This window comes from Dipodomys merriami, unplaced genomic scaffold (assembly GCF_024711535.1).
Source record: "Dipodomys merriami isolate MVZ:Mamm:240054 unplaced genomic scaffold, mDipMer1.0.p SCAF_45, whole genome shotgun sequence".
Classification (NCBI taxonomy): domain Eukaryota; kingdom Metazoa; phylum Chordata; class Mammalia; order Rodentia; family Heteromyidae; genus Dipodomys; species Dipodomys merriami.
The window spans coordinates 1,537,068-1,653,951 of NW_027206013.1; the positions used below are offsets into that span (position 1 = coordinate 1,537,068).

At 47.4% G+C, this 116,884-nt stretch overlaps 6 protein-coding genes and 1 long non-coding RNA gene across 15 annotated transcripts; 3 read left to right on the forward strand and 4 right to left on the reverse strand.

Moving 5' to 3' along the window:
- Positions 1 to 792: 792 nt before the first annotated feature.
- Positions 793 to 26,112, forward strand: Ypel1 (yippee like 1). Of its 6 annotated transcripts, none has more exons than XM_069994260.1 (5): positions 793 to 899; positions 17,984 to 18,246; positions 22,424 to 22,467; positions 22,957 to 23,065; positions 25,763 to 26,112. In XM_069994260.1, exons 1-5 carry the CDS (start codon positions 872 to 874, stop codon positions 25,850 to 25,852), a joined length of 534 nt encoding a protein of 177 aa, XP_069850361.1. In that variant the 5' UTR covers positions 793 to 871; the 3' UTR covers positions 25,853 to 26,112. The 6 variants fall into 6 exon arrangements, with proteins under 6 accessions (XP_069850361.1, XP_069850367.1, XP_069850365.1 ...); XM_069994266.1 differs by having other exon boundaries at positions 816 to 899; positions 18,010 to 18,246; XM_069994264.1 differs by lacking the exon at positions 793 to 899 and adding an exon at positions 1,647 to 1,844.
- A 2,037-nt stretch (positions 26,113 to 28,149) lies between these two features.
- Ppil2 (peptidylprolyl isomerase like 2) lies at positions 28,150 to 61,159 on the reverse strand. 2 transcript variants are annotated; one of them, XM_069994258.1, is made up of 20 exons: positions 61,032 to 61,159; positions 58,790 to 58,839; positions 55,285 to 55,330; positions 52,240 to 52,302; positions 50,546 to 50,597; positions 45,013 to 45,064; positions 40,886 to 40,977; positions 40,656 to 40,745; positions 39,989 to 40,064; positions 38,138 to 38,298; positions 36,327 to 36,402; positions 35,386 to 35,492; positions 34,898 to 34,987; positions 34,529 to 34,562; positions 33,862 to 33,979; positions 31,632 to 31,688; positions 30,993 to 31,065; positions 30,843 to 30,905; positions 30,588 to 30,724; positions 28,150 to 30,324 (listed from the first exon to the last, which is right to left on the reverse strand). In XM_069994258.1, the coding sequence occupies exons 1-20, from the start codon at positions 61,061 to 61,063 to the stop codon at positions 30,231 to 30,233; spliced, it is 1,563 nt and encodes a 520-aa protein (XP_069850359.1). In that variant the 5' UTR covers positions 61,064 to 61,159; the 3' UTR covers positions 28,150 to 30,230. The 2 variants fall into 2 exon arrangements, with proteins under 2 accessions (XP_069850359.1, XP_069850360.1); XM_069994259.1 differs by lacking the exons at positions 45,013 to 45,064; positions 50,546 to 50,597; positions 52,240 to 52,302 and having other exon boundaries at positions 61,032 to 61,134.
- A 2,612-nt stretch (positions 61,160 to 63,771) lies between these two features.
- Positions 63,772 to 78,713, reverse strand: LOC138808269 (uncharacterized). Of its 2 annotated transcripts, none has more exons than XM_069994267.1 (7): positions 78,636 to 78,713; positions 78,210 to 78,467; positions 77,789 to 77,912; positions 71,419 to 71,609; positions 69,671 to 69,741; positions 67,281 to 67,385; positions 63,772 to 63,995 (listed from the first exon to the last, which is right to left on the reverse strand). In XM_069994267.1, the coding sequence occupies exons 2-7, from the start codon at positions 78,429 to 78,431 to the stop codon at positions 63,821 to 63,823; spliced, it is 888 nt and encodes a 295-aa protein (XP_069850368.1). In that variant the 5' UTR covers positions 78,432 to 78,467; positions 78,636 to 78,713; the 3' UTR covers positions 63,772 to 63,820. The 2 variants fall into 2 exon arrangements, with proteins under 2 accessions (XP_069850368.1, XP_069850369.1); XM_069994268.1 differs by having other exon boundaries at positions 78,593 to 78,713.
- Positions 78,714 to 79,307: 594 nt separating this feature from the next.
- LOC138808271 (uncharacterized) lies at positions 79,308 to 89,668 on the forward strand. Its single transcript, XR_011366449.1, has 3 exons — positions 79,308 to 79,413; positions 79,522 to 79,607; positions 89,596 to 89,668. It is a non-coding gene; the product is annotated as an uncharacterized lncRNA (long non-coding RNA).
- Sdf2l1 (stromal cell derived factor 2 like 1) lies at positions 87,779 to 90,490 on the reverse strand. The gene is made up of 3 exons (XM_069994269.1): positions 90,266 to 90,490; positions 89,740 to 89,936; positions 87,779 to 88,170 (listed from the first exon to the last, which is right to left on the reverse strand). The coding sequence occupies exons 1-3, from the start codon at positions 90,450 to 90,452 to the stop codon at positions 87,889 to 87,891; spliced, it is 666 nt and encodes a 221-aa protein (XP_069850370.1). The 5' UTR covers positions 90,453 to 90,490; the 3' UTR covers positions 87,779 to 87,888.
- A 6,569-nt stretch (positions 90,491 to 97,059) lies between these two features.
- Positions 97,060 to 107,877, reverse strand: Ccdc116 (coiled-coil domain containing 116). 2 transcript variants are annotated; one of them, XM_069994271.1, is made up of 5 exons: positions 107,836 to 107,877; positions 102,742 to 102,876; positions 99,976 to 100,521; positions 99,294 to 99,860; positions 97,060 to 98,084 (listed from the first exon to the last, which is right to left on the reverse strand). In XM_069994271.1, exons 2-5 carry the CDS (start codon positions 102,811 to 102,813, stop codon positions 97,194 to 97,196), a joined length of 2,076 nt encoding a protein of 691 aa, XP_069850372.1. In that variant the 5' UTR covers positions 102,814 to 102,876; positions 107,836 to 107,877; the 3' UTR covers positions 97,060 to 97,193. The 2 variants fall into 2 exon arrangements, with proteins under 2 accessions (XP_069850372.1, XP_069850371.1); XM_069994270.1 differs by lacking the exon at positions 107,836 to 107,877 and adding an exon at positions 103,199 to 103,271.
- Ydjc (YdjC chitooligosaccharide deacetylase homolog) lies at positions 107,521 to 109,368 on the forward strand. The gene is made up of 5 exons (XM_069994272.1): positions 107,521 to 107,723; positions 107,805 to 107,964; positions 108,090 to 108,189; positions 108,280 to 108,457; positions 108,693 to 109,368. Exons 1-5 carry the CDS (start codon positions 107,560 to 107,562, stop codon positions 109,057 to 109,059), a joined length of 969 nt encoding a protein of 322 aa, XP_069850373.1. The 5' UTR covers positions 107,521 to 107,559; the 3' UTR covers positions 109,060 to 109,368.
- Positions 109,369 to 116,884: the final 7,516 nt, after the last annotated feature.

Consider the following 116,884-nt stretch of genomic DNA (forward strand, 5'->3'; position numbering starts at 1 on the left):
CCAACAAAGGACAGGCTGAGAGAATATTTGCAATTTAACAAAAACTACAAAGACTCAGGATATTTTAAAAAGAATCAAAGGACTCTTCAAAATTTTTCATACGAGGGGCTGGGAAGGTGGCTCAGTGGTAGAGTACTTGCCTCACATGCATGAGGCCTTGGGTTCGATTCCTCAGCACCACATAAACAGAAAAGGCTGGAAGTGGTGCTGTAGCTCAAGTGGTAGAGCACTAGCTTAGAGCTGAAGAGCTGAGGGACAGCGCCCAGGCCCAGAGTTCAAGTCCTACCACCGGAAAAAAAAATCATACGATAAAAGAAACAGAGAGCTCAAATGCTGTTAATGAAAAGGTGACTGAAAAAACAAAGCTTTCTGGAGGAAAAAAAAATACCCTAAAATGATCATGAGATCCCAATTACCAGCAAGGAAGCAGAATTGATGGTAAGACTAGGAAAAATTGCTAAGTATACCGTGATGTGTAACAGTGATTCCCAGCCACAATCTAAGAATTAGAGCTTTAAAAACAAACACAAAAAACAATGAATTACAATAAAGAAACAACACAATCTAGAGATGCTAGCTTTCCTTGCTAAGCAAGTGCTCTACCACTTGATCCATGCCTCTTGTCCCTTGTTGCATTATTTTCTAGACAGAGATCCTACCTCTTTATGCCCCTGCCAGCCTGGGCTTCAGTCCCCGATTTACCCTTCCCAATGAGAATAATAGGCACGCGCCACCTTTCCCAGCCATTGGTTGAGATGGAGTCTAGAACCCTGAGCCTCTCCGATAACCTTCCAAGAAGCTAGGCTTGAGCCACCTGCCTTGCTCAACAGTTGTTTTAACTGTAATTTAAAAACTGATCTACGCGGAAACTATGTGGGATCAAGATAACGTCTTTCGAGGTATGGGGAGACATGGTTGTTGACCCGCAGAGGGGGAGGGCTGCCTGTGAGGGTGGGGGGCAGGGCTGCCTCTTAGGCCCAATTTGGGAGCTCCAGACCAAATCGGGTTCAGCTGTACAGGTTCTTACGTGGTGAGAGAACAGAAGGGTGGCCTGGATAGGAGGGTGGGGGACCATATAGGGCCCCACACCTTGGGAAATCCAACTGCAGAGAGCTGCCAGCTAAGGTCCTGCCAGTTGCTGCTGCAGGCCCCTGAACGCATCCTACAGAGCAGACTGGGCCTAGACACCCACATCCCTGGCCAGGGGCTGCTCGCGAGTCCCGCGCCCACCCGGTCCTTGGAGCTGTTGGCCAAGAACCCTAGGACGCAAGATTCCCCACTGACCAGCACCCACAGTGAGCCAGGCTGCGCAGGCGCTCTGAGCTCCTCGCGGAGCCCTCCCCTAGACTGCACCCCTCCCCGGGAAGCCCCACCCCCTCCTCGGGAGGCCCCGCCTCTCGCGTATTTCGGTCCTTACAGGCTGGCTAAGAGGCAGGGCCTGGCGGATCAGCCAATGGCGGCGAGGCGCGCCCCGCGGCACGTGCAGCCCCGCCCGCCCCACCGGGTGGGACTCGAACCCCGCTCCCCAGCGCGGAGCACGCAGGGCCCGGACGCGGGAGCCGGAGAGGGGGAGGGAAAGGGCGGAGCGCGGGCAGGCACGGCGTGTTGATTGGCCAGCGCCGCGTTCGGAGGCCGTTAACGGCGGCTGGGCCGGGCCGTGGCTCCAAAACAAAGGGCAGGCGGCCCGCGGGGCGGCGGCGGGAGGATGTCTCGCGCCCTGCCAGGGCGCCAACGGCTGGATCGAGTCCTGGGCAGCGCCGGGGCCGCCTGAGAGCCAAGCCCGCGCTGACCAGGGCCCGGGCCGAATGGGCGCTGCGGGCCGGAGCGCGGACCGCCGAGCGGCCGTGAGTACCGGCGGCCTCCATTCGGGGTCTTGGGTGGTGCCTGCGGGGCTGCGGGCGGGCCCGGGAAGCACCTGTTGGGCTCCGGGGCGGGCGGGGGCGCGCGCGGTGCGGGCCGGTGACTGTTTTGTCTCTGGATGTGCCGATAGCTCACTTCTGAGAGCCGACCCCCGAATCCGATGTGTGATCCTCCCCTCTCCCCCCCGCCCCCCGCCTTCCCCAGCGGTGAAAAGATTTACAGAAAGTAAAGCAGATGCCTAGCGATCCTGCTTTTCCCTCCCTCCTTTAAAGCACACAGTTGAGGAGACAAATGAGGACAAAGATGTCTCCAGTAAGGGAGTGCTTCCTAAGACGGGAGGAGACGCTTTCGAGTTGTTCATATGGAAATCATAGCGAGGATGAACTGTTGTCCTTGTGTGCCACACTCGGCTTTGTTAATGCACAGATTCCCCAAATGTGAGCGTTGGGGACAGCGGAGGGGCGGGCCTCCGCCACTTCCGCGGTGCCAGTTACTGTCCTTTTTGCTGGCTGGCTTTTGTACCGGTCCTGGGGCTTGAACTCAAGGCCTGGGCACTGCCTTTTAGCTTTGTTTTGCTCAAGGCTGGTACTCTACACTTGAGGCACAGCTACATTTCCGGGTGTGGGGTGGTTAATTGGAGGTAAGCATCTCTAGACTTTTCTGCTTCAGCTGGCTTCGAGCCATGATCCTCAGATCTCAGCCTCCTGAGTAGCTAGGATTACAGGTGTGAGCCTCTAGCACAGGGCCACAAATGTATTTATCTCCATTATATGCTAAGTAGAAATCTGCAGAAATTCAACTTTAGATAATAATTTCCCCACCCCAAGCCCTCTGGATTCAGTTGCCACCACCACCACCTCCTCCTCCCCCTTCCCTTCCTCCTCCTCCTCTCCCCCTTCCCTCCCCCCTGCTGCTGCTGCTTCTTATTCCTCCTCCTCCTCCTCCTCCTCCTCCTCCTCCTCCTCCTCCTCCTCCTCCTCCTCCTCCTCCTCCTCCTCCTCCTCCTCCTCCTCTTCTTCTTCCTCCTCCTTCTTCCTCCTCTTCCTCCTCTTCTTTCTTCCTCTCCTTCAAGGCAATATAAAACATACCTATCACCTGGTGCCATGGCTTACACCTGTAATCCTAGCTAGTGAGGAGACTGAGATCTGAGGATCATGGTTCAAAGCCAGCCTGGCAGGAGAGTACATGAGACTCTTATCTCCAATTAACCACCAGAAAACCAGAAGTGGCACTGTGGCTCTAAGTGGCACTAGCCTTAAGGAAAAAAGCTCAGAGACCAGAGACAAGACCTAAGCCTTGAGTTCAAGCCCCACAAACAACAACTACAACACACACAAAAATAAATGATCTTAGTTACCAATCTGAACAATAGTTCCATTTATTGTTTGTTTTTGTATTGGTGCTAGGGAATCAAACCCATGTATGTTGGGCAAGTGCTCTACTACTGGATATACTGCTAGTCTCTGCTAAAAATAAACTCATTTTGGAATACCTTTAGATTTACATGAAAGTTGTAAAGGGGCTGGGCACTGGTGGGTCACACCTGTACTGCTACCTACTGGGAAGGCTGAGATCTGAGAATTGAGATTTCAGCCCAGCTCAAGCAGGAAAAGCTGTAAGACCTCACCCCCCCCCAAAAAAAAAGCCTAAAGGATAGCACCCAGGCCCTGAGTTCAAGCCCCAATACACACACACGCACACACACACACACACACACACACACACGCGCACACACACACACACACACACACACACACACACACACACACATCTGTTGTAAAGTTGCTGAGATGAACCTTAGTGGTAGAGCAGGTATTGGATAAAGCCCTGGCTCCCATCCCCAGCACCAATAAGGGACTGGGAATGTGGCTAGTGGTAGTGTTGCCTGCCCTGCGTGAAGCCCTGGGTTCGATTCCTCAGTACCACATAAGTTGAAAAAGCCAGAAGTGGTGCTGTGGCTCTAGTGGTAGAGTGGGGTAGCCTTGAACTAAAGAAGCTCAGGGACAGTGCCCAGGCCCTGAGTTAAAGCCCCAGGACTGGCAAAAAAAAAAAAAAGTTACAAAGATAATACTGTTGTTTCATTATACATCCACATCCTGTTTTTCCCCTTGTTACACCACCTTACATGAGGTTAAAAAATAATAATAAATAACCTGGGTTGGACACTTTTTTTCTCATTTCTGTAATCTTTGCTACTCAGGAAATTGAGATCGAGGATCATGGTTTAAAGCCAGCCTGGGCAAGAAATTGTGTGGACTCTTATCTCCAATTAACTACCAAAAAAAAAACAACCCCAAAAAACAGAAGTAGAGGTATGGCTCAAGTGGTAGAGTGTTAACCTTCAGCACAAAAGCTCAGGGACAGCACCCAAGCCCTGACAAGCCCTGAGTTCAAGCCCCAGGACTGGCACAAAAAATGACCTTGGTCCATTCTTTTTTTTTTTTTTTTGGTCGGTCGTGGGGCTTGAACTCTGAGCCTGGGCGCTGTATCTCAGCTCTTCAGCTGAAGGAGAGCACTTGAGCCACATCACCATTTCCGGTTTTCTAGTGGTTTATTGGAGATTAGAGTTTCACGGACTTGCCTGCCTGGGTGGGAGCTGGCTTTGAACCGCAATCTCAGCCTCCTCAGTAGCTAGGATTACAGGTGTGAGCCACCAGCGCCCGACTCCTTGGTACATTCTTTAAACTCAGGGCACTTGGTCTTTCCATTTTGAAGTACTAAGTTGTAAAGCACTAAAGTTGTTTATGTTGACACCAGTGTTTCTGAATTAACATATGTCCTCTGACTTCTGCCTGTCTTCTCTAAGCAACACTTGTGTTAAAGAGTAGGGCAGGAGCCGGGCGCCGGTGGCTCACGCCTGTAATCCTAGCTACTCAGGAGGCTGAGATCTGAGGATCGCGGTTCAAAGCCAGCCCGGGCAGGAGAGACCGTGAGACTCCTATCTCCAATAAACCACCAGAAAACCGGAAGTGGCGCTGTAGCTCAAGTGGTAGAGCGCTCGCCTTGAGCTGAAGAGCTGAGGGACAGCGTCCAGGCCCAGAGTTCAAGCCCCACGACCGACAAAAAAAAAAAAAAAAAAAAAAAAAAAAAAAAAAAGAGTAGGGCAGGGCAGGAGAGGGTAGAAAAGCATGTGATTTTCATGTGTTTTTTTTTTCTTTTTTTTTGTTTGGTCAGTCATAGGGCCTGAACTCTGGGCCTGGATGCTGTCCCTCAGCTCTTCAGCTCAAGGCTAGTGCTCAGCCATTTGAGCCACATGGCCACATCCAGCTTTTTCTGCTTATGTGGTGCTCAAGAATCGAACGCAGTAGCCGGGCGCCGGTGGCTCACGCCTGTAATCCTAGCTACTCAGGAGGCTGAGATCTGAGGATCGCGGTTCAAAGCCAGCCCGGGCAGGAGAGACCGTGAGACTCCTATCTCCAATAAACCACCAGAAAACCGGAAGTGGCGCTGTAGCTCAAGTGGTAGAGCGCTCGCCTTGAGCTGAAGAGCTGAGGGACGCGTCCAGGCCCAGAGCTCAAGCCCCACGACCGACAAAAAAAAAAAAAAAAAAAAAAAAAAGAATCGAACGCAGGGCCTCATGCATGCAAGACAAGCACTCTACTACTGAGTCACCTTCCCAGCCCCTCATGTGTTCTTTTCCTTCCATGGAAAACAAATATACTGAAAGCCATTTGAAATATGAAAGCAGAAGCTCTTTCCTTTCTTCGTCTTCCCTTTTTCTTCTTTCTGTTCTCTTTTTTTGTTGTTTTTGTTTTGTCACAGTTGTAGGGTTGGAACTCAAGGCCTGGGTGCTGTCCCTGAGCTTTTGTGCTGAAGGCTAACACTCTACCACTTGGGCCATACCTCTACTTCTGTTTTTTTGCTTTTGTTTTGGTAGTTTGGTAGTTTGGTCCCTGAGCTCCTTTTGCTCAAGGCTAGTGCTCTACCACTTTAAGCTATAGCTCTACTTGTGGTTTTGTGGTGGTTAATTGAGAGTCTCCTGGACTTTCCTGCTCTGACTGGCTTTGAACCTCAATCCTCAGATTTTAGGCTCCGGAGTAGCTCAGATTACAGGTACAGGTAGTGCCCAGCTTGTATTGTTTACTTGCCTCACTCTCCTTCCTTTTTTTTTTTTTGGTTGGCTCTGGGGCTTGAACTCTGGGCCTGGGCGCTGTTCCTCAGCTCTTCAGCTCAAGGCGAGCGCTCTACCACTTAAGCTACAGCGCCACTTCCGGTTTTCTGGTGGTTTATTGGAGATAGGAGTCTCACAGTCTCTCCTGCCCGAGCTGGCTTTGAACCTCGATCCTCAGATCTCAGCCTCCTGAGTAGCTAGGATTACAGGTGTGAGCCACCAGTGCCCGGCTCTCCCTCCTTTTTATCTCTTCTTTCTTTCCTTTTCCCTCCCCTCCCCTTCCGAGGCCTCCTATATGCTAGGTAACTGCTCAATTTCTGAACTACACTCCCAGCCCACTCCTAGTTTAAAACTATTCTCTCATGTCAGGTGTTAGGTGGTTCACGTTAGTAATTCTAGCTACTCAAAAGGCTGAAAACTTAGGATCAAGTTCAAAGCCAGCCCTGTCAGGAAAGCCCTTGAGACTCTTACCTCCAACTAACCACCAGAACAGCTGAAAGCAGAGTGCTAGCTTTGAGCAAAAAAAGCTCAGGGACAGTGCCCAGGTGCTGAGTTCAAGTCCCAGGATCCCCTCACCCCCTTATAAAAACAAATTTCTGACATTTTTAATTAGAAAGATATTTGGGGGCTGTGAAGGTGGCTCAGTGGTAGAGCGCTTGCCTTGCATGCCTGAGGCCCTGGGTTCGATTCCTCAGCACCATATAATCAAAAAGAAAAAAGCCAGAAGTGGCGCTGTGGCTCAAGAGGTAGAGTGCTAGCCTTGAGCTGAAGAGCTGAGGGACAGCGCCCAGGCCCAAAGTTCAGGCCCCACGACCGGACCTCCCCCCCCCCCCCCAAAAAAAAAAAAAAAAAAAAGGATATTTGGAGGAAGAGGGGAGAGAATGATGGGAAGAATGACACTGATCAAAATATGCACACAAGTTGACATTTTTTAAATCTCTTTTTTGTTTTGTTTTTTTGGTCGTGGGGCCTGAACTCTGAGCCTGGGCGCTGTCCCTCAGCTCTTCATCTCAAGGCTAGCACTCTACTACTTAAGCCACAGCGCCACTTCTGGCTTTTTCTGCTTATGTGGTGCTGAGGAATTGAACCCAGGGCCTCATGCATGCAAGGGCAAGCACTCTACCCCTAAGGGGTTCAATTCAACTTGTCAGTTTGTGGGCTGGGATCTAGATCATTGGCAAAGTGCTTGCCTAGCAAGTGCAATGTCCTGGGTTGGATCTCCAGTACCAAAAAAAAAAAGATTAGGGGCTGGGAGGGTAGCTCAGTGGTAGATTGGAGTCTCACAGTTTCCTTCCCTGGACTGGCTTTGAACCTTAATCCTCAGATCTCAGCCTTTTGAGTGAGTAGCTAGAATTACTGGTGTAAGCTACTGAGCAATCTCTTTTCCTCCTATTCAATCTAGTGTTCTAGGATAGGCTTGTATGCCGTGTTTATATCTTCACCCTACTTGTTTGAAAGGAATCTAGGTACATCTTCTAGGACATGCTTCAGGCTATGGCTATGTGAAAGTGTAAAAGTTAGTGAATATTGAAGGTTCTTTTTTTGTTGTTGTTGTTGGTTGTGGGACTTGAACTCTGGGCTTGGGCGCTGTCCCTGAACTCTTCAGCTCAAGGCCAGTGCTCTACCGCTTGAGCTACAGCACCACTTCCGGTTTTCTAGTTTATTGGAGATAAGAGTCTCACGGCCTTTCCTGCCCGGGCTGGCTTTGAACCTCAATCCTCAGATCTCAGCCTCCTGAGTAGCTAGGATTACAAGCGTGAGCCACCCGTACCAGGCTTATATTGAAGTTTCTTAAAGATAGGCCAAGCCAGGCACTGGTGGCTCATGCCTGTAATCCTAGCTACTCAGGAGACTGAGGTCTGAGGATCGCAGTTCAAAGCCAGCCTTGGCAGGAAAGTACATACTCTTATCTCCAAATAACCACCAGAAAACTGTTAAGTGGTGCAGTGGCTCAAAGTGGTAGAGAACTAGCCTTGAGGGAAAAAGCTTAGGGACAGTCCCCAGGCCCTGAGTTCAAGCCCCATGAACAACAACAACAAAAAAGGCCAAGTACAAATACATTATTAGGGGCTGGGAAGGTGGCTCAGTGGTAGAGCGCTTGCCTTGCATGCCTGAGGCCCTGGGTTTGATTCCTTAGCACCATATAAGCAAAAAGAAAAAAGCCAGAAGTGGCGCTGTGGTTCAAGTGGTAGAGTGCTAGCCTTGAGCTGAAGAGCTGAGGGACAGCGTCCACACCAAGAGTTCAGGGCCCAGGACTGGACCCCCCCCCAAAAAAAAAAAAGTAGTCAAATACATCATTAGCCTTGTGGGGAGATGGAGAATGTGAGACTTGGACTTGGTAGGAAGATAGCTGGAAGACATGGTGGGCCTCAAATGGCAGAGGTGTCTGAACCAGTAGGTAGAAGAGGAGTAGAGTCCCTTCCCAGGAGAGCCTGTGCTCTACCAAGCCTACAGTGTCCAAATGTAGAGGAAGAATTGTCATCTTGAGATTCAAATAGGGAGAGAGAGAGAGAGAGAGAAAGAGAGAGAGAGAGAGAGAGAGAGAGAGAGAGAGAGAGAATGTGTGTGGAAGCTGCTGCTACCAGAGGCAAATTTTCCTTGCAGGCTTCTCATGCCTATGACTGCATGAACTGAGTTGAATAGTCAGTATATGTACTTAGTACCAAATTATAAAGTTATAGCCTGGTGCCAGTGGCTCATGCTTATAATCCTAGCTACTCAGGAGGCTGAGATCTGAGAATCACTGTTCAGAGGCATCCCAGGCAAACAAAGTGTCCAGACTTTTAATCTCCACTTAACTAGGAAGTGGAGGTGCAGTTAGTAGAACACTAACTGTGGGTAGAAAAGGCTGAGCAAGAGTTTGAAGCCCTGAATTCAAGCTTCAATACCAGCATAGGGGAAAAAAATTTTTTTTAAGTGACAAGAAAACTGCCCTCTGTGCCTTTTTTGAGGCCCACGTTGGAAGCGTTTCTGACACTTGGTGTACTTGTGTGGTACAAGGGCTCTTGTGAAGCAGGTGCTCTTCCACTTGACTCCCAGCCCTTTTTGCTTTAGTTTTTGTTTGTTTTATTTTGGGCTTCATAGCTAGCAATCTACCACTTGAGTCATGCTTCAAGTAGATTTTTTTTTTTTTTACTGGTTAATTGATGAGTCTTGCAAACTTTAACCTGGACTGGCTTTGAACATCGATCCTCCAGTTCTTGAGTAGTTTTAGAGTTTTGTTTTGGTGTTTTTTGGTTTTTTTTTTTTTTTTTTTTTTGGTCGGTTGTGGGGCTTGAACTCTGGGTCTGAGTGCTGTCCCTCAGCTCTTCAGATCAAGGTGAGCACTGTACCACTTGAGCTACCACACCACTTCCTAGAGTATTTAAAGTCTCATGTTTATAGCCTTGCCAGCCTGGACCACATCGATGCGATAGACAGGCACATACCACTTAGTGATCGAGTTTGGGGATGAGGGGATCTCACTAACTTTTTGCTTAAGCTAGCTTCAAATTCCTCCCAATTTCTACCTCCCAAGTAGCTGGGATTACAGAGGTGATTACTGTACCTGACCTTGTACATGTTTATTAGGGCTAGTCTCTTGCTTCAAATTAGATGGTTTATAATTTGGGTTATTAAAGGCCATATAGTCACTACCTTCATCCAGCCATTTTGTATATAACAAGCCAATCTGGAAATGATGAGGTGGTTTGGTGATGTGGGCCCCTGAATGCTTTGGGGGCTCCTAAGTGGCTATGTCAGCTGGCCTTTGCTAGTAACCTTATAAGCTTTTCTTCCCTTAAAAGACAGATATCACACTGGGCACTGGTGGCTCACACTTGTAATCCTAGCTTCTCAGGAAGCTGAGATCTGAGGATCGCAGTTCAAAGCCTGCCCTGGTAGGAAGGGTCTTTGAGACTCTTATCTCCAATTAACCATCAAAAAACTGGAAGTGGCCCTGTGGCTCAAAGTGGTAGAGCAATAGCCTTGAGTGAAAGAGCTCAAGGTCATTGCCCAGGCCTTGAGTTCAAACCCACAACTGACAGAAAACAAAACAAAACAGATTTCACTATGTCACCCAGGCCAGGACTCAGACCTGCCTCAAGCCTCTCAGCCTCCTGAGTAGCTGAAACTATAGACATATACCATCATACATTGCCCATTTTTTGAGGGGGAGGGTCTTGGTGTTTAGCAAGACTTCCTTCAAACGACTTACATATCCTAGGTTGGCCTCAAATTCATAATCTTCTCACCTTGGTCTCCAAGATACTAGAACTATAGGCATATGCCACTACACTTGGCTCCAATTTCTTTTTTTTTTTTTAAAGCATAATCAACCTACTAGATAGAAGACAGATGACCAGTGTGCCTTCAGTTTACATTGATGAGTGAATAAAGTTTTTCTTCTGTAGACACATGTGTCTACAGACACAGTGGTCAAGCTGTGGACTCTGGTTTTATGTCTAGCTCTACAGCTTACTAGCTATGTAGCCTTGATCAGATTGCCTCATGGTTCTGGGCCTTTGTTTGCCCCATCTGTGTAGGAGGACTACGACAAACACATCTCTTAAGATTGTTGCTGCCTTGTGTGGTTCTTACCCAGTGAACTGTTGAATGTAGTGTCAGCTTTGGCCGTTAGGGAACCACTCCATTTCCTGTTCCTCGAGCTGGTAGTTGTCCTTCTCTGGCTGATGATGGGATCCTTTTACCTTTTTAATCTCTAGGGCAGTTCTTGCCAGCGAGCGGTGGGAGAGGCGAAGCTAGGCTCAGGAAAGCCTGTTCTGTGGAGAGGAAAGAAGGGCAGCTCTCATCACTCACCTCTGTGGTTGCTTTTCTCTCCTGTGTGGGGAGATGGACCTGATATCCCTAACCCAGGAGCCTAACTAGGATTCTGCTTGCTTGCTTTTCTTTTCTTTCTTTCTTTCTTTCTTTCTTTCTTTCTTTCTTTCTTTCTTTCTTTCTTTCTTTCTTTCTTTCTTTCTCTTTCTCTCTCTTTCTTCCTTTCTTTCTTCCTTTATTTCTTCCTTTCTTTCTCTTTCTCTCTCTTTCTTCCTTTCTTCCTTTCTTTCTTCCTTTCTCCCTTTCTTTCTCCCTTTCTTTCTTCCTTTCTTTCTTTCTTTCTTTCTTTCTTTCTTTCTTTCCTTCTTTCTTTCTTTCTTTCTTTCTTTCTTTTCTTTCTTTCTTTTCTTTCTTTCTTTCTTTCTTGCCAGTCTTGGGGCTTGGATTCAGGACCTGTACACTGTCCCTGAGCTGCTTCTGCTCAAGGCTAGCACTCTACCACTTGAGCCACAGTGCCACTTCTGGCCTTTTCTAAGTAGTTTATTGGAGAGTCCATGAGAGTCTCATGGACTTTCCTGCCTGGGCTGGCTTTGAACTGTGATCCTCAGATCTCAGCCTCCTGAGTAGCTAGGATTATAGGCGTGAGTCACCAGCACCCGGCTTGCTGTATCATTTTGTCCCTCTGTTTTCTGGAATTGGGTCCATCAGGCACACCAGCAATGTCTTGGTCAAGCCCAGCAGTGGCTCGGGTTCTGTTTGATTCTGGAGCCCGTGACACCAGTATGCTCACTGTCTGTATGCCTAGTGGTCTTCACCTGACAACCTGGAAGGTTCTACAAGTGAACTTAAGAAGGGACCAAGCTCACCTGCCAGGCTAATGAGGGTATCTGGGGTGAGCACCTCTGAGAGGAGGTTGAGAGGAAGGAAGGGGTGTTTGTGGCTCTCGGCAGTCTGTATCTCATCCCATTAGAGATCAAAAGCTCCTAGGCCTTGGATTTCTTCTTCCGTGTTTCTGTCTTTAGAAATAGGGTAACTACACCATATGGACATGAGTCTGATTCACATTTTCTTAAAATAATTTTGTGTTCTTATTTTAGGAGAGAAACTTCTGGAATCTAAAGAATTGATTTTACTTCAAAAACTTACTGCACAGCAATGTCTGTTGAGGGGAAAGGAGCTATCCTCTGGATTCAGAGGCCCCACAGTGCCTTGTGGGAGACTTTGACTCCATTGAGTGAATTGTCCAGCATTTGCCTTGAGCTTACTTTAAAATAGTTCCTAATTTGTCAGTAGATTTTTTTTGTCAGTCATAGGGCTTGAACTCTGTGCCTGGGCACTATCCCTCAGCTCTTCAGCTCAGGATGAGTGCTCTACCACTTGAGCCACAGTACCACTTCCAGTTAATTGGAGATAACAGTCTCATGGAGTTTCCTGCCAGGCTGGCTTTGATCCATGATCCTCAGATCTCAGCCTCCTGAGTAGCTAGTATTACAGGTATAAGCCACCGACGCCAGCTTGTTCAATAGATCTTAATGTAAAGAGTCCCTTTGTACATTGGTTGCTTTTCTTGGCTGTGATTCCTCCAATGCAACAGCCTATGCCTAGTTTAAAAGCTGAGGTAAGCTGGCAGCATGGCTCAAGCCCTGAGTTCAGAATCCTCAGTACTGAAAGAAAAACTTAAGAAGAGTTTCAATGACTCAATAGGACACAGCAGGACAAGCCTGTCAGGCACTGCAGCCTTGCTGGTGTGTGGCAGGAATGTGAAAGCTGGTGATGAGAGTGGCCATTAGGTCTGAGGTGACTTGACACTTATCTGAAGGAGCTGTCTAGTGAGTCGGCAGCCCTGCCTTTTGAAGGGCTGACAGTGAGTGCTGAGAATAGTCCAGACTCAGTATAAGCTGTAATAGGAGGGACCTTAGGAGCGCTGGAGCCCAGACAGGCTCTTCAGGTGAAGATGCCGAGGGTGAAGCCTGTCTGAAAGTCTCCAAAGAAGGTCAGGGCTGTCTGGGATTTCTGGTTGGAAACTGGGGATCTTTGTAATGATCGTTAAGGTCACTGAATTGATGTTCTTACTCCAGTCCACATAGCAGTGTGGTCACTTTCCAGGAGGAATCCGAAAGTCAGAGAAGCAAGTAGGCAGAGGGGCAGAGCAAGAATGGAGTGTGTGGCTACATCTGTCCCACATCTAAAAGATCAACCAGTAGCACCATGCTATGTGGACAGCCAGGAGTGGATAAGGGAACAAGAGGAGAAGTCTCCTAGCAGGGAGGGTACATCATGGTGGTGTCTGTACTGGGAGCAATAGGGAAATAGAGAATTGCCACTTAGAGCAACACCAGATTTGGGAGGGAATCTGGGAGTTGGCCTCCACTGGCTCCCAGATGACAGGAGGGCACCATTTCCTGCTTGACACATAGGGTGGGAATGGTTAGAAGATCCTCTCAGGGGCTTGAATAGCAGAAGGTGCCTGGGATTTAGAGTCGACTGCTTGATTGTGGGATTACGGCACCCACTTGGGCAGTTGAGACTTCACAGTCACACAGGGTACTGTGGTAGATAATTTGATAGCTCAGAGAATTTGCAGACACTAAGATAGCTCAAGGCTGGCACTCTACCACTTGAGCCACAGCACCATTTCCAGCTTTTTCTGTTTATGTGGTACTGAGGAATTGAACCTAGGCCTTCTTACATGCTAGGCAAGCACTCTACCACTAAAGCCACATTCCCAGTCCCCCCCCCCCCCGCCCCGGCCCCCATCCTATTTTATTTTTTATTTTTATTTTTGGTGGTTGTGGGGCCTGAACTCTGAACCAAGGTACTATCTTCAGCTCAAGGCTACAGCTCTACCACTTGATCCACAGCGCCACTTCCAGCTTTTTCTGCTTATGTGGTGCTGAGGAATTGAACCCAGGGCCTCATGCATGCAAGGCAAGCACTCTACCACTGAGCCACTTTCCTAGCCCCAACAGTTGTATTTTTTTTTTTTTTGGTTTGTTGTGGGTCTTGAACTCTGGGCTTTGGTGCTGTCCCTGTGCTCTTCATCTCAAGGCAAGCCCTCTACCGCTTGAGCCACAGTGCCAGATAAGAGTTTCACAGACTTTCCTGCCCTGGCTGGCTTTGAACCGAGATCCTCAGATCTCAGCCTCCTGAGTAGCTAGGATTACATGAGTGAGCCATTGGAGCCCAGCCTGTATCTTTTTAAAGGCCCTAAAAGATAATGTAGTTCCCTTTATCTACATAGTAACCCATTGTATTTTCCATTCTTGCATTTTTGGCTAGACTGATTTGAAGTCAAGGTCCTGTGCTTGCTAAGTCTTACTCTGTAACTTAGGCTGGCCTCAAGCTCTTGACCTCCCTACCACAGTTGCTCTAATTCTTGAAAGGTATTTATCTGGAACAGAACTTAATGATACTTTTTCACAGCCTTGTAAGTTTCATTGTTTTTCTTGGGAAGCTGTTCTGTTGATTCATTTTTTTTTTCCTGCACTCCTGCATATGTTTAAGACTTTTTTGGGGGGGTCCGGTCATTGGACCTGAACTCTGGGCCTGGGCGCTGTCCCACAGCTCTTCAGCTCAAGGCTAGTGCTCTACCACTTGAGTCACAGCGCCACTTCCAGCTTTTTTCTTTTTGCTTATGTGGTGCTGAGGAATCAAACCCAGGGCCTCAAGCATGCAAGGCAAGTGCTCTACCACTGAGCCACCTTCCCAGCCCCATAAGACTTTTTATTTTCTTTTCAAATTTCCTTTGGTATTCTATTATTAAGTGCCTAGCCATGGATTCATTTTTAGTCTTCTTGCTTGACATTCTTAGGTCTGTATATTTATGTCCTTCAGTTTGGGAAGATCCCTCATCATTAATTACTCTGACTTCTGTTCAAGTTTCCTAATTCCTCTGTGTCTTAATCTTGTTAAGCTCATTGTGTTCCAGGATTTTTTGAAGTTGATTTTTAGAAGTTCTACTTATGTTATTTTCTATACCTACAAGGTCATACTTTCTTATTTGCTATTCCCAAGCTTATCATTTATTCCTTTTTTTTTTTGGTCCGGTCGTGGGGCCTGAACTCTAGGCCTGGGCACTGTCCCTCAGCTATTCAGCTCAAGGCTAGCGCTCTACCACTTGAGCCACAGCGCCACTTCCGTTTTTTTTTTTTCTTTTTGCATATGTGGTGCTGAGGAATCAAACACAGGGCCTCAGGCATGCAAGGCAAGCGCTCTACCACTGAGCTACCTTCCCAGCCCCTTATCATTTATTCCTATAAATATAACAAGAAGCAGAACTATTTCCTTCCCTGTGTACAATGCCTTGAATAGGAAGTTTTTATGAGTCCATTTCTGTGGCTTGTCTTTTCCCTTCCTTGATACTATTGTTTCCTTGTGGGTTTGATGGTTTTGTGGTAGTGGTGGTAGTAGTGGTGGTGGTGCTGCTGCTCTTCCTCCTCCTAGGGCTGAAAACCTGGGCCCCCACATGCTAGGCAAGCACTCTTTCCCCCTGAGTTACACTTCCACCCATATTTTTGTCCTTACTGTGGTGATTTCTCAGGTCGGGGATACAGATAATTCCTCCATACTAGATGTGTACTTGGTTGGGCACTAGTGGTTCTCTCTTGTAATCGTAGCAACTCAGAAGGGGCTGGGAAGGTGGCTCAGTGGTAGAGTGCTTGCTTCCCATGCATGGGGCCCTGGGTTCGATTCCTTGGCACCACATAAACAGAACAGGCCAGAAGTGGCTCTGTGGCTCAAGTGGTAGAACGCTAGCCTTGAGCTAAGAGCTCAGGGACAGTATAGTGTGCAGGCCTAGAGTTCAAGCCCCACGACTGACCAAAAAAAAAAAAAAAAAAAACTCAGAAGGGTGATATCTAAGGTTTATGGTTCTAACCCAGCCCAGCAGTAAAGTCTATGAGAGTCATTTTCAGTTAAACAGCAAAAACCAGAAAATTAGTTAATACTAGATCCATCTCTCATATAAGTGTCATAGTGCTTTGAGTCAAGTCCAGGATTTGGGACATATCCAGCACCAGTAGGCTCATGGGATCTTGCTGTCTACATCTTCTTTCATGCTATACCATGAAACCAAACATGCTATAGCATGTTTGTTTTTGTTTTTGGCCAGTTGTGCGGCCTGAACTCTGGGCCTGGGCGCTGTCCCTCAGCTCTTCAGCTCAAGGCTAGCGCTCTACCACTTGAGCCACAGCACCACTTCCGACTTTTTCTGCTCATGTGGTGCTGAGGAATCGAACCCAGGGCCTCTGGCATTCAAGGCAAGCACTCTACCACTGAGCCACCTTCCCAGCCCCTGTTTTTTGTTTTTAAAGCTCAAGATTTATACTTTACCTCTGAAGACACACATCCACTTCCAGCTTTTTGGTGGTTAAACTGGAGATAAGAGTCTCACAGACTTTCCTCCCTGGGCTGGCTTTGAACCACAATCCTCAGATCTCAGGCTTCTGATTGCAAGTGTGAGTCAGACTTTCAATTTTTCTGATTTGTATGTAAAGTAGGCCCACTTGCCGCCTCTTAATAAATGTGGAGTAAGTAACAGTAACTCATGTCACTATTAGTATCTTGTACATTTAAAGAGCTAGATTTTAGACTGAGGATGTACCCCAGTGATAGAACATGTGCTTAGCATGAATAGTGCCTTGTATTTGATCTGTAGCACTACAGAAAACATTAAACATAAAAATAAAGCCAAAGCCCATGGCTCACGCCTGTAATCCTAGCTAATCAGGAGGCTAAGATCTGAGGATCATGGTTCAAAGCCAGCCTGGGCAGGAAAGTCCAGGAGACTCTTATTTCCAATAAACCACTAGAAAACCGGAAGTGGCGCTGTGACTCAAGCAGTAGAGCGATTGCCTTGAGCTGAAGAGCGCAGGGACAGCACCCAAGCCCAGAGTTCAAGCCCCACAATCGACCACAAAAAAAAAATAAAGACAAAATACCAGCCCAGGCAGAAAAGTCTATGAGACTCTTATCTCCAATTAACCACCAAAAAGTGGGAAGTGGAGCTTTGGCTCAAGTGTAGCACACCAACTTTGATTTAAAAAGTTAAGGGATAGCCAGGTGCTGGTAGCTCATGCTTATAATCCTAGCTATTTAGGAGGTTGAGATCTAAGGATCACAGCTCAAGGTCAGTCCAGGTAGGAAGGTCTGTAAGATTCTTATCCCCAGTAAATTAACAACAACAACAACAAAAACACAAGAGTAGAGTTATGGCTCATATGGTAGGGCCCTAGCCTTGAGCCAGAGAATCTCAAAGACAGTGCCCAAGCCATGAGTTCAAGCCCTACCTGCAAAATAACAACAACAACAACAACAAAAACCCACAGGGACAGCACCTAGGCCCTGCGCTCAAGTGCTAGTATCAGTACAAAAGAAATAAAAACAGAGATCTTAAGCTGGGTAGCTGGTGGCTCACACCTGTAGTCCTAGCTACTGAGGAGGCTGAGAGCTGAGTGAGGGTCTCAGTTCAGAGCCAGCCTGGGCAGGAAAATCTGTGAGACTCTTACCTCCAATTAACCACCAGAAAACCAGAAGTGGCTCAAAGTGGTAAGAGTGCTGGCCTTGCCGGGCGCTGGTGGCGCACGCCTGTAATCCTAGCTACTCAGGAGGCTGAGATCTGAGGATTGCGGTTCAAAGCCAGCCCGGGCAGGAAAGACTGTGAGACTCCTATCTCCAATAAACCACCAGAAAACCGGAAGTGGCGCTGTAGCTCAAGTGGTAGAGCGTTCACCTTGAGCTGAAGAGCTGAGGGACAGCGCCCAGGCCCAGAGTTCAAGCCCCACGACCGACAAAAAAAAAAAAAAAAAAGAGTGCTGGCCTTGAGGGAAAAGGTCAGGAACAGCGCCAGACTCTGAGTTCAAGCCCTAATACAAGCATACATTAAAAAAAAAAAAAAAAACCTAAAATATCTTTAACCTCTAGTCTGGCACCTCTCCCCATTCTTTTTTTTTTTGGTGGGGGGAGGTGTCCGGTCGAGGGGCCTGAACTCTGGGCCTGGGCACTGTCCCTCAGCTATTCAGCTTAAGGCGAACACTCTACCACTTGAGCCACAGCGCCACTTCTGGCTTTTTTCTCTTTGCTTATGTGGTGCTGAGGAATCAAACCCAGGGCCTCAGGCATGCAAGGCAAGCACTACCACTGAGCCACCTTCCCAGCCCCCTCTCCCCATTCTTCAAGAGACATGAATCCTAAGCATTGTGCCTTACTGTGTTTGAGTCTGTCTATAACGCACAGCCTTGTCTTGATTTGTTACAGGTTGTAACCTTTTTCTCTTGTCCCAGCTGTGTGGAACAACGGCGGCTCTTGTGTGCATTTTCCAGTGTTTCTTTTGTCAGAGAATCCAGCAGAGCCGCAGCTCTGCCAGTGCCAGCCCCGAGCTGAGTGAAGAGTGCCCAGCAGAGATGGTGAAAATGACCAAATCCAAAACTTTCCAAGCTTATCTGCCCAACTGTCACCGAACTTACAGCTGCATCCACTGCAGAGCCCACCTGGCCAATCACGACGAGCTCATCTCCAAGGCAAGTAGTTAGGTCCCTCTGCTTACTCGCTTAGCAATTGGTTATTCTCGTGGGTTAGTCATCATGTGACTTTTAAGGCTTAGAGTCTTCAAGCCAGTATTGATGGAAGTTTTGTGTGATTAAATGTGACAGTGTCACAGTGGTGGGTTGAGAGGAGGGCTAACACGATGAGTCAGTTCTTTGTCAGACCAGTGAAACGAATGTGAAATTGCAGAATTTAGAAGAAGCAAATGAAATCTAGAGGATATGTAGAAATAGGTAAATAATAACAGAACCAAGACTTTTTTTTTTTTGCCAGTCCTGGGGCTTGAACTCAGGGCCTGGGCACTGTCCCTGAGCTGCTTTTGCTTAAGGCTAGCACTCTACCACTTGAGCCACAGTGCCACTTCCGGCTTTTTCTGTGTATGTGGTACTAAGGAATCGAACCCAGGGCTTCATGCATGCTAGGCAAGCACTCTACCATTAAGCTATATTCCCAGCCCAGAACTAAGATATTTATAAAGCTCAAAATGATTTAGAAGGAAAGATATAGCTCAGAAAAATGATTAAGGCTGGATGCATCTCAAAGATGGAGTGCTTGTTTAATGCACACAAGGCCCTGGGTTCATCACCAGCACCAAAAAGAAACAAAAAAAAGATACATGAAATAATCAGTTTAATAAGGGGAAGGGTTTATTTTTAGTCCACTGTCAGTTGGCTCCATGGCAAGATTGCAACATCATAGTGGGAGCATGTGGAGGAGGAAGGTGCTCACCTCAGGGAGGTTGGAGAACAAATAGAGGATGAGTTCAAAGTCCTAATATTCCCTTCGAGAGCTTGCTTCCAATGACCTAAGTTCCTTCTACTAAGTCCCGCCTGGCACTCCAGTTGGCCCTGGAAAGGTTTATTGGGTCACAGGAGCGCTCATTGGTTTCTAGTCACCTAAACTAATTTTATATCATAATAGAGTATTTGAGGCAAACATTCAACTGCCTGCAAAACCTAAACATTTATCTTCTAGCTTTAAATGATAGAAGTTGGCCTCCCTGAACTCTAAAGGTTTGAATCTAAATCACACCGATCACAGATCTAAGCCCTGAGAAAAACTAAGGATTGCAGAATAGATGACAAAAGGGAGACATTCTGAAAAGCCTATAAGGCAATTATTACATAATAAGCTAAAAAAAAAACATGCAAGAAGATACCCCCTTTAAGTGTGAAAGCCTTATTTTAAAATCAAAACCACAGCTGGGTGCTAGTGGCTTATGCCTGTAATCCCAGGTACACAGGAGGCTGAGATCTGAGGATCGCAGTTTGAAGCCAGCCCTGGCAGGAAAGTCCATAAGTCCATGAGACTTTTTATTTTGGTCAGTTGTGGGTCTTGAACTCTGGACCTAGACACTGTCCCTTAGCTCTTCAACTCTACCACTTGAGCCACAGCACCACTTCCAGTTTGAGTCTCTCGGAGTTTTCCTACCCAGGCTGGCTTTGACTGTGATCCTCAGATCTCAGCCTCCTGGGTAGCTAGGCTTACAGGCATGAGCCACTGGCACCCAGCTTCCATGAGACTCTTATCTCCCAACCTACTCAGAAAAAGCCCAAAGTGGCACTGTGGCTCATATGGTAGCCTTGAGTGAAAGCTCAGGGACAGCACCCAGGCCTTGAGTTCAAGCCTCAGGACAGGCCATAAATAAATAAATAAATAAATATTTTTAGCATGTATAGCACTCCTGCTGGGCTGTAGTTCAGTGATAGAGCTCTTGCTTGGCATGTGGTTTGATCCTCAGCACTAGAATCAAAACAACCCAAATATTCCTTACAAGTGAAGTAGAAAAAATTCTTCCCAAATCTCAGTGGCTTCAAAGAAAGGTTTATTTTGTGCTCAGGTTAGATATCTATCTAGGTCAACTGAGGGCTGTGGTGTTTTATGTATTTATTCATTCATTTGCTTTTTAAAAATTGTCCTTTGTGGTGGCCTATACTAGATACACTAACAAGCTGATAAGGCAGGAAGATCATTTGTTCCAGGCCTGCCTAGGCTACACTTGGGCTGGGACGGTGGCTCAGTGGTAGAGCGCTTGCCTTGTATGCATGAGGCCCTGGGTTCGATTCCTCAGCACCACATAAGCAAAAAGAAAAACTGGAAGTGGCACTGTGGTTCAAGTGGTAGAGCGCTAGCCTTGAACTGAAGAGCTGAGGGACAGTGCCCAGGCCCAGAGTTCAGGCCCCACGACCGGACCCCCCCCCAAAAAAAAAAATCATTAAAAAGAAGAAAACAAATGGCCATCATAAATGTCTACAGAACTGGGGATAGTAGTATACATCTTTAATCTTTAGAGGTAGAAACAAGAGGATCATGAGTTCCAGACCTGCCTGAGCTATCTAATAAGACTATCCAAAAAAATTATTATTTTTTTTAAAGCCTAGCATGCACAAGGCCCTGGATTCAATCCCCAGCACTGAGGCAGTGAGAATTATTTTTCTCCTTCTGACAGCAGCACCTTCAATTCCTTTTTACTCTAAATAAAGGACTCAAAAGTCACTCTTAACAGTTTATGAGTTTCCATACCATCCCCAACTTGCATGAATCGTGTGTGTGAGTGTCATGGTTCACTCGCTTATCATGGGCATCTGACCCTTTTAGTTTTTACTATGAGCATTAATAGTGACCATTCTTGTCACATTTTGATATTCTCAAATTGTGTCCTAGTCATTTTTTTTCTCTTAAATTTGTACCAAGGTTATAGGCAAATATATATACACATACATGGATGAATGTGGATAGATATTGATAAATTTATTCACATTTTTTTCTCCTTTTTTTTTTTTTTGTTGGTCATGGGGCTTGAACTCTGGGCCTGACCACTGTCCCTCAGCTCTTCAGCTCAAGGCTAGCACTCTACCACTTGAACTACAGCACTACTTCCGGTTTTCTGATGGTTTATTGGAGATAAGAGTTTCATGGACTTTCCTGCTTGGGCTAGCTTTGAACCATGATCCTCAGATCTCAGCCTCCTGAGTAGCTAGGATTACAGGCATTATTTATTTTTGGCTGCATTATTTATTTTTGCTGATATTGGGGCTTGAACTCAGGGCTTCACATTGCTTTGGCTTTTTTCACTCCAGGCTAGTGATCTGTCACTTGAGCCACACCTCCACTTCTGGCTTTTTGCTGTTAATTACAGATAAGAGTCTTTCTAGTTTGTCTGATCATACTAACTTCAAACCTCGATCCTCCCATCTTAGCCTCTTGAGTAACTAGGATTACAGGTGTGAGCCACCATCACCCAGCTATTTTTTTTTCCTATTTTGTTTGTTTGCTAGTCTTGGAGCTTGAACTCAGGGCCTGGGAGCTGTCCTTGAACTTTTGTGCTCAAGGATGGTACTCTACCGCTTGAGCCACAACTCCATTTCTGGCTCCTTTTTTTTTTGAGGGGGGGGTTAATTGAAGATAAGAGTCTCATACTTTCCTGCCCAGCCTAGCTTTGAACTATGATCTTCAGATCTCAGCCTTCCAGGTAGCTAGGATTATAGGCATGAGCCACCAGTGCTCAGCTTATTTATTTATTTAGTTAACATGAAGTCTGACTATGTTGTCCAGACCAGTTTGAAACTCTTGGGCTTTAAGAATCCTCCTGCATCAAGGGCTGGGAAGGTGGCTCAGTGGTAGAGCGCTTGCCTTGCATGCATAAGGCCCTGGGTTCGATTCCTCAGCACCACATAAGCAGAAAAAAAAAGCCGGAAGTAGCGCTATGGCTCAAGTGATAGAGCGCTAGCCTTGAGCTGAAGAGCTGAGGAACAGCACCCAGGCCCAGAGTTCAGGCCCATGACCAGATCCCCCCCTCCCCCCAAAAAAAAGAATCCTTCTGCATCTAATAGTAGCTGAGACTACAGATGTACATCACGGAGCTCAGCTCTGCATCATTTTTATAATCCAGTCATTTGCAAATGCAACATTAGTTCTTTTAATAACCCTTACTACTAGGGATGGAGTTTGAAGGAGAGGATATATAAGTTGTCCTGATGGAGCTAGTGGAGCTGCTACACAGTCCAGTGGTCCTGTAGAAATAGTGCCTTTGGCAGGTATTCACTACCTGAGTCCGAGTGTCTCTCACCTTGCTCTTTATTCATTCTGGGATGCAGAACTCACCAGCCATGGTGTAGTAGAAATCTCCTAACACCTTCTTCTTCTTTGCAGTCCTTTCAAGGAAGCCAGGGACGAGCCTACCTCTTCAATTCCGTGTGAGTACCTGCATGTCTTAAGTCTGTCTGGCAGGTAGCCGGGGTCCCTGTGAGAAGGCATCCACCCTTCCTTCCCCATGTACCTGTTCAGTTAATTCCACTGGAATGTGAAGGTGGAATGCTGCCTGCAGTCTAGAATTACCCCGTTGATGCGTTGCGAAGACCTTTCAAAGAATTCAGTCTCCCGATGTTTGGGAGGTTCTGAAAGTGTGATGGTTTTATCTGAGAGTTTAATCCCTGGCACACAAACCTATGGCATGTTGAGGTGGTTCTAGACCAAGATGGTCCTAGACTGGGGCAAAGCTCAGCGTTAAGAGCACTTGGAATTTGTTCCCCAGCACGGAAGACAAAAAAAAGTGGGGGGAGAGGGGTATAGAAAGCTGAGAAAGTAGTGCTGATCTTTAGAATGTTCTGTTTCTGGTAAACTTTAAATGATGGGGGTGGACTGGGGGCACAGTCCCCCAGCCCAGGCATTGCATGTCTCTGCAGGGTGAATGTGGGCTGTGGCCCTGCTGAGGAGAGGGTCCTTCTAACTGGCCTGCATGCAGTTGCAGACATCTATTGCGAAAACTGCAAGACCACACTTGGATGGAAATATGTGAGTATTACTTCTTCCTTATTTTTTCTTCTAGTACTAGTGTCTGAACTCAAGGCTTTATACCTGCTGGGCAGGTGCTCTACACTTAAGCCATACCCACCCCCATTTAGCTTTTTTTTTTTTTTTTTTTCGGTTGGTCATGGGTTCTGAATTCAGGACCTGGGCACTGTCCCCCAGCTCTTCAGTTCAAGGCTAGTGCTCTACCACAGCGCCACTTCTGGCTTTTCCTGTTTATGTGGTGCTGAGGAATCAAATCCAGGGCCTCATGCATGCAAGGCAAGCACTTTACCACTAAGCCACCTTCCCAGCCCACTTTAGTTATTTTTTGAGATAGGATCTTGGTTTTTTTGGGTGTTTTTTTTTGCCCAGGTGGACCTTGAATCATACTTTTCCTGATCTCTGCCTTCTAAGTAACTAGGATTATAGGTGCAAACCACCATACCCAGTACCCAGTACTCTACCTACCTCTTCTAACCATGAGCTGTGGTACATATAGCATACCACACATGGGCACACAGTCCTACCCCTGCACAGGGACTGATAGTATCAGTCAGTAAGCCAAGTTTCTACTGATTTCTTTGGAAATTTGTCAGGGACAATGCAGGCCCAGATTCTACCATCCTCATCATACTGGTGGTCATTGGAGCTGCTCCAACCCCCAGGTGCCTGAGAGAGGCTGCACCATAAAGCTGGGTGTCATTCTTTGGGGCAAGCTCAGCAGACCTCTCAGTGCCAGGATCTGCTGGTGTCAGAGACAGAGGGCTGCCCCATCTCCCCAGACCCTTCTTTCTCCTTGTACCTTGAGTTAATGGTGCTTCGTGGGGCTTGAATTCTGGGCTCGGGCGCTGTCCCTGTGCTCTTCAGCTCAAGGCGAGTGCTCTACTGCTTGAGCCACAGGCCACTTCCGGTTTTCGAGTGGTTTTATTGGAGATAAGAGTCTCATGGACTTTCCTGCCTGGGCTGGCTTTGAACCTTGATCCTCAGATCTCAGCCTCCTGAGTAGCTAGGATTACAGGTGTGAGCCACTGGCGCCCGGCCCTTAATGGTGCTTCTTAAGCCCCACCTTCAGCCTTCTCCTAGATTTCCTCTCTTGTCAGCACACAGCAGATCTGATAGGTCAGAAATGACAAGCTTGGGCTGGGAATGTGGCTTGGTGGTAGAGTGCTTGCCTAGCATGCATGGAGCCCTGGGTTCAATTCCTCAGTACCACAAAAACAGAAAAAGCCAGAAGTGGCACTGTGGCTCCAGTGGTAAAGTGCTAACCTTGAACTAAAGAGCTGAGGGACAGTGCCCAGGCCCTGAGTTCAAGCACCAAGGCTGGCAGGAAGGAAGGAAGGAAAGAAGGAAAGAAGGCAGGCAGGCAGGCCGGCCTGGCCTCCCCTCTCCCTGTTTCCAGCATTCTGAGGTCCCTGCACGTCTCACCGCAGAGGCCAGTGTCACTGTCTTTCTTCCCCCTGGGCCACATCAGCCTACAGAATCTGTGAATACCTATTCTAACGGCTTCCAGCCCTCTCCCTCTGCCCAGCTTCTTTCCCAGCAGAAGCCAACCAGCCATCTTATAGATGCCCCACCTAGTATGGCACTGAGAGGCCTGCCCTGCACATTCTCTGGGGCTATGAATTTTACGTCGGGGTTGTTTGCGCTTTCTTTCTTCAAGTCCCCCGATTCCCCATGAGCTGTTAGGGGATAACACTCCATGAGGCTTGCACATCCTCATTGCTTCCACCTGGTAAATGACCTCCACAGTCTCTGCCTCCCTTCCTGGCCACTGTGCCCTGTACAACTCTCCATTGCTACAACCATTGGGACCACTTCTCTGTCCATCAGGCAGACTCACCCCCATTGTCTATGTCTAAGATCACACAAAGGTGTTCTGACCTGAGCACCTTTGACCTGTTTACATCACTCTGTATTAACATTACTCTCCATACTCCTAAATTGTTATGCTCATATAGTACATGCTCAGGAAATAGATTTTACTTTTTTCTTATGTATTGATTTTTATGATGCTGGGAATCAAATCCAGTTTCTTAGGCATGCACTCTTCCAATGAGCCAGATCCCAAGCTTCGTAAATAGGTTAAGAGTAGGAGTACAGGGGCTGGGAAGATGGCTCAGTGGTAGAGTGCTTGCCTTGCATGCATAAGGCCCTGGGTTGGATTCCTCAGCACCACATATATGCAGAAAAAGCCGGAAGTGGCACTGTGTCTCAAGTGGTAGAGCGCTAGCCTTGAGCTGAAGAGCTGAGGGACAGCGCCCAGGCCCAGAGTTTAGGCCCCATGACTGGCAAAAAAAAAAAAAAAAAAAAAGAGTAAGAGTACACTGGGTATCAGTGGCTCACACTTATAAGGCTAAGATATGAGGATCGTGGTTTGAAGCCAGCCCAGGCAGCAAAGTTCATGAGACTCTTATCTCCAATAAATTACTCAGAAAAAGTTGGAAGTGGCACTGTGGCTCAAATGGTAGAGCACTAGCCTTGAACAACAGGAGTTCAGGGACAGTACCCTGAATTCAAGCTCCAGGACTGGCAAAAAAAAAAAAAAAAAAAAAGCAAGAATACAAGGTCATCTGTGCTGCCCCAAAGGACTTTGGGTCAGCACACTGAGCATTCAGAGATAATGTAATAAATGTAAGGAAGTTGAAAAATGAAACAATTTTGTCCTGAATGCCTCTCTCTACTTTTGTTTTTCCTCCCAAGGAACATGCCTTTGAGAGCAGTCAGAAATATAAGGAAGGAAAATTTATTATTGAGCTGGCCCACATGATCAAAGACAATGGTTGGGAGTAAAGTGGAAACTTTCCATTCCCTCTTGAATACTATTTTGTGAAAGAGATTGTGAATGTAATGGAGACACCGCATCCTGGATGGCAGTGTTTCTTGAACTTTAACTTCGCAGGCTAGCCACGCTTCGACACTCAAAGGCCTCTGGGCCCACCTCCTTGGGTAAAGAGCCCCATCTATGTTCTCTTCGCATATATGGTTGTTTCTGAAAGTTTGAAATGTTCTTTTTCTAACTTTTGAAGTTCTAGAAAAAGAATTCACCAACTGATGATCTACCTGTACCGTCTTTCTACCCTATGCCTTCAATACAGTTTCAGCTCTGCTTTCTCATGTTCCTAAAGACCACAGAAGCAGGCTTTCAAGAGCAGAAGCTTGAATGATAGTGTAGCTTGTTTTCCCTTTCAATTCTTAAACACATAAATTGGTTATTTTTTTTTCCCTGTAGCTAAACTACTAAAGGTGTAGTGTCCATTCAATAACCCTCCAGCACAGCAGGGTGCCACACTGTGATCCCACCACTCCGATCATTTTTAATCCTAAAAGTCTTCCAGAATTATAAACACATTTATATATCAAGAGTGGTTTTGTTCTATCCAGTTCAAAAACAGAGACCACCACTCATAACATTTTACATAAGCTTCTAGAAGAATGTGTCTAATGAGCATCTTATTTCAGTCAGTGGATTCCTTATCTAGAAAGCAGACGAGCCAGTGCAGATTTTCCCAAGGGGCCTACAGGCCTATCCCTGATGTACCAGCTTGTACATTTTTTGCGGGGTAGGTATCCCCCTCAGCTGTGACTTGTGCAGCAGTTTTGTACAGCAGTTGATGCATGGCCAGGCCTTGTGGAGTAGCTCACCAGTCAAAGTCGGGTTTCATTTTTCTACCCTGGATGTACTTGAAAAAAATGTTTGCATATGAAATAGGCCAGAATCAGCAGGAAAGAAAAAACCTTCAAAACTTTTACCAGATTGTTTGAAAATGTTTAGAAAAAGCTAGTCAAGAGACAGGCCTACGTTTAGTAAACGAAGGATTTGTTGTGCAGTGCGGTGCCCTGCCTGCCTGGCACCATCACGTGGACTGACTTGGAGGACCCAAGTTCTGTTTCTGTCACAGATTTTATGTCATGACCACCAGCAGAAATGGGAGTTCAGAATAAGGCTCAAGATAAGTTTTGGTTTTCAATGGACTGTCCCTAACTTAGGGTAGGACCAGGAAGAAGACCCAGGAAGGGGAGAAGCAGGAAGCTGAGGAGCTCAGAGCCTGAAAACCCTTGAAACTACCTGTGGACAGGAAGAAATAGGCTTCTAGTTGTTTGAGCTCCCCAACTTTTCCCCAAATCCAGACTCTGTAACCAACACAGGCACTAGGCTTGTGCCCGGAAGTTGCTTTCTCTAGTGTTAATTCCCTACAGAAGCTGAACTAAGTTAAGTTAGCACAGTTGTCTCCCCTGCAGTGTCCCAGAGCTGGCCACGGCTACCCAGTGCTCCTGGTGCTGGGGTCTGGTGTCTGAAGGTAGTTCACTCACTACTAGCACTTGATGTAGTAAAGCGGATGGCTTCCATCCCCCATCTGAAACTCAGAGAGACACTTTCTTAGAATAAGCTTCCCTTCTAGTTGCCACATCTCTTGCAAAAACAGCCTCCGAGGACCAAGGGAAACTTGAGAGTCCCAGCCTGCTGGTGCCGAGGGCAGTCTGAACATGACTCCACAGATGTTCCATTTAAATTGGAAGATAATTTTTTTAGAATTCTTCAGACACATTTTTGTATATACGAAGGTTCTATTTAAAGCTTTTCTATGTTCTGGGCAAGCTTACTGCCCCTTCAACTTGAGCACTTTGGTTTTTGTATTGTCTTGTGATGGCACTGCTTGGAAAAATTTTACTAGTACTTTTATGACTTGTATTTTTCTTGGTAATGAATTCCAACAAAACTTATATCAAATGTTGCTGTCGTCTGCAAAATACAAGCTCCTTTTTAAACCAAATGAACTGACCGTGAGCTGGCTTCAGGGGAAGTGATCTAAGACCATAACCAGATGTGCTGGTAAAGTGCTGGAATGTTCCACCCTCTTAAAGTTCCTAAACAATAAATGTCATGCCGGGACTTTTATTTATTTAAAAATTTTCCTTGAGAACAGTGGCAGGCAATGCCAGTATCATAAATTTGTAGTACCTTTGGCAATTTTGCTTTAGAAAGTGTTTTAGTTTTATTGCCATTTTGTTTGTATATATAGTATTTTTATACCTCATACTTATTCTTGATGGCATCTGTCATATACTTGAAAAGATGAGAAATGAGATTGTTTTTGTTTCCCCAAAAGGTCTTTTATTTTACCTGATGACTTCATCAGGCAGTTACAAAATGCAAGTGGTTTGAATACTTACAAAGTTACATTTTAAGCTCTAAAAAGAACTACAGAAATGTAAACCCTCATCGGCCTAAGACCCCTTGTGTGCCCTGTCCTTGCTCTGGAGGGTAAGCACAGTGGAGGATGTGGCCTTCCCCTGGGGCAGGTCCAGGCTGCTGGCTAAGGCTAGAGGGGCAGGAGGCAGATGGGCAGCAGCCTGCAGGCAGCTGGAAGTTGACCATGAGGAGCAGAACCACCAGGCTTCAAGCACATGCATCATCACCTTCAGCCTCCTACATCCCCTGGCCACCCTTTTGGTCCTATTGTCTGTGTGAGGCTTAAAAATAAAGCTTCTGATGTCCAAATAAAGCTTCTGACTCTTGGCTTTCTATAGTGATCATTGTTCAGGAGCCTCATTTCCAGAGAGCCCAGTGAGAGCATAGGGCTCACAGAGTCTCAAAGCAACTATGAGGGATCCAGGGTTGCTGGGGACCTGCTTCTCCGTCAGTACCTGGCTGGGAACTTTTAAGTGTGGCCAGGGAAAAAAAAAGTGCACAAATACAATTAGGACAATTGCTGCCTCTGTCCTGAAGAGCCAGTCCCTGGGTCCTCACCAATGAACTAACAACACTAAACCCAGGAGGGCCCCACCTCTGAGCACCCTAGTGTTGCATCAGAGGCCAACAGGTGCATGGTCACTAGATAGTGAGCATCCTGCTGAGGCCTCTCTGCTGTGTGAGGTGTCAGGTGACCTGGAGTTAGAGCAGGTGGAAAACTGGGAAGGTGGGCTAGGAGGTCACTGTGGTGCCAGGTGGCTGCAGGCAAGGGGTAAAGACCTGTTCTCGGCCAGTGACAAGCATGACAGGACGAATGTGCCTCAAGCTCACCCACCAGCCATGTGGCAGTGAGCAAGGGCAGAGTGGGCGAAGGTCAGTGGGGGGAGGCATTCCCTACCTGCCACACAAAAGACAAAGGACTTTGCTTCAAAGATGAAAAAAGCATAGGCCAAAGTATGTCCTAGAATTAAGAGCTTTTAAGTCTTTGAAAATTCAAGAACTTGAAGAAAGAGAAAACCAAGAATCAAGCTTAAGTTAGAATTTGATGGACTGGAAAGAAGTGGTAATGCAAAGTCAACAGGGAGCCCAGGCAATGACAGAACACTGCTATGACACTGTCTCCACACTTCTGAAGAAGCTCTTGGAGGATGATGAAATAGCAGGTCCTGAGATCGGGGGACTAAGGCTAAACAACAAGCAGTAAGAAGCAGGTGAGGGATTTGGACATATTTCACAGGGCCAAGAGAAGAAGCTGGCGCTGTGGTGTGCAAGCCAGAGAAGACAGTGATAGGCTGGGCTTGGAGCATCGGGAGGCCCCTTCCTCAGCTGGAAGACTCCCTGCTGTCCTCACACACATTGGCCTCATGCAGTCATGGCTGACAGCAGAGCAGGTGAGCAGCTAGCTGGGTGGGTAAGCCCGACCCAAGCAATAGACAGTAGCTAGAAATGGTTTGTAAAATCCACCAGCTTATAAACTCAAATGGGGAGTTAAGCTCTGCATAAGGGTCAGCTCTAGAGCCTGATGTTTTGTTGAGACATGGTCTTGCCATATAGTTCAGTTCTCCATCTCTGCTTTCAACCTGTCAAGTGTTTGGATTACACACACGTACCTCAACACCCAGTTGGTGAGAATTTATATTTCTAAGCACTGGTCAGGTGACCATTTTAGTAAGCACATGGGTCATCCTTAAGATGACAGAGAGGACAGGAAAACCTGGTAGGGATTTGACTTGTCAATAATCCTGGCCTGCCTACAGATAGCAGCACTCCAGGCAAGATGGAAAGTCAGACCCAAAAGGCTCAGTTCAAACCTTAGAAAGGAGCCAGATTCCTCCCAGGGGCCAGGAATGGGGCAACAGGCAATGGTTTTATTGAATCCGAGCCTGTTAGGCAGCTTACAAGGGCAGAGAACACAGTGGTGTGGACATAACCTGCCATCCCTGCATCCCTACCCAGATCCAGGGTGGCAGCCCACTGCTACCAGGAGCTAAAGTCTCCAAAACCCCGGCTGGGCCTTTTCTTGGTCACAGAGGCTGAGCTGGTTGATGGCTCTTCTTCTGCTGCTCGTTTCCTGAAAAGAGAGACTCCAGCTGCTAGATATGCCAGATCTGAGTTGAACCTAGCCCTGTGACTCCCTCATAGTGATTTTCCCAAGGTCCCAGCCTCAGCCTACACATAGGCTCATCTAGACCTGCAGAGCTGGGCCTCCTGGCTGTGGAAGCTTCCAGACTACAAGCTTGGTCTCAATTTTCTAATTACCACTTGATTTGCTCTTCTTGAGAATACTGGACAATGATTCCAGCTGTCTCAAGGTATATGGATGGTGGCACTTACGTGGCTGCTGGGTTGATGTACTTGCCCACCCCCTGACGGTAAGTCTGGGGGCCTTGGCTACCAGACTGGGGCTGGCTGGTCTTGACCTTGGTCTCTGGGGCCTCTTCAAGCTGTGTCTTCTTCCGCTCCTGGGCAATCTGGAGAGGAACAGGATTGTGGCTGACCCAGAACACCTCAGGTGCAGGGCTGCCCTGCCCCGGCTAGGAAGGATACATGCTCAGAGATGTGTCCCATGTGGCCACACCATGCCCTCACCTGGGCATCTGCCTCCTCATATGGGTCCACGAACACCGTGGTGGTGTGGATGCGGATCTCCTCCTGGTGGCAGACGGGAGCAGTGAGTAGGTACAGACTCTTCCCAGCCAGTATATCGGGGTGTTCCTTCTGTTCTCCCCGGGCACTTACCTTAGGGCGGTCAGTTTTGGGGTCACTTTCTATGTTCTCCATGACTGTCAGCGTATCAAAGCCCCCAACAACACTGAAGCAGAGAGAGATGGGGCTGCAGGTACCCAACATAGGACACCCCTATGCACACTAGGATGGGGACTGGCCCTCAGTGCAGGGCCCCACAAAGGGCCAGTGCTCAGAAGATCCTGACAGTCTTTGGACAATAAGTGGGGCTGCCAGCCAGAAGAGGTGGATTAGCAGCCCACAGCCCACACAGATCCAGTTCTCACCAGGCCAGGGAAAAAAAGTGCTACTTGGAGAAAACTATACCACTTGCTTCCTTGTTTAGTTGTTGCAGACTGTACAGCCCACCAAACTAGAATATGATCTAGGTCTTTAGGGGAAAACCTGCCAAGCCAGACTAGAGGATATGAAAAGCACCAGTCAAAAGATGCCCAACATGGGAGGGCAGAGGGTCTGAGCCAGGGCAGTTGGCCAGGTGGGGCTAGGACTCATCTCCTTCCACAGCCTGACAGGTGTGGAGAACTAAGGTTCCCCAGTCTGTATATCATAGTCCCTAGCAGGGTCATAACGTGGGCTTAGTGAGCACAAGTGTATGTCTGGGGAAAAGACAGCCCACAGAGCAGCTGCTCTTACCGTCCAAAGATGGTATGCTTCTTATCCAGGTAAGCACAGGAGCGGAATGTGATAAAGCTGGAGAAGGACAAGAGGGTCAGGAGAGTTATAAAGCTCAGCCCGTCCCCCCCCCCTTTTTTTTTGTCAGTTGTGGGGCTTGAACTGTCCCTCAGTTCTTCAGCTCAAGGCAAGCACTCTACCACTTGAGCCACAGTGCCACTTCCAGTTTTCTGAGTGGTTTATTGGAGATAAGTGTCTCACGACTTTCCTGCCTGGGCTGGCTTTAAACCAGATCCTCAAATCTCAGCCTCCTGAGTAGCTAGGATTACAGGCAGAGCCACGGACACCTGGCAGCCCATCCCTTCTTGCCAGCTGCTGGGTCCACATAGGAGACTGTCCACTCTCCAGGACCCACTCTGCAGACTGTACATCCCACATTGCAACCCACCCACTGCAGGACCCCCTGGGGCAGGACCTCCAGCTCCCAGACTAAGCCCAAAACATGGCCCCTCTGTCAGATGCCAACCTGCAGTTGGGTAGGCCCTGTCCCACAGCATGGTAGGAGTGGCTAACAGTTGAGCTTGGCCATACAGTTGCTCTGGGGAAGTGGCTGGGATTTGGGAAGGGGCACTAAGCAAAGTATAACTCCCTTATGAGCACTTAGACTCTCTTACACTGAACCAGGCTGTCAGGGTAAGTTAAAACAATCCAGCTGGGCACCCGTGGGCTCATGCCTGTAATTCTAGCTACTCAGGAGGATAAGATCTAAGGATCACAGTTCAAAGCCAGCCTAAGCAAGAAAGTCCATTGAGACTCTTATCTCCAATAAACCACTCACAAAACCAGAAGTGACGCTGTAGCTCAAGTAGTAGAGCGCTCACCTTGAATGGAAGCACTCAGGGACAACACCCAGGGCCAGAGTTCAAGCCCCACGGACCAAAAAAAAAAAAACCAAACACCCAGATTTGTGTAATTAAGGAGCCTTCCAACAGGCTGAAGACATCAGACAGAGAAGGACCAAAATGCTGTTGCACACCTGTAATTCAGCATACAGGAGGCGGAGCAAGAGGATCAGGAGTTCCAGGACAACCTGGGCTACATAGTAAAATCCTGTCTCAAAAAAAAAACCTCAGGGGCTGGGATGTTGGCTCAGTGGTAGAGCGCTTGCCTTACATGCATGAGGCCCTGGGTTTGATTCTTCAGTACCTCATAAGCAGAAAAAAGCCGGAAGTGGCGCTGTGGCTCCAGTGGTAGAGCCCTAGCCTTGAGCTGAAGAGCTGAGGGATAGCACTAGGCCCAGAGTTCAGCCCCCATGACCAACAACAACAACATCAAAAAAAAAAAAAAATGGGCTGGGAATGTGGCTTAGTGGTAGAATGCTTGCCTAGCATGCATGAAGCCTTGGGTTCGATTCCTCAGCACCACAAAAAACAGAAAAAGCTGTAAGTGGCACTGTGACTCAAGTGGTAGAGTGCTCGCTTTAAGCAAAAAAAGCTCAGGGACAGTGCCCAGGCCCTGAGTTCAAGCCCCAGGACTAGCACCACATAATAAAATTTTTTTTTTCTTTTTTTAGAGTCCGGTCGTGGGGCCTGAACTCTGGGCCTGGGTGCTGTCCCTCAGCTCTTCAGCTCAAGGCTAGCGCTCTACCACTTGAGCCACAGTGCCACTTCTGGCTTTTTCTGCTTATGTGGTGCTGAGGAATCTAACCCAGGGCCTCATGCATGCAAGGCAAGCACTCTACCACTGAGCCACCTTCCCAGCCCATAATAAAATTCTTAAGAAAAAAAAAAAAAGACATTCTTAGATGGTGGACATATGTAGTAATGCATGCCTATTTCACAATATCCAGCCCACATGGTCAGGCATCAACAGACACTGCCAGTCCTCCGCCGACAGCAACACTTGACACAGAGTCCCTCTATCCCCAAGCCTCTGTCTCCCAGCACATTCACTTGGCTGCCTGTCCTCTACACATTTTCCTCACAACACACCCATCCAATGTCCTAGCTACTCACAAACAGCTCTGGTTCTGTCAGTGCTGCCCCTCCAGTGAGGGCCAGTTCTCACAAGGCACTTGCTCTGCCCCCAATTTACTTGGCATGGGCTCCCTTTTTCAGAGCATGCTTGGCCTAGGTATGCTGCATACTGGCTTTCATTCAGACTTAGCATAACCAGACAAAACCCAGCAGATCAGAAGAACCTTCCTTAACCCACCCTATAAGCCAGCTATGACACTAGGGGACAGACTCACAACTGAGACTTGTTGGTGTTGGGCCCGGAGTTGGCCATACTGAGGATGCCACGGCCTGTGTGAGAGAGGTTGGGCCGGAACTCATCTTTGAAGGGCTTGCCCCAGTACGATTGCCCCCCTGGAACAGAAGAAGTACAATCAGCAGGCAGCCATAGAAACCTCAGCCTAGGAGACATCAGGCATTCACTGATGTCTCCTTGAAGAGACATCACTTTGAAGAGAACCCTGGCTCTGAGGTACCCCACAGCCAATCTTCCTGAAGGCTAGCTGCTGTCCATGCATCCTGCCTTCATGAGACTGAGGCCTAAAAGGGTCAAAGCTGTAAGGCCATGCACAGGGCAAGGTGGGGGCTAGGCCTATGCAACTGGCAGAGTAGGGAAGTTTGAGAGGAAGCAGGAGAGAGGTCAGACAAGGATCTCAGGCCTTCAGGTCTCCCTTTAAGTCCTGATAGGTTCTGTTGGCACCAGGCAGCATTCTCTCTACTTACCATGGAGACCTCACAGCCACCTCAAGATGGAAAATCCAAGAAGCATGCCATGGGTGGCACAGAGCCAAGGCTGAGTTGCAATTCTACTCTTGGTGTCAGATTCCACATCCCTGCCCATCTGGCCCTCAGGCCCACATAGCAGCCAAAGCTGTCAGGGACAGGCCTGGCATTGGTACTTACCTGTGCCAGTGCCTGTGGGGTCACCACCCTGGATCTGTAAAAACAAAAGTAGTAAGCAAAGCAGCCTGAGGGGCTCTGCTACAGCCTGAGGCCTACTGTCCACTGCTGGCCCTGACTGAATACATTCCCCACCTGCTCCATGAACTCCCCAGAGGGCCTGAGCCTCAGTGAGGACAAGGGCCTTCTAGACCACCTCTGTCAGAACCCAGGTCTGCCTGGACTAGGCACTCGAGGTCCAGCCCACAGATTTCCTGACAGGCCCTTCCATGCCCTGGCACCCCAGCCTGGCCCAGGTCCCTGGACCTGGGTTCCCAAATGCCCCCCATGTTTACAAACCCATCTGTGGATAATGCTGCCTTTTGTCCTCACCACAAAGTTCCTGATGGACCTGTGAAAGATGGTGCCATGGTAATAGTGCTTCCTGCAGAGCTTGATGAAGTTTTCACAGGTTTTTGGTGTCTGTAAAACAGCCCAATACTTCTGTGAGGCACAGGCAGGCACCAGCAAAGTCACAAAAGCCATGCAAGTCTTCACCATGCAGCAGACAAGGGCAGCTTCATGAGCTATAGAGCCCTAACAGGGTAAGGGAGTGCCCAGAGCAACAACAGGATCCCTGTAGCCACTGTGGATCAGAGCAGGAACTGGGATGCATTCATTCCTGCACATACACCCACCAGGCAGCCAGGGAATGCACAAGGCCAACAGTCCCAAGGAAGGAAGCCAGGGCACCTCAGTATCCTCTTGGGCAGACAGGATTTTCTATAAGCACATGTAACTACAACTCCATATTTAAGACATGGTTATCGGTTGACCCTGAAATGACTGCACTGGGTAGAGAGGATACCCACAATACCTACCAGGTCACAGTGCAGCTCCAAGTTGAGATCTCCCTTATTGGTATGCAGTCGTACATAGCCCTTCTTCTTCACAAACTGGTAACGCAGCACATCTTCATCGATGGCAGCTACAAACAGAGGCCTGAGTTCTGCACCTGCCCTGGACCTAGGGCAGCCCCATTACCCAGGCCCCACGTCATCATGTTCTATGCAGGCCCAGCTCCACAGCAGCACAGGAACAGAGGGCATGAGTTTGGCCTAGCTATGTCTAGGATTGTCTGTACACTATGGAGTTGGGGGCCACATAGGGCAAATAGGGCCCAGCAACTAACAAGAGGGTTCTTGCCAAGTGCTGGTAACTTATACCTGTAATCCTAGCCACTCAAAAGGCTGAGATCTAAGGACTGAAGTTCAAAGACAGACCAGGCAAGAAACCCCATGAGACTCTTATCTCCAATTAAGTACAGAAAAGCCATAAGTTGAGCTGAGGCGCAAGTGGTAGAGTACTAGCCTTGAGCACAAAAGCTCAAACACAATGACCAGGCCCAAAGTTCCAGCCCCAGGACAGGCACAAAAAGGGGAAGAGAGGAAATGCATGGATTGAGGAGTGGCAATAGGACAGGAAGGAGCCAAAACTTGGGTGACAGTGTGAGCCACTAGCAGGATGAGAACCCAGAAGGTCTATGTCAAGGTCAGCCTAGGTGCTAGAGGCCCAGGGGCCTGAAAGAACAGGGATCCAGGGGCAGGGGGCAGGTCACATGGTGAGGACAGCATCTCCTGGTCAAACTTGTGCTTTTCCAGTCTCATACCTGTCTACCTGACACAAAACTTACCTTGCAAGAAAACTGCCAACCTGACTCCTTAGCCCTGTGGATCTTGAGGGGCAGGCACGACAATGGTGGGGAAGTCCTGCTTGGTGACAATTAAACCCACTTGGGGACGAAAGAGTAAAAGGTGGGTACCTGCTTCATGAGTTGTCTCCGGCACCATGGCAGTGGAGGTAAAGGAGGCGCTGACCTTCCCTGTGGAATAGTGGGCCTGCCAGAAGAACCACACTGCTCAGGCCCAGCCCAATACCTCCTCCAGGACAGCTTCCCTCATCTTACCCATAGGTCCAGGGGACAGCCTCATTTAGATGTGGGAACCAGCAAGGATCAGAGGACAAGGGGTACAGTAATGACACTAGAGTGAGAGGCTAAAGCCAGGCAGAGGTATGAATGTCAGTTTGGGTGGCAACCAGGACCCCATTGCTCTAACTGATGACACTAAATCAAACCCTATGACTAAAATACAAGAACTAACCAGCCTTCTCCAGAAACAGGAGTACAAGGTGCTTGCAAGTTTCTAAAGATTTCATGTTTCTCTGTAGTAAGAATATTATCTATCTAACTAGGAAATAAAGAAGTGAGCCTGGGGCTCACACCTGTAACCTAGCTTCTCAGGAGTCTGAGATCTGAGGATCATGGTCCCAAGCAAGCCCTGGCAGGAAAATCCATGAGATTCTTATCTCCGAAAAACTATTCAAAAAAGGCTGGAATAGTGCTGTTGCTCAAGTGGTAGAGTGCTAGTCTTGAGCACAAAGAGGCTCAGGGACAGTGCCTGGGCCCTGAGTTCAAGCCCCAGACCAGTTTTTTTTTTTAAAGTTCCAATAAATGTGATTATCCTAGAGAGTCAAGGAAAGAGGAGCTCCCCAGGGGAAAGGAATACACTGACATGCTACAAGTAGTTGAGTTCAAGTGGGGGACTTACAAACTTTTTCTTTGTTTTCCAAATTTCCTTAGATAATTCCTTAGGGCAGACTTAGATAATTCCTTAGGGCAGAGGCTTAGGGTTGCCCTCAGCCTGACTTTCTCTGGAAAGGGGTAATGGGCTGGGCACAGGTCCCAATACCTCAGTGGCTGGTGAGCCTTCAGGAGACACAGAGTACCTCAGTAGTCCCTAGAGCCTCTTGCTTTGCCCTGGGCACATTGAGACTCAGTGGGTCCTGCTTTCCCTGCACCACAGACCTGCAAATTCTGGGCTGCTGTCCCAGGGTTTAAAAAAAAAAAAAGGCCTAAGAGCTGGGAATATGGCTTAGTGGTAGAGTGCTTGCCTAGTATGCATGAAGCCTCAGTACCACATAAACAGAAAAGGCCAGAAGTGACACTGTGGCTCAAGTGACAGAGTGCTAGCCTTGAGCAAAAGAAGCTCAGGGACAGTGTCCAGGCCCTGAGTTCAAGCCCCAGGACTGGCAAAAAAAAAAAAAAAAAAAGGCCTACCTGGGCATTGGTGGCTCACACCTGTAATGCTAGCTACTTAGAAAGCTGCAATCTGAGGATCACAGTTCGAAGCCAGCCTGGGTAAGAAAGTCTGTGAGACTATTATCTTCAATTAAACACCCCAAAGCTGGAAGTGGCACTGTGGCTTAAAGTAGTAGAGTGCTAGCCTTGAGCAGAAAAGCTTATATGTCACTATCCAGTGCCCTGGCCCTGAGTTCAAGCCCCAATACTGACAAAATAAAAGGGGGGGCGTTCACCCCCAATGCCAGTAGGTAGCTGGCCTTTCTAGCCTGAACCAGGAACCACGGGGCAAGGTTGCCCTTTCTCAGGGTAGAATAGCTTCCCTAGATAGCCCCTAGCTCACTCATTTCATACCTAGTGTGAGGATCTGGGTGACCACTCCCACCTGCTTGGAGCCCCAACATCTCAGCAGCCCTGGGGATCTAAGTATCCAGGGCTTCCCAAATCTGTCATCCCACTGGGTTAGAGAGGCAACATGACAGTCGTCCACTCACAGCATTCAGCTGGTCTACTTTTTTCTTCTCTGGGGCCTTCATGGTGGCTGCTAGGATCTCATCTCCTTTGAATTCCTTGTAGAGCTCCTGCAGGGTCTCTCGGGTCTCAGTATTTGTGTTTTTCAAATAGTAAGATGGGTCCTGTTTGGCCTTTTCCTCATCTATAAAACAGAGTAGAGAGAGGCCTTGAGCAACTGGATCCCAGTAGTGTCTACAGATGGGTACAATGGGAACCAAGATCTAGAGCAGATGGTCACAGGAACAGAACCACTGACAAGTTAAGCCAGGGCTATCAGCCACGGTGCAGGCCCTGGGTCACATCACAGTAGCTCTGGTGAGAATGGTACACAAAACACAGTGCCATAATGCCAGTCTCAGACCCAAAGGGATCTTCTTCACACAACCAACAAGAGGCTTAAACAGGAGGGAAGGCTTATTATCATTAACTTCTTTTTCTTTTCATTTATCTGTATATTATAATCATCTTACAAGTATGCATTTTACTTTTGTAACTTTAATGGTTATCTTTACTAGGTACTTATCATTCTAGCTATGTGAAACGCTAAGATTAGGAAGATCAAGGTTCTAGGCCAGCTCAAGAAGAAAAATCTGAGGCTTCTCAATGGAAGAAACTGGACATAGTGGTATGTATCTATTATCACAGCTATAGCAGGAAGCCAAAAATAATAAGATTGTGGTCCAGGTGTTCTCCTGGATAGTGAGACCCTATTTCAAAAATAACTAGCACAGAACCAGGCACTCAAGCCTCACACCTGTAATCCTAGCTACTCAGGAGGCTCAGATCACCGTACAAAGCCAGCCTGGACAGGAAAGTCTATGAGACTCTTATTGCCAATAAACCACCAGAAAACCAGAAGTGGCACCGTGGCTCAAGTGGTAAAGCACTACCCTTGAGCTGAAGAGCTGAGGGACAGCACCTAGTCCCAGAGTTCAAGCCCCATGACCAACAAAACAAAACAAAACAAAACAAAACAAAACAAAACAAAAAAAAGTTAGGTTGTAGGCCAGGTGCCGGTGGCTCACGCCTATAATCCTAGCAACTCAGGAGGCTGAGATCTGAGGATCATGGTTCAAAGCCAGCCTGGGCAGGAAAGTCTGTGAGACTCTTACCTCCAATAAACCACCAGAAAACTGGAAGTGGCACTGTAGCTCAAATGGTAGAAGGCTAGCCTTGAGCTGATGAGCTCAGGGATAGCACCCAGGCCCAGAGTTCACCCACGACCAACAACAACAACAAAAAAGAAGCTAGGTTGGGCTCACCTGGGGGCCAGCAATCCTTGGGCTCTATTCTCAGCCTCCCAGTCTACCACTCAGTTCTCCCTAACAATGTGATTAGCCTCCCAAAACCTGAACTGGTTCATATAGTCCATCACTGGGTATGTGGGGAGCATTGTTCAAATATTCTCTGGGCATGAGTCTTGCTAGCTCATCCATGGCTGCAAAACTGCCACAGTGAGGTGAGAAAATGGGGGGTGGGGGAGGCTTCCCCACATGGGGAATCAGAATGTACTAGCCACTCTACAAGACAGATTTACACCACCCTTCCTGAGGGCAGGGACTAGATGTCAGTATAGCCTGATCCTATGATTCCGCTGTCCTAACCACCGAGGCTAAAAGCATGGGCAGAGGTGTCTCAGGAAGGTGGTGAAAATGGCTGGTGCTTCCCTGACTGCATTTAGTTGAGTCTTTGGACAATTGGCACTGAGCATGGATTTGGGAAATGTCAGGCCCAGAGGTACAGCCATAGCCCTGCAGGCCCTAGGCCAGGGAAGCCAGGCTTTGCCCAGAAACACCACCTGTATTACCCAAAGCAACTCTGGTTATACATACCTGGGTCCGTTACTTTCATGTTATTCTTAACATGGAAGAAGTTGGAGACATTAAATTTGTCCAGGTTGGTGGGATCCTGTAACAAGAAGAGAGCCCAGTAGTGTGAACACTTGGCTGCAGCTCAACAGCAAGACAGGTGCATGGCTGTGTCAGGGCCTACAGAGGAGAGGGTGGCAGCTACAAGAGGTCTAGTGAGCTAGGCCGGGTCAATCTCTGCCCCAAGAAAGGCAGATGAGGACAAGGCACACAGCCATATAACTGACTCAGTTGCAACAGGACAAGACACAGGTAGGACCTGGCCGCTCTGCTTATCTACATCAGAGTTCTCATCATCCACGTGCACCTACAGAAATGTCTCAACTGGTACTGCACATGGAGCATGTGACAGTCTGTCCCTGATCTCAGGGAGGGCAGTGCAAAGCCAGCCTGCAGAGCGGCCAACACATTCTGAGGCCGAGATGGAGGTGGGGACAAAGATAAAGTCCCTGACATGACAGGGGCTTCATAGGAGGAGCTGTGAGATTGGGATGGAGGGAGCAGCCGGTAACAAGCCAAGGTGACAAAGGGGGAAGGAGGGGACCACCCAGCCTGGCAAGGAGAGCAAACTGAGCAGAGGGCAAATAGAGAGGCCCTACGCTGGGAGCTCCCTGCAGCTGGCAACTCCCACCTGGAGGGTGATGATATCCTGGCGGGAGAAGGGCTCATCAGTCAGCAGGTCCCGGAAATTCTTGGCCTTGATGTTCAGCTGTTCCACTGCCTGCAGCCAGAAGCAAGTTGGTGTTCCAGACCCTAGCCTACTATTAGGCCCAGAGACAAGCAGAGAACAAGCATACAGGATGCTCATCTCTCTCTGCCAATGAGCACTAACCAAGTCACCGCTCCACAGCCAGCACTCACCTCATAGGCATAGACATTGCCAGTTGTCCTAACAGCCACAATATGGGTGTTGTCAGTGAACACAGTGAACAGCACTGGACAGTGGTACTTCCCTAGAAAGAAGGCGCAGAGAAAGGCCGGTTGCTCTCTCAAAGCAGGGCATGGTGGCACCAACATATAGTACCAACTACTTGGGAGACTAAGGTAGAAGGATCAAGAATTCAAAACCAGCCTGGATACCGTCATAAGAGCTTAGCTCAAAAATAACATTCTTCCTAGCTACTCAGGAGGCTAACATCTGAGGATCATGGTTCAAAGCCAGCCCAGGCAGTAAAGTCCATGAGACTCTTATCCCCGGTAAACCACCAGAAAACTGGAAGTGGCACTATAGCAAGTGGTAGAGCACTCTTCTTGAGCTGAAGAGCGCAGGGACAGCACCCAGACCCACAGTTCAAACCCTACGACTGGGGGAAAAAAAATTCTTTAAAAAGGGAGATGTGGGGGCTGGGAAGGTAGCTCAGCGGTAGAGTGCATGCCTTGTAAGCATGAGGCCCTGGGTTCGATTTCTCAGCACCACATAAACAGAAAAAGCCGGAAGTGGTGCTGTGGCTCAAGTGGTAGAGCGCTAGCCTTGAGCTGAAGAGCTGAGGGACAGTGCCCAGGCCCAGAGTTCAGGCCCCATGACCAGCAAAAAAAAAAAAAAAGGAAGATGTGGGTAATATTCTGTGGTAGAGCATTTCAAGGACCAGGCAGACACTCTTACTATTTCAGCCATGCCACTAGCCTTTTTTGCTTTAGTTATTTTTTAGACAGGATCTTGTGTTATTCCCCAAGCTGGACTGTACCAATTCTACTTAAACCTCCTCTGTATTTGGGATGACAAGCACACAGCACTAAGCCCAGCTGTTGATTGAAATGGAATTTCTCTAGCTTTTTAGCCAGGCTGGCCTCAATCTCTGCCTCCTAGGTAGGTAGGCTAACAGGCACAAGCCACTGTGCATGGCCAAAAAACAAGCTTTGCTTAACCCAATGAAGAGCATTACAGAGTCAGAGGAGAGAAGATGGAACCCTAAGCCAGCTGTCCTGAGATGGGAACCAGAGGGACAGCAGCCATTCAAGCTAGGCTGTTAGAAAACTCCAAGTCAAGATCCACCCACTCCTGCTTTATCTTTATAAGAAGCAGGTTATCAGGCCCCAGCAGCCTGATCCAGGTGAACACCACACCAGCCACCTCCTCCTCTTGAAACTAAATCTGGACAGGATATAGCTTATCCTTCTAGAGTTCCATCCGCTACTGCTTTGTTGTTAGCGTAGTGTGTCTTTGTGTGTGTGTGTGTGTGTGTGTGCGTGTGCGTGCACATGTGTGTGTGTGTGTGTGTGTGTGTGTGTGTTTTACTGGGATTTGAACTCAGTGACTTGCACTTGCTAGGCTGATGCTCTACTACTGAAGCCATGCCTCTAGCCCTGTTTTTTTTTGCTGGTGATTTTTGAGATAAGGTCTTATGAACGTTTCTGCTCAGCACTCAGGAGGCTGAAGCTGGAGCGTCTTTTTTTTTTTTTTTTTGGTCGGTCATGGGGCTTGAACTCTGGGCCTGGGTGCTGTCCCTCAGCTCTTCAGCTCAAGGCAAGCACTCTACTACTTGAGCTACAGCACCACTTCCGGTTTTCTAGTGTTTTATTGGAGATAGGAGTCTCACGGTCTTTCCTGCCCAGGCTGGCTTTGAACCCCGATCCTCAGATCTCAGCCTCCTGAGTAGCTAGGATTATAGACATGAGCCACCGGTGCCTGGCTAGCAGGAGCATCTTTAGTTAGGGTCAGCCTTGTCTATACAGGGAGTTCCTGTCTGGGGAGTGGGGGGAACAGGGTGAGGGAAGATTTAGTTCAGTGGTAAGGCTTGCATAATGTGCAAAACCCTAGGTTCCATCCCCAGTGCCTAAATAAATAAGGCCAATTCTCATCCTTGCAGTAGTTCTCATTTCAGAATAGAAGCCCAGGTCCTCCTATGACCATTCAGATCCTGCAGGTCTGCTCTGCCTTCTGCCCCAACCCCAGCCTCCCCAGATGTGTCTCCTGTCCCCATCCCTCATTCACAATGTTCTACCAACAATGGACATGCATGAACACCCTCAAGTACGTGCCCATCTTAGGACTTTTGCACTGACTGTACTTCTGCCTAGAGTGTTCTTACCCAGATCTTCACCTGATTCCCTCCCTCCTTCCATAGGCTCTCCTTACAAATCTTGTCTGCTGGTCCCCTGTGGCCATCTCTCCCTTAACCCTCCGATGCTTTTGTCCATGGCAGACCAACATCTGACAGTGATCTGCTGTCTGGTTTTCTCTCCCACCAGCATGCAAGTTCCTTTCATTCAGTGAGAGACAGGGTATTTTCCTGAGGGCAAAGGGAGACCTGGGCTAAGGCCACAAATTGCTTCAAGCAAGACAGCATTTGAGGACAGGCAGGGAGCAGGGCAGGCCAGTGCCTCAGCAGGGAACACATGGCTGGGAGACAAAGAGTAGGACAGTAAAAATTTAAAGCAAGAGGCCAGCCACAGCTAGTGACTCATGCCTGTATTCCTCACTACTTAGAAGACTGAGATCTGAGGATCACAGTTCAAAGCCAGCCCAGACAAAAAAGTCCTTAAGACTTTTATCTCAAATTAACCACCAAAAAGCCAGAAGTGGAACTGTATTTCAAATGATAGCCTTAAACAAAAAAGCTCAGGGAGGGACTGGGAAGGTAGCTCAGTGGTAGAGTGCTTGCCTTGCATGCATGAAGCCCTGGGTTCGATTCCTCAGCACCACATAAGCAGAAAAAGCTGAAAGTTGGAGCTGGGAAGGTAGCTCAGCGGTAGAGTGCATGCCTTGCAAGCATGAGGCCCTGGGTTCGATTCCTCAGTACCACATAAACAGAAAAAGCTGGAAGTGGCGCTGTGGCTCCAGTGGTAGAGCGCTAGCCTTGAGCTGAAGAGCTGAGGGACAGCGCCCAGACCCAGAGTTCAGGCCCCATGACTGGCAAAAAAAAAAAAAGAAAAAGCTGAAAGTGGCGCTGTGGCTCAAATGGTAGAGTGCTAGCGTTGAGCTGAAGGGCTGAGGGACAGCGCCCAGGCCCAGAGTTCAGGCCCATGACCAATTAAAAATAAATAAATAAGTTAAGGGTTTAGTGGTAGAGTGCTTGCCTAGCATGCATGAAGCTCGGGGTTCAATCCCTCAGTACCACATAAACAGAAAACGCCAATGTGTTGCTGTGGCTCAAGTGGTATAGTGCTAGCCTTGAGGAAGAACAAGCTCAGGGACTGGGAAAAAAAAAAAAAAGCTGAGCATAGTGGTATATGCCTGTAATCCCAACTATTCAGAAGGCAGAGAGGTAGAAAAGATCATTATTTCTAAGCAACTTAGACAAAAGAACAAAGGGTTGGAGGTATGGTTCAGTTGATAGACCACTAGCCAATAAGTGAAAGCATCAGGTACTAAGTTCTAGTCTCAGTTTCAGATGAAAAAAAGAAAGAAAAAAGGAAGAAGGAAAGAAAAAGACACTACTTGGAAAACAAAAGCAAAAGGGCTAGAGGCATGGCTCAAGTAGTTCAGTACTTTCCTAGCAAATAAGTCCTAAATTCAATCCTCAGTGCCACAAAAATTTTAAAAATTAACGTGACATCTTTTGAGAAACTCAAAGCAAGTGTCTACATTGATCAGAAAGAAAGAAATGAGTGGGGGCTGGAGAAATGGCTCAGTAGAACACACTTAGCATGTATGAAGCCCTGGGTTCAATCTCCAATACTACCACCAAAAAAAAAAAAAAGCGCCAAGTACCAGGGGCTCATACCTGTAATCCTAACTGTTCAAGAGTCTGAGATTTGGAGATTTCCAGGATCACAGAAGCCAGCCTGGGCAGAAAAATGCAAGACTCTATCTTCAATTAAGCAACAAAAAAGCCAAATTGGAAGCATGACTCAAGTGGCAGATCATCAGCTGTGAGCAAGCCAAGTGAGCACAAGAATCCCCAAATTCAAACCCAGAACCAACAAAAAAAAAAAAAAAAGGAAAGAAGAAAGAAAAGAAGGAACAACCTTAACATACAAGAACTTGGTGAGTACAGGGGTTGTGGGGTTCTAAGGGCCAGACCTAGAACTAGCTGACAAGGACTCACCTTCATTGTTTTTGGCAAAGTTCAGAATGATGAGGGATTTTGCATCAAGTTTCTAGAAGATAAATAATTAACAAAGAGTTAAGTATGTGAAGAAGTTTTCAGACCTCTGGAGGCCCAATTATGCAGCTAGGACTCTTAAAGAGAGCTGCAGAACTACATGTCTTGGGGGTCGTGTTTAGGAAATCTGCAGCCCTCCTCCAAGTTGTAAACAGAGCTCAGCTTAATAGACACAAACACTGACAAATCCCAGGGATGGCCCTAAGCTGAAGGATGAGACTGTGGCAGATAAGAGACTGGTTTTAGACTTCCACAATGTCTGAATGTTTTGTTTTTTTTTTCTTTTTGGTACTAGGGATTGAACCCAGGACCTTGTATATGTTAACCACATGTTCTACCAATAAGCTAAATACCTAACTCTTCTCTGAGAATCTTATGGTAAGCACAGATTACTTCTGAAACTTTGGGTATTGTTCTGTCTCAGAACTGCTTTTGCTGTCTGGGGTCTTTTATACTTCCCTATGAAATATTAGATTTCTCTAATTTTGTGAGGAATGGTATTGGAATTCTGATTGGTCATTGTACTCAATCTGTTGGCTGCTTTTGTCACTATAACCATTTTCAAAAAATTGATTCTGCCAATCCATGAGCATGGGAAATCTTTCCATCTTCTGATGTTCTTCAATTTCTTTCTGAAATGATTTATAGCTTTCATTGTATTTTTAATGCTAGTGGGGTGGTACCCAGGTGTTTAGTTTATTCTGTTGTATGAACATTTAAGAAACTTAAGCATTAAAAGTGAAGGAAAGCTGGGCGCTGGTGGCTCATGCCTGTAATCCTAGCTACTCAGGAGGCTGAGATCTGAGGATCACGGTTCAAAGCCAGCCCGGGCAGGAAACTCCGTGAAACTCTTATATCCAATAAACTACTAGAAAACCGGAAGTAGTGCTATGGCTCACCGGAAGTAGTGCTATGGCTCACAGGAAGTAGCGCTATGGCTCAAGCGGTAGAGGGCTTGCCTTGAGCTGAAGAGCTGAGGGACAGCACCCAGGCCCAGAGTTCAGGCCCCACGACTGGACCCCCCAAAAAAAAGTGAAGGAAGAGGGGCTGGCAATGTGGCTTATTGGTAGAGTGCTTGCCTAGCATGCATTGAGTCCTGGGTCTGACTCCTCAGTACCATATAAACAAAAAAGCTGGAAATGGCACTGTGGTAGAGTGCTAGCCTTGAGCAAAAGCATCTCAGGGACAGTGCCCAGGTCCAGAGTTCAGACCCCAGAACTGGCAAAAAACAAACAAACAAAAAAAAAAAAAACGGTGACAGAAGCTGAGTACCAGTGGCTCATTATAATCCTAGCTACTCAGGAGGCTGAGATCAGAGGATCAAGTTTGAAGCCACCCAGGCAGGAATGTCCATGAAACTCTTATCTCCAATTAACCACTAAAAAGCCAGAAGTGGAGCTATGGTCTAGAAGGTAGAGTATCAGCCTTGAACAAAAAACTCAGGGGGAAGGACCAGATGGATTCACAGCAGAATTCTATAAGACCTTTAAACAAGAACTAATACCCATACTCCTCAAGCTCTTCAGAGAAACAGAGAAGGAAGGAGCTATCCCAAACTCATTCTACGAAGCCAATATCACACTCATCCCCAAACCAGGCAAAGACCCAACCAAAAAGGAGAATTACAGGCCAATCTCCTTGATGAACACAGATGCAAAGATCCTTAACAAGATTCTAGCTAACAGAATCCAGAAACACATAAAAAAAATAATTCACTATGACCAGGTAGGCTTCATCCCAGAGACACAGGGATGGTTTAACATACGTAAGTCAATAAATGTAATCCAACATATCAACAGAGCCAAGGTCAAGAATCACATGATTATCGCTACAGATGCAGAAAAGGCCTTTGACAAAATTCAACATTCATTCATGCTAAAAGCTCTGGAGAAAATAGGAATAGAAGGAACATTTCTAAAAACAATAAAAGCCATTTATGACAGACCAATAGCCAATATTATACTTAATGGGGAAAAGCTACAACCAATTCTCCTAAAATCAGGAACAAGGCAAGGATGCCCACTGTCTCCACTCCTCTTCAATATAGTCCTAGAACCCTTAGCCAGGGCAATAAGGCAAGAAAAAGACATTAAAGGGATCCTCATAGGAAAAGAAGAAGTTAAACTATCCCTTTTTGCAGACGACATGATACTATACCTCCACGATCCCAAAAACTCCATCCCCAAACTCTTAGAAATCATAAATCACTTTGGCAAAATAGCAGGATACAAAATAAACCCACAAAAATCAGTTGCCTTCCTATACACAGATAATGTACAGGAAGAGAGGGAAATAAAGGGAGCAACCCCATTCACAATAACCTCCCGAAAAATAAAATATTTAGGAATTAACCTAACCAAAGATGTAAAAGAACTATTTAATGAGAACTATAAAAAGTTAAAGAAAGAAATTGCAGAAGACACTAGGAAATGGAAAGACCTCCCATGCTCCTGGATAGGCCGACTTAATATAGTAAAGATGGTAATACTTCCAAAACTAATATACAAATTCAATGCAATTCCTATTAAAATCCCAATGACGTACATCACTGAAATACAGAAAACAGTCCAAAAATTCATATGGAACAACAAAAGACCTAGAATAGCCAAAACAATTCTAGGGGATAAAGACAATATGGGAGGGCTATCCATGCCGAACTTCAAACTCTACTACAGAGCTATAATAACAAAGACAGCATGGTACTGGCACAAAAACAGACCCGAAGACCAATGGAACAGAATAGAAGATCCAGAAATAAATCCACAGGCCTACAGCCAGCTGATATTCGACAAAGGAGCCAAAGACATACAATGGAAGAAACACAGCCTCTTCAACCGTTGGTGCTGGGAAAACTGGGCAGCCACATGCAGAAAACTAAAAGTGGACCCCAGCCTATCACCATGCACCAACATCAACTCAAAATGGATTAAAGACCTTAACATTAAACCTGAATCTCTGAAACTACTGCAGGACAGAGTAGGAGAGACACTTGAACTAATAGGCACAGGAAGGAACTTCCTGAACAGAGTCCCAGGGTCACAACAAATTGGAGAGAGACTCGACAAATGGGACTACCTTAAAATAAAAAGCTTCTGCACAGATAAAGCTATCGCAACCAAGCTAGAAAGACAACCAACTAATTGGGAAAAAATATTTACCAGCAATATATCAGACAAGGGGTTAACATCCTGTATATACAGGGAACTCAAGAAACTAATCCCTCCCAAACCCAACACACCAATTACTAAATGGGCAAGGGAACTAAAGAGGGACTTCTCAAATGAAGAAATAAAAATGGCAAAGAAACACATGAGGAAATGTTCATCATCCCTGGTGGTGAAGGAAATGCAAATAAAGACAACCCTGAGATACCACCTTACCCCAGTCAGAATGTCCCACATCCACAAATCAGCCAACGACAAATGCTGGAGGGGATGTGGAGAACGAGGAACGCTATTACACTGCTGGTGGGAATGTACACTCATACAACCACTTTGGAAAGCAGTCTGGAGGGTCCTTAGAAAGCTAAAGATTGACCTCCCTTACGACCCAGTCATACCACTTCTAGGCATCTACCCTGAACAACAGGAACCAATATACAAGGACACGTGCACCTCCATGTTTATTGCAGCACTGTTCGCAATAGCTAGGATATGGAAACAACCTAGATGCCCCACCACAGATGAATGGATCCAAAAATTGTGGTATCTATACACAATGGAATATTATGCAGCCATTAGAAATGACAAAATAATGGCATTTGCAGGGAAATGGATGGAGCTAGAAGGAATCATGTTGAGCGAGGTAAGCCAAGAACGAAGAGACAAACAGTACATGGTCTCCCTGATAAGTGGATGATGAATCCAAAAGGTTAGGTGATATGACAAAACTAACAGGACTTAAGAAACAAAGAACTCCCACTCATCTGGTTGAACCACTACTAAATATCCCCATGCTGCTGATCACATATATGGTATATAACATATGAGCACCGTTATATATTACAGACTGTGATAGACAATTTGCTCCAGGAAAGTTAGAATGAACTTGTGACTTTAAATGAGCATCATTATTCCACAATACTGTGAATTTCTGGAAATTAAGTAATCACTTAATCACGATCAAAAAAAAAAAAAAAAAAAAAGAACCTTGGGGAAGGGAGGGAGGGAGGGGATGGTAGGGGGAAAACAATGGAGGGGGTAACAATGTTCAAGAGGAAGTGGAAGTGTACTCATTACCTCACTCATGTAACTGTAACCCTCTGTATAGTATCTCTACAATAAAAAAAATTAAAAAAAAAAAAAAAAAAAAAAAAAAAAAAAAAAAAAAAAACTCAGGGGGAGCCGGGCACTGGTGGCTCACATCTATAATCCTAGATTCTCAGGAGGCTGAGATCTGAGGATCAAAGTTTAAAGCCAACCCAGGCAGGAAAGTCTGTGAGACTCTTATCGCCAATAAACCACTAGAAAACTGGAAGTGGCACTGTGGCTCAAGTGGTAGAATGCTAGCCTTGAACTGAAGAGCTGAGGAACAGTGCCCAGGTCCAGAGTTCAAGCCCCACGACTGGACCCAAAAAAAAAAAATCCTCAGGGAGCTGTGAATGTGGATTATTGGTAGAGTGCTTGCCTAGCATGCATTAAGCCCTGGGTTTGATTCCTCAGTAACACATACACAGAAAAAGCCAGAAGTGGCTCTGTGGCTCAAGTGGAAGCCTTGAGCAAAAGAAGCTCAGGGACAGTGTCCAGGCTGAGTTAAAAAAAAAAAAAAAAAGCTCAGGAACAGTGCCGAGATCTTGGGTTCAAGTCCCAAGATCCATGCCACCCCCAACCCTCTCCCCAAACGCACACACAAAGTGAACCAGCAATGTAGTTTAGTGGTGGTATAAGCTCCAAAAAATAAAAAATAAAATAAAAATGCACATGTATGTATGTATATAAATACACCCCTAGGCTACGGATGTATATGATGGTAGTGGTGGCAAATGATGGCGAAGTTAGATAGGCTATTTGTCAAAATTTCTTTAAATGTCTTAGTTTTCCCCTTGCATATAAATTATGGTAAAGTCTTTGGGCTCACCTCTGCTGGAGAAGTGAGGGGCCTGTGGAGACCTTGGAAGAGGAAGACAAAGTTGCCTTTCCTGGGGAACTCCTGGATCAGGGCTTACATCCTGGCAACCACTGCCACAGTGGTGTGGGGAAGCTCAGGATAGATGCTGAAGGGCTCCCACCTGGGTCCCTGGGCCATGTCCCAGCCCAGGATCCTCCCTAACTGGCTGCATATGTGCTCCTCCACCCCAATTTCATTCCTCCCCATTCCATATTGTGCAGAGTGGGAAGGGAGGGAAGGTTACTCCCAGTGCCATGAATAATTCTACTAATCCACATAATTCTACTACATCCATGCGGGAAAACCACCAGAAGAGAGTAAAGGCAAAAGTACAAATCTCACTAACATTACTTAAATTACCACTACCTACCTCTCCATTGCTGGGGTTGATCCCATACTTCGTAAGCCATGGAAAAATATTCCTGATGGAAAAAGAGAACAGACTATGTTCCCTGGGCATTAAGACTTGCCTGATAACCACACCCTAAGACTAGGTTTTACTTGCTTCTAGGTAAGAGGTCTATGAGTAAGTTGGGCCTTCTTGTAAGAGGAAAAAGTTCTTTTATCAAAGAAAGCAAGGCAATATTCGTAGTTATACAGTTTCTAAATATGTCAGGAACTGTTTTGTTGGGGGTAAGCTATATTCCAAGGCCATTAGCACTTTGACTGAATTATGCATAAATGGCAAAAACTATAGATGGGTAAGAAAGCATAAACAAGTGTTTTCATGTGTATACAATGAAACACCCTGCCAGAATCAAACATACTTGTAGCCAAGCACAATAGAGTGCAGCTCCTCGGATCCTAGTGCTCCCCTACCCACACTCACTCATTTCCGAAAATCAAGCATGATGATTGTTTAAGCTCAGCAGTTTGAGGGTAACTAGTCAACATAGCAAGATCTCGTCTTTTTTTTCTTTTCTTTTTTCTTTTTTTGAAGAGAGATGATAGTTGTACAGAGTTCTGATGTCAGAGAGAAAAGCTCTCTCTTCATAAGTGAGCTAAGCTGGGCACCAGTGGCTCACACCTGTAATCCTACTCAGGAGGCTAAGATACTCAGGAGGCTAAGATCTGAGGATTGTGGTTCAAAGTTAGCCAGGGCAGGAAAGTCCGTGATACTGCTCCAATTAATCACAGAAAAAGCCTGACATGGTGCTGTAGCTCAAGTGGTGGAGGGTTGGCTTTAAGCAAAAGGAGCTTAGGGACAGCACCCAGGCCCAGAGTTCAAGGCTCAGGGCCAGAAAAAAAAAAAAAAAAAGTTAGCTAAAATGGTGTTTACAGTGTTATCTCAGATATGAAACTACAAATAAATGCACAACAAAGAGGGAGGTAAATCTTCATAGCTATGATGCTGAAGAATGAAATTATGGGACATTTTTCCATTTTTTTCTTTGAAGTATTTTGCAAATTTTCTAAAGTAAGCTTGAAACAGTAACAAACAAAATTACAGAGCTGGGCACTGGTAGCTCATGCCTGTAATCCTAGCTACTCAGGAGGCTGAGATCTGAGGATCGCAGTTCAAAGCCAGCCTGGACAGGAATGTCTGTGAGACTCTGATCTCCAATTAACCATAAGAAAACCAGAAGTGGCACTGTGTGGCTCAAGTGGTAGAGTGTTCCCCTTGAGCTGAAGAGCTCAGGAACAGCACCCAGGCCCAGAGTTCAAGCCCCACGAACGACCAAAAAAAAAAAAAAAAATTACAGAAGCTAACTTATGCTGGAACATAAAATTGGGCATAACACTTCAAGATGTATTGTGATCCTTCATTATGGCTTTGCTAAAGACCCCAGTTCATTAGTGTGCCTATTAGGTTCAGAGTGCCAGTCAGGACATTAGAATAGTAAGGATAAGGGAGGACTCAATCCACTGTCAGCAGTGACAGCAGCACTGCTGTGGTATCTGAGGTCCTGGCTATCCTTCCTGGTTCCATCCAGAGCTCCTGAGACATCTGCAACCAAGATTCTGGTGACTCAGGCACTGCCTGGAATAACAAACCCAATGTCCCCCTCCTTTGTGGATAAGAGCAATCTCATTACATTTGTCAGACCAAAAAGAAAAACTCACGGCAAGTCAAAGATGACACCTTCTGGAGTGCAGACTGGGTGGGTGAAGGGCTGCAGAGAGAGACTGAAAAGGACAAAGTTACTCCTAGGCAGCAACCAGGCAGACTGGTCATGCCATGGGCCAATAAGCCACCATGACTGGCTCTCACAACCTTTTCCTCTGGCTTCCCTCCTTCAGCCATTCCTCCAATAATTCCAGGGGTCCCTCTGCATAGCTTTTGCTGGCAACCATCTCAATGTTCCCTCTCACCCCCAGATCATTAAGACCAAAGGCATGGTCCCAGAAGATAATGTGGAGACTTAGAGCAACAACAACAGCCAGGTTCCTCTCACACCACTGTACAGCATATGAGCTTTACTCATCATGTCAAGTTCAACAGAGGCCTGTGAAGGTGGACCTGGGAAAGCAGGACTGGGATTTACTTTCCAAATCCTCACACAGCAGATAAGACTAGCCTTTTATATTAAAAGAAACTCTACCCATCCTTTGAGGGACTAAGGACGGATATTGTGATCTGGAGTACTCTGCCTGGCCCTGATAAAACAGAGTGCACACACCATCCTCCATACTTTCCCCATGTGCTGAATACATAATTGAGTTAATAGTGTCCCTGGAAGCCCCTCAGAAGTTCTGAAACATGGATGTGGGAGTAGAGGGTTGCACAGCTATTTCCTCTATATGGAATCTGTAGAGGAAAGGTAGAGAGTCACAGGTAAAGAGACTGCAGCTGACAAACTGCTTGTGCCAGTATTATTCTTGCACAGGGTTCTGTCACTAACCATCTGGAACCTTGGCTGATATGGCTTCTGCTTATACATCAATTACTACCTATGAGTTCTGTAACACACCTATAACCCAGATAACCTGAAAGTACTATGGATCCAACCAAATTCCAACCAGGCCTAGCACAGTGACCTTTCTGAATGTTGCCCAGGAGTTGCTTCAGGCAACATAGCCACCTCTGTCTCTTTTAGTTCAACCTTTTAACTCTAACTGTAGTAGTGGCATTGATGCTGCTGGCAAATGGTTAGAAGAGGACCAATACCAAAGCAGGCTCTAAATGCTATGATAATGAACAGATGTCTGCTCCCAACATGACCCAACAAGCCATACTCTCAAAGCACATTTTTACTTATGACCCACAACAGTTAAAAAAAAGAATGAAACTGGGTGCTGGTGGCTCACACCTATAATTCTAGTCACTCAGAAGACTGAGATCTGAGGATGGCAGTTCAAAGCCAGCCTAGGCAGGAAAGTCTATGAGATTCTTATCTCCAATTAAACACCAAAAAAAATCTCTGGGTGGGGGCGGATAGGGAATTGGAATCAAGAATGAAAACATAAGCCGGCGTGGGTGGCTCACGCCTGTAATCCTAGCTACTCAGGAGGCTGAGATCTGAGGATCATGGTTCAAAGTCAGCTCAGGCAGGAAAGTCCATGAGACTCTTATCTCCAATAAACCACTAGAAAACTGTAAGTGGCTCTGTGGCTCAAGCAGTAGAGCACTCGCCTTGAGCTGAAGAGCTGAGGGACAGTGCTAAGGCACAGAGTTCAAACCCCATGACCAGACCCCCCACAAAAAAAAAAAAAAAAGAATGGGAGCATTTCTATCACATGAACTTATATCCAATCTGAAAAACAGCACATTCCCATGAGTCTGATGACAAAAACTTTATTTGTATATCCTCCCCTGAGTGGATGCTGCTGAGAAGGAAAGGTCCACACCCTACTAGTCACTGTATGAGCCTCCCTGGAAATAAGTGCAGGGAGGCTGGTGGTGGGGTCCCTATCTCACTGCATTGTGGCATCTAGATAACCTGACTCAACTGTGGTATAATACTCAGCTGTGTCAGCCTAGCCTTTAGAATCAGAACCTGGGAAGGAGGAAGATGGAATGTAGACAACTGTGTGCAGAGGAAATACCACCATGGCTTAATCTGGTAACACTCAGGCCCTAGGACACCACTAGGACCTGTCTAGGAGGACAGTGTGGGTGGTGGGTAAATTTGAGGTCTGTGACACCAATTTCCCAATGAGACACCTAGGTAAAGCACGTCACTACTCTAAGCACTAATTCTGTCAACTAAGAAACAAGTTTAACAATCTCAGAAGACAGCTGAAGCTAAAAAGCAAAGCTTGCTGGGCACCAGTGGCTCATGCCTGTAATCCTAGCTACTCAGGAGGCTGAGATCTGAGGACCGAGGTCCAAAGCCAGCCCAGACAGGAAAGGCCATGAGACTCTTATCTCCAATTAACCACCAGAAAACTGAAAGTGGCACTGTGGCTCAAGTGGTAGAGTGCTAGCTTTGAGCTGAAGAGCCGAGGCACAGTGCCCAGGCCCAGAAATCAAGCCCCATCACTAACCAAAAAAAAAAAAAAAAGCTTGTAAAGCATACAATAAGGGCTGGGAAGGTGGCTCAGTGGTAGAGCGCTTGCCTTGCATGCTCAAGGCCCTGGGTTCGATTCCTCAGCACCCACATAAGCAAAAAGAAAAAAGCCGGAAGTGGCGCTGTGGCTCAAGTGGTAGAGCGCTAGCCTTGAGCTGAAGAGCTGAGGGACAGTGCCCAGGCCCAGAGTTCAGGCCCCATGACCGGACCCCCCAAAAAAAAAAAAAGACATACAATAAGCAGAAAATATCCACTAGCTGTGGTCAAAAGATCCATTTCCTCCTAGCTCAGGGAAGATCCTGATAGAGAAACAGTGAGATCCTTGGTGCCTCTTCAAAGTTCTGATTCACTACAGAGAGTACACATTGAGCATCCCTAACCTGAAAATTCACTATATCTTCTAACATGTCAGATTTTCAGGTTAAGGATGATCAACTGGTAGTCTATGCAAATATTATTCCAAAATCTCACAGATCTAAAACACATCTGGAAAAAAGGTATTCAACTTGTATAAGACAATGACCATAGAGAAATGAAAAACTTGGAATTGGAGTTATGGCTCAAGTTTCATAGCCATGAGCAAAAAAGCTATAAGGCTCTGAGTTCAAGCCCTAGTAAGCCCTAGTGCCAGAAAAGAAGGAAGGAATTTAAAACTTACCTGCAGTGGTCAAAAGGTAGACGACGAAAATTTGACTGTGGGATATCTATTTAAAATTAAATAAAAAGCAGAAAATATATTAGTCAAATATGTCATCCATGTGCATCTACCATTAAAATTACGTTTTATGAAAAAAAATATGTAAACTGCCTAGTACAACTACTCTTAAGGATCTTGTTTCTTTCTTGACTTTTTTCTTCTTTTTTGTTGGTAGTGGGTTGAATCCAGGACACTGTGATTCACTGAGCCACACCTCTAGCCCCTGAATTAAAAATTTTAATAAATAGCCAAGTGCTGGTAGCTCACACCTGTATCCTAGCTATTTAGGAGGCTGACATCTGAGGATTGCAGTTTGAAGCCAGCCTGGGCAGGAAATTCTGAGAGATTCTTTTTTTTTTTTTTTTTGTCGGCCGTGGGGCTTGAACTCTGGGCCTGGGCGCTGTCCCTCAGCTCTTCAGCTCAAGGCGAGCGCTCTACCACTTGAGCTACAGCGCCACTTCCGGTTTTCTGGTGGTTTATTGGAGATAGGAGTCTCACGGTCTCTCCTGCCCGGGCTGGCTTTGAACCGCGATCCTCAGATCTCAGCCTCCTGAGTGAGCCACCAGCGCCCGGCTCTGAGAGATTCTTATCTCCAATAAACCACTAGAAAACTAGAAGTGGTGCTGTAGCTCAAGTGGTAGAGCTAGCCTTGAGCTGAAGAGCTGAGGAACAGTGCTCAGGCTTAGAGTTCAAGCCCCACAACCAACCAAAAAAAAAAAACAAAGAAAGAAAGAAAAAGAAAAGAAAATATGACCCTAATACATGAGGTGTGTCAAAAAAAAAAAAAAAAAAAAAAGAACTTAGACTGATGGCGGTACAGCTCAATGGCTGAGCATTTACTTAACATCTGCAAGGCCCTGAGTTTGATCCTCAGCACTACAAAGAAAACAATTTTTTTAAGAATTTAGAAGGAAAAGTACATGCTTTTTGTTTTGTTGGGTTTTGTTTTTTGTTTTTTTTGTTTTTTTTTTTTTGCCAGTCCTGGGGCTTGAACTCAGGGCCTGGACACTGTCCTTGAACTTCTTTTGCTCAAGGCTAGCACTCTACTACTTGAGCCACAGTGCCACTTCTGTGTTTTTCTATTTGTGTGGTACTGAGGAATTGAACCCAGGGCTTCATTCATGCTAGGCAAGCACTCTATCACTAAGCCACATTCCCAGCTGCAAAACTACAGATTTTTTTTTGTTGTTGTTGGTTGTGGGGCCTAAATTCTGGGCCTAGGCGCTGTCCCTCAGCTCTTTAGCTCAAGGCTTTCGCTCTACCACTTGAGCCACAGTGCCACTTCTGGCTTTTTCTACTTATGTGATGCTGAGGAATCCAACCCAGGGCCTCATGCATATAAGGCAAGCACTCTACCACTGAGCCACCTTCCCAGCCCTGCAAAAGTACATATTCTTTACTTCCATTAAAATAGTAACTGGCCAGTGGGCGTCAGTACTCATGCCTGTAATCCTGGAGGCTGAGATCTGAGGATTGTGGTTCAAAGCCAGACTGGGCAGGAAAGTCCGTGAGACTCTTATCTCCAATAAACCACTCACAAAACCAGAAGTGGTGGTGTGGCTCAAGTGGTAGAGCACTAGCCTTGAGATGAAGAGCTAAAGGACAGTGCCCAGGCCCAGAGTTCAAGCTCCACAATCAACAACAACAACAACAACAAAAAAAGTAACTGGCAAGATGCTGATGACTCACACCTGTAATCTTAGCTCCAAGCTATTCAGGAGGCTGAGATCTGACAATCATGGTTCAAAGACAGCCTTAGCAGGAAAGTCTGTGAATGTTATCTCCTATTAATCACCAAAAAGCCAGCCATGAGCTGTGGTTTGAATGGTAGAGTACTAGTTTGACAAAAAAAAGTAAGAAACAGCATCCAGGTCCTGAGTTTAAGCCCCATGACCAGCATTAAAAAAAAAAAAAAAAAGATAGCCGGTCACTGGGAGCTCACACCTGTAATCCTTCTTACTCAGGAGGCCGAGATCTAAGGATCACAGCTCAAAGCCAGCCCACACAGGAAAGTCTGTGAGACTCTTATCTCCAATAAACCACCAGAAAACTGGAAGTGGAGCTGTGGCTAAAGTGGTAGAATGCTGACCTTGAGCTGAAGAGCTGAAGGACAGAGCCCAGGCCCAGAGTTCAAGCCCCAAGACCAACTAAAAAAAAAGATTACTGTAGCCAGGTGTGGCCCATGCTGTAATTCCAGCACCCAGCAGGGAAAGACATCAGGATCTCAAGTTCCAGACCAGCCTGGACTATACTGTGACACTATCTTAAAAACAAAAAAGCCAGGGTACCAGTGGCTTACACTCAGGAAGGTGAAACCCCAGGCAGAGAAGTCTTCAAGATTCCATCTCCAGTTTATCAGCAAAAAGTCAGGCTGAAGATGTGGCTCAAGTAGTAGAGCACCAACCATAAACAAGCAAGTTGAGTGAGTACAAGGCCTTGAGTTCAAGCCCTGGTACCATGGCACATGTATACACACACCACACACACAAATCTCCATTAAGAGGAAACAGTTCTCTAATATTAAGTATATATCCTGTCTATGGATCATGTCCTCAGCTTAACTGTCTATTGTCCATCTTTCTGGCTGATTTATAATGAAGACATGGCTCCTTGGGCTGGGAAGGTGGCTCAGTAGTAGAGAGCTTGCCTTGCTTGCTTGAGGCCCTGGGTTTGATTCCTCAGCACAACATAAGCAAAAAGAAAAACTGGAAGTGGCACTGTGGTTCAAGTGGTAGAGCGCTCACCTTGAGCTGAAGAGCTGAGGGACAGTGCCCAGGCCCAGAGTTCAAGCCCCATGACCGACAAAAAAAAAACAAAAAAAAACCTTGTTAGGGCTGGGAAGGTGGCTCAGTGGTAGAGTGCTTGCCTTGCATGCTCAAGGCCCTGGGTTTGATTGCTCAGCACCACATAAGCAAAAAGAAAAAAGCCGGAAGTGGCGCTGTGGCTCAAGTGGTAGAGTGCTAGCCTTGAGCTGAAGAGCTGAGGGACAGCACCCAGGCCCAGAGTTCAGGCCCCATGACCGGACCCAAAAAAAAAAAAAAAAAAAAGAAAAGAAAAAAGAAAAAAGCCAGAGGGCTGGGAAGGTGGCTCAGTGGTAGAGCGCTTGCCTTGCATGCATGAGGCCCTGGGTTCGATTCCTCAGCACCAAAAAAGAAAAACCAGGAAGTGGTGCTGTGGCTCAAGTGGCAGGGCACTAGAGCTGAGGGACAGCGCCCAAGCCCAGAGTTCAGGCCCCAGGACCGGACCACCCCCCCCAAAAAAAAGAAAAGAAAAGAAAAAAGCCAGAAGTAGCACTGTGGCTCAAGTGGTAGAGCACTAGCCTTGAGCTGAAGAGCTGAGGGACAGCACCCAGGCCCAGAGCTCAGGCCCCACAACCGGACCCAAAAAACAAAACAAAACAAAACAAGACATGGCTCCTTAGTATACCTCCATCCCTAGAGATGCACAGAAGGATTTCATTATTTACCTGGCTTCTTGCCACCATAGAAGTGAGTATATTCAGCACAGGTAATGTACCTGAAGAAGAAAGAAAGAAAGTATGTTACTATATCACCTCTATACAGAAGATAGTATGAAAACTATAAGTAGGTAACTGATGACTTGACTTATGTGTCACTCATTCAGCAAATGCTTATTAAACATTTGCTAGAAGCTGGGCACCTGTACCTGTAATCCTAACTTCTCAGGAGGCTGAGATCTGAGGATCGTGGTTCAAAGCCAGCCCAGGCAGAAAAGTCCGTGAGACTGTGATCTCCAATTAACCACTAGAAAACCGGAAGTGGTGCTGTGGCTCAAGAGGTAGAGCGTTCACCTTGAGCGCAGGGACAGCACCCAGGCCCAGAGTTCAAGCCCCAGGACAGAAAAAAAAAAAATTGCTAGGTGTCAGCCACATAATGATAAATACAACAGACATAGGGATGCATAGTAAATAAATTTTTTTTTTTTTGGTCGGTCGTGGGGCTTGAACTCTGGGCCTAGGCGCTGTCCCTCAGCTCTTCAGCTCAAGGCTAGCGCTCTACCACTTGAGCCACAGTGCCACTTCCCGCTTTTTTCTTTTTGCTTATGTGGTGCTGAGGAATCAAACCCAGGGCCTCAGGCATGCAAGGCAAGCGCTCTACCACTGAGCCACCTTCCCAGCCCCGAAAGTATGGATTATGTATTCACAAACTTGCCTAGTTAACAGCCGTGTCTTGGTGTCTCTGACTGTACTGCACATTTCTAGACCCCCAAAAAGTCAAAATTCATATATCAAAACATGGCCAGGTGCCAGTGACTCACACTGCCTATTCCTAGCTATTCAGGAGGCTCTGATCTGAGGATTAGGGTTCAAAACCAGCCAGGGAAGGAGACTTTTACCATCAAAAAAAAAAACAAAAACAAAAACTGGAAGTGGAGCTGTGGCTTAAATGGCAAAGCACCAGCCTTGAACAAAAAAAAAAAAAAAAAAAAAAAAAAAAGTTAAGAGACAGCATACAAGCCTTGAGTTTAAGCAAACCCAGTACTAGGAATAAGTAAATAAATAAACATGGCTTCTACTGAGTACATATTACTTCACAATAACACAAAGTTGAAGTCTAAATCAACCCACAGTAATTAGGTACTGTCTATAAAAACATAACTTTTTAAGATAGGGAAGGGCACACTCTGAGTCAGAAAACCAAGAGTTCTACTATTCGATGTCTATCAGTTCTCCAGATGGAAATGTTGAATAAAAGCTGACAATTACAAGATAAAGAAATCAACTTTCAGATGACCTCCAGAGATTAAAAAAAAAAAAAATGAAGAAACCTAAAAGGTTTGAAAGAGAAGGCCCCAGAAATGAAGACAGAGAAAACTAGTAGCTAGTGAAGCAGCGCCATGAAAGGGCTTCAGAAAGGAGTGGACACTGTGTAATAAGATGCTGAGAACCCCGATCAAATGAAGGCTGCAAGTTGAACGCCAGATTTGGAATCCCTACTGATGGTGAGGGTACAAAGCACTGTTTTCAAGAGACAGCAAACACTGCATGTCGGTGGCTCAGGCTTGTAATCCCAGCTATGGGAGACTGAAATCAGAGGATTGAGTTTTGATGTCAGGCAAGGTAGGAAAGTCCGTGAGATTCTAATCTCCAATTAACCACCAAAAAGCAGAGGTGGAGCTGTGATAGAGTGATAGAGTGCTAGTCTTGCGGGGGGGAGGGGGTATTCTCAGGGACAGTATCTAGGCCCTAGTACAAGCCCCTCAGGACGGACACATACACACACATACAAAGCAGAAAAACAGCATGTTAGCCACAGTCTTTTTACTTGTTCTAAACAGCATCACACAGAAAGGTCACAGCACGTATGCGGGACGTAAGGACCACAGCTAACGTGAAGAGGGCAGTGGAGGCAAAGTCGAAGGAGGCCACCGAGAGGGTCTAGCTCCGAAGGCCACGGCCGACCACCACAACAGCTGAGACCCAGAGAGATCACGGTCGCCGAGGGGACACAGCCGGGCCCGGAGAGGAGGCGGAGGCCATGGCTGCCGAGTGGACACTGCCGGGGCGGCGGGCGGGGGTAGGGCCGGATGCCACGGCCTCTGAGGAGACATCGCTGAACCCCAGGAGTAGGCGGAGGCTTCCGGAAGTGACCTATGTGATGGGTTCCAACTCCCAGCAGAGAGAAACGGCGCAGCGCCAAGTGCGAGACCAAGGAAGAGCAGGTCTCCTGGCGGACGCTCAAACTTACATCTTGTCCTTCTGGTGCTGTCGCTTCCCCATGGTGGCAGCTGCGACCGCAGAACTAGCGAGCGCGGAAAAGCGGCAACAAACAACTCAGAACCGCGGGCTTCCGCGCCTTCGGGAGTACTTCCGGGTTTCGGGGCTTCCTCTCCGGAAGTGACGCTAGGCATCCCGGGAACTGTAGTTTTCTTAATACTAGTGCTCTTGAAACGTAGGGCGTGGAAGTTGCTTAGGCTCCCGAGCACAGCTGGTCGGTTTCCAAGCTGCGGCTTCCCCGGGATCCTAGCTGCACCACCTCGTTACCAGCCTAACCCAAGCTCAATGCCAGCCCAGCTCAAAGCAACCCTGAGTTCTCAGGTCTTTTATAAAGCCGCTTGCGGCTGCCAGTTCTACCAGACTCTGTCCCTTCTCTGGTTGACCCGGCAGTGGCCTACAAAGGGATGAGAACATCAGCTCTCTATTGGTTCACCTCTTGTCTTTGTCCACACAGCCTTCAGGCCACCTAACAGCCCAGAGGCAGGTTATCAGCTGGAGGCCGAAGTCCTCTCTGATTCTCTAAGTCTCCTGCTAGGTTATTCTCTTAAGCCAGATCAGTATGTTTGTGGCCTGTTTGGGTTTATTAGTTTGAAGGCGGGAGATATTACTGAGGATTGAACCCCACGGCCCAAAGCATGCTAAGCATGGATTCATGATATGTGTGTGCACGCACCTTGCACCCCATCACTAGAACTTGAACTCGGCCTTGGCACTGTTCTTTAGCTTTTTCGCTCCATGCTGGCGCTGGCTTTTTGGTGGTTAATTGGAGATAAATCTCTCACGGCCCTAATCCTAGCTACTCAGGAGGCAGAGATCTGAGGACTATGGTTCAAAGCCCACCCAAGCAGGAAAGCCAGTGAGATTTTTATAACCAATGAATCATTAGGTAGAACACTAGCCTTAAGCAAAAAATTTCAGGTACAGCATCCAGGACCTGACCTGAGTTCAAGCCCAGCACACACATAGATACAAAAATGTCCCCCCCACTCTCCTATCCAGGCTGATTTTGAATAGGTCACAGCATCCTGAGTAGCTAGAACAAAAGCATGAGCCACTAGCACCCAGTGAGGTTCATGATTTATTTATTTATTTATTTATTTAGCCGGTCATGGGGCCTGTACTTTGGTCCTGGGTGCTGTCCCTCAGCTCTTCAGCTCAAGGTTAGCGCTCTACCACTTGAACCACAGCGCCACTTCTGGCTTTTCTTTTCTGCTTATGTGGTGCTGAGGAATCGAATCCAGGGCCTCATGCATGCAAGGCAAGCACTCTACCACTGAGCCACCTTCCCAGCCCAGGCTCATGATTTTAAACACCACCTTATACTATACTCTCAATGTAAAATCTCTGGCCTTTGAGCAACTACTGAGCTCAAGTTTAACATGTTGGATCAAAGCAGAATTCTCAGTCTCCCTGCCTTCTACTCCCAAGCCTCACTCTGCTAAATGGTACCACCATCCATCCAGTCACCCAAAGCCTGTTCTCAGGTTATAACTGACTTCTCAACTAGTTTTCAACATAAATATCAGGAAAAATTAAAAAAAAAGTCCCACCTTTCTCCATACACCTGTTAGAATTTATCCCAATTGTAATCTATAGTGATTTTGTCTGTGTACTGATGGACACCCACAGAGGAGTATGGGTTATAAACCTTTTAGGGACAGAGACAGGGACCTGGACTGCTTAGTTTATTTTCCAGTCCCAAACAAGATAAGGGGCATATACCATGGCTCACTGAATATATTTGCTAATGTCCAAGCATTTGGAAACATTTCAACATACTGCTTGGGTTCTACAGCCTGCATGCAAGATAACAATGAAAGTTACATACTTTTGGAACTCCTCAGGATAAAAGTGCCACATTGTAAACTGACAAGCCTGCTCACTTTCCTCCACCTTCCCAGCCCTCTTTTTGTTGTTGTTGGTGGTGGTGTTTGTGGGGCTTGAATTCTGGGCCTGGGCACTGTCCCAGAGCTTTTCAGCTCAAGGCTAGCGCTCTACCACTTGAGCCACAGTGCCACTTCCAGTCTTCTGAGCGATTTATTGAAGATAAGAGTTTCATGGACTTTCTTGCCCCAGCTGACTTTGAACCACTATCCACAGATCTCAGCATACTGAGTAGCTAGGATTATAGGTGTGACCCACCAGCCTTCAGCTTTCTTCTTTTTTTTTTTTTTTTTTTTTTGTCGGTTGTGGGGCTTGCACTCTGGGCCTGGGCCCTGTCCCTGAGCTCTTCAGCTCAAGGCTAGCACTCTACCACTTGAGCCACAGCACCACTTCTGGTTTCCTGGAGGTTATTTGGAGATAAGAGTCTCACAAGCTTTCCGGACCAGGCTGGCTTTGAATTGTGATCCTCAGATCCTAGCCTCCTGAGTAGCCTTGCTCAGTTCAGTTTCCATACCAACCCACCAGATAGGCTTGTGTTTAGGGGCCAGAGATATAAAAAATACAGTAGATTTGCAACTCAAGTGAAGAAGCCCAAATAGGCCTGAGAGAGCACTAAACAGAAGGCTAGTACTCCCCACCCTTTCAAATTACACACGACTGAATTGTCATGCTATAGGTAAAGAACTTCACATAGTACTGATCCAGTCAGGGTCAGGAGGCCTTGGAGGCTTAGGCCTGGACCCCCCTTCACCCTCCAGCCCCTCTTCTGGCTAGAGGGAGCCTTTGGATCACACAACACCTGGGGAGTCTAGCACAAGGATGGCACCTCCATGGGAACTTTATTAATTCCTCACGCTGTGGTCTGCAGGGAAGAGGTTACTGGCTCCTGTTCGGGGGCGTGGACTCTGCACTGCCAGGGTCATTCTCTGAGTCGTCTTTGGGTTTGGACACAGGCTGGAATTTGAGTAGGACAGGTGGGGAGAAGATAGAAGCTCTCACACCATGGCATGGAGTTTCACCTGTATTGGGGGATCCATTACAGGCCGAAGTCCTGCATGGGAGAAAAGACATCATATGTTCATGAGGTAGGACACCAGCACAAAGGGCCACCAAAGGTACAGGTGACAAAATCTAGCCTGCAAGATGACTTCCTGAGACAATTCTACTTCCAGATACCTCTCCTGTGGAGAAGAAACAGTACAGAGAAGCAGTGGACTATTCTGGTTCTGGCAAAGGGATGAGGAAGATATTCCAGTGCTTTTTTTTTTTAACAGTAATAAAGAGAAAGCATTTTATGTTTCATATTTTCTATTTTTTATGTTAAGGTACATGTGTGTGACTGCACATATGAGTGATAGATTATCCATAGTTTACAGATTCAACAGTTCAATATGATGGTCATCTGCAGTAACTACAGATTACATGGGTGGCTGAGATGGTAACACAGTGAACAAATTATTTAAAATATTGTATAAATTATTTTTATATAAGATACATATCATATACATATATATCTTATACACACATATCTATGCCAGTGGCTTATGCATGTAGATCTGAGATTTAAGTTTTGTGGTTCAAAGCCAGGCTGGGTAGGAAAGTCTGTGAGGGTTTTTTTGTTTTGTTTTTTTATTGTGAAAATACTGTACAGAGAGGTTATAATTACATGGGCAAGATAATGAGTACATTTCTTTTCAAGCATTGTAGCCTCCTCCCTTGTTTCCCCTTCCCATCCCTTCCCATCCTCCCCGCCCCATCCTCTCCGCCCCCCCACCTCTGCACCAAAGTTGTAAAGTTTGTTTTCAACTTGTACATCTCATTGTTGCAATGGGTCCACCTGTATCCCTATTTAAATGATTTGTTTCCAATGTTTTATTAATGAAAAAAAATCAAGTTGCTGAGAAAGTACTTGTGATATGACTCTAATTGAGTTTAAGCAATGTAAGACTCTGGAGCCAGAGTGTGCACAATTTCAATCATAACTCTACCAATAATTAACTAAGTAACTTTGTTACTCTATTCTTTGTTTTATTGTTTTATTTTGTTTTTGTCAGTCATGGGGCTTGAATTTGGGGCCTGGGCACTGTCCTTTAGCTCTTTTGTACAAGGCTAGCACTCTACCACTTTGAGCCACAGCTCTACGTAAAGCTTTTTGGTGGTTAATTGGAGATTATTCTCATACTCTCTCTTGCCCAGGCATACTCCAAACAGCCATCTGCAGATCTCAGCCTCTAAGTATAGCTAGGGTTACAGGATGAGCCAAAAGCACCCAGAAACCTTTATTCTTTTTTTTTCCCCAGTCCTAGGGCTTGAACTCAGGGAACTGTCCCTGAGCTTCTTTTGCTCAAGGCTGGCACTGTACCACTTGAGTCAAAGCACCACTTTCAGCTTTTTGTTTATGTGGTACTGAGGAATCGAACCCAGGGCTTCATGCATGCAAGGCAAGCACTCTACCACTAAGTCACATTCCCACCCCCAACCTTTATTCTAAATTGCTTAGATATAACCAAGGTATCTTCTTGTAGATGTATAGATATAGTACATCAAGGCACTGGAGTATTATTCAGAGCAAGCTATTAAGCCATGAAAAGATAGAAAATGCTTGAAGCCCTAGGTTCCATCCTCAGCAAATCCAAAAGAGAAAACAAAAACAAAAACCCTGAAGTGCATATTATTTAGTTGGAGGCTGCCAATGCAAAACTACTACATACTGTGTGGTATTCATTACATAACCTTCTGGAAAAGGAAAAACTATGGAGATGTCAAAGACCAGTGGTAGCAAGCAGCTCAGGGGAAGGAGGAATGAACAGGAAGAGCATAGAGATTTTTTTTCTTTTTTGTGCCCATTCTGGGCTTGAACTCAGGGCCTTGAGTTCTCCCTCATTCATGGTTAGTGATCTCCCACATTGTCACTGTTTGTTTTTCCCCTGTGGGGCCGGGAGGAAGGATCCAGACCAGTTCTCAAACTTGGTACCTGATGCTTTCCCTCCCTGGATGATATGTTACCACCTGAGTCATGCCTCCAACACCATGGCTTTTTGCTAGCTAATTAGAAATAAAAGTCTTGTGGATTTGTCTCCCCATGGCTAGCCTCCAACTGCAGTTCACAGGCATGAGTGAGCTACCACTGCCAGGCCACAGGATTTATTTTTATTTATTTGTTTATTTATTTTGCTGGTCGTGGGGCTTGAACTCTGGGCCTGAGCACTATCCCTCAGCTCTTCAGCTCAAGGTGTGCGCTCTACCACTTGAGCCACAGCACCACTTTCAGTTTGCTGGTGGTTTATTGGAGATTAGAATCTCCCAGACTTTCCTGCCCAGGCTGGCTTTGAACTTCGATCTTCAGATCTCAGCCTCCTGGTAAGTAGGATTACAAGTGTGAGCCACCAGTGCCTGACTACAGGATTTTTTTTTAAGGCAATGAAATTACTGTGTATGACACTATAATGAAGGATACATGACATCAGCATTTGTACCAACACACAGAATGTGCAAGATCAAAGGTGAGCCTAGGAAGGTAGGCACTGGTGGGTAGGCACCTGTAATCCTAGCTACTCAGGAGACTGAGATATGAGGATCGCAATTAGAAGCCAGCATGGGTAGGAAAATCTGTGTGATTCTGTGTGTGTGTGTGTGTGTGTGTGTGTGTGTGTGTGTGTGTGTGTGTGTGTGTGTTTCTTATCTCCAAGTAACCACCAAAAAGCTGTAGCTCAAATGATAGAGCACTAGCCTTAAGAGAAAAAAAATCCTCAGGGACAGAGCCCAGGCCCTGAGTTCAAGCCCCAGGACTAATAACAGCATTCAGCCAGGTACTAGTGGCCTATACCTGTAATCCTTGCTACTCAGGAGGCTGAGATCTGAAGATTGAGATTTTAAGCCAGTCTAGGCAGAAAAGTCCATGAGATACTTATCTCCAATTAACCAGCATAATAACCCAAGTGGAGATATATGGCCACATAGTAGAGCCTTGAGATAAAAAGCCAATTGAGAACCTGAGTCCCTGGGTTCAAGCCCCAGTATTGGCACACATATACATACACAATTAGCATTCAATGGCACTAGAACATATTTAGCATTCTAAGAGGAAAAGCAAGTGATCAGAACCCACATTCAGGGAATCCCTGCTTTGTCAAATACAAATCCCAGGTTGCCTTTCAGTTGGTGATATCATTTAGAGTCATTCTTGTAAGTGGACTAAACATCATAATGCAGTTTTTTCCCCTGGACTTTCGGTACAATGCCATTCGGGGGCAGAAGACCATTAGAAAGCCTGGGGATACAAAAGAGACAATTAGGCCCAGAGAGGCACAAAGTATGAGGTAGGATGCTGGCTTACCAGGGGAAGCCAGGGCAGTGGAGCTTGGGCACACTGTTTCCAGCCAAGTATGAGAAATGGAAGCCTCCGGGGTTGAGGACCAAGGGGGTCAGATCAACCATGTGGCTGCAAGACAAGGTAGAGACAGGCTGTCAGCCCTGGGCCCCTCCAAAAGCTTCCACATGCAGGATTCCCATACAGAACCCAGACTCTTTCCCTGAGGAAATGAGGATAATAACCACTCAACATTGTGGAGAGAATCGAGGCACCAGTGCTTCAGGCCTATAATCCCTAGCAACTGAATCAAGATTCAGAGCCAGCTGTCGCAGACAAATCTGCAAGACTCTTATCATCAATTAACCTACAAAAAGACAAAGTAGAGGCATGGCTCGAGTGTTAGAATGCCAACTTTGAGGGAAAAAAGGCAAGCAAGAGTGTGAAGCCCTGAGTTCAATCCCAGTACGAGTACACACAAATAATAACAATAACAATAACAATAACAATAAAAATTGGTTGGGAGAAAACATCAATGGAGTTGGCTTTCAGGATACCCCCTAATCTTTCAGAAAGATTTTGTATTAGCATACATAAGTTGTACAGGGGAGGGTATCATTGTAACATTTCCATACTCCTATATTATATACCCTATCAACCTTATTCCTCTATCACTCTCTCTTCTTCTTTCCCCACCTTCTAAAAACAATTTCAAAAGATACCACTTTTCTACTTTCACACACACATAAAGTGCTTTGATCATATTCACCCTTCCTCATACATTCTACCCCCTCACATCAACATCCGTACCCTCAAACAGAACTTTACTATATTCTTTTTTTTTGGTGCCTGTACTGGGGCTTGAACTCAGAGCCTAGGCACAGTCCCTTTTTCACTCAAGGCTGGTGCTGTATCACTTGAGCTACAGATCCACTTCAGGCTTCTTAGTGGTTAACTGGAGGTAAGTCTCACAGACTTTACTACCCAGGCTGACTTCAAACTGTGATCCTCAGATCTTAGCCTCCTGAGTAGCTAGGATTATAAGCATGAGCCACCGGTGCCTAGCATCTCTTATGATTCTTTTTAGTGGATATCAAGTGTATGAAGGATTTTCACTATGGTATTTCACAAATGCATAATACACATATATGTACTATACATATAATATACATATATATTATATGTCATATATATTGTATATATTATACAAACATATATATATATATATGTATATATATATCAGAATAATCACCTCTAGGAGAACAAAAAGATGTAGGGTAAATAATTTCAAAATACAGGGCTGGGACAATGGCTCAGTAATAGAGTGCTTTCCTTGCATGCTTGAGGTCCTAGGTTCGATTCCTCAGCACCATATAAGCCGAAAAAGTTGGAAGTGGCACTGTGGCTCAAGTGTTAGAGCACTAGCCTTGAGCTGAAGAGCTGAGGGACAGCGCCCAGGCCAAGGGTTCAGGCCCCATGACCGATAAAGAAAAAAAAAATTTCAGGGGCTGGGAAGGTGGCTCAGTGGCAGAGTGCTTGCCTTGCATACCTGAGGCCCTGGGTTCGATTCCTCAGCACCACATAAGCAAAAAAGAAAAAAAAAAGCAGAAGTGGCGCTGTGGCTCAGTTGGTAGAGCGCTAAGCCTTGAGCTGAAGAGCTGAGGGACAGCGCCCAGGCCCAGAGTTCAGGCCCCATAACCGGACCCCCCCCAAAAAAAAAGAAAGAAAAAAAAATTCAAAATACATTGTAAACTACATATGTATAGCATAAGGGATCTCAAAGAAAGCTGCTGATAGGGTTGGGGGGGGAGCAAGAAAAGAAGGCAACAGAGAAGGTTATTCTGAACAAAATATAATCTTTGCATATCTGAAATGCCATCATAAAACCACTTGATACACTAAATAATGAATAAAAGGAAAGTAAAACAGGCTCTGTTTCAGGTTAGTACCAGTGAGAGTGGAAGGCTAATGAAGAGGGTGAATAGGATGACTACCGTTGAAGTAGTTTACATATACGAAAACAAAACAATGAACCCTGTTGAAATTGCCTTAAGAAACAGGGAATGGGATAAATGTGATAGAGGGGGTAAAGTTGATTGAGATACATTATTTACATATTTGCAAATATTGTAATTAAACCCTCTTGTACAATTAATGTATGCTAATTTAAAAAAAATAACAGAAGTGGAGTGATGGCTCAAGTAGTAGAGCACTAGCCTTAAGCACAAAAGCTCAAGGATAGTGCCTAGCACCTGAGTTTAAGCCCCAGAACTGGCACAAAAATAAATAAGTAAATAAATAAAAATAAAGCTAAAAAAAATAACCCCCTCTCTATAGTTCTCTCTTTTGCTGTCACCCTATCCATATACCAATGTTCCTTTTTCACTTCCCTCAAACCCAGAGTAAATTCCTTCCACCTCTTTGGGTTTGATGACAGGCCATTCCAGGTTAATTTCACTTCAGACTTTGAAATGTCCAATTTCTCCATCTGCAGGAAACAAAGAAATTTCAGGACAAATGTAGACACTTCAACATGCAGAACACTAATCCTCACGTAAGAACCAGAAGATTTTCATTCATTCAGCATAAATATCAATGCCACCGTTGCTTTTGACATTTTAGGGGTATAGAGAATTAAATGATGGCTGGGATCCTAACCCAGCATAGAGGGCTACCTGGAGGAGGGGAAAAGGGACCTGAAGTGAGATGCCCAAGATAAACAGAAAACTGGAAGTATTTACATTGAAAGGAGGCAACAAGGAGACAACAGCCATGGAGAGGAGAAAAGTGAGGTCAAGGTTAACCCGAGGGACTGGGAGTGTGGCTTAGTGGTAGAGTGCTTGCCTAGCATGCATGAAGCCCTGGGTTCAATTCCTCAATACCACAAAAACAGAAAAACAGAAAAAGCCAGAAGTAGCGCTGTGGCTCAAGTGGCAGAGTGCTATCCTTGAGCAAAAGCAGCTCAGGAACAGTGCGCAGGCTCTGAGTTCAAGCCCAAGGACTGGCAAAAAAAAAAAAAGAAGAAAGAAAGAAAAGGTTAACCCAGGGAGAGGCCCATGGCTTACCACCTGTCCTTTGGGAGTTCAAGAAGCCTCACCAGGGGCTGGGAATGTAGCTCAGTGGTAGAGTGCATGTCTTGCAAGCATGAGGCCCTGGGTTCGATTCCTCAGCACCACATAAACAGAAAAGGCCAGAAGTGGCGCTGTGGCTCCAGTGGTAGAGCGCTAGCCTTGAGCTGAAGAGCTGAGGGACAACGCCCAGACCCAGAGTTCAGGCCCCATGACGGGCAAAAAAAAAAAAAAAAAAAAAAGCCTCACCAATGCACTTGGGTGAAGGTAGAAGTATGGGGGGGGGGGAGGTCCTGGGGCCTGAAATCAGGCCTGGGCTCTGTCCCTGAGCTTTTGTACTCAAGGCTAGTGCTCTACCACTTGAGCCACAGCTCCAATTCATTTTTTGTGGCTAACTGGAGATAAGAATTCTCATGGGGGGCTGGGATGTAGCTCAGTGGCAAAGCGCTTGCCTAGCAAGTGCAACGTCCTGGGTTCGATCCCCAGTACCAAAAAAGAAAAAGACAAAAAAAAAATACAGTTTTAAAAAAACAACCCAAACAAACAAACAAAAAAACAACCCTTGGGGCTGGGAAGGTGGCTTAGTGGTAGAGTGCTTGCCTTGCATGCATAAAGCCCTGGGTTCAATTCCTCAGCACCACATAAGCAGAAAAAGCTGGAAGTGGTGCTTGGCTCCAGTGGTAGAGCGCTAGCCTTGAGCTGAAGAGCTGAGGGACAGCGCCCAGGCCCAGAGTTCAGGCCCCATGACTGGCAAAAAAAAAAAAAAAAAAAAAAAAAAGAATGCTCATGGGCTTTCCTTCCCAGGCCTGCTTCAAACCATCATCATCAGATCTCAACCTCCTAGGTAAGTAGAATTACAGGTTCAAGCTACTGGCACCCAGCAGTCTGTGCTTTTAACTCACACTATGACCTGCCAACCAACCAGAGTTGCCCCTTTTTCATCCATTGAAATTCTACCAAACGTGGTCTACAAAGGACTATCTGCAGGGATCTGAGTGCCATGGCTGCGAGCCCAGGACAACAGCAGGGATTGTTCTGAGTAGGAGGCCCAGAGGCTGCCCCAGCATGAATCTCTGAAGTGAGGGAAGTCCACTGACCGTATTTGGAGGGAAGGGACCAAAGACCCTAGGCATAGTATAGACAGGTGGTGACGAGGCCACCACAGAGGCCATGGTGTTGACAGGTGGAGGCAGTGCTGGAGGTGACAGGCATGGGGAGGTTGACTGGTCCTGTGAGAAGATGGGCTCTGGCTTCTTGAATTTAGGCTTTCTCCTCTTCCTCTTGGCATCTATAACAAAAAGTGCAGTGAGTGCCTAACCTAGGCCAGTGCAGGGTAGAATAGGGGCCTAAAATAATGGGGTACAAGGTCTTCACCCTATCCATAAGAAAGGGTAGCACCTCACAACAATAACTCGAACCACCAAGTGCCATCTTACCAAGTCCTATGGGAAAAAGGTACTTCTGTCTGAGAGAGATAGAGCTCTGTCTGTACAGTCAGAATCCACACTGGACAGTGAGTTAAAGTATGAACCAGGAACTAATGACTCATATCTAAAATCCCAACTACTCAGGAGGCTGAGATCTGAGGAGCACAGTTCAAGGCCAGTTCTAAGAAGGGAAGTCCATGAGACTCCTATCTCCAATTAACTAGCAAACAAGCTGAAAGTGAAGCTGTGACACAAGCAGCAGCCTTGAGCAAAAAAGTTAAGGGACAACATTCAGGCCCTGAGGTCAAGCCCCAGTATATGCAAGGGACATCCATGCCACAGACCTGGGTGAGCAGACCCAGACTCAGGGCTGTCTTGGGGCATGGATATGAAAGGGGATGTATCCTTCATTAGGAAACATCAACTGAAGTCTATAGAGGTGGCCTCCGGAAGGGAATCTATGAAGGTTTGGACCCTGAGCCACTTCCTTCCCTTGTTCCTCTCTTTTAGATCTTTCTAACATATTCAAGAGCCAGGCTATTTGTACTGTTTACACGTTGGAGATGAGTAGCATGGTGGTACACACCTGTAATCCTAGCTACTTGGGAGGTAGAGGCCAGCCAGGGCAAAAAGTTTATTTTTATTTATTTTTTATTTTTGGGGTCTGGTCGCAGGGCCTGAACTCTGGGACTGGGTGCTGTCCCTTAGCTCTTCAGCTCAAGGCTAGCGCTCTACCACTTGAGCCACAGCGCCACTTCCGGCTTTTTTCTTTTTGCTTATGTGGTGCTGAGGACTCGAACCCAGGGCCTCATGCATGCAAGGCAAGCGCTCTACCACTGAGCCACCTTCCCAGCCCAAGGGCAAAAAGATTATAAGACCTCATCTCAAATTAGTAAAAAGTTCAGTGTGGTGGTGTCTATTACACAAGAAGCAAAAATATGTTGGGGTCCAGGCCAGCATGGGATAAATACAAGACTCTAGTTTTAAAATAACAAAAGCCAAAAGTGCTGGAGGTGTAGCTCAAGGGGCAGAATACCAGTTAAGAAAGCACAAGACTCCTAAGTACTGCAGTACCACACACAAAATAGAGATGTCCACAGCGCTCAGGCCCAGAGTTCAAGTCCCATGACCGACAAAATGAAAACAAAAAACAAAACAAGTAGAGATGTCCAGTGACAGGAGTGCTAACACATTCCTCAAATAGCTCATCAGAACAGCTCATCTATTAACTGTAGTGATAATAATCAGCACCCCTCTGGCCTGCAGTTAAGAGCCAGTGCTCCTGAACCAACCCAGACCCAAGCTCAAGTCCAGCCTCAGCCATATCCACACTACATGACCTTTCATATGTCACTTAACCTCCTGATTCTTTCTTGTTCTAACCTCTTCTTCCTTGTTCTAGAGTTCGAACTCTCAGCCTGGGTACTGTCCCTGGGGCTCCTTTTGCTCAAAGCTAGTACTTTACCACTTGAGCCACAGTGCCACTCTTGTCTTTTCCTGTGATTAATTGGAGATAAAAGTCTCACAGATTTCCCTACCAGGCTGGCTTCAAACTGCGATTCTCAGATCCTCAGATCCTCAGATCTCAGTCTCCTGTGCAGCTAGTGCAGCTAGGATTACAGACCTGAGCCACCAGTACCTGGCTCTCATGTTTTTGTGTATATGTGTGCTTCTGGTGTATGTGTGTGTTGAATCTGGGTCTTGAACTCAAGGTCTGGGCACTAAGCTAGCTAGCATTCCACCACTTGAGCCAAACTTCTACTTCTGGCTTTTGGTGGTTAACTGAAGAGGCTCACAAACCTTCCTGCTCACGTTGACTTCAAACTTTGATCCTTAACTCTTAGCTTCCTGAGTAGCTAGGATTACAGGTGTGAGTCACCAACACCTGGCTTCTATTTTTGGTTTTTTGTTTGTTTGTTTGTTTTTGCCAGTCCTGGGGCTTGAATTCAGCCTGGGCACTGTCCCTGAGCAGCAGCTGCTGCTGCTGCTGCTTCTTTCTTCCTTCTTCTTCTTCCTCCTCCTCCTCCTCCTCTTCCTTCTTCTTCTTTTGCCCAAGGTTACCACTCTACCACGTGAGCCACAGTGCCACTTCTGGCTTTTTCTGTGTATGTGGTTCTGAGGAATTGAACCCAGGGCTTCATGCCTGCTAGGCAAGCACTCTACCACTAAGCCACATCCCAGTCCCATCAACTTCTATTTTCTTTCTTTCTTTCTTTCTTTCTTTCTTTTTTTCTTTTGGTCAGTCATGGAGCTTGAACTCTGGGCTTGGGCACTATTCCTCAGTTCTTCAGCTCGAGGCGAGTGCTCTACCGCTTGAGCCACAGCGCCACTTCTGGTTTTCTACTGAAGATAAGAGTCTCATGGACTTTCCTTGCCCCGGCTGGCTTTGAGCCGTGATCATCAGATCTCAGCCTCCTCAGTAGCTAGGATTACAGGCGTGAGCCACCAGCGCCCAGCTCAACTTCTATTTTCTATAAAACAGAGATAAATAACCCAGAAGCCACTTCAGTGGCTATATATCCTGTTATTGCAACCACTACATGAACCAGACACATGGATGAGCCACGTAGAGCACTACAGAAAGTGGAGGCCTTCATGTGTGCGGGGTCTCCTACCCTACCTCTAGTGTACCTATCACTCAACACAAACACACCAGAACTCAGCCTGAATCCAGTAGAGCCATTAGAGTGACTGTTGAAGAAATAGGGGACAGACAAACTCTCAAAGCACAACACAATTTCAACAGATGACATGAGGGGGAAAAGAGAGGAAGTGGCACCATCCATCTCAAAGAAGTATCCAGAGATTGCCCATGGCAACCTCAACTTACATCTTCCTCATGTGATTAAATTGTCCCCAATGGAACACTGTGTGTGTGCTGATACTCCGGGACTTGAACACTGAGTGCCTGGGTGCTGTACCTTAGTTTTTTCACTCAAGGCTGGCACTTTACCACTTGAGCCACAGTTATGCATTTTGGCAGCTAATTGGAGATAAGAGCCTCATGGACTTTTCCCAGGCTGGCTTCAGACTACAATCCTCAGATCTCAGCCTCCTGAGTAGCTAGAATTACAGGCATGAGTCACTGGTGCCCTGAACACAAATATGCTTACTCCAGTGCCACAGTAACCTAAGAAGCCTAACATCCAAAATGAATGTGCATGCCTCAGTGAATCCTGATAGGAGGTTGAGATGAGATCATTTGAGCCCACAAGTTCAAGACCAGCCTAGACATCAATAAAAAATTCATCTAAAAGAAATTAAGGTATGACCTAATGAATTAAGAAAACAGAATGAGCCAGCTGTTGGTGGCTCACCCCTGTAATCCTAGCTACTGAGGAGGCTCAGATCTGAGGATCATGGTTCAAAGCCAGCCTGGGCAGGAAAGTATGTGACTTTTTTTTTTTTTTTTTTTTTTTTTTGTCAGTCATGGGGCCTGAACTCTGGGCCTGGGTGCTGTCCCTCAGCTCTTCAGCTCAAGGGTAGCACCCTACCACTTGAGCCACAGAACCACTTCCAACTTTTTCTGCTTATGTGGTGCTGAAGAATCAAACCCAGGGCCTCATGCATGTAGGGCAAGTACTCTACCACTGAGTCACCTTTCCAGCCCTGTAAGACTCTTATCTCCAATAAACCACTCAGAAAACTGGATGTGGCAAGCCAGGTGCCAGTGGCTCACTCCTGTAATCCTAGCTACCCAGGAGGCTGAGATCTGAGGATCGTGGTTCAAAGCCAGCCCGGGCAGGAAAGTCCATGAGATTTATCTTCAATAAACCACCAGAAAACCAGAAGTGGTGCTGTGGCTCAAGTGGTAGAGCGCTTGCCTTGATCTGAGAAACTGAGGGATAGTGCCCAAGCCCAGAGTTCAAGCACCACGACCAACAAAAAAAAAAAAAAAAAGAAAGAAAGAAAGAAAACTGAAAATGGCATTGTGGCTCAAGTGGTAGAGTGCTCATCTTGTGGTTGAGTGCTCACCTTGAGCTGAAGAGCTGTGGGACAGTGTCCAGGCCCAGAGTTCAAGTGCCACAACTGACAAAAAAAAGAAAGAAAGAAAGAAAGAAAGAAAGAAAGAAAGAAAGAAAGAAAGAAAGAAAGAAAGAAAGAAAGAAAACACAATGACAACATCTGAGATTCCCTTTAAAATATTCTAGGCAGCCAGGTGCCGGTGGCTCACGCCTGTAGTCCTAGCTACTCAGGAGGGAGATCTGAGGATCATAGTTCAAAGCCAGTTGAGGCAGGAAAGTCTGTGAGACTCTTTTCCAATAAACCACCAGAAAACTGGAAGTGGCGCTGTGGCTCAAGTGGTAGAGTGCTAGCTTTGAGCTGGAGAGCTGAAGGACAGCGCCTAAGCCCAGAGTTCAAGCTCCATGATCAACATAAAAATAAAATAAAATATTCTAGGAAAAGACAAGGAGTTACAAAGAATGAAATAGCATGGCATGAGGAGGCCACTGGCTGAAGCTCTGGTGACAGATACTTTGGGTGCACTTTCTTCCTGTGGGGCTTGAACTCAGGGCCTGGGAGCTGTCCTTGAGCTCTTTTTGCTTAAGGAAGTAGTACTGTGGCTCAAGTGGTAGAGCGCTAGCCTTGAACTGAAGAGCTAAGGGACAGCGCCCAGGCCCAGAGTCCAGGCCCCACAACCGACAAAAAAAAAAAAAGGAAAAAGAAGAGTCTCACAGACTTTCCTGCCCAGCCTTCTGAGTAGCTAGGTTACAGGCATGAACCACTAGTACCTGGCAGTGAGTGTTTTCTTTGTAGTCTTTGTGTGTGTGTGTGTGTGTGCCTGTACTGGTGCAGTTAATTGGAGAATCTTTTTTTTTTTTCTTTTTTTGGTCGGTCGTGGGGCTTGAACTCTGGACCTGGGTGCTGTCCCTCTACTCTTCAGCTCAAGGCAAGTGCTCTACCACTTGAGCTACAGCACCACTTCCGGTTTTCTGGTGGTTTATTGGAGATAGGAGTCTCACGGTCTCTCCTGCCCAGGCTGGCTTTGAACCTCGATCCTCAGATCTCAGCCTCCTGAGTAGCTAGGATTACAGGCATGAGCCACCAGCGCCCAGCTTAATTGGAGAATCTTGAAGACTTTTGTACCCCATCTGGCTTTGAACATCCATCTTCCAAGTCTCAGCCTCTTGAAGCTAAGATTACAGGCAATAACCACCAGCACCTGATTTGTGACCTCTAGTTTTACGTGTAATTGTGTGTATGTGTGTTAGTATTGGAGCTTGAACTCAAAGACATCACTCTGCTTTGACTTTTTTGCTCTCAGTTGCTGCTCTACCACTTAAGCAATGCTTCTAGACCAGCTTTTTGCTGGTTAATTGAAGACTTTTCTGCTTAGCCTAACTTGGGATAGAAATTCTCAGAACTCCTCATCCTGAGATGCACACTGTATGATCACTTTCTCAATAAGAACTCTGACAAGTGCCTACTAGTGTGTGATATGTCAGGCTGGCTGAGTTAGTAAAGCCAGGCAGAACCTATGTTTCTCCACACACTACTCCAAAGCATCATATGAGTTTATCTGCAAGGACTCTCCAGTTATAAGGGTAACAGTGATTTGCTCAGATAGGAAGAACTGGAAGTTGGTCTCCTATCTAGCCAATCTAGCTAGGAGCTGTGCTTGTTTCTCTCTGGACCCCACCTGCCCCAGGTCTTCCTTTCTGCTCTGAATAAAAGTTGGCCCCAGCCTAGCCTCGTTGGCTCATGCCTGTAATCCTAGCTACTTAGGAAGCTGAGATCTGAGGATCATGGTTTGAAGCCAGGCAGGGCAGGAAAGTCTGTGAGACTCTCATCTCCAATAAACTTCTCAGAAGAAAAAACAAACAAACTGGAAGTGGGGCTGTAGCTCAAGTAGTAAAGTGCTAGCCTTAAGCAAAAAGAGCTCAGGGACAGTGCCCAGGCCCAGAGTTCTAGCACCAAGATCAGGTAAAAAAAAACAAAGCAAAACTGGTCACAGGAAGGCAAGTCCCACAAGTGGACCTCAGCCCCTGAACTGCTCTGCGCTGACTCCCAGGGAGCGTAGGCAAAGGTTGAACCTCACCCTGGGAGTACAGGTGCACACGGAGGATGCGCCTCTTCAACTGCTCCAGGCGCTGGTGCATCTCTAAGGCTCCCATGGTGTTGCAGTGGTTCAGATCCCCCTGGACAGTACTGATGAACTTAGCCTGAAATAGGATGCCAAGAAGGCAAGGCCGGAAGGAGCCCGAGAGGTGAGTCGCTGGTCTGTTCACCCTTCCCTCCCCCTAGACTGGACAGCATTGGGCATCTGGAAATCGTTACTGGGGGCCCCAGCTAGGCCGAGTGGTAACATCTGCCCTTTGCCCTTTGCCCCTCCCCGCCTCCGTCCCAACCTCAGAGCCCTGCCCCCAGGGACAGCCAGAGGTGCTGGGGGAGAGGGACGGGGACGGGAGGGAGGGAGGAGGTGCTTCTGCACTCGGGGACCCCTTCTCCCTGGTCCGCACCCAGAGGAAGGAGAAGAGCCCTCGCTGCTCGCACTCGATCTGCTTGCCCCGGCGCATCACCCGCTCCGCCAGCGCGGGGTTGCGGTCGAGGGTGCGGAAGAGGCGGCGCAGCGCGCGCTCCGTGTAGATCGCCGCCTGCCTCTCAAAGTCTTCCTCCGAGATGAGCTGGCAGAAGGTCACACTCAGGGGGAACTCGTTGTCGAACTCGTCCAGGACCTCCATCGGAGGGGGGACTGCGGGTCGTTGGGCCCCAGATGCCTGGGGAGCGGCGGGGGGGCGAGTGTTTGGGGCCGGGACTCGGGATCTCCGGGGGTTCGCCCATTCCCACCCAAGGGAAGGAGGTAAGTGGCCCCTCCCCAGGGCTGAGGCTGGGGGGGGGCTACCCGAGGTGGCGGGGTCCTTCCAGCAGAGGCTGTTGGAACGCACCCTCTCTTCCCTTACAGCCACGGTGCAGAGGCAGTTCCCCTGGCCGACGACCACCCCCCTCCCTAGCCCTTCCCAGGCAATGAGGGTGGAGGCGGAGGGGCGGGGTCAGCCCCACGCACGTGACAATGCTCCCCGCTCTGGGCATGCGCCCTGGCTCCAACGACGGGACAGACAAGACGGACGTGGCTCCAAGGCGCTCAGGATGGATGGGGTCAGGTCCCATTCCCGCCCGTGCACCAGGCAATTCTGGCTTTTATCTCCTTCCTACTCATGTCCACGCCCGAAATCTTACAACTTCTCTGAGGCACTCATCCCTCGGGCCCCAGACCAATGCCCACTCAACCTCGCCAGTCTGTAGCCTTTCCCTGGGGGATTGAGTCTTGCTTCTCCCTCACTTAATTCCCACTTGACCCTTTAAGACAACTTACTCTCTGGTACACAGCCCCCCCTCCCACACCCCTCCTTGCCCCCAACTCAGGCACCTAGCTTCTTTCCACCTTCACCCACATCCTGGACCCTCTTCATGAAGTACCTTCCTTTTCTGCTTGTTCAGTAGCTGACCCCACTATCAACCCAGACATTGAATGGGTACACTTTGGACTGCTTCCTCGGTCTGTCCATCAGTCCTGGATCTACAGGAAGACTAACCAGAATTTTTGCTTCCTACAGCCAAACCACCAGCTTTCTACTTCCAGCTTTCCCCAACACAAGAAGTGGCAGGAACTTCTTCCTGCTTGAAGTCAGGACACCAGGTGGAGACAACTGAGATCAGGGGCAGGTCAGAAAAATCAGAAGTGAAATTGAAAAGAACCATTCTACTGTGCTACAAAAGGTGGTAGAAGAGCTATGGTTTGGCCTAAGCAACCTTGGGGTATGTTTCCCACAGAGCCAGACTAAGGACAGGATGACCTCTGAGACAAATGAAGGACACATCGGCTAATGGGCCCTAGAAGCCTTTGGAGTCAAGCACAGGTACTTATATACCTCTGTATCTTTCTTCATGCTGCTTTCTGCCTGATGGTACTTACATAAACCTTTATAGAGGAATGACTTTTTTCAAATAATCCTCTGAGGGTCAGTGATAGTACTATCATCTTATATTAATAATCATGCTTCATGTCTTATATTTGTGGTGGTATGTGTTTGTGTGCGTGCATGCACACACACGCCCCCGTCCTGGTGCTTGAACTTTGGGCCTGGGCACTGTCCCTGAGTTTTTCAGTCCCTGATCTGCCCAAGGCTAGCACTGTACCACCTGAGCCAAATGTCCACTTCTGGCTTTTGGGTGATTAATTAGAAATTAGAGTGTCACAGACTTTTTCTGCTCAGTCTGGTTTCAAATCGTGATCCTCAGGTCTCAGTTTCCTACATAGCTATTGGCATGAGCCACGAGTATCAGGCTATTTTTTGTTTTTTAAAGTATACCAAGATATTCAACCATGGTGGTACTTGCTGGTAATTCTAGCAGGTAGGAGGCAAGTCCTAGTTTCAAAAACACAAAGTATACTGGGCCCTTCTGGGCAAGGGAGATTTAAAAATCAAAATACAATGTGTGCTAGTGGCTAGTGCCCGTCATTTTATTTCCTCAAGAGACTGAGATCTGAGGATTGTGGTTCAAAACCAGCCCAGGCAAGGAAGTCTGTGAGACTTTTATGTTCAGTTAACCACCAAAAAGCCAGAAGTGGAGGGACATCAACTAGGCCCTGAGTTCCAGCCCAGGATTGGCATATATACGCACACACCCATGGCCTCTGTTCTCAGACTCCCAGTCTAAATGAGGATTTCAACCACTAGAAGAAAACTGAGATATAATAGGCTCTGCTGGAAGAATTAGGATCAGAGAGCTAAAAGAAGGCTTTCCTTGAGGGATTCTTTAACAGTGAGTATAGAATCTGTTCAAGAGAAACAAGCAGGCTGGGCACCAGTGGCTCATGCTTGTAATCCTAGCTACTCAGCATGCTGAGAGCTGGGTATCCTGGTTCAAAGCCAGCCCAAGCAGAAAGCCCAGGAGATTTGAATTAACCACCAAAAAGATGGTAAGGAGCAGCCACCTCTAGCTTTGGGCCCAGGAGTCCAAGGAAAGGAAAGATGAATTTCATTCAGGTGACCCTGTGATCAAGAAGCATCAAAGGAGCTGGGCACCAGTAGCTCACACCTGTAATCTTAGCTACACAGGAGGCTGAGATCTGAGGATCACAATTCAAAGCCAGCCCAGATGGGAAAGTCCATGAGACTCTTATCACCAATAAGCCACCAGAAAATAAGTGATGCTGTGGCTCAAGTGGTAGAGTGCTCACCTTGAGTTGAAGAGTTGAGGTACAGCGCCCAGGCCCAGAGTTCAAGCCCCATGATGGACCGAAAAAAAAAAAGAAGCACCAAAGGGTCAGGACTAGAATGCAAGGAGCTTGCACCACTGGCATGCATCCTCCATGGTACTAGGGAGATGTAATATCACTTCCATTAGTATAGAAATCAGTGTTGCAATGTTCTCTGCCAGGGGTGAAGAGTACTCTCAAAAACCCCTCTGGAAACCTGGGTTTCCTCTCAGAGACCAGCTTGAATGACTGTCATTCACTGGGCACATTGTGTCAGGTCCTGATGGTAGAGGTGGCCCTGCAAGCACACCTAGGGGCAAGATCCTTGGAAGTTCAGCTCCAGTCTTCTTATTGCAGATGTGAAAGCAGGCATGCCAGGCACATCACAGTCCTCCCTGCAGGCTCAGGACATAGCTAGCTCCCTTTAAGAGAACAAGCTGGCAACTGGGCCCTGTAATCCTACCTTGGCAGGAGGCTGAGATCTGCAGATGGAGATTCAAAGCAAGCTTGAGCAGTAAAGTCTGTTAGACTCTTTTTTTTTTCTTTTTGCTTATGTGGTGCTGGGGAATTGAACCCAGGGCCTCGTGCATGCAAGGCAAGCGCTCTACCCCTGAGCCACCTTCCCAGCCCAAGTCTGTTAGACTCTTATCTCCAGTTAACCAAGGAAAAGTGGAGCTGTGGCTCAAGTGGTAGTGCTAACTTTGAGCAAAATGCTCAGGGACAGTACTCAGCCCTGAGCACGTGTGCACATGCACACACACAAGCTCGCACGCACACAAGCATACACACATATGAGCATACACGCGCGTGCGCGCGCACACACACACAAGTCTGGTTCTGGTTGGTTGGCCTTGCTGTATCATATCCCAGATAAATGTCACTCCAGCTGATCTTCAAGGCAATTAATGCCCTAATGTGAAAGCTACCTCCCAAAGCCAAACCCCGAACATTCACTCCAGACTCTTTTCAAACATTCAAGGAAGTCTGGGTCCAGTTGACCCCCACATGGTAATAGTTGGACTGGATCTGAGCCAGGTACTGAAAGCCTCTGCATGTGGCCATTTATTTCTCCACAATCTTACCTGGGGAGCCAGTGTGGGAAGATCTTCAAATAAGAGCCTTTGTGAATCTGAGGTCTATGTCTTTCCATCTATCCAGCCATGTTAGACAGCTTGGGGGATGACCTAAGGATCCACTGATCCTCTATCTGATGAAGGATCCAGCTCTGGTGTCCATGTTTAACTAGTCCATGCATGTGCTGTCTGGGATTTTCAGCTTTCTGAGCTTGAGAGAAAGGAAGCAGCAAACCCTCTTCCCACCAAGCACTGTGAGCAGCAGGCAGGGCCTGACCAATGCCCTTTCATCATTGCACTGCTTTCCAGCAGCCCACAGTAGTGCAACAGGGAAAGAGTGTTGGCCAGGCCTACTAGCGTCTGTCTTTTCTCTCTCCCCATGGTGGTGGTAATGGTGGTGGTGGTGGTGGTAGTGGGTGGTATCTGAAACCTGGAATGCAGGCCCACTAGGCGGGGCCTCTGCCTGGGGGGAAGGGTGCCCTCTGACCCCAGAGGCCCAGGCCTGGCTAGAATCTCAAGTTTCCATGGAGAAGGGAGGGAAGTAAGGAGGGGGAGGGGAGAACCTGCAAGCCCAAGGTACTAGGACTAGAGGGAGGAAAAAGGGGTTGTGATGGGGAGGGAGGGGGTCTGCAAGGCTGGTCCCAGATGCTATGACAATATCATTGCACTGCTTCTCAGAGCACAGTAGTGCAACCTCGTCAGAGCACCTGCAGCCAGCAAGGGGGGACCCCATCGCCCACCATACTCGCAAGGCGGGAAGCTGAGCCAGGGATGGGTGGGTGGGGTCAGAGCCCTTGTCCATGACTTGGGGGCGCAGAAGACGATATCTGAAGGACTGCCATCTTCAGGGTCTTCCCTAGGACATCCAAACCAGATCCAGGATCTAGTGGAAGACAAATCACAGCTATGTTGGGAGAGCTGATGGGCTAGACAGAGGAGGGAGGGCACACACAAAGGAGAGGGACCGCATTCTGCCCGCTCTCTGAAGCCCACTAGTGCTCGGAGCAGGGCGAGTACAGCCCGACGACCCTGAGCCCATATTCGCCCCGCGGCTCTGGGACCACAGTGCCCGCCCCCTACCCCCACCCCGGTGATACACCTCTTCTGAGCTCAATTCCCCATTGCCCTAGCTCCTAGCCCTCCCTTGGGCTTTGCATTCTGTCCTAACAGATTCTCCTACCCAAGGGTCCACAGCGGAGCAGAAAAAATGCTCCCTCTGGACTTCGCTGTGGAGTGAGGGCGTTCGGGGGTCCTGGTAGCACCCCCTCCACACATCCCACTCTGCCGCCCTTCTTCCCGCGCCCCTCCGCCCCAGATCGGCGACTCACGGGAAAGACCCTCCTTTTGCCCAGGGCAGGGACAATACCTAGGCTAGTGCGAGCAAGTCCTCCAATTGTAGTCCGCCCCGGGCCCACCCCGACGACCCCGCACCTCGTGGCGCTCTCTCGCCCGCCGGCTCCATCTTTAACCCGCTGACAGTCGGAGAGGCTGGACCCACAGGTCCTTAGCATAGCGCCACGCTCATTGGCCTGCGCCGGTGCGGGGCTGCGCCTCCCGCACACTTTATTGGCTGTTACCCGAGAGATTTTAAAATAGCCTCCGGGTTTGGATTGGCTTGGGTTTGGATTGGCTTGGCGCCTCCCGAGGCTCGGGCTCCCGTGGTTTTAACAATGAGTTCCACAAACACTTTCTTCCCATTCATAACTTATCAAAAGGAAATTTTGCCCGCCTTTTTCTCAGCAAGTTTTCGAGCAGTAACCTGCCCGGAGCGCTTCGAAGTCCGATGGGAGGAGGCCTGCTGCTGAGCTGGGGGCTGCGACCCCTGGAAAGTGTTTGAACCCCTGATCAAGCCTGTTGTTGAATGCAGTCGCAGGCTGCTTCTTATTGTGTGCCAACATTACTCGATGTGCATCCGGGATGAAGTACTCATCCGGACCCCTTGGGCTTCTGAGAGGGGTGGTCCCTTCTTTCTGTCCTCTGACTCATCGCCAGAGTGGCGATGTGGAGCTTCAATGAAACCCCTTGTGCTGAATTGGGCTGTGGAGATTGGATCCCGAGGCCCATGAAGCCTTGGGTATATGTGGACGGGCACAGGGAAAAGGATGCTTGAATCCCTAGAAAAGGGTGATTGTGATCCACAGATCCTGTGGGCTCTAGAGCAAGAGGGATATGTTTCTGGACACTAAACAGTTCTGAAGATGTGAGTGTTGGGAGCTAGGAGGAATGTTTAAGCAACTAGGCATCTAGGCCTTTCCTGTTTTATTATGTTTAGTGGCTGTGAACAAATGTTTTTGATGCAGGAAGGGCTGGCTTTGGACCTTTACAAACCTCAACTGTTTTCTCTGCAAGACTGAGACAATAATTGAATCTATTTCATAGTAGCTGCCAAATGCAAATTAGATGATATAAAAATCATTCACCCAATACCAGGCACCTATGAAGTGTTCAATAAATTCCAGTTCTGCTGTTAGTGTGGTTTTTATTTTTAGTTTCGTCCTGAATTTGTCTGGAGCCAATTTTTTTTTTTTTTTTTGGTTCCGGTCATGGGGCCTGAACTCTGGGCCTGGGCGCTGTCCCTCAGCTCTTCAGCTCAAGGCTAGCGCTCTACCACTTGAGCCACAGCACCACTTCCGGCTTTTTTCTTTTTGCTTATGTGGTGCTGAGGAATCGAACCCAGGTCCTCAGGCATGCAAGGCAAGCGCTCTACCACTGAGCCACCTTCCCAGCCCCAATCTGGAGCCAATTTATCTACTCCCAGTTTAGGGTTTGGTGGTCCAGGGAGTCCTGCTTGCTGTGCACTGTTGGGTTCCTCCCTTCATGTTACCTCATTCCTTTCCTCTGTGTTGTATGCCTGGTATAGGAGGGTGCATCAGGATAAAGCAAAAGTGCACTCAGATATGCAGGGTATAGTCCATTTGTGCCATGAATCCCAGGGCACATAAAGAATGGTCACTGCCAATACCTGTGGTTCTGCCTAAAGGCTTTATACTGACCACAGAAACTCCTCCACGGTACAAAACAGTGGGAAGTTCTGCCATGTGATTGCCTCCACCCATCAGGCAGACCACAACCAATCAGGAAAGACATTTTTGGTGGGTAAGTAAGTACCCTAGCTTTGCCTTTCAGGGAGGACATTTATTTATTTGTTTGTTTATTTATGTTTGTATTTATTTAGTTATGTACTTAGTGCCACTTCTGGCATTAAACTCAGGGCCTGAGCACTGTCACTTAGTTTTTTTGCTTAAGGCTGGTACTCTACTACATCTGGCTTATTGGCTATTAATTGGAAATGAAAATCTCTTGGACTTACCTGCCCAGTCTGTCTTGAAACCATGATCCTTAAATCTCAATCTTCTCATTAGCTAGGCATTTTATTTTATTTTTTGCTGGTCGTGGGGCCTGAACTCTGGGCCTGGGCTGTCCCTCAACTCTTCAACTCAAGGTGAGCACTCTACTGCTTGAGCCACAGCACCACTTCCAGCTTTTTGTGCTTATGTGGTGCTGAGGAATTGAACCCAGGGCCTCATGCATACAAGGCAAGCACTCTACCACTGAGCCACCTTCCAGCCCCTAGCTAGGCATTTTAAGCAGAAGCCATCAGCGCCTGGCTCAGGTGGGACAACTTCAATGAGATCCCCAATAAGCCTGAGTTCCAGTCTCCCATGGGAGTAATTTGCACCACAATACACCCTTCACTGGCTGTTTCCCCTTCCCCTCTCACAACTCCCTGTCGCACGTGCGTGCGTGCGTGCGTGCGTGCGTGCGTGCGTGCGTGCGTGTGTGTGATGAGGCCTGAACTCTGGGCCTGGGTGCTGTCCCTCAGCTCTTCAGCTTAAGGCTAGCATTCTACCCTTTGAGCCACAGTGCCATTTCTGGTTTTCTGAGTGGTTTTTTTTTTTTTTTTTTTGGGGGGGGGGGTCCGGTCATGGGGCTTGAACTTTGGGCCTGGGCGGTGTCCCTCAGCTCTTCAGCTCAAGGCTAGCACTCTACCACTTGAGCCACAGCGCCACTTCCGGCTTTTTTTTCTTTTTGCTTATGTGGTGCTGAGGAATTGAACCCAGGGCCTCAGGCTTGCAAGGCAAGCACTCTACCACTGAGCTACCTTCCCAGCCCTTCTGAATGGTTTATTGGAGGTAAGAGTCTCATGTACTTTCCTGCCCCGGCTGGCTTTGAACTGTGATTCTCAGATCTCAGACTCCTGAGTAGCTAGGATTACAGGCATGAGCCACCAGGGTCTGGCAACCCTACTATTCTATCATGGTGTTTTCTGCGACCAACTCCCAACAGTCTAGCTCCATTTAAGTCCTCTCTGATCCAGAGTAATGAAAGAGGTGAATAGATTGTGGATGATACTCTAAAGAAGTATGGCAGTGGAGGCTGAGGATGTGGCTTAGTGGTAGAGTGCTTGCTTAGCATGCATGAAGCCTTGGGTTCGATTCCTTAGTACCACATAAACAGAAAAAAAGAAGTGGTGCTATGTCTCAAATGGTAGAGTGCTAGCCTTGATCAAAAGAAGTTCAGGGACAGTGCCTTGGCTCTGAGTTCAAGCCCCAGGGCTGGCAATAAAAAAAAAAAAAAAAAAGGTATGGCGGTGGAGGGCCAGGGTCTCAAAGGGAGAGAGGAAGAAGTAGAGTAATACATCCAGGGCTTTCCCACAATGACCCATCCCACAGAACTCAATTGACTTAGAGCTTCTTCCCCATCCCCACCCTCCTAGCATTTAAAAAGGCCAGTTGATTCCCCAAATATAAGTTCTTATTTCCACACTATTCCAAGCCCTTTCTGGCAAGCTGCCACTTCCAACCTGTCCTTGGACTCTTGCTTCAGGGAAGCAGCACCCAGCAGCTCCCTGAAACCCTTCCTCAGAGCTCAGTGAGCTAGTCCAGGAAGTTTGTCATCCCCTCCTGCATCTCCACAGGCCACCCACATACCAGTAGAGCTATTAGTTTGCTTAATTTGGCCCTTCCAGTTTGTTATGCTTCTGTCTTTAAATTACAATACTTGCATTGACCAAATTGTGTCCCCTCTTCCAGTAAGCCCTCTCAGATTTCTGCAAGGATTTTCTTTGTAGTTATTTTCACTTAGGTATTTTGGTAAATTCTCTTTAGGATCTTGGAATGCTGTGGTGAAGACCTGAGATGCCATATCCCTGAGTAGTTTGTAGAGGGTGGAATTCCATTATACCAAGAGTCAGGGATCCTGACCTGACACTTGGTCAGAAACAAGTGTCAAGACTGTCACAGCAACCACAGGAATGAGGTCTACATTACAAGAGAAGAGGGGACTGGAGAGCCTAAGTCATCTATGTTGGCCCTTAATAAGAAATTTCATTAAGTTCAAGAGCTGGGAAACCCTTTTGACATCACAGCAGCTAAGGGTAGAGAGGAGAGCTGACTGCTCAGAGAAGTGTTAAAAAGCATAGAATATCAAAAAGGTTTGGACAAGCTGGGCCCTGGTGTGGCTAACACCTGTAATCTTAGCTACTTAGGAGGCTGAAACTTGAGGATTGTGGTTCAAAGTTAGCCTGGTCACTAAGAGACTTTTATCTTCAATTAACAACTCCAAAACTGGAAGTGGCGCTGTGGCTCCAAGTGGTAGAGCACTAGTCTTGAGCTAGAGAGCTCAGGGACAGTGCCCAAGCACTGAGTTCAAGCCCCATGACCGCCACTAACAACAACAAAAAGAACAGATGACAAACTGGGTCTGGGCTAGGCAGCAAACTCCTGGTCACCCCCAGACTCACAGCAAACACAAACACAGACCAACGTTCTTTAATCACAAAGGCACTTGAGGACCCCTATAAACACAAAGTCTCTGCTGAGAGTGGCTCTGCACCCTCTGCCACCCAGTTACTCATCCGTGCACTCAGAGTTCATCATGACCTGCAGAGGGCTCTGCACCAGGCTTGATGAAGATGCCTTCCATGGCCTTCCATGTATTGTGTGTGTTGGCACTGGGCATGCCGTGTACCTCAAGCTGTCCACGGATGGGACTCCCATACTGCTCACCAGTGACTGACAGGAATACAGAGGTGCCCACATGCTGGAAGCGCACAGTGGCCTCACGTTCCCAGTGCTGCCCAGAGCAGCGCACTGTCCACAGGTCCAAGTCATCACCCTCACCATCTTCTCCAAAGGCACTGACCTCCTGTAGGCATGGGATTAAAATGGGGTTAAAATGATCAGTACAGAGTCCCCTGAAGCTGCTTGCCTGGCAAGGGAACTTGGACCCCATGCATTCATCTCTAGTCCTTTCCCTGCATCTCTGTGATCCTCAGTTTCTACAGCTGCAAAAGTAAGACAGCAGGACCCTGCCCCTGCCCCCCCACCAGTATTCTTTCCCCAGTGCAGAATTTATGACACATACACATATGTATTCATGCAACTATGTAATGATCACTGGTCCCTTGAGAGCTAAAACCTTTCTCCTCATTCTCAAGTCCTTACCCCTCTAAAGTCTAGGGCCTAGTTGAGGCCTCTATCTCCAAAAGCATTGTCAGGCTGGGTAAACCTGACTCACTGTAATCCTCGCTACTCAGAAGGCTGAGATCTGGGGTTGGGAATGTGACTTAGTGGTAGAATGTTTGCCTAACATGCATGAAGCCCTGGATTACATAAAAAGCTACAAGTGGTGCTGTGGCTCAAATGGTAGAGTGATAGCCTTGAGCACAGAGAGGCTCAGGGACAGAGCCCAGGCCCTGAGTTCAAGCCCCAGAACTGGCAAAAAAAAAAAAAAAAAAAAAGGTTGAGATCTGAAGACTGTGGATCAAAGCCAGCCCAGGCACAAGAGTGTCTTCATGAGACTCTTATCTCCAATTAACCACCAAAACAGCCAGAATTGGGGCTGTGGCTCAAGTGATAGGGTGCTAGCTTTGAGCAAAATAGCTTGGGGACAGCACCCAGGCCCTGAGTTCAAGCCCCAGGACTGGCACCAAAAACAAAACAAAAAAAACTCAGATCTCAGCCTCCTGAGTAGCTAGGATTACAATGAGCCACCAGTACCCACCTGACATTGCTTTTGGAGATAGAGCCCTCAAGTGTTGATTGGACTTTAGAGGGGTTAGGATGTTGAGAACAAGGAGAAAGAGGTTTTAGCTCCCCCCCCCCCAATCTACCAGCCACAGCTGTAATGATCTCCCTGTGTGTGTACGTGTGCAAGCGCACGTGATTGTGTACCAGGGCCTGAGTGCATTTTCACTCAAGACTGGTGTTCTACCACTTGAGCCACAACTTCACTTCCAGTTTTTTGGTGGGTAATTAGAGATAAAGGCCCCACAAAATTTCTTGCCTGGGTTGGCTTTGAACTCAGGTCTCAAGGAGTACAGGTTTGAACCAGTGGCAACTCACTTAATCTCCAAGTCTTGACACATGCTCATACAGGTCTGGAAAGTCTGTTTCCCCTCTGGGGCCAAGAAGAGAGCTCCTCATCCTTCTACACCCTGCCGAGATTTCCCCTCCCCTGTGGAATTTCCTATTCCACATCCAGAAGGCTGTGTGGATCCCTCTTCCGAGTCTCGTGTACCTACCAAAGAGGAGCTAATGACAGGGATCTATCTCTCTTCCAATCTCTCAGCAGGACTGGAAGCTCCTGGGGACAGGAACCCCTTATCACCAAAGAGGGCGCTCAGGTAACATTTTAGAATTGAAATCCCCATTTCTCAGAGGCCCAGAAACCTTAACCTGGGTGCCTCTCCACGAGGTCAGGGAGTGGGCTTACCTGGTTATTGGACAGCGGCGAGGGGAAGTGGTGCGTGTGCAGATTCTTGCCCGTGAGCACGTGGGTGAGCCGCACAGCCTGCCCGCAGCGAACCGGGAGCCCCCGCGGGCACCCGCCCTCCGAGCCGCCGCGAATCCGCCAGTAGCTATTGGCGTCGTCAGACGCTTCCACACCGGTCACTGACTGTTGGCCGCTGCCTGAGGAGTGACATCCCCACCCACCCCAGGGTCTGTCAACCGCAGAATACCGGACGCTGGTCTTGAACATCATCAAACTATCCCCACAACCCCAAGTCTGGGACTACAAAAACTCAGTCCTGCCTGAACCCCAAGGCACCAGGTTCCCTGTTGACCTTCCCAATAATGTGGACGGCCCCTCAAAGCCCCCGTCTTTATCTCTCAAGGGTCCCCAATGACTCTAGGTTCCCCCAGCCACCCAGTTCACGACATCCCACGGATCGCTACAACTACAGCTCAACCTCCCCTCCCCCGGGGTCCCCCCACCCCCAGTGGCCAGCTCCGCGCACCAGATCCGTATTTGATGTCATGTGAGTGCAGCCGAACCCTGTGGTTCGTGTTGAGTAGCTTCAGCACCGACCCACATGTCACGAGTCCCGCGCCAGTCTTCGAGGTGCCACCGCCTGGCACCAAAAATGCCAGTAGCAGCACCAGGAGCGCTAGTCCAGAAGCCCCGCCGCGGCCCGCGCTCCACATCGCCGCTGCCCGGCCCCCGCTGCTCGGGACCCTGGGAAGCTTCCGTCCCCGCCACAAGCCAATCCGGCGCTGACAGCGCCCGCTCGCGGCAGCAAATCGCCATCCCGCTCGGCGCTCTTTCCGCACTGTAATTGGATTACAGTGAAAAAGACCCACCCCCAGCTTTCCAGAAAGGTAGGTGGGAGGGGACTGCAGACACGAGGAGGGTTTTGATTGGTCCACGCTTCGGAAAACTCGCCAATGAATGCCAAGGCTCTATTCCCAAGCTTTAAGAGATCGCGGGGTGGCATGGTGAGTGAGCTTCCTCAGCTTTAGGTCAACTGAACACCAAAATACCACCTCAGTGTCTTAAGACCTTTATGCCAGGAAGCTTGTGATTCTGGATTCCTAGGGCCTTATTCATGTGTCTCTCCCTGGGCCTGCAGCTTGCCTTTTATTCTTTTCTTTTGGTTCCAGTCCTAGGGCTTGAATTAGGGCCTGAATTTAGGACCTGGGCTCTGCCTTGAGCTTTTTTGCTTAAGACTAGCACGCTACTTGGGGCTGAGAAGTTGGCTCAGTGGTAGAGCGCTTGCCTTGCATGCCTGAGGCCCTGGGTTCGATTCCTCAGCACCATATAAGCAAAAGGAAAAAAGCCGGAAGTGGTGCTGTGGCTCAAGTGGTAGAGCGCTAGCCTTGAGCTGAAGAACTGAGGGACAGCGCTCAGGCCCAGAGTTCAGGCCCCACGACCGGACCCAAAAAAAAAAAAGACTAGCACGCTACCATTTGAGACACTTCTGCCTATTTGGTGGTTAATTGGAGATAAGAGACTCACATTCTTTTCTACCCCAGCTGGCCTCGATTCTCAGATCTCATCCTCTTGAGTAGCCAGGATTACAGGCATGAGCCAGCAGTGACTTGCTAATTTCAGTCATATGTATATATATATATATATATATATATATATATATATATATATATATATATATATATAGTATATGTGTATATATATGTATATATAGTGTTGTGTGTGAAAATACTGTACAGAGGGTTACAGTTACATGAGCAAGGTAATGATACATTTCTTATCAAGCATTGTTGCCTCCTTCTTTGTTTTTCACCTACATTCCCTTCCCTCCCACCTCCATAACTATACTCCCCCACCCCCACCCCCCCATTGCAGTCTTGAGGCTGCTGGGTCACTATATTTTGTGATCACAACTCTGGGATCTGTGACTCCATTGCTGAATCCCCTGATCCTTCAGTCTTTTACCCTTGGAATTCATTGATTCCCACAGCTATTTGATCTCTCTAACACTTGGTCACCTAAATCCCTGGACAGTGGGGTTTCTGAATTTCTCTATTCTTCCATGCCAAACTGTCATGATCTCTGGGTCAGGCAGTAGAGGGCAGCAGGGAACTATGGTTTTGAGGAGAATAGCAGGTTCTCAAAGAAGTGACAATGCTGTCTTAGGAAACCATAACCCAAGGACGCTAAGGAACTGTAGGAACTAAGCCTGTGTAATTATGACTCAGGTCTTCTGGACATAGGTGGGTTCACATCTTGATACCTTCTCAGACAATTGTCTGCTCATCTTCAAGGGAGGAAAAGCTGCCATTGTTTACTTATTCATGCAAAGTGCCTACATTGACTTCACTCCAAGCTTTATGCTGGTGGTCACAGAGGAACTGCCTCTGAGCTGCATTTCCTAATAATCTGACAAATCATGTACTTACGGCACCGGAAAAAATGGTGATTAAAGTTCATATTAAACTATTCAGAATTTTGCATTAAACCCAAAGGTGCTGAAAAGGGATGGTCTATGTCTGTAACACAAACTACTTAGGAAGCTTAGATCTGAGGCCTGCAGTTCAAAAGTAGCCAGGGGAAAGTCCATGGGACTTTTATATCCAATTAGCCAGTAAAAGCAGAAGTAGAGCTGTGACTCAAGTGGTAAAGCATTAGCCTTGAGTGAAAAAGCTAAGATAGTACCCAGGTCCTGAGTTCAAGCCCTAGTACTGGCGGGGAGAGAGAGGCAGAGACAGAAAGACAGAGAGAGAGAGAGATCAAACCTAGTACTGGGAGAGAGAGAGGCCTTTTCAGTATAGCAACATGATTTGATTTTTTTTAATAGTACTGGAATTTGAACTTAGTGCCCTGGTAGGAAGTACTGTACCACTTGAGCCCTAAGTCTTTTATTTATTTATTTTTTACCTTTTTAAAAGATGTTCCTGGGACCAGTCTCTGACCAAAATTTTCATGATATGTGCCTCCTGAATAGCTTGGATTACAAGGGAATAATGGTGTTAATTTAGACTGTTTTCTGTAGTGCTGAGGGTCAAACCCAGAGCCAAACACTCTCCCACTGACCTCAAAGCAAGGTTTTTCCTGTTTAATGTTGCTTTGATTTTGAATTACATATGGGATAACTAAACTTGAATCTGGGCATCAGTGGCACATGCCTGTAATCCTAGCTACTCAAGGAGGCTGAGGTTTGAAGATCCTGCCTGGTAACAAGAACCACTCACAAAACACTGCACACAACCTTGTACAAAGGCTGTCATACCTTATTAGGAGATATTTCTACAAGGAAACATCTGTGCATGTGTGCCAGTAATGGGGTTTGAACTCAGGGCCTCAATCTCCTGCTTAGCTTTTTCTGCTCTACCATTTGAGCTGTACCTCCATTTCCAGCTTTTTGCTGCTCAATTGGAGATGAGTCTCTTAGATTTGTCTACCTGAGCTAGCTTTGGACTGAGATCTTCAGATCTCAGCCTCCTGAGTATCTAGGATTACAGGCTACAGGTATGAGTCACTCGTACATTTGTTTTGTGTATTGGGGGGCGGGGGAGCCTTGAACTCAGGGCCTTCCTATGCTCTCTTGGCTTTCTTTTTATTTTATTTTTTTATTTTTATTTTTGCTAGTTCTTGGGCTTGAACTCAGGGCCTGGGCTCTGTCTCTGAGCTTCTTTTGCTCAAGGCTAGCACTCTACCATTTGAGCCACAGCATCACTTCCAGTGTTCTCTGTTATATGGTACCTATCTTTTGGCTGTGTGTGTGTGTGTGTGTGTGTGTGTGTGTGTGTGTGTGTGTGAAAATACCATACAGAGGGTTTACAATTACATGAACAAGATAATGAGTACATTTCTTTTTCTTTTTTTTTGTTTTTTTTTTTGGGGGGGGGGGGTCCGGTTGTGGGGCCTGAACTCTGGGCCTGGGTGCTGTCCCTCAGCTCTTCAGCTCAAGGCTAGCACTCTACCACTTGAGCCACAGCACCACTTCCGGCTTTTTTCTTTTTGCTTATGTGGTGCTGAGGAATCAAACCCAGGGCCTCATGCATGCAAGGCAAGAGCTCTACCACTGAGCCACCTTCCCAGCCCCATGAGTACATTTCTTTATTTTATTTTATTTTATTTTTTGGTGGTCCGGTCGTGGGGCCTGAACTCTGGGCCTGGGTGCTGTCCCTCAGCTCCTCAGCTCAAGGCTAGCACTCTACCACTTGAGCCACAGTGCCACTTCCGGCTTTTTTCTTTTTGCTTATGTGGTGCTGAGGAATAGAACCCAGGGCCTCAGGCATGCAAGGCAAGCATTCTACCACTGAGCCACCTTCCCAGCCCAGTACATTTCTTATCAAGCATTGTTGCCTCCTCCTTTGTTTCGCCTTACCATCCTCTCTTGGCTTTTTCATTCAAGGCTAACCCTCTACTACTTGAGCCATACCTCCACCTCAGTTTTTGCTTTTTAATTGGAGATAAGGCCAGGTGCTGATAGCTCCTGTCTATAATCTTAGGTACTCAGAAGATTGAGATCTGAGGATCTGGGTTTGAAGTCTGCCCAGGTTGTGAGGCTCTTATCTCCAATGAAAAGCCCAAAATGGTGCTGTGTCTTGAGTGGTAGAGAACTAACCTTGAGCAAAAATAAACTCAGAAACAGCTCCCAGACCCTGAATTCAAGTTCCAGTACTGGCACAAAGAAAAGATATATTGTCTAGCACAAATGGGCCTGTGTCCTAGCCACCTTTAGAACCTAGGTCCTGCAGAATGACAGCCAACGAAACACTCCTCAAAACTAAAGGTGTGTGGGCTGGAGAGCTGGCTCAGTGGTAGAGTGCTTGCTTTGCATGCATGAGGCCCTGGGTTCAGATCCTCAGCACCACATAAGCAGTAAAAGCTGGAAGTGGCGCTGTAGCTCAGGTGGTAGAGCACTAACCTTGAGCTGAAGAGCTGAGGGGCAGCTCCAAGGCCCTAAGTTCAGACTGCACGACCAACGGGGTGGGGTGGGAGACCTAAGGGTGTGAGGCTGGGGATGTGGCTTACTGGTAGAGTGCTCACATAGCATGCATGAAGGCCTGCGTTCGATTCCTCAGTGCCATATAAACAGAAAAAGCCAAGTGATGTTGTGGCTCAAGTGGTAGAGTGCTATCCTTGAGCAAAAGCTCAGAGAGAGTGCCCAGGCCTTGAGTTCAGGCCCCAAGACTGGAAAAACAAACAAACAAACAAAAAAAAAAACTAAGGATGTGGGAGTGATAGGTATCCAAACCTGCCTGGCTTGAGGACGCTCTGTACTTGCTGCATCTTCTCATGTGAGCCTTGAGTCCCTGAGCCTGATTATCAAGCTTGGCCAAGCAGGCCTGCTCTCCTTTAATCACGATGGGCTCCAGATGGAGGCAAGGCTTCCCATACATCATAAAGGCAGAGTGTTCTTTTGTCTAGAAGTGAGGCCAGGTCACAGAAACATATAGGGGAAAGTTGAGCCGTTCCATGGGTGAAGGCATGTGTATATGGTCACAGAAGGCAAAGGGAAGCAGGTGCTCTGCTGGATGGCAGGGAGCACTAGGAGAACCTTGGGAGGGAAATCTGCCAGAGTATGAACCACCTGCACAGACCCTTCTAGAGAAAGTTGTCCTGCCCAGAACCATTGCTGAAGAGTTACTTATGTGGCCAGCCCTTGGCAGCCTGACTTGATCAGCAGTCACAAGGTTGCTTGAACTGGAAACCTCAAATCAGAGATGCAAATTAGAATGATATCAAATTAGAAATGCAAATTAGAATGATGATATCCAGGACTATATCAGGAGACGGTGGCTACATAGGTTTTTGAACTTTTTTTTTTTTTGGTCGGTCATGGGGCTTGAACTCTGGGCCTGAACACTGTCTCTCAGCTCTTCAGTTCAAGACTAGCGCTCTACCACTTGAGCCACAGTGCCACTTCCAGTTTTTAGAAATGGAGTTTCACGGTCTTTCCTTCCCTGGGCTGGAGATCCTCAGATCCCAGCCTCCAGAGTATCTAGGATTATAGGCATGAGACACCAGTGCCCATTATGAAATTTCTATCTCCAATTAGCCAACAGAAAACTGGAAGTAGAGCTATGGCTCAAAGTGGTAGAGTGCCAGACTTGAGTGGAAAAGCTCAGGGACAGTGCCTAGACCCTAAGTTCAAGAGCTATGACCACCACCACCAACAAACCCCAAAACTAAAGAACAGTGCCAAGGAGCTGAGTTCAAACCCCAGTACCAATACACACACACACACACACACACACACACACACACACACACACACACACACACACACACACACACACACACACACACATATTTATGCCATGATGTACAAGGGCACAAAGACCATAAGTAAGGGGGCCTAAAAGGCCTTCAGAGCAAGGGCGGGCCACACAGCAGAGGTGGTAGAAAGTAGCAAAGTTTGACCATGTGAAAGAAAAAAGTAATTCCAAGTTGGGTGCCCGGTGGTTTACATTTGTAATAATCCTAGTTACTCAGGAGGCTGACATCTGCAGTTTGAAGCCCAGGGCAGGAAAGCCCATGAGACTCGTCTCCAATTCACCACTCTATCTCAAGTGGTAGAGTGCCTTTTTTTTTTTTTTTTTTTTTTTTGTCGGTTGTAGGGCTTGAACTCTGGGCCTGGGCGCTGTCCCTCAGCTCTTCAGCTCAAGGTGGCACTCTACCACTTGAGCCACAGCACCACTTTCAGTTTTCTGGTGGTTAACTGGAGATAAGAGTCTCATGGACTTTCCTGTCTGGGCTGGCTTTGAATTGTGATCCTCAGATCTCAGTCTCCTGAGTAGCTAGGATTACAGGCATGAGCCACTGTTGCCTGGCTAGAGTGCCATTCTTGACTGAAAAAGCTAAGGGACAGTGCTCAGGCCTTGAATCCAAGCTCTGGTACAAGCACAAACAAAATAAAGCAAAACAATTGGGCTGGGAAGGTGGCTCAGTGGTAGAGCACTTGCCTTGCAAGCCTGAGGCCCTGGGTTCGATTCCCCAGCACCACATAAACAAAAAGAAAAATAGCCAGAAGTGGCGCTGTGGCTCAAGTGGTAGAGTGCTAACCTTGAGCTGAAGAGCTGAGGGACAGCGCCTAGGCCCAGAGTTCAGGCCCCGTGACTGGACCCAAAAAACAAAAAACAAAAACGAATAAAGCAAAACAATTATAATGCTCCAAAGAAAAGTATGTAAAGTTCAGGGTCAGAATACTACTAGCTTCCTGAAGGTCAGCAGCTAGGATTAACCCAACCTGAAGGTGCTTAACACAAGGGAAGAGGCATTGGTTCAAGGAAAAGGACACTGAGATGGCTAAATAAAATGACTATTTTATTTTTGTCTCTCTCATTGGCTCCCCTGAGGGTGTCAAAAGACCTCCTTGGGGTCATTCGATGCATCCTGACCTCCAGTCAGGGCAGGGGCCGGCTGAGTGAGAAGCTACTCTGAGGGAGCAGCAGCAGCAGCAGGGATGTCATGGGGGATTACTGCGACTCATATCCAAGGTACTGATCAGTGTCGCTCAGGGCGGCCAATGAATGCTCAGGGCGACTATGGAACTCATTCTCATCCTCAGTGGCTCCTTCTTCCTTACCCTCAAACTTGTTCTGTTCCTCACTGTCTTTACTGTCCTCAATGTTCACCACTTCCTGGGACCTGGGGACATTAGAGTCCATGCTGATGAAGGAGAACTCAGAGGCATTGAGCTCTGACAAGTTTATGGGTAGATGCTCCTCAGCTTCAGCAGATCCCCGAGGACTAAGCAGCTGGAAAATGGGAAATTCGTGGAGGGAGAGGTGGGACTCGGTGTCAACCTGTTCTTGGCTGTGAGTGCCTGGTGCAAGCAGGTGCATGGACTCTCTGCTGCTTGCAGTGGTTTCCTGCTGAGTAACATCGGAGGTGTCAGGCAGGTAGGCTGTTATCTGGGAGGCCTGCTTCGAGACCTGCTTCGAGGTCTGCTTTGAGGCCTGCTTTGAGGTCTGCTTGGAGGTCTGCTTTGAGGTCTGCTTGGAGGACTGCTTGGAGGCCTGCTTTGAGGACTGTTTGGAGGTCTGCTTCAAGGCCTGCTGTTCTAATTCAGTTGCCTCCAGTTTGCGTAACAGGCATTTCCAGTCGATGTTTGAGGACAGGCAGATGTGGGAATCCTTCACCTTCTTGAAGCCCAGGAGGATATCCATGAAAGTCTCAGTGACAGGAAAAGAGATGAAGCCAAGTTGCTTGTTGAGACTGTCCTCAAATTTGTACTTATAGATGAGCAAGGATACAGCTTGTTCAGTCAAAAGATCGGTGAGTTCCTCTTGCCAAGGGTTGGCTATGCTTGGCTCGGACGAGATGGAGGGCAGTGGTTTCTTCTTTGAAAACCTGCTGCTGGTGCTCTGCACAGCAATCAAAGAATGGAAAAATGAGACATGTCATCCCTTGTGAGCCATGCTCTTCTTGCTGTCCTGTGACACCCATCACATCACAGCACCCTCCTTTACAGCCCCTCCCCCAACAGCCTTACCCATCACAAACACACAATCCATACTTGCCACACTAAGAAAACAGCTCTGCCACATCTGCCATGCTGTCACATTCAACTGCCAACTCTCACTCTTACTTCCTCTGCCTTTCTTGTTGGGCCTGGGGCAAGGCCAGTGGCCTCAGTCAGTGTCAATAAACGTTAATCTTGATAGACTGTCAAGCTCATGTCAGACCTCTTGTTCAGAGGGAAGCACACCTAGACTCTGCTAAATGAAGGCAGAACTGGGGGAATGCTGGGGATCAACCAGGGTGAAACAACCTCCATCTTCCACATACACTTCCTGAGCAATGTTCCCTCAGCAGGGTAAACATATCAGCTAGACTCTACGATACAGGATCTTAGATCCTGCCTTGGACAATGGCTGTTGTTCAAGAGGGACCGGACCCTCTCCATGTGGGAAGACCTCCAAGATTCACAAACAGATATTAAAAAATAACCAGGATGTTTTTTAAAAGAAGAAGAAAAAGAAGAGCCTTTATTTGTCTTTGGCAATACTTGATAGTAGTTAGGCCAGGATTCCTAATACCCCAGCAGCTTGTACTTTATCCAAAGTTTCCAGAGTGCAGGCCAGGAGATTTTGACTTTGGCCAGTAACAGTGTCTGCTAGGAGTAGTGGATGAAACAGCACTACCCTGACAAATGTTTCCCCAAGACTCATAGCCCTGTAGTGGACAGTGAAGTGGGTGAAGGGGAGACAAAGGGCAAGGACCAAAAATAATAAGGGGAGAAGAGGAGATGGTCCTTATTCATGGGAGAGTGGGGAAAACATGGGAAGGGTAAAAAACATGGGGAGAAGGAGAGATGCTTCTTTTCAAAGAGGGGAATGGGGAAATCTTGGAGAGAATGGGAGACATTCCTCACTGAGGAGAGTGGAAAGAATATGGAGAAAAGGTAGGGGGCAAGCAGGAGAAGGCAAGTGATGATGGACAGGGCTCCTGAGACAACCCTGTCTGGAGTTCAGGACCACAGGTTATTTGAGTAATTTGAGGTCTGAATTAGGTGTCCCCTGCATAGGGTAGGGCAAGGGCCTGGGGACATTGGGCTCTTCTGTGGGTGTCACCTTGGGCCTGAATCTGGTGACCATCTGGTGGGCAGGAGATACGGGGGAGACCCGTCTGGTCTTGATTTTTCTTTGAGGTGTCTTGGGGCTGGAGGTTCTGGTGGGAAAGGAATCAACCTCCTCTTTGTTGGTGGGTACAGCCATCTTAGAGTCTGCCTGCAGCAGATTGGTAACTGGGAGCCTTGGACTGGGCTCCAAGTTCCCATGGAAGAGAGGGACGCCATTGTGGCAATGGGCACTGCTGAGCTTTTCCACAGCCTGGCTGACCACACTCTGCAGGGCTGGGAAGAGGTGATGCTTGGCCAGGAAGTCCAAAGTATGATGAGGTTCACGGATCGGGCAGTAGACTGGCAGATCAAAGGATGCTGGCTGGCTCAGCAATGACTTCATTTCCTTCTTGAATTCTCGTTTGGGAGATCCAGATCCCATGTCTGATGCCCTAGAGGTGTCTGCTCTGGAGCCCAGCAGCTCTGAGAACCAGGACAGGGGCTGCTCCCTCCATTGGCTGTTGGTAGGTGGGTTCCACAGCAGGGAGTCCCTCTGGGAGTAGCGTTGATTCATACATCTCTGCAAGAGAGACAGGGATTCTAAAAGGCATTCTGGAGCATGTAAGCCAGGCTTGATCCAAGCCCTAGGCTTGGGTCCATCCCCAACTCACCCCAGCTGTGGGCCCAGATCTCACCCCTTTGTTCTCCAGTCGCTGCAATCTCTTGAGGCTTTTCTCCAGCAGGAGTTTGTCCTTTACTGGTGGCAGTGAGCCCAAGCCTTGACCATCCAAGTCACTGTCTCGGAAGCCCAGCCAGCCAGCTTTGAGGCTGTTACGGGAATCAGACACGGAGCTGGAGCAGGATGGGTAATTGTTGAGGTATCCAGTGCAGAGGGTGGGTTGAGCACGGTGCTTGTGCACAGTGCTGAAACTTGGTCGGGTCCTGGGTTGCTGCATAGGAGTCGGCGCTTCCACAGGGTCCTGCACCTCCACCAATGGCACCCCAGTGTTTGTCTTCATGGCAGCCATACGCTCTGTTGCCTGTTCCACCACTAACTGCAGGCTATCCAGTATCTGGCCCTCAGTCAGGAAATCCAGGAAGCCACCAAAGGCCTGAGGGCATGAAGGGTCGAGGCGGCGGCTTCGGTGTGCTGAACCGCCATCCAATGATGGTGGAGGTGGCATGCGACCCCGCTTGGAGGCTGGTCTCCTTTCTGGCAACAATGGCTTCTTGGACTGCACCTAAGCAGACAGACTTGTCACAGTGGGCAAGATGCCCTGCAAAGCAGAGGGGAGGGGGTGGCCTGAAGGTGTCCCTGGGGACCTCCTAAAGTGTAGGAACTGCTTGGGGACTGAGCAGTGAAATTATTTTTTTTTTTCCTTTTGGTGATGCTGGAGATTGAACCCAGGACCTTGAGCATGTTATGTGAATGCTCCATCACTAAGCATTTCCAGCCCTGGAATTTTACACTAAAAGTCACTTAAGCTGGGCACAGGTGGCTCATGCCTTTAATCCTAGATACTAAGAAGGCCCAGATCTGAGGATTGCAGTTTGAAGCCAGCCTGTCAGGAAAGTTCGTGGGACTCTTATCTCCAAATTAATGATAGAAAAGGTGCTGGAAGTAACACTATTGCTCAAGTGGTAGAGTGCTAGCCTTGAGCAAAAGGAGCTCAGGGACAGTGCCCACCAAGTCTAGAGTTCGAACTCAAGACAGGCAAAAAAAGTAAAGAATAAAAAAGTCATTTAACCCAAGAGCAGTGGTGGCTCACATCTTTATTTTATTTTTTGCCAGTCCTGGGGTTGGATCTCAGGGCCTGGGCACTGTCCCTGAAATAATAATAATAATAATAATAATAATAATAATAATAATAATAATAATAATAATAATAATAATTCTTTTGGTCTTGAGGCTTGAATTCTGGGCCTGAGTGCTGTCCCTGAGCTCAAGGTGCTACCTGAACCACAGCACCACTTCCAGTTAGTTTTCTGGTGGTTAATTGGAGATAAGAGTTTCATGGACTTTCTTGCATGGGCTGGCTTTGAACCACGATCCTCATATCTCAGTTTCCTGAGTAGTTAGGATTACAGGTGTGAGCCACCGGTGCCCAGCTTCCATGAACTTCTTTTGCTCAAGGCTAGCACTCTATCACTTGAGCCACAGTGCCACTTCCAGCTTTTTCTGTGTATGTGGTACTTAGGAATCAAACCCAGGGCTTCATGCATGCTAGGCAAGAATTGTAACACTAAGTCACATTCCCAGCCCTTGGCTCACATCTCTCTTTTTTTTTGCCGGTCATGGGGCCTGAACTCTGGGCCTGGGCACTGTCCCTCAGCTCTTCAGCTCAAGGCTAGTGCTCTACCACTGGAGCCACAGTGCCACTTCTGGCTTTTTCTGCTTATATGGTGCTAAGGAATTGAACCCAGGGCCTTATGCATGCAAGGCAAGCACTCTACCACTGAGCCACTTTCCCAGCCCACATCTTTTATCCTAGTTACTTAGAAGGCTGAGATCTGCAGTTCAAAACCAGCCTGGGCAGGAAAATTCATAAAACTTTTATCCTCAATAAATCACCCAAAATCTGGAAGTGAAGCTGTGACTTAAGTACTAGAGCAGAGCACCAGCCTTCAGTGAAAAAGTATGGGAGAGCAACCAGGTCTTAAATTCAAGCCCCAGTAGTGGACTCTCTCTCTCTCTCTCTCTCTCTCTCTCTCTCTCTCTCTCTCTCTCTCTCTCTCTCTCTCTCTCCCCCCCCCCCCCAGAGTCAATTAATCCTAGGTTAGAAGTCTTGGCTTTGTTATCCTCAGGTGGGTGACAGTGCCCATGCCAGCCCCTATTAAGGTCCAATTTCCTCATGTGTAAAGTGAGGATCTACATGGCTGGGCAGTCTGAAAAAGCAAACCAGACTCTGTACTCACATATGGTTTGAATGGGATTTATTTATTTTTTTGGTCAGTCGTGGGGCTTGAACTCTGGGCCTTGCTCTCTCACTTGGCTTTTTCCTTCTGCCACTCTACCACTAGAGCCACAATTCCATATGTGGCTTCTTACTGGTTAATTGGAGATAAGGGTCTCATAGACTTTGCTACCTGTGCTGCTTCAAACTGCAATTTCAGATCTCAGCCTCCTGAGTAGCTAGGATTAGAGGCATAAGCCACCAGTGCCCAGTTCTCTGGCCCTTAATTCATCCATAGAGCTACTAACTCTATATTCACTGCTGTGCAACGAAGAGACCCTGATCCCCTGCTCTACCCAACTTGAGTCTTAGGCCTTGGTTGTCTATGCTCTAATGCTGAGTTCCATCCAAGTCCTCCTGCATGGCTGGAGTCAGAGGGCAATAGGAAACCAAAGGTGATCAAGATGCAGCAGGCAGTCAACACTACCTACATACTTCACTAAGAGTGAAGTGAGGCGAGTCAATAGAAACTGAGAAAGGAGATGGTGGTCTGCTGGACACACTTACCCGTGCCACAAAAGTGCTGTGGCCAGCCTCATCATCGGCCAGGTATCCGGACTGGCGGTGGTAGCTAGCCATGATGCTTGGAGACAAGCCTTCCCTGCTTCCTCTCTCTTAGGTTGGCAGCACAGCCAAGGACTCCTTTGGTGAGGGGGGGAAGGGGAGGAGGAAAATGGCATGAGGTTCGGTCTAGCCCTTCATGGATCCAATACCTTATTCGTTTTTCCCTTTCTGTTTCAATGCCCTAAGGGCCCTTGTTCCCCGCACCCTGTGTCCTGGGTGCATAGAGAGCCCTTCCTTTGCTCAGAAGCTCCTAGGCCTCTGCGGACTGTCCCATTCCAGAGTCGCCGCAATGGAGGAACATGAGGACATTCAAATCCTGTTTCTGACTGTTCCCGTGGCTGGGTATGTATCCATCCTCACTCCTCCCAGACCAGGGTCGCCCTCACATTCTGACCCTCACCAGAGTCCCAGCAGTGCAGAGCTCGGATCAGGTTCCCGTGATCCGCGCAGACTGAATAGAATTGCCAGGCAGCCTCCCTCGCTTGCTCATTTACATACAGAGTCCTGATTGGATAATAACATCTCTTTTTCCACTAGCTTCCCCGACACAATGGGTGGGGTGTGGTCGTTCTTGGCTCCTCCCCCGCCACACCTTGCTCCGGAAGGTCCATTGAGAATGGTTGACGGCCTGCCAGATGGGAGTTTTGAAACTGGGGCTCAGATCATTTTTAGGGCAAAAGCTAAGGCCTCCATCAGTAAACACTTTGTCCAGTTCCTCCATGGTCACTACTCTGCTTTCCAGTCTACACCCAGCTCGACAACCCCAGTCTTTCAGGTCCTGGCTTTCAAGCACAAACTAAGTTTCAATACCTGGCTCTGATGTTTCTTGCTAGTGTGATTCAATCTGAGCATAGACTCATCTGAAAAAGGTTGAGCATTATTCTATGTGGGAGTATGAGGATTACACAAAATCATCATAAAATACAAAACTGTAAGAGAAGCTCCATATATTTTTTATTTATTTACCAGATGGTACTGGTCCCTAATTTCTAATCTTCACATTACCTAGCATGCAGAGATACTTAATGTCAGTTTCTCCTTTCCAATTACTATGATGGAATACAACAATCTTTATAACCACAATCTTGGTTGAAAGGCCCTTTGAGGACTCCAATCCTCACAAGATCCAGTGATGCTATTTATAATTCTACTCTGCCTCTTTGCCCCGATTTAGGGGATCAGACAAGGGATACAGGCCATCAGACAAGGGATACAGGCCCAGAGCTGCAGAAAAGTCTCAGCTCCATCGCTACTGGCAGGATCACACCCTGCTCTTTAGACTCGGTTTCATTATCTGTGTAAAAATGAGAGTGAGACTACAAATCTTATATTTGGGCCCAAATAAATGCCACACTTTCCATAGAAATCAAGATAGCCACATTACAATAAAAACTGCCTATCATCATGATATCAGAATACTTATGGACAAAGAAAGATTTTTTTTTTTTACAAAGTGCAAAAAGCAAGGTTATGGTTGTAAAAGTAGTAACTTTTCCCATAACTGGAGATAGAAACAGGGTCTAGGGCTGGGAAGGTGGCTCAGTGGTAGAGTGCTTGCTTTGCATGCATGAGGCTCTGGGTTCGATTCCTCAGTACCACATAAGCAGAAAAAGCAGGAAGTGGCACTGTCACTAAAGTGGTAGAGCGCTAGCCTTGAGCTGAAGAGCTGAGGGACAGCAGTAGGCCCAGAGTTCAGGCTCCACAACGAACAAAAAACAACAACAAAAAAAATAAAAAACAGGGTCTAATGATTTCTTCGATGAAACCATTTATTTAAGTGGTCATTCATTTTGTTTTTATGTTTTTGTTTATATGGTACTGAGGAATAGAACCCAAGACTTCATGCATGCTAGGCAAGTACTCTACCACTAAACCACTTTGCCAGCCCCAAAGTGGTCATTCATTTACTTGCTTACAGTTTTTATTAAGCAAAAGCTTTGCTGGGCACCAGTAGCTCACACCTATAATCCTAGCTACTCAGGAGGCTGAGATCTGAGGGCCTTGGTTCAAAGCCAGCCTGGGCAAGAAAAATCTGTGAGACTCCACCAGAAAACTGGAAGTGGCACTGTGGTTCAAATGGTAAAGCACTACCCTTGAGCTGAAGAGCTGAGGGACAGCTCCCAGGCCCAGAGTTCAGGTCCCATGACCAACAGAAAAAGAAAAAGCTTCCTCAGGTGACACTGTATGAAAGGAAATGTGCTCATTACCTGACTCATGTAAATGTAACCCCTCTATACATCACCTCTATAATAACAGTAAATTAAAAAAAAAAAAAAAAAGCGGGCTAGGAATGTGGCCTACGGGTACTACAGTGCTTGCCTAGCATGCATGAAGCCATGGGTTCGATTCCTCAGTATCATATAAACAGAGAAAAAGCCAGAAGTGGTGCTGTGGCTCAAGTGGTAGAGTGCTAGCTTGAGCAAATGAAGCTCAGGTACAGTGCCCAGGCCCTGAATTCAAGTCCCAGGACTGACAAAAAGAAAAAGAAAAAGAAAAAAAGAGAAGAAAGAAAGAGAGAAAGAGAAAGAAAGAATGAAAGAAAGAGGGGCTGGGAAGGTGGCTCAGTGGTAAGAATGCTTGCCTTGCATGCATGAGGCCCTGGGTTCGATTCCTCAGCACCACATACGCAGAAAAAGCCGGAAGTGGCATTGTGTCTCAAGTGGTAGAGCGCTAACCTTGAGCTGAAGCGCTCAGGGATGGTGCCCAGACCCAGAGTTCAGGCCCCACGACCGACAAAAAAAAACAAAAAAACAGAATGAAAGAAAGAAAGGAAAAAAGAAAGGACGGAAGGAAGGAAGGAAGAAAGAAACAAAGAAACAAAGAAACAAAAACAGACAAAAGAAAGTTTCCTGCCAGGCACTGGTGGCTTATGCCTGTAATCCTAACTATTCAGGAGGCTGATATCTGAGGATCCCAGTTTGAAGCCAACCCAGGCAGGAAAGTCCATGAGACTTTTATCTCCAATTATCCACCAGAAAACCAGAAGTGAAGCTGTGGCTCGAAGTGGAAGAGCACTAACCTTGAGCAAAAGAGCTCAGGGACAGGGCCTAGGCCTTGAATTAAAGCCACATGACTGACCAAAGGTGGGGAGGGGAAGCTTCCTTTTAGTAGATACTATGTGGAAAATGAACTATGTAACTTATGGGCAGGAATGGAAGGGGATAATTGGAAAGCAAATAAAGGGGTGACATCGTTCAAAAAGACATACACTCATGTCTGGCACCAGTGGCTCATGCTGATAAATGCTAGCTACTCAGGAGAATGAGATCTGAGGATCAAGATTCAAAGCTAGCCCAGGGAGTAAAGTTGTGAGACTCTAACCTCCAATTAACCACCATAAAACCAGAAGTGGTGCTGTGGCTCAAATTGATAGAGTGCTTGCTAGCCTTGAGGGAAAAGTTTAGGGACAGTGCCCAGGCCCAGAGTTCAAGCCCTACCACCGACCAAAAAAAAAAAAGCACCTCTGCTTAGAAAAAAAATCAGCAATAGACAATTTTTTGTCAGTCCTGGGGCTTGAACTCTGGGCTTGGGCATTGTCCCTGAGCACTTCAGCCCAAGGAGAATGCTCTACCACTTGAGCCACAGAGCCACTTCCAGTTTTCTGGTCATTTATTGGAGATAAGAGTCTCACAGATTTTCTTGCCTGGGCTGGTTTTGAACTGTGATCCTCAGAACTCAGCCTCCTGGGTAGCTAGGATTACAGGCGTGAGCTACCAACGTCCAGCACTAGACAAAATAAAAATAGCTAAATGAAAAAGATATCTATATATCAATATATAGATTGACATATAAAGATACATAGATATATAGATATTATTATAAAAATAAGGAAAGGGGGGCTGGGAAGGTGGCTCAGTGGTAGAGTGCTTGTCTTGCATGCATGAGGCCCTCGGTTCGATTCCTCAGCACCACATAAGCAGAAAAAGCTGGAAGTGGGGCTGTGGCTCAGGTTGTAGAGCGCTGGTCTACAGCTGAAGAGCTGGAGGACAGTGCCCAGGCCCAGAGTTCAGGCCCCTCAACCGACAAAAAAAAAAAAAGGGAAAGGGGCTGGGTGTCCATGACTCACACCTGTAATCCTAGCTACTCAGGAGGCTGAGATCTGAGGATTGCAGTTTCAAAGCCAGCCCGAACAGGGAAGTTTGTGAGACTCTTATCTCTAATTAACCTCCAGAAAACTGGAAGTGGTGTGTCTCACGTGGTAGAGCACTTGCCTTGAACTGAAGAGCTCAAGGACAATGCCTAGATCCAGCGTTCAAGCCCCATGACCAACAAAAAATAAGTAAGTAAAGGGGATCAGGCACTGGTTCTTCACACCTGTAATCCTAGATACTCAGGAGGCTGAGACTGAGTAGCCTGCTTTAAAGCCAGGCCAGCCAGTGAAGTCCGTGAAACTTTTTTAACCACCAAAAAGCTGGACGTGGAGCCGTGGCTCAAGTGGTAGAGTACCAACCTTGAGCAAACAAGCTAAGGGACAGACCCAGGCTCTGCGTTCAAACTCTAATTCTACCTCTCCCCCCCCCCTCTTTCCCTCTCTTCTCCCCCTCCCTCTCTCCCTCCTCTCCCTCTCTCCAAATTTCACTTTCTAGTCAAGGAAAGTTCTGGGATGCCTTGAGGGCAGTCGGCAGTGTGGTTGCAGTGCTTCACCGGGACCACTAGATGGCAATAACAAAACCGTGTTTGGGCATGTGCGTCGGGGCGGGGCCTAGCAAGCTTGAGGGGGTGTCCAGCTTCTATCTCTTAGGCCGAGGGTTCCCCGCAATCATGGCCTGGCCGCGCGTGCAGCTGGTGGTCACCGCGGATGACTTTGGCTACTGCCCGCGACGCGATGAGGGCATCCTGGCGGCCTTCTTGGCAGGAACCGTGACCAGTGTGTCCCTATTGGTCAACGGCGCATCCGCAGAGAGCGCGGCGGAGCTGGCCCGCAGGTGAGAACGATCCCCTCACAGGATCCGGTGGGGCTGGGGGGCTGGGGGCTGCCTGTGCTCCCGCTCGAGCTCCTCCCGCAGGTACAGCATCCCCACGGGCCTCCACGCCAACCTGTCCGAGGGCCGCCCGGTGGGCCCGGCCCTCCACGGCAAGTCGTCACTGCTCAGCCCGGAAGGCTTCTTCCTTGGCAAGATGGGATTCCGGGAGGCAGTAGCGGCCGGAGACATAGCTTTGCCCCAGGTGCGGTGGCGCACCTGCAGGAAGATGCACACGATGACCCCCCAAAGCCCAGCCCAATGGTAGCACAAAGAGGGGACCCTCTGTAGCTCATCTGGAAGCTTACGGTGTCCGTACTCTTCCCCCAGGTGCGGGAGGAGCTAGAGGCCCAGCTGAGCCGCTTCCGGGAGTTGCTGGGCAGGTCCCCCACGCACGTGGATGCCCACCAGCACGTACACGTGCTCCCAGGTGCGTGGACTGACGCTCCCTCCCATGTTTAAGGGGCGTTGCTCCGGGGTGAGGAGTCTTGCTCCCCTCCTAAACCTGCTCCTCCAGCAGGCGTGTGCCAGGTGTTTGCTGAGGTGTTGCACGCTTACGGGGTGCGCTTCACACGGCTACCAGTGGAACGCGGCATAGGCAGCTGCACTTGGCTGGGAACACCGGCGCACGCCTTCGCCTGCACTGTGGAGCGCGATGCCCAAGCTGCCGTGGGCCCCTTCTCCCGACACGGCCTGCGGTGAGCACCCCTTCCCACTCCAGTCCTCTGGTTCTCCCCGCTGTCACTCCTCCCTCCTCCTCCCCCCCCCCCCCCCCCCGCCCCATGGGACTTCAGGGCTGTTGGCCTGAATGTGTCCCTGGTCTGCTGGCCTGCTGTGTCCCTTTCTTAACCCGGAAATGGGTCAAGCATCCACTGGCTGTCCCCATTCAAGTTCTGCCCCGCCTTGCTGCAGTTCTTGTCCTGGCACTCACAGGTGGACTGACACCTTCGTGGGCCTGAGCACTTGCGGCCGACACATGTCTGCTCAACGCGTGCTGGAGGCCCTGGCACGAGCCCTGGAAGGTATTCCTGCGAGCCAGCCTCTGACAGCCGAGTTAATGGTCCACCCAGGTTATCCGAGTGTGCCTCCACTTGGGGGATGTGGCCAGGGCCCTGATGCTTTCTCCTGTTCTTGGGAACGGCTGCATGAGCTCCAAGTCCTCATGGAACCTACACTGAAGACCCAGCTTGCCCAGGATAGCATACGACTCTCGACTCTTGATGACCTGAACTCCAAGTGGGCTGAGGAAGGAGTCCCTTGTGAGCCAACTCTGGAACCTATCCTGGAGCCTTCATCTTGATACTAGCAGCCTAAGCACCAATGCCCCTAAGTGTGGAGGAACTGGTCAAGATTAAGCTCTTGTACACCCTGGTAACAGGCCTAAGAGTAGTGCCTATGACTTCCCAGGGTAAAACACTGTCAGTTCTGTGCCCAACTTTGTGTTCATATGGCTCAGAGTGATAACTAGTGTTTGGGCAGCCTCTTTTGCCTGCCTGCAGTCTGTGACATCTTGATCTAAGGCCTGCAGAGCCAATTCGTGTTGCAGTGTCAAAACTGATTGCTCAGGGGCAATGGGTAGAGACCTTATATTAATAAAAGAATAATTGCTTCTTTCAGACTTGGGTGGTCTTCACAAAAACAAGATTGGATATAGAGCAACTCTTTTGTGGACCAAATCCAAAAGAAAATGTTTCATGGCTAGGAATGTGGCTTAGTGGCAGATTGCTTGCCTAGCATGCATGAAGCCCTGGGTTCGATTCCCCAGTGTCACACAAACAGAAAAAGCCAGAAGTGGGCTGGGAAGGTGGCTCAGTGGTAGAGTGCTTGCTTTGCACAACAAAAGAAAAAACAAAAAAGGAAATGTTTCCAAAAATATAAGCAAAAGCATCTCCACATTCTAGTTTTGTTCATGTTTAGGTGTTTGGATTTTGACTTAGGGAGGGGTCCCATTATGGCCTTGAACTCCTGGAGTCAAGCCTCCTACTAGCTGGGACAGGCACATGCTACTGCATCTAACAAAACTTCCTCTTTTTTTTTGTTGGTCATGGAACTTGAACTCAGGGCCTGGGAGCTGTTCCCTGAGCCTTTTCAATCAAGGCTAGTGCTCTACCACTTTATGGCACAGCTCCACTTCCAATTTTCTGGTGGTTTACTGAAGATGAGAATCTCATACTTTCCTGCCTGGGCTGGCTTTGAACCATTGTTCTCAGACCTCAGCCTCCTGAGTAGCTAGCATGAGCCACCAGTGCCCACCTTCATTAAAAAACTTATTGTAAAGATGATGTACAGAGGGATTACAGTTACATAGGTAATGAGTACATTTCTTTTAGAACAGTGTTACCCCCTCCCCAGCTTCACTTTTTTAATTTTTGGTGGGGAAGGGATAAGAATAAGAGTGTCATCTCAGCCAGGTGCTAGTGGCTCATGCCTGTAATCCTAGCTACTTAGGAAGCTGAGATCTGAGGATCACGGTTCAAAGCCAGCCCGGGCAGGAGAGACCATGAACTCCTATCTCCAATAAACCACCAGAAAACCGGAAGTGGTGCTGTAGCTCAAGTGGTAGAGCACTTGCCTTGAGCTGAAGAGCTGAGGGACAGCGCCCAGGCCAAGAGTTCAAGCCCCATGACCGATAAAAAAAAAAAAAAGAGTGTCATCTCACTAGTCTATTTTGAGACATATGGTAACCTGAAGGAGACTGTCATCTCACTATTCAATTTTGTGAGACATGGTAACCTCAATTTTTATTTAAAAAAAAATCACACCAGGTGCTGGCGACTTTCATCTGTAATCCTAGCTACTGAGGAGGCTGAGATCTGAGGATCATGGTTCAAAGCCAGCCTGAGACTCTTATCTCTAATTAACTACCAGAAAACTGGAGGTGGCACTGTGGCTCAAATGGTAGAGCACTAGATGTGAGCTGAAGCGCTGAGGGATAGCATCTAGACCCAGAGTTCAAGACCCACAACTGACAAAAAAAAAAAAAAAAAAAAAAATCAGGTTGATCACATTGTTAGTAAGCCTTTCTAAGGTACAGGTTTACATAGAAACTGCATGCTCGTAGAAGTGTTTTTTTTTCCAGGACAGGCAATCTTCTGTGGAATTAAGAACCTGATAGCAGCCAGGCACCAGTGGCTCATACCTGTAATCCTAGCTACTCAGGAGGCTGAGATCTGAGGATCGAAGTTCAAAGCCAGCCCAGGCAGTAAAGTCTAGGAGACTTTTATCTCCAATAAACCACTGGAAAACCGGAAGTGACACTGGCTCAAGTGGTAGAGCGCTCATCTTGAGCTGAAGAGTGCAGGGACAGTGTTCAAACCCAGAGTTCAAGCCCCACAACCGACCGGAAAAAAAAGAACTTGATAGCTGGGTGCCAGTGGCTCACCCCTGTAATCCTAGTTGCTCGGGAAGCTGAGATCTGAGATCTGAAGTTCAAAGTCAGCCCAGGCAGAAAAGTCCCCATGAAACTCTATCTCCAATTAACCACTCAAAAACTGAAAGTGGTGTTGTGGTTCAAGTGGTAGAGTGCTAACTCTGAGCACAAAGAGGCTCAGGGACAGTGAATAGGCCCTGAGTTCAAGCCCACAACTGACAAAAAAAAAAAAAGAACCTGGGATTCCTCACCGGACTTGGTCAAATATGGTTCCTGTCAACAGGGACTCTTAGGTCTATTGGATCAAAAACCCTTGAGATGAAGGGAACAAATAGGCAATTCACAGGGAGTTCTAGACATAATCCTCCGTCCCACTCTGGAGGATGGAAAAGGAGGTCTCATTTCTTTCTTTTTTGGTGTCGGTACTGGGGCTTGAACTCAGAACCTTATGCTCTTGTTCAGCTTTTTCAATCATGGCTGGCACTCTATACTTCAACCACATCTCTAGGTCTGGCTTTTTGATGGTTAACTAGAGATAAGAACCTCATGATTGGGCTGGGAGGGTGGCTCAGTGGTAGAGCGCTTGCCTTTATGCATGAGGCCCTGTGTTCGATTCCTCAGCACCACATAAGGAGAAAAAGCCGGAAGTGGCGCTGTGGCTCAAGTGGTAGAGCATTCGCCTTGAGCTAAAAAGGTGAGGGACAGTGTCCAGGCCCAGAGTTCATGCCCCACGACCGGACCAAAAAAAACCCCAAAAAACAAGAACCTCATGATTACTTAATTTCTCACGTCCTCATTTACAGATTTATAGGTAGGAGTCACAGAGCAGAGCTTTGAATATGATCATTCATTTATTTGATATACATTAGCCCCTGGCCTGAGTCAAATATGGGTTCAGATGCCAAGAGGGCTACTACTCAGTCTCGGCAGTCTTTAGGGACAGGTAGTTTTCTGAAGGCATGAATCGGATCTTGTACCTCCTTCCTGCCTCCAACCTCTGAACTATGGTTTCAGCTCTGTCATTATTTATTTATTTATTTTGCAGTTCCTGGGTCTTGAACTCAGGGCCTAGGGACTGTCCCTGAGCCTCTTAGTGATCAAGGCCAGCACTCTACCACTTGAGCCACAGCACTATTTCTGGCTTGTTTGAGCAATTTACTGGAGATAAGATCTAATGGGGACTTTTATAACTGGGCTTGCTTTGAACTTTGATCCTCACATCACAGACTCCTGAGTAGTTAGGATTACAGGCATGAGCCACCTGTGCCCAGCTTTCAGCTCTGTCTTTTCTACTTCCATACTCATCTTCCCTCCTAACCTGCCCTTGACTTTGACAAGAGTACCTTTCCTACTTTTTTTTTTTTTGGCGGGGGGAGGGAAGGGTCAGTCATGGGGCTTAAACTCTGGACCTGGGTGCTGTCCCTGAGCGCTTCAGCTCAAGGCAAACACTCTACTACGTGAACCACACACCCCTTCTGGTTTTCTGGTGGTTAATTGGAGATAAGAGTCTCATGGACTTTGCTGCTTGAGCCCACTTGGAAACGTGATCCTCCAATCTCAGCCTCCTTAGTTAGAATTATAGGCATGAGCCACAGATGCCTGGCTTCCTACTTCTTCTTATTCCTGCTTAAAGGACTTGTAAGTTTGGTTCCTGCTGTTGTCTAGGCTTCAGCCAATCTAGTGGCAGTGATGGTTAGTCACAGCAGCAGGCTGCTGGCTGGGGCTGGCAGGAGGGTATGGCCAGAGGCAGCTCTCAACAGAGGCATTCTGCTATGGAGTGCTCAGAGCTGACAGCACCTGGCTCTGATGTTTGGGAGAGAAATTGGGTAAGCAGAAGATAGACTTGGGGAAACAGGAGCCTGCACAGATGCTCAGAGGGAGCTGCAGGAATGGCTACCCAAGGGAATGAAGAAGAGATCAGCAGTGAGAGGCTAAGAATAGCTCTTTGACTGTGAACATTCAGGAATGGGGAGACTTGCAAGAGAATCAGGTGAACAAGGCTCACCTCACTGGGGGAAAAAACAATGAATCTAAGGACAGAACTTAGAGAATGTCAAATAAATGAATGAGAATTCAAAGCTCTACTCTGCCACTTCCACCACTAAGTCTGTAAAATGGGGGCATGAGAAATTTAGTGACTGTGAAACTTTTTCTTTGGTTCTGGGGCTTGAATTCAGGGCAGGGCAGGGCTCTGTCCCTGAGCCTCTCTGTGCTCAAGGCTAGTGCTCTAGCACTTGAGCCACAGCGCCACTTCCAGACTGTGAAACTCTTATCTCCAATTAACTGTCAAAAAGCAAGATCTGCTGAGCAGGTGGCTCATGCCTATAATCCTAGCTACTCAGGAGGGTGAGATTGGAGGATTGTGATTTGTGGCCAACCTAGGCAGGAAAGTCTCTGAGACTCAAAAAAATATTTTTGAGAAGGGAAGGTTGGCCATGGGGCTTGAACTCGGCTTGGGCACTGTCCCTTAACTTTTCTGCTTAAGGCTAGCACTCTTCTCACTTAGAGCCACAGCTCCATTTCTGGTTTTCTGGTGGTTAATTGGAGATGAGTCTCATGGGGACTTTCCTGCCCAGGCTGGCTTTGAACCATCAACCTCAGATCTCAGCTTCCTGAGTAGCTAGGTTTACAGGCATGAGCCACCAGCATCCAGTTTGTGAGACTTCTTCCAATGAACTCAAAAAATGTCAAGCGGTAGAGTGCTAGCCTTGAGCTGAACAGCTGAGGGACAGTGCTTAGGTCCAGAGTTCAGGTCCCACTACTGACAACAAAAAGTCAGTAAACTGGGTGCTAGTGGCTCATGCCTGTAATCCTAGCTACTCAGGAGGCTAAGATCAGAGGATCGCGGTTCATAGCCTGGGTAGGAAAATCAGTGAGACTCATGATCTCCAACTGACCACTAGAAAACTGGAAGTGGTGCTGGGGCTCAAGTGATAGAGCGCTAGCCTTGAGCTGAAGAGCTCAGGGACAGTATCCAGGCCCAGTTCAAGCCCCATGACTGGCACATGCACATGTGTGCACATACACATAAAGCCAGATCTTTTTTTTTTGGGGGGGGGTACTAGGGTTTGAACTCTAGGTTTATATTTGCTATGCAAGTGCCTCCAGTATGAGCATATTATAAGGAGTCCTCTGCACACAATAAATGACTTAGACAAATGGTTTACTGTTATTCCAAACTTCCAGTCCTCATGCATGGAAGGTCTGCTTTTGCCAGAATCCAGCCTGGCCAACACAGTAACGGCCAGTGTGATCTACTGGAGAACCAGTACACTGGGGAACCTATAGTCATGTGTGAGGTCTATACGTGGATATCCCTAACCCTGTCAGGAAGATTCTCCAGAAGTAGCTTACTTCCCTGATCCTCAGGGCTCTCCCAGGAGTCCTAAGGAACTTGTTCTAACCAATCACGTAATGGCTATTTTATCAAGTGTGGCCTGGACCAGCCAGGCACTGGGCTGTAATGAAACAGTCCCTTGTCCTGGCTTTACTGTGGGCTCAAGCAGGAAGAAAGACTAGATAGAACCAGGCAGGAAAAAAACCCGTATCAGCTCTGGCTTCCTCTTTGACTGGGTTGAATAGTGTATGTGGGCACAGATGCACTGCCAAATCAAAGTCAGAGAAGGGCTCAGAAGTTGCTCATTTGGCAGTGAGGTAATTTTGAGTCCTATGTCCAAAAGGGGCTTCAATATATAAGGGTGACAAGCCAGTACCTAATTGGTACCAAAGTCATGCTTATTTAATTCTAAACAATAAACTGGGGAAGAAAAGACAAGTGTGATAGCATTCACCTATAATTCTAGCACTCAGAAGTCTGAGGCAGGAAGATGTCAAGTTCAATGTCACCATGTACTATGTATTGAAACCCTCTCAAAATATCAAAAACCAGGGCTGGGAAGGTGGCACTGTCCTGAGCTTTTTAACTGAAGGCTAGCACTCTACCACTTTGAGCCAGAGCTCTACTTCAGGTGGCTCAGTGGTAGAGTGCTTGCCTCACATGCATGAAGCCATAGATTCAATTCCTCAGCACCACAAAAGTAGAAAAAGCCAAAAGTGGCACTGTGGCTCAAGTGGTAAAGTGCTAGCCTTGAACCGAGCTGAGGGACAGTGCCCAGGCTCAGAGTTCAGACCCTCTGACCGACAAACACACACACACACACACAAATAACAAACAAACAAACAAAAAACAAACCAGCTCGGTGCTGGAATTCAAGTCCCATGACTGACTAAACGACAAAAAATCCCAACCAACCCAGCCCCCCTCTAAACTGTTGGAGTGTGAAGGCCATAAAATAGCAAGATTTAGAAAACAGGTAGTTGAAGATTTTTCAGGCCTCTGACTTTAGTGGAGAAATTGTAGCTAGGTCTAGACACACGGGGATCCCCAGGAAGGCAGTATTTGATTGGTAGGACCACACTGTGATTAAGTGTAAAAACACAGCCAGGTGTCCTTGGCCATTATTTGGAGCCTATGTAATAAAAGGTTCTCACAGCAGTGTGTTGGGACTAAAGAGGACAAAAATGTGTGTGTGGCAGAACCCATCTATGATCAAATGAAAGGACCTTTCTTTTCCTCCTGGTAAAAATGACACACTAGGAAGTTTCCCTCCCTAAGATCTGCAGATGTGGTCTCATCTAGTGGCCAGTTCCAAGTAGAAAACCTGGTCTGACCAAAAGTATTTATTGGTCTGTCTGAGTCAGCCCTACTGATGGTAGTGCCAGCTATCCTAGGGATTCTGAACTGTTTCTGGCTAGAATCCTTCAGGGAATTAGCCCAGCCCCACCCTCAAGCACACATCCTTTTTTTAGTTAAGGACCTTGATCAAGCCACCCTTCTCAGAGTGTCTTCACCTCTGCTAAATGAAAGTGGTTTATATCATTGCTTTCCACCCATCTGCTTATGCCCCTTTTTGGGGTTGGGAAGGAGAGATCAGAGGCCCAGCCACCCCTTCCCAGTGTCCAAGGCCCTGATAATGCCCACCCCTAAAGGAAGAAGGCAACATGACCAAGCCAGTGTTGGAGAGCATTTTTATTAAGGGCAGCAGAATGGGTTCGCAGCATCTTAGAAGAAAGCCTATTCTCCGCCACTGTGGAGGGGGCAGGGCGAGGACCTAGGGCACTTCAAGGAACCAGGCAGATGTGAATTCCTGAGGCAGCACGGGTCAGTGGTGGATGGCTGCTCCACAGCTTGCCCCTTCTCTGGAGGATCCAGCTTTTAGGGTTTGGAGCAGCTGGAGCTGCCACCAGCTTGCTCAAAGCCTAACCAAGGGCAAGGCTGAGAGGAGTCCAGGACACCCAGGCCCAGGGAGGGATACCCACTGCACTGACTCCAAAGCCAGGCCTCTGCTGCCAGGGAAGACAAGAGTCCCTGAGGGGCTGCCGGCATAGCGGTGCCCTCCTGTGGGGGACAAAGAGCCGTGAGGGAGTGTCAGGCAGGCAGAGCTAAGTTGGCAGAAATGTGAAGCAACAGGAGTTTCAGGAATGGCAATATTTCTAGTTTTGAAGGAGTAACGAGAACAAATGGTGGCTTGTTTAGATAGCTTCTGACAGAATTTGGCATTTTATTACAAATCTGAGTGTGAGTGAAATAAAATCCATGATCACTTTTCTGCTAGTGGTGACAAAAGATGTGGAAATGCTAGCCCAGTGCTCTTGCCAACTGGAAACATGGGAATCTGCAGCAACCTGCCCCCCTGCGTACCTAGGACTAAAGAAGCTGAGTTCATTTCCACATTGTGGGGCTGCGTGCTTGAGG

Coding starts and splice junctions, on each gene's coding strand:
- Ypel1 (XM_069994260.1), top strand. CDS start 872: ATGTGGGATCAAGATAACGTCTTTCGAG. Junction 22,468..22,956: donor GCCTACCTCTTCAATTCCGT/GTGAGTACCTGC, acceptor ATGTCTCTGCAG/GGTGAATGTGGGCTGTGGCC. Junction 23,066..25,762: donor CCACACTTGGATGGAAATAT/GTGAGTATTACT, acceptor TTTCCTCCCAAG/GAACATGCCTTTGAGAGCAG.
- Ppil2 (XM_069994258.1), bottom strand. CDS start 61,063: ATGGGGAAGCGACAGCACCAGAAGGACAAGAT. Junction 40,065..40,655: donor AGGATATCATCACCCTCCAG/GTGGGAGTTGCC, acceptor TTCTTGTTACAG/GATCCCACCAACCTGGACAA. Junction 34,988..35,385: donor TGGAGCTGCACTGTGACCTG/GTAGGTATTGTG, acceptor GCTGTTTTACAG/ACACCAAAAACCTGTGAAAA.
- LOC138808269 (XM_069994267.1), bottom strand. CDS start 78,431: ATGGAGGTCCTGGACGAGTTCGACAACGAGTTCCCCCTGAGTGTGACC. Junction 71,610..77,788: donor TGTGCACCTGTACTCCCAGG/GTGAGGTTCAAC, acceptor TTTTTGTTATAG/ATGCCAAGAGGAAGAGGAGA. Junction 67,386..69,670: donor CTGTCATCAAACCCAAAGAG/GTGGAAGGAATT, acceptor CTTGTCTTGCAG/CCACATGGTTGATCTGACCC.
- Sdf2l1 (XM_069994269.1), bottom strand. CDS start 90,452: ATGTGGAGCGCGGGCCGCGGCGGGGCTTCTGGACTAGCGCTCCTGGTG. Junction 89,937..90,265: donor TGACATCAAATACGGATCTG/GTGCGCGGAGCT, acceptor GTCACTCCTCAG/GCAGCGGCCAACAGTCAGTG. Junction 88,171..89,739: donor CGCCGCTGTCCAATAACCAG/GTAAGCCCACTC, acceptor CCATGCCTACAG/GAGGTCAGTGCCTTTGGAGA.
- Ccdc116 (XM_069994271.1), bottom strand. CDS start 102,813: ATGGCTAGCTACCACCGCCAGTCCGGATACCTGGCCGATGATGAGGCT. Junction 100,522..102,741: donor ACAGCACTTTTGTGGCACGG/GTAAGTGTGTCC, acceptor CTGTCTGCTTAG/GTGCAGTCCAAGAAGCCATT. Junction 99,861..99,975: donor AGCGACTGGAGAACAAAGGG/GTGAGATCTGGG, acceptor TCTCTCTTGCAG/AGATGTATGAATCAACGCTA.
- Ydjc (XM_069994272.1), top strand. CDS start 107,560: ATGGCCTGGCCGCGCGTGCAGCTGGTGGTCACCGCGGATGACTTTGGC. Junction 107,965..108,089: donor GAGACATAGCTTTGCCCCAG/GTGCGGTGGCGC, acceptor CTCTTCCCCCAG/GTGCGGGAGGAGCTAGAGGC. Junction 108,458..108,692: donor TTCTCCCGACACGGCCTGCG/GTGAGCACCCCT, acceptor TGGCACTCACAG/GTGGACTGACACCTTCGTGG.